Here is a 130138-nt window from a genome sequence, read left to right as displayed (position 1 = left end):
TCACTTAGTCTAAGCCACTTGCCTCAATGCTGTCCTTGCATGGCTTCATTAATAAACAGTTTTCCAGCCCTGAGGCCTCGACTCCCCAGAGTTCAAACCCGGCTGCCACCTCTACACCTTCCCTGGAGCCCAGAGCTGGCCCGGAATGAAAAGCTGACCATTGCCCCCCACCGTCCGACCCCCAGTCCCTGTCTCTTTTCATGCATTTACTTTAAATTAATCAATCCTCGACTCCTGCAGGAAATCTGCTAACCTTACCCCTGATTGCATTAAAGGCACAATCTTCTCTCCCTGGGACCCATGACACAGCATCTTTTCTCATGCTTGGTGGCCTCAGTTTCCTAGGGTGCCCTCACACCTGACCTCCATCTGGACCCACATTTAAAATCCAATTTAACAATTTGCAACAATGACTAATTTGTATCTTAATCTTTACAACAGAAATCTCTGATAGGTGTTATTATCCCTGTTTTACAGGTGAGGAAACAGAAGCACAAAGAGAAGAGCTAGTTATGTAACTTTAGGTTACACAGCCTGTCAGTTATGGAACCAAAAATATGAAGCAAAAATTTCATAATTCCAAAACCGATGCCCTATTCCTGTAATAATTATTGCTGAATTAAGGGCTGACTTGTGTGGCATAAACAGGAAATGTGACAGAGATTTAGAAAAGGGAGGGTCAATGGAGACCTCTGGCCTGCAATAGCCAAAGAGTCTTTCTGGAGGGTGGGGGCTTCAGTAGGAATTCGGGTTTAGACAGGGGCAGGGTGAGGAGAGCATTCCAGCCAGGGAAAATGGCACAAGCAGAGAGAGAGGGACTGGTATTCAATAAAGGGTGTTATGTGGCTAACTAGAAGTTCAACAGGGTGGAGAGTACATGTGAGAGGGATAAACTTGGGCAGATGAAATTGGATTAGGTTATGGAGGAGAGTGGATCTTAAGATAAGCCAAGCAATGGGGAGCCACTGCAGGTTCTTGAGCAGTGGCAAAATGAAGTGATGAAATTGGAATTTGGGTTAACCATGGTTTCTCTATTCTTCCTGGCCCCAGAGCACCCTCTGGTGACCTTAGTTTGAATTGTATTCTGATGTTCTGGAGTAGATTTTAGAAGGTAGGCGTATTTGTCAAGGGAAGGGGATAAAAACAGAGACTGAAAAGCAGGATTGTTCAGTTGGAGAAACCAGAAATTTTGGGTTTCATTTCAATTTATCGTAAGTGATGACAAGACTCCTGTAAGAATAGAGGTGACATGGACAGAGAAAGTTTAAGATGAAGGAAAAGAGCATTATAGTGGTTCTCTTTTCTCTGTCCCGGGACTGTACTTAAGTCTGTTGGCTTTAGGATATTTTTAATAATTTATTTATTTTTAATTGTGGCAAAATATACAAAAGACAAAAATCACTTTAACTATCTTAAGTTGACAATTCTGGGTCATTAAGTACATTGACAATACTGTGTAACTTTCATCACTATCTATTTCCAAACTATTTTTATCATCCTAAACCAAAACTCATACTCACTGAGCCCTAGCTTCCCATTCCTCCTCCCCACCACCTCTGTTAAGCACTTATCTGCTTTCTCTGTCTCTATGAATTTGCTTATTCTAAGTCTTTCATCTGAGAGTAATCACAGAGTATTGGTTGTTTTGTCTGGCTTATTTCATTCAACACGATGTCTTCAAGGTTCATCTACATTGTAGCATGTAGCAGCAAATTCGTGGGGTTTTGTTTGTTTGTTTGTTTGTTTGTTTTTGCACCCGAATGATACTCCATTGTATGGCTATACCACGTTTTGTTTATCCATTCATCTGTTGATGGACACTTGGGGTGCTTCCGCATTTTGGCTATTGTGAATAATACTGATATGAACATTGGGGTACAAATATCTGTTCGAGTCCCTGCTTTCAGATCTTTTGGGTTTATACCTAGGAGTGAAATTTCTGGGTCGTATGGTAATTCTATGTTTAACTTTTGAGAAATCACCAAACTGTTTTTCACTATGGTGGCACCATTTCACATTCTCACCAACATGCGTGAGAGTTCCTTTTACTTTCTGTTCTAGTTTACTAGCTGCTGGAATGCAATATACCAGAAACGGAATGGCTCTTAAAAGGGGAAATTTAATGAGTTGCTAGTTTACAGTTCTAAGACCGAGAAAATGTCCCAATTAAAACAAATCTATAGAAATGTCCAATCTGAGGCATCCATCCAGGGAAAGATACCTTGGTTCAAGAAGGCAGATGAAGTTCAGGGTTTCTCTCTCAAGTGAGAAGGCACACGGTGAACACAGGGCTTCTCTCTCAGCTGGAAGGGCACGTGGCGAACACAGCGTCATCTGCTAGCTTTCTCTCCTGGCTTCCAGTTTCATGAAGCTCCCCGGGAGGCGTTTTCCTTCTTCATCTCCAAAGGTCGCTGGCTGGTGGACTCTCTGTTCCTGGTGCTGCAACATTCTTTGCTCTCTCTGAATCTCCATTCTCCAAAATGTTTCCTCTTTTGTAGGGCTCCAATAAACCAATCAAGACCCACCCAAATGGGTGGAGACATGTTGTCACCTAATCCAGTTTAACAACCACTCTTGATTAAATCACATCATCCAGGGAGATGATCTGATTACAGTTTCAAACATACAGTATTGAATAGGGTTTATACTACTTTTATGAAATGGGGTTTTGATTAAAACATGGCTTTTCTAGGAGGCATACTTCCTTTCAAACCAGCACACTCTCCGTCCTTGTCAACCTTATTTTCCATTTTTTTAGTAATGCCATCCTAGTAGGTGGGAAGTAGTTTCTCGCTGTGCTTTTAATTTGCTTTCCTTTAATGGATAATGATGTTGAGCATCTCGTCATAAAGTAACTGGACATTTGAATATTTCTTTTGAAGAAATGTCTATTCAAATCCTTGGCCCACTTTTTAAATTGATTTGTTTGTCTTTGTTGTTCAGTTGTGGGAGTTCTTTATATATTCTGAATATTAAACCCTTATCGGATATATGGTTTCAAGTATTTTCTCCCGTACTGTAGGTTGTCTTTCATTTTCTTAATAATATCCTTTAATGCACTAAAGTTTTTAATTTCGAAGAAGCCCATTTTAATCTATTTTTTTCTTTTGTTGCTTGTGCTTTGGGTGTAAAATCTAAAAATCCATTGATTACTACAAAGTCCTGAAGATATTTTCCTATATTTTCTTGTAATAGTTTTATGCTTTTAGCTCTTATATTTAAGTCATTGATCCATCTTGAATTAATTTTTGTTTATAATCAGAGGTAGAGGTCCATGTTCATTCTTTCGCATGTGGATTTCCAGTTGTCCTAGCACCATTTGTTGAAGAGACTGTTCTTGCCCCATTGAATGGACTTGGCATCCCTGTTGAAAATTAACTGCATTGGTTGCATGTATTTGTCTCTGGACTCTCAATTCTATCCCACTGGTCTACTGTCTATCTTTATGCCAGTACCACACAGTTTGAATTACTCTAGCTTTGTAGTAATCTTTGAAGTCAGAAAGTTTTTCAAGATGTTTTTTGTTATTTGGAGTCCCTTCAATTCTGTGTGAATTTGATGATTGGCTTTTCCATTTCTGCAAAAGAAAGGCTGCTGAAATTTTTATAGAGATTGTTTTGAATTTGTAGATCTCTTTAGGCAGTATTGACATCAAAGCAATATTAAGTCTTTCATTCCATGAACACAGGATGTCTTTCCATTTATTTAGGTCTTTAATTTCTTTCACCTCTTTGGTTAAATTTATTCCTAGGTGTTTTATTCTTTTTGATGCCATAGTAAATGGACATTTTTTAAATTTCCTTTTCAGATTGTTCATTACTGGTGTGTAGAAACCCAACTGACTTCTGCATATTTATTTTGTATGCTGCAACTTTACTGAATTTGTTTATTTGTTGTAGTATAGTTCTTGTGAATTCTTTTGGGAATTACATAGGGTTATCTAATCTGCAAATAGGAATAATTTGACTACTTCTTTTCATAGTTGGATGCATTTTATTTCTTCCTCTTGCCTGACTGCTCTGGCTAAAACTTCCAGTACAATGTTGAATAACAGGGCGACCGTGGGCATCCTTGTTTTGTTACTAATCAAAGGGAGAAAGCCTTCAGTATTTTCACTATTCAGTATAATATTTTCTGTGAGTTTTTCAGAAATGCCATTTTCATGTTCAGAATGTTCCCTTCTAGTCCTAGTTTTCTGAGGATTTTTATCATGAAAGGATATTGATTTTATAAAATGCCTTTTCTGCATCACTTGAGAAATCATGAAGTTTTTCTTCTTCATTCTATTAATGTGGTCTATTATATTGATTGATCTTCTTATGTTGAACCATTCTTACATTCCTGGGGGAATAAGTCTCATATGGTCATAGTGTATAATCCCTTTACTGTACTGTTGGATTTGATTTGCCAGTATTCTATTTAGGATTTTAGCATCTATATTTATAAGGGATATTGGTCTGTAATTGTTTTTTTTTTTTTTCTGCTGTCTTTATCTAGCTTTGGTGTGAGGCTAATGATGGCTTCTTAGAATGAATTAGGAAGTAATACTTCCTCTTCTATTTTTGGAAGAGTTTGTGAATTCAACAGTGAAAGCATATGGTCCTGCACTTCTCTTTGCTGGTAGGTTTTTTTTTGTTACAGATGTAATCTCTTTTACTTGTTATAGTTCATTGGGATTTTCTATTTCTTCTTGAATCAAATTAGTTGTCCATTTCATTTGGTTTCCTAATTTGTTGGCATACGGTTGGTCATAGTACCGTCATAATCCTTCGGGATCTCTGTTAGTTTGGTAGTAATGTCCCCAATTTCATTCCTGATTTTAGTTATGTCAGTCTGGCTAAAGGTTTGTCTATTTTATTAATCTCTTAAAAAAAAAATACAACAAATCTGAGCTTTGTTGATTCTATCTCGTTCTTCTATTCTCTATTTCACAGGTCTCTGCTCTAACCTTTACTATTTCCTTCCTTCTACTGACTTTGGGTTTAGTTTGATTTTCTAGTTCTAGTTTCTTTAGGTGTGAAGTTAGTTTATTTGTGATCGTTCTACTTTTTTTTTTTTTGATGTAAGCATTTAGAGCTATAAATTTCCCTCTGGCACTGCCTTTGGCTGCATCCCATAAATTCTATTATGTTGTGTTTTCATCTACATTCACCTCTTGATATTTCATAATTTCCCTTGTGAGTTCTTCTTTAACCCATGGCTGTTTAATAGTGTGTTGGTTAGTGTGCTGGTTTGAAAGGATGTCTGTCCCCTAGAAAAGCCATATTTTGATCTAAATCCCATTTCATAAAGGCAGAATAATCCCTATTCAATACTGTGTTTGAATCTGTAATTAGATCATTTCCCTGGAGATGTAACTCAATCAAGAGTAGTTGTTAAGCTGGATTGGGGGAAATATGTCTCCACCCAATAGGGTGGGTCCTGATTAGTTTCTGGAGTCATATAAAAGAGGGAACATTTTGGAGAATGAAAGAGATTCAAAGAGAGCAGAAGAGAACGACATAGTCACAAGAAGCAGAGTCCACTAGCCAGCGACCTTTGGAAAGGAAGAAGGAAAATTCCTCCTGGGGAGCTTCATGAAACAGGAAGCCAGAAGAAGAAACTAGCAGATGATGCTGTGTTCACCATGTGCCCTTCCAGATGAAAGAGAAACTATGACTGTGTTTGCCACATGCCCTTCCAGTTGAGAGAGAAACCCTGAACTTCACTGGCCTTCTTGAACCAAGGTACCTTTCCGTGGATGCCTTAGATTGGACATTTCTATAGACTTGCTTTAACTGGGACATTTTCTCAGCCTTAGAACTGTAAACTAGCAACCTATTAAATTCCCCTTTTTAAAAGCCATTCCATTTCTGGTATATTGCATCCCGGCAGCTAGCAAACTAGAACAGTTAATTTCCACATATTTATAAATTTTCCAGTTTTCCTTCTGTTACTTGTGTATAGCTTTATTCCATTGTGGTTTGAGAAGATACTTTGTATGATTTTAATATTTTAAAACTTTACTAAGAATTAATTTGTGACCTAATATGTGGTCTATCCTGGAAAATGTTCCATGTGCATTTGAGAAGAATGAGTATTCTGCTGTTATGTGGAGCATTTTGTATATGTCTATTAGGTCTAATTGGTTAATGGTATTGTTCAAGCCTTTTATTTATTTATTAATTTTTTTATTAGAGAAGTTGTAGGTTTACAGAAAAATCCTTATTGATCTTCTATTTAGATGTTCTGTTGTTCTAGTTTGCTAGCTGCCAGAATGCAATATACCAGAAACAGAATGGCCTTTAAAAAGGGAATTTAAGTTGCTAGTTTACAGTTCTCAGGCCGAGAAAATGTCCCAGTTAAAACAGGTCTATAGAAATGTCCAATCAAAGGCATCTGGGGAAAGATACCTTGGTTCAAGAAGGCCGATGAAGTCCATTGTTTCTCTCTCGAGTGAGAAGGCACATAGCGAACACAGTCAGGGCTTCTCTCTCATCTGGAAGGGCACATGGCAAACATGGCATCATCTGCTAGCTTTCTCTCCTGGCTTCCTGTTTCATGAAGCTCCCCCTCCATACCTGAAAGTCTATTTTGCCTGAGAATGATATAGCTACTCTGGCTCTCTTTGGATTGCTGTTTGCTTGTAATATCTTTTTCCACCCTTTTACTTTCAACCTCTTTGTGTCTTTGTAACTAAGGTGTGTCTCTTGTAGACAGCATATAGATGAGTCATTTTTTTTTTAAATCTAGTTTGCTATTTTTGTTTAAATCTAGTTTAAATCTAGTTTCTGCTTTTTAATAAAAGAATTTAATCAATTGATATTTTTTTCTTATATATTTTTGTATTTTTTATTTTTATTTTTTCTCTATATTATCATTTTATTTCTTTTTCTGTTGTCTTGCTATTTCTTTTTCTAAATCGATGCATATGTACTAAGAAATGATGATCATACATCAATTGATATTTAAAGTAATAACTGAGAAGGAAGAATGTACTTCTGCCATTTAGCTGTTTGCTTTCTCTATGTCTTATATGTTTTTTGTTCCTCAGTTACTTCATTACTGCCTCTTTTGTTGTATTTAGTTGCTTTTTTGTATTGTACCATTTTGATTCCTTTCTTCTTCCCTTTTCACTCCTTTCCTTTTCTTAGTGGTTACCTTTGTAATTATCATTAACATTTTAAACTAATAAAAATCTAGTTCTACTAGTGCCAACCTAGTTTCAGTAGTACACAAACTCTACTCCTATACATCTCTGTCTCTCCCCCTTTATATTGTTTTGTCTTAGATTACATCTTTATACTTGTATGCCCATTATCATAGACTTAAAATGTTATTTTCTACATTTGCCTGTTAAATCATATTGGGTGGGGAAGGAAGCCGTACTAAACCAAAAATTCAATAATACAGAATTTTAGATCTACCTATATGGTTGCCTTTACCAATGTTCTTTATTTCTTCTTATGGTTTCAAGGTAGTGTCCACCCCCCCCCCCACCCTTTTAATAGTGCATGGGCAAGGACTGGTCCCCAGCATAGCAGGTGAGAATTCTAATATTGAACTGCTTGTACACCCCTAGTGTCCTCTTATTTCAGCCTAAAGTACTCCCTTTAGAATTTCTTGTATGGTAGGCCTTCTGGCAAGGAACTCTTTCAGTTTCTGCTTATTTGTAAATGTCTTTATTTCTGAAAAATAATTTTACTAGATATAGATTCTTGGTTGACAGTTTTTTTTTTCCTTTAAGAACTTTAAATATGCAATCCCAGTGTCTTCTGGCCTCCATGGTTTCTGATGAGAAATCTGCTGTTAATCTTATTAAGGAATCCCACATTCTTTGTCTTTGATAATTTCACTAAAATGTGTCTTGGTGTAGAGATTGTAGTGTCTATCCTGCCTGGAGTTCATTGAACTTCCTGGATGTATATATTCATGTCTTTCAACAGACTTGGGAAGGTTTTGACCATTATTTCTTAAAATAAGAAATTTTTCTGCCCCTTTCCCTCTCTTGTCCTTCTGGGACTCCAGTGATGTGTATGTTGGTATACTTGATGGTATCCCACAGGTCCCTCAGGCTCTGTTCACTTTTCCTCACTATTTTTTTCTTTTCTGCTCCTCACACTGTTTTCAACTATCCTGTATTCAAATTCACTGATCCTTTCTTCTGCCTGTTTAAATCTGTGTTGAATCCATCTAATAAGTTTTTCATCCCAACTGCTTTACTTCACAACTCCAAAATTTCTGTTTTATTCCGTTTTATAATTTCCATCTCTTTATTTTGTTCAGACAATGAGTTCCTAACTTTATTTAGTTGTTTAACTCAATATATAGATCTAAGACAGATGATTTAAAGTCTTTAATAGTGCCAATATATGCACTTCCTCAGAGAGAGTTTCTGGCAATTTTTTTCCTGTGAATCAGTCATACTTTCCTATTTGTTGTTTGTAAATTTTTGTTGAGACTTGTTTTAACTCTGGAAATCTAGTTCTCCCATTCCTCTGGGATTGTTAGGTTTTTATTTTGTATTGTTTTCTTGAAACCATGAAAGGATCAAAACTAAATAAAAATAGTTAACTAAAAAGGGAGAGCAGGGACAAGCCCACCCCTTATATTTGTGGGGTCCAGAGCAGCATATAAACAAAGCCTTATATACCTTATGTCTAACTATAGGAAATATGTTCTATCCTTCTACCTTGACAAATATACCTTTTAATAACAAAAGAAGAAAATATGTAAAACTATGTTTTTTATATGACTCAAAATCAAAAGAATATCTAAAAGCAATTAATTTAATTATTATTACACATGCCAAGTATTCTCATGATGGGCCAGCAGTATTTGGGTGGATAATAAAGTCATATATAGCTTATAAATTATTGTACATTTATTACACGAAATTATTTTTCTTGCCTTCAGTTCAACAAAATAACCAATTATATTGCTATAATCAAAGTTTTCTCTTAGGCCTAAGAGTCACCCCCAGAGAAACCTCATTTGTTGCTCAGCTGTGGCCTTTCTTTCTAAGCCGATGTGACAAGTGAACTCACCACCCTCCTCCCTACATGGAACATGACTCCTAGGGGTATAAATCTCCCTGGCAATGTGGGACAGAACTCCTAGGATGAGCTGGGGTCTGGCATCCAGGGATTGAGAAAAGTTTCTTGATCAAAAGGGGTAAGAGAGAAATGAGACAAAATAATGTGTCAGTGGCTGAGATATTTCACACAGAGTTGAGGGGTTATCCTGGAGGTTATTCTTATGCATTATAAAACTATCCCTTTTTAGTTTGTGGTGCATTGGTGTAGCTAGAGGGAAGGACCTGAAACTGTAGAGCTGTCTTCCAGTAGCCTTGTTTCTTGAAGATGATTATATAACAATATAGCTTTTACAATGTGACAGAGTGATTGTGAAAACCTTGTGTCTGATGCTCGTTTTATCTAGGGTATGGACAGATGAGTAAAAAATATGGGTAAAAAATAAACAAATAATAGGCGGGACAAAGGTTAAAATAAATTGTGTAGATGGAAATACTAGTGCCAGTGAGAGATTGGGGTATGAGGTGTGGGACATAAGAGTTTTTTCTTTTTTTATGTCTTTTACTGGAGTGATGCAAATGTTCTAAAAAATGGTCATGTTAATGAATACACAACTATGTGATGATATTGTGAGCCATTGATTGTATACCATGTATGTAATGTTTGTATGTTAAGAATGTTTGTATGTTAAGATTTATCAATAAAAATATTTTTTTAAAAAGAAAAAAAATTCTCACAGTGCATATTCCATTGTCAGTAATGTCAAATTAATTGACCTTTTTAACTCGTTGTTCTTAGTTTTTTTTTACAAAATAAATTTTAATTTGGAGAAACTTCATTCTGCCAAAGCATTAGCAACTAGAAATATTACTAATGTTTTAAAGCAAATCTCAGATCCAGAAATGAATAATACATTTTACATTATATTCAAACATTATAAAAGAGTTAAAATTAAATATATTTTTACTATGTAAATCTGTATCACTTACATTACAATTTTCACCATCTTGTAAAGCAATATCTAGATCCACTTGGTGTTTAAGTTTTACTTATTTCAGGTTCTTCAGATTTGGTATTAAAAAGAAAACCCAAACATTAGCATGTTGCTGTATTTTTTCAAATCTCTCTTCAGTTGACATCTTGGCCAGAAGAGGGTCTCCATAGAAATTAGTTTGGAAATTCTTTGTACGTGAATTTTCTACTTCACTGTCAGGCATGTTTTTCTTCCTGGTTCTAGTTTATTTAGCTCTTTATTTTGAAATGAATCCAAACTTTTGGAAAATTTGCAAATATAGTATAAAGAGCCCTTATAAATCCTTGATTCAGATTCACTGATTTGCCATATTTGTTGCTTTTTTATTCTCTCACACATCATTTGTGTATGTGTGTGTACATATGTATACTTACTTATTTTTTATGAATTGTTTGAGAGTAGATTGCTTACACCATGTTAACACTTCTGTGTTTCCTAAGAACAAAGATATTCTCCTATATAACCACAATACAGTTAACAATTTCAAAACATTGAAATTAATGCAATACTCATTTCTAATCTATAGTTCAGATTCCAGTTTGGACAAGAATTCCAGTAATGTCTGTCCAGCATTTGTATTTCCCTCTAGAACGGGATCCAGTCCAGAATTCCCTTTTGCATTTAGTTGTCGTGTCTCATTACTCTCCTTTAATCTGAAACAATTCCTCAGATTTTACTATTCATGTTTCTGAGTTTGGATTTTTAAATTACGGGTGTGTGTCTCAGGCTGGAATACCATATTAGTAATATGTTGATTTAGCATATCTTGATGTTTCTCAAAAAAACAAAAGAGATAGATTTTGAACCTGTCTTTACTTCAAGGATTGTCAAATGGTGATTTTTCAACTCCATTACTCCATCCACATGTATTGGTCAGAATCCTGCTGTCTCTTCTTGTTTGTTTATTTTTTTTGTATCTTTTAATTATCAGTTTGAACTCATGGATTCCTAGATTATTCAATAGGTTATATCCTCTCTTTCTTTCTCTCTCTCCCTCCCTCCCTCTCTTCCTTCCTTTCCTTCATCTATATATTTTTAGCAGCATGCACTCCTTCATTCTTTAAGTTTTTATTGTGGCAATGTATATACAGCACAAAAGTTCCTGTTTTAACCACTTTCATGTGTACAGTTCAGTGGTGTTAATTATATTCATAATATTGTGCTACCATCACCCCTCATCCATTACCAAAACTTTTTCATCATCCTAAACAGAAACTGTATACCCTATTAAGCAATAACTCTCCATCCCCTCTAGGCACCTCTTCCTTACTTATTTTAATGCTTAAATTAACCGAGGTTTGACCCTGTCTCCACCACCTCTATCTTCTCCTCTTCAGAGATCTTACCTGCCCAGTGAACTCCGTTTTGTTCTTAGTCGATCTTCCTGCAGCTTTTGACACCACTGATCACTTCCTCTGCCCTTGGCCTCGGGGACGTTGCCCTTCCCTGTATTTTTTTTGTTTTAACTTTTTTCTTATTGTATAGTATAACATATATTCAAAGCAAAGAAAGGAAAAAGCAATAGTTTTCAAAGCACTGTTCAACAAGCAGTAACAGGACAGATTCCAGAATCTGTCATGGGCTACCATACATTCCATAACCTCAGATTTTTCCTTCTAGCTGGTCCAGTACATAGGAGGCTAGAAGGAATAAATATTTTTTTTATCACAATCAACTTTTCTTTCCTTTTTTGTGAAAAATAACATATACAAAAAAGCAATAAATTTCAAAGCACAGCACAACGATTAGTTACATAATAGATTTCAGAGTTTGGTATGGGTTACAATGCCACAATTTTAGGTTTTTACTTCTAGCTGCTCTAAGACACTGGAGACTAAAAGACATACCAACATAATGATTCAGCAATCATACTTGTTTATTAAGCCTACCTTCTCTGTATAAGTCAACCATCACCTCTGATCTTTCTATCTCACTCTTTAAGGGCATTTGGACTATGCCCATTCTAACTATTTTATGTTGGAAGGGGTTGTTACCAATATGGGGTAGGGAGATGGAATTAGCTGACATACTGGAGAGGCTGGGCCCTCTAGGTTTCAGGACTTATCTGGTCCAGGTTGTAGGTTTTGGAGAGTTACCCTAGTGCATGGAAAGTTTGTAGAATCTTATATATTGCCCTAGGTGTTCTTTAGGCTTGGCTAGAATGGTTTTGGTTTCCTGGACTCTTTGTTTTCCTGGTGGCCTCCTCTCTTTCATCTTCTACACATGACCATTTCAAAATCTGTGTTATCAACCCGAATGAAGCCCTCTTGCAAAATTTCAGGTTCCAACCTCTTCCTCTATATGGATAGCTTCTGGATGTCCCACCAGTGCTTCAAATTCTATGTGTACAAGATCAAATTCAGCAAACTTGCTGTGTTTGCACTACATGCCATTAACCTGGTAAATTTTCCATACCAGTAAGTATGTAAAAACACCCTTGGAGCTGACAAGATAAGGGAAGGTTTCCATTAGTTTGTGACCAAGACTTCTTCTCTGTTGAGGGATCTGAGACTCAGACAAAGCTACCTTTAATTAAATCCAGCCTTAACTTCTGGGAGACCCAGCTGACGATCTGTCTGCAGGAAGGCAGAGGTTACCTTTGGTCAAAAATCTTGTGTGATGGGATCAGGGCTGTAGTAGTTGCGTTACTACATAATACTCTTTGTGGCTTGACTTAGGCTAGAATCTCAACGGCTTGAGAGCACCATGTGACCACAGTGTAAGAAAAGTGTTGGAATGGCCCCTTTGAGAAGCCACAGCTCCAAGGAGCCAGACTCTTTTCAGAGGTAGGAGGTGGTAAACCACTCTGTTGAGATGACTATAACATTATCTCTGCCAACTTGTTTCTGTCTTCTCCTGAACTGGGTTGCAGGTAAGAGGTGGTTCAAATCCATAATTGCCAAAGCGTCATCTTTTTGGAGACTGGAGAAGGAAGGCTGGGGAGTGTTAGTAGAAAGAACTGACACCATCTGAGTTTGGGGGTGGGGACTTCAAACTGCTTATTAGTGTGAGTCCCAGCGATTGAGAAAGAGAAAAGGCCAGATCTTGAGAGAAGTTAAACTAACCTTGCAGAAATTTATCATGGGAGATGTAGTAGGGGTAAGAGATACTAACTGAGGGGAAGTATTAAATTCCTAGGATAATAGGAGGACATTTTTAGACGTTGTGGGGGTTGAAGATTAAGGGATGAGACAAACCCAAGAGGTCCTTTAAAGGAGAGGCCTAACACAGGGCTTCTATTTTGTGGTATTGTGTGTCCCATAGCCCTTCACTTTGTCTCTTCATCATGCTTTCAGCATCCTCTATATTACTGCCTGTCTTAGTTTGACAGGGCCGCTACGACAAATACCACATAATGAATTGGTGTAAACAAGTACTTATTAAGTTTTGATATCTAGAAATCCAAAGTCAAGATGTGGGCAAGCCTGTGCTCTCTCCCAGGGTTGGCAGCGTTCTGGTGCTGGCAGTCATCCATCACATGGCCGTCTCTCTCTCTCCTCTCTGGCTTCTTCTGGCTTCTGGCTTTTACTTCTTTTGACTGACTGCATCCAAAATTTCTCTTTATAAGCTCTTCAGTCACGCAGATTGAGACTCACCCTGATTCAGTGTGGCTACTCCTTAATCAATAATAACATCTTCAAAAGGTCCTATTTACAAATGGGTTTACCCCCACAGGCGTGGGGCCACAGATCTTGAAAGGAAGATGGCAGATATTCTCTAAGAGTAGAAATCGAGGGTGCACAGTGGGAAAATAAAAGTGACATTGGTAACAACAATCACAACGACATACCATAATCTGGGCAGGAGTATAAAACAAATCTTTTTCATTTTCCTTTGCTTAGTGAAATTAGCATTTTGTGTCCAGATCGTGAATTGGGTTGGGGATAGAAATACACTGCTCTGTAAAATCCAGGACAAAAATTGGGCAGTTGGAGTCTGATGACTAGAGGAACTCTCCAGAGGAAGGGAAAGAGCCTGAGATAATTATGGTGAGTTGGCAAATGACAGGGGCAAGAAAGGACCAATGGTGTTTTAGAAACTGCAGTCTAAACACTTAAGTTGTCCCTTGTTCTTATGGTAGAATAACCCCTGTCATGACCCCAATGCCTCAGGAAAGTTTTGCTGCATCTCTCAGCTTTGTGTCAGTGGTGCTTTCCCGAGTGAAGGACTCAGTCTCCTTCAGGAGTGTTCAAGATAGGATCAAGAGGGACAGACGCTTTCAGGGATCCAGGCCTGGAGAATTCAATACAAGTAGGGAATTAAAGCAAATGGTGACTAGGGAGAGAGTAGGTCCCTTGGAATTTGTAGGGAACACCAGGCTTCTCAATGTACTATATACATATGCATTTTGGGGGGCGGGGGGGGGGGGGGGTGCACGCGCCTGCGCGCGTGTGTGTGCATGAACCGGGAATGGAACCCAGGTGTCCCGGTATGGCAGGTGAGCATTTTACCACTGAAGCAACAACCATGCATCTCTTCGAGCATTATGTTAATATTAAAGAAAGGATGATTTCCTGAGGAACTTAGAAATGCCCAGACATTTGTACATAATTACAGAGTGCTCAAGTAAATAAATTAGTAGGGCCTGGGACCAGAAGGTGAGTTGTTGCCAGATTGCAGCCCCCTTTTCTCAATGCTCATAAGGTTGTCTCCTTAGGTCCTGAGAAAAATCTGATGGAGCTTGAGGAAATAGTTTGGAATAGTAGTTTGGAAATCCCCTGTAGCAATCTGTTTATTTAAGGGTTTCTCCTTGTGAACTGCTTCAGCGGAGGCACTGTCTTAAACATTTTTTTTATCCCCCAATGCCTATCCCGCACAATATTTGGAACACTGTACGAGCTCAATTAATGATAGAATGAATGAATGAATGAATGAATAGAAGAGGACGGGGCCGCGGAAGCCGGTGCAATCCCAGAGCCCAGACCAGAGGCGTTTACCGTCGAACCTAGCCTAAAAGTCTCGCCCTCCACTGTCAGAAGAAAGAAAAGCCCCAAATTAAGCCAAGTGCAAGGTCGGACTATTTTATGGGGCGGAGCTAGGAAAGCGTATTCCGCCTCTGCCCGCCAACTGACCAATCACCGCCTCAAAAGGGCGGAGTTGTTCTGTCTCCGTCCTCTCCTTGTGAAAAGTAAATATGTTCGGGCGCCGTTCGAACGGACCAATGGGTGTTTGACGTCCCCTGTGGTTGTGCCTCACCGATTGGCCGGAGTTCGCCGTCTCCCTCCTTGCCACGCCTCTTTCCCCTCCCCTACGCACACAAGATGGCGGCGCCCTGCGGAGAAGAGGCCGCGCCTGGGGTTTGCTGAGGCTGACTCTCCTCCGCTCTCCTTTTGGGGGCGAAGCGTCGCGAGCCCCGAGGACGGGGGCCGGGCGGGGACAGGGGCACCTGCGCAGCTGGACCGCGAGCCCGCGTCCAGCCTGCGCCGCCCCCACCCGGCCCCGGCCCGATCCTATCCGTTCCCGGTCTCCTCCCGGTCAGACCCATTGGCCGGCCTTGGTCCGCCACCACCAGGCATCTAAAGCCGAAGTCTCTCCACCAGCCCGGCCTCACCTCTACTTTAGAGATGTTTGGCCTTTCCTTCCCCAACCAGCCCGCGTTCAAGACCGGAACTCCTGGACCGGCACCTGGTGCCCTTTCTCTCTCCTGAGAGTCCACTTCTCTCTAACCCATTTCTTTCCCAGATTTTTTATCCCCTCCGGGTGGAGACTGCCCACTTTCCTTACAAACTTATCCTGATTTCCCAAAACATTGACAACTTTGACACCTCCCCCCGACCGAGAGCCAGACTTCCCTTTGGACTAACCTCCATAGCCCTATCATGGAAGCTGTGTACCTGGTCGTGAATGGGGTGGGCCTGGTGCTGGACGTGCTGACCTTGGTGTTGGACCTCAATTTCCTGCTGGTGTCCTCCCTCCTGGCTTCCCTGGCCTGGCTCCTGGCCTTCATCTACAACTTGCCTCACACGGTACTGACTAGTCTTCTGCACTTGGGCCGTGGAGTCCTGCTTTCGCTGCTGGCATTGATCGAAGCCGTGGTCCGGCTCACCTTTGGCGGCCTGCAGGCCTTGTGTACCCTGCTATACAGCTGCTTCTCTAGCCTGGAGAGCCTGAAACTCCTGGGGCACCTGGCCTCTCACGGGGCTCTGCGCAGTCGGGAGATACTGCATCGGGGTGTCCTCAACCTGGTCTCCAATGGCCATGCTTTGCTGCGCCAGGCCTGTGACATCTGTGCCATCATCATGAGCCTGGTGGCCTATGTGGTCAACAGCCTAGTCAACATCTGCCTCATTGGCACTCAGAACCTCTTCTCCCTGGTGCTGGCCCTGTGGGATGCAGTGATGGGCCCCCTGTGGAGGATGACAGACGTGGTGGCTGCTTTCCTGAGCCACATTTCCAGCAGTGCTGTGGCCATGGCCATCCTCCTCTGGACCCCGTGCCAGCTAGCCCTGGAGCTGCTTGCCTCAACTGCCCGCCTCCTGACCAGCTTTGTGCTTGTCAATCTCACTAGCCTGGTGTTGCTGGCTGGTGTGCTGGCAGTGACAGTGACTGTGCTGTACCCAGACCTCACCCTAAGGCTGGCCACCTGGGCACTCAGTCAGCTCCATGCCCGGCCATCCTACCATCGGCTCCGAGAGGATGTGCGCCTGTCTCGCCTGGCTCTGGACTTGGAAGCCTGGCGCCGGGTGTGGAGTCGTAGCCTGCAGCTGGCAAGCTGGCCAAACTGGGGAGGGGCACCTGGGGCCCCCCAGGGGGGTCCAAGGAGGGTGCCCTCAGCCAGGACCTGGGGGCAGGAGGCTCTTGATGCAGGACCTGGGTCAGAGGCAGAAGAAGAGGTCAGGACAGCCAGAACGACATCTGTTCGGGGCCGGGAGAGGCTCAATGAGGAGGAGCCTGTCAGCGGGCAAGACCCATGGAAGTTGCTTAAGGAGCAAGAGGAGCGGAAGAAATGTGTCATCTGCCAGGACCAGAGCAAGACAGTGCTGCTCCTGCCCTGCCGGCACCTGTGCCTGTGTCAGGCCTGCACTGAAATCCTAATGCGCCACCCTGTCTACCACCGCAACTGCCCACTGTGCCGCCGGGGCATCCTGCAGACCCTCAATGTCTACCTCTGAGGACTTTCTCCCTGCGCATCCACCCCTCCACACTTCACAAAGGCATCTGCACTGGGACAGCATTAACACTTTATCTGTGGGACCTGGCCTGAATTCCCTCCCTGTTCCTGTGGCTGTCATGCCAAGCTTCCAAGCCGTATATCCAGGACATCAAAATGAGAATTCTGGAAGACTTTGACCTGGGTGGGGGCAGGGTAACAACAATGTTTGGTCCCTGCGGTGCTGAGGGTGGTGAGTGTTTCGCTATGCAGGGGCCCCAAAACTATTCACTGTGGGTGCTTCTCCAGCCTAGCCAGGGCTTACCCACCCTCAGCCTCTGGGGCTGGCTTTATCTGCTTCTGGTTTTTCTGTTGGGGATTTGCAGGCCCTCTCCCTCCCCCTTCCTGCTTCTTTCCCAGCTTCTGCAGCCACCCCACAACATGGGTGTTTTGGTAACTCAAGGGCCTTGGAAAGATCTTGAACCTTTGCTTTCCAAGGCAGAGCCCCTGTGTTCTGGTGGGCTCTGGGGGTAGTATCTCTCTAGTGCCCTAGAGGTACCACCCAGCCTCTCTCCTCCCAACCTGGTCTAAAAGTTGGGATCAGTAGTTTACCCTGGAGGAGGGGGGATGTTAACACGTACACCTGGCTTTGGGACCATGTACCCTCTGGCACCCCAGCTCCAGTGGGAGCCCCAAGAGGGATAACCAGATTTCTCGTAGTACCCCTCGAACTCACCACATCACGCTGAAAAATAGCACTCATCTTCTCTTTATCTCTCCTTGGCGTTGGGGAGGGCAGATGGTACACATTTCACTAGGGTCCAAACAAAAGGGGCCAGGGCCTAGGGGCATGCAGCAACTGGGGCGGGGGGGGGGGGTGTCCACCTGGCCCAGTTTCCAGTGAATAAAGTTCTGTTGACAGCTCTGCCAGCCTCTGTGCAGCCCTGTGATGGGGAGCAGTTGATCCAACTGACTCTGCTGCGGGTCCTTCAGTCCTGGAGTAAGAAGTGTGGTCTGTGGGGGACCTGGGCTTAAACTGGGGCATGGGAAAAGAGAGAAGTCAGGGTGGGAGGAATGACAGGGGGTGGGCACGAGCCAGGCAGGGCTGTGCTGCTTTCACTCACCTCTTGTTTGTGCTCTCTCATGCACATGGCTTTTAGAAACCCTCTTTTTTTATGGTCAGAATTAAGCCCTTGTAGAGAGAAAAGTAAACTTTCTCCTTCCTGGCGTCAGACTTCCCAGCTTTTCCTCTGGTGCCAGCAGGAACTTGGGGTTCCTGCTGCCTGTACTCCAGTCTGCCTTTGGATTCCTGGTGGAGCTGGTGCTTGTCTTTGTGTCTCTTGGCATAGAGTCTGGCATGATGTGGGATGCTGAGGAGGTCAGGGAGCTGAAAGCCAGCGCTCTAGAGGCCTGTCTCTAGCTCACCTACGGGGCTCAGTCGCCATTGGTCATACCTCCCTCACATGACCAGCAAGAGAGGGGGTACTCCTCTCCACCCCTGTAATTGTATGTTGCCCCTAGGAGCATAATGCCTGGGACAGCCTTCTGGAACCTAGAGTGGTGGTGGTGGTGATGGTGGTTCAGGAAGAAGCTCTGAGGAGAGGTCTAGCAGATGAGATTGGCAAGCCCTAGTTTGTTAGTCACTGCATGGGGGCAGGGCTGGGGCTGGTTCTGGAGGCCAGAGTGGGGAGCCTGGAGGGGGCCTGTGGCCAGCTTCAGACCAAGTGGCTCGGCCCACCCATACTTTACGCAGCACAGTGGGGGAGGGTTTCCCACATTCACCTCAGAGTTGGCTGAGGGAGAGTGCTCCTTTTTTCTTCCCTTCTCTCCATGTTGTGAGGGACTGGGAAAATAAGGCTGGAGAGGGAGCGGAGCAAGGGGAGGGCTGGCTCCTTCCAGTCTCTGTTTAATGTCATTTCTGTTTAGAGCACAGCCCATATAACTTAGGCAGCGCTCTGAGGGGCAGCGCCTCATTTACCCTGGCCTGCTTCCGGTATCTCTTGCCCTATGGCCCCATCCCAACATTTTAAGAGAGAAGATAAACTTCCTGATCTGAGCACAGAGGACCTCCTTCTTCTCCACTCCCCCCCTTGGAATTCCATTGGCAAACCTCAATACCCTGCTCCTACCAGTCCCAGTTGCCTGAGCTCCCGCTACCCAGGATCATTGCTGCCTTCTGGAGCTGGTGCCCCCCCTTGTGGTCACCTCGGAAACTATTTATCTCTAGCCGCCCCGGGAAAATCCACTCCTTTGGCATGGGAGATAGGGAAATAGCTCTCCTGTCATCCAGGGATCAGGTGAACAGCCAGTGCAGCTATGAATGGGAATCCTGGGCTCCTGTGTGTTGTGTCAGGCAGGGGTGTGTGTGGTGAAGGCAGTAACGCTCAGTCCATAATGGCATCTTCATGTAAGATAAAGGTGTCCCTTTTGTGTAAGATAAAGGGCACACTTCCAGCCGGGCGCTCCTGTTTAGGGCACAATCTGTATAACTTAGGTGGCAGCTCTCAGGAGCAGGGTCTCATTTGCCCTGGCCTGCTTCCTACATCTCTTGCCCCATGGTCCTATCCCACCTCAGAACCCTCCCTTCTGTTTTAGCCCCCACTGATCCCAGAGGCGGGGTTTTGCCACTGCTAAAGAAGAAAGGCTGAAGCCAGAAGGGGGGTTTTGTAGATTTATTGAATAATCTCTGAGAAAATGGCAGGCCCTGGGAGCAGAAGGGATGGGTGGGGCGAGGGGCTTGCAGAGGTGGGCAGAGAAGTAGAGGACCAGGAGGAGAGCACACCTTCCTACCCTAGGGTCCTGGGCCAGAGCAACCAGCACACCCACACCTGCCAGCATAGCACAGTCCTTTGTTCTTGGGCAGAAATCCAGCCACTGCCCCTTGCTGCTGGTAGGATCTCTAAACACCTCTGTTCCATGCCCTGCTGGCAGCAGGATGCAGAGGCCCCCACCCCATCTCCCTGCTTGTTCACAACATTCTGAGGGACCAGCCCTCCCAGGTGATGTGGTTATCATTGTCACACAGGCCTCCTGCAGGAGTAAGACTGGGTACACTCACTTTCCAGTGGGCCTCAAGCGAAGACAGGGGAGCTGTGCCAGTCAGAGTACACCAGAAATCCAGAGAAGGTGCTGTCTGTCTTGATGCTGGCATAGATGCCGATGTAATCACCCACGCCCACCTGCACCCACACCTGGTCCTCGGGCTCCAGCCTCACCATGGCTCCCCCTGAGAGCGAGGCAGGCTTGGGCCATCCCCCGAAAAACTGGAAGAAAGAGGCAATAGATTCGCCATTCTTCACCAGGTCGAACTGCAGGCTGGCCCGGTAGACTGTGGCGTGGACCGCAAAGTAGTAGACCCCGGGCACCTGGCAGGTGAACTTGCCGGTGGTGGCGTCGTAATGTCCCTGCTCGTTCAGCAGCACGCGGTCGAAGGGGAGCGGCGCGTCCGACAGAGGGGGCACCCGGCTCTCAGAGCGCTTGGCGCTGAAGGCGGAGCGCGGGGGCACCGAGCACTCCCCGGCCGGCCCGGCCGCCCCCGCGGGCCCCGCCTCTCCTCGCGGTCCGGGCTCCCCCCGGGGCCCCGGCAGCCCTGCGGGGGAAGGGGCGGAGTTAGGGCGAGGGTGGCGGCGGTCACCCCTCAGCGGGGTTCCGGGACGGCGCCTCTAAGGAGCCTCCTCGTCGCCACTTCCTCGCCTAGTGCCTCTCCCTGCACCGGTGTCCTCCCCCCACCCCCCACCTCCCACCCCGCTTCCAGCAGGGCTTGGGGCAGATGTGAGGAGCTGGTCAAAAGGGGTGCCTGGAGTTTGGGCTCCCGCCGGCTGAGTCACTCTTTCCTTTCCTCCCAGGACGGACGGGAAGGGGCGGAGGCCCGGCAGCGCCCCCTGGTGGGAACCCCGAGCCCCACGAGGTCGGGAGGGCACCGGAGAGTCGGAGCGGGTGGGTGCTGGCTGGGACGCCCCGGGCCCGGCAACGCAGGCGCCCGCTTACCCGGCCGCCCGCCTTCGCCTTTCTCGCCCGGAGTCCCGGGCGCGCCGTCGCGACCGTCGCGGCCGTCACGGCCAGGCAAGCCTTGACTGCCATGGTGGCCCGGCGTGCCTGGAAGGCCGGGGTGGCCCGGGCACAGGCTGGGGATCTTGTTGTCGTCCAGCGGGGGCGAGCCGCCCGTCAGGCCCAGGAGCAGCAGGACGAGGAGCGGCCTCATGGTGCTGGCTCCGGGAGCCCAGCCGCCGGGGTCGTCTTGTAGTCTGTGGGCAAGGCGGGACGCGAGTCAGGACCGAGAATCCTGGGACCTGCCTGGCTTCCCACCCAAGCGCGGCTGAGTCGGTGCCCGCCCCACTGCCATCTCCCTGAGAGGCCGCGGGGGAACGAGGCGGGGCGCTGTGTGTGTGTGTGTGGGGGGGGGGTGGGGATGGAGGGCGCCACCAGACCCGAGGACCCCGAGAGCCCGCCTCGTGGGTCGGGAGCGGCCGGGCCCGCGCCCAGCCTTTCCCACAGTCCCCTCCCCCACCTCCATTCCCCTCCTCCACACTCACCCCCTCCTGGCTCCCGGGGCTGCTCGCTCGCTCTATGGCCTCCTACCGGGCGCTCCCTACTCCAGACTCTCCAGTTGGCTCCCGCCCCAGGGCCTGTCCCGGGCCGGACACCCCTGCCCTCGCCGCCCCACTGGTCCTGGTTCGTTCTCTGCCCGCCCCGCTCCGTTCCTCCCAGACTTCAAGAGGAAACCAGTTGTTCGAGGGCCAAGAGCTCCGGGTCGGGAAATAGCAGGGAAATAACTCGTGGTGTCGCCCGGCGACCGGCCAAAGTTGGGGGGGGAGAAAGGAGGAGGGAAGAGACTTGATCCGGGCACCAAGAGGCAGAACCGTGAGAGGCACTCAGGGCGCCTCAAGGACCTGGAAGGAGAGACGGTGCAGAGACAGACGGCAAGGAGGTGACTCTTATCCTGGGGAGAAATATAAGCAGAGAGGTAAGGGTGGAGAGTTCCGGAAGCACATAGAACGTTGGGCTTAGGATAGGGCCTGCCATATAGTAGGTGCTCTGTTCATTTTTGGTGAATAAATGAAAAAATCATAAGAGGGGATGATGAGAACCTGAAAAAACAAACTACAACCACAAAAACAGATGGAAAAAGGGAAGGTGGGCTAGAGGGCAGAAGATGGCAACCTGGGCCAAAGACTCAGACGGGAAACAGTCCAGGCTATGAGTGGAGCCAGGCAAGTAAAGAAACAGGAAGGTGGCTGGGAGGGTCGCATTAGCCTGGATTAAAGACTCTTCTCCTTACCCCCTCTTTGGGAGGCCCCAGAGAGAATGGGCAGAGTCCTATGCTGCCCCCTGCCCGCCCGTCCTGATAGGCAGAGGAGGATGGGCAGACAGAGGGCAGGCGACCAGCTTCAGGGTCAGGGCAGGGCACAAGCCTCCAGGCCAGCTGCCTCGGGCAGCCTGTTGCAGTTGAATGGCCAGGGAGTGCCCAACAGCGCCAGGCCAGGCTGGCATTGCTGCTCTGCCTCCTGGCAGATAGTGCGGCAAGGGGGAAGGACACTGCCAAGCGGGGTGCAGTGGGGCACAAGCAGCCCGCAAAGAAACCGCCGGAAATTCTGGTAGCAGGGTAGACTGGTCAGGCTCTGTGGAAAGAGGAGATCTGCCCTCAGGCTTCTGCCCTCAGTTTCCTCCCCTTCCTGGTGGGTGAGGGAAGAATCCCTCCTGTCTGCCCAGAGTACCTTGTAGCCTCTGAGGACCTCCACCACCTCCTCCTGGGTGGCCATGCCCACCCAGATGTTAGGGAAAGCTGTGGCGTTGTAGCTCAGACCCATGCACATCTCTACCCGGATCGGCTCACATGCCAGCTCTGCAGGGGTGGGAGGGGTGGGTTACTGTTGGGCCACTCACTGGCTGTGTGTCTTGGGGCAAATCACCTAACCTCTCTGAGTCCTTGTTTCTATATGGGTCAGATGGGGGTGGTTGTGAGAATCCGAGGAGATACCATGGAGAAAGGCTTTACACATGCCAAGGATTCCCATCGTCCTTGAGAGTCTGCTCCAAGCCTCGTTCATCAGGCCTGGCATTCATGTAGCATCACTGATCTTGGGGAACACTGGACACCACCATTTTCAGGGAGCACTTGGGCGTCTGGGAGAAGCCCTTGGTCCCTGTGTGAAATTTCACCTTCATCTCTTGAGGTGGACAGTGGAGAGGGACTGTGCGATGAGCTTGGTCTGGTTCTTGAAGCCCCAGCTATCAACTCCCAGGTTCTTATTTTCCTTGGAGGTGGCACTAAGTACCATTGCCACCACCAGGTGGGCCTCAGGCGAAGTGATCCCAGAATCAGAACAGTGAGGGCCACCCCTCCTTCAAATCCAGAAGTACTGGGATGTGAAGGGTGCTAGCAGGCCTTCTATGAGCTGTATGGCCCAGTCTGCTCAGCCCTGCTTGCCAGGGTGCCGGGTCAGGCTTCTCACCTGGGGGTGGAAACAAGGGGCTGCTGCAATTGTTTGCCTCGCTGCCATCTGCACAGTCTCTCCACATGGCACATACCCATGGCAGATCCTTACACCCTCCATCCTGGCAGGAGAACTCTCCAGGCCCACAGGGATCTGCAGACATGGGGACATGGTAGTGCCCTGACACATGCCTATATCCCCACGTGTCCTCTCGGGGCCCCGACAGGGTCCAGAGCTCTTTCTTGCCTCTCCTGCCTACATTCACTTGCCCAGGGGCACCTACTTTCCGTAGCATTGAGGGCCTGGTAGGTGGCTGTGAAGCCCCCACTGCTGACTCCACGATGTGTCCTAAAGAGTACAGCCAGTTCTCGGTGCGAGGAGCTGAGGCGGGGTGGTGGCTCTGCTCCACAGAACCTGCCCAAAGCAGAGAGCTGTCCTGGGGCACAAAGGCTGGGCACTTGAGGGGATGCTGGAGGTGATGGGAGAGACATAGTAACCAACTCAAGGAGTTCAGTGTCTGCTCTTCAGTAGACAAAGGACTAAGTACACAGCTTGAGGATGAGCCACTCTGAGATAGGGAAGATTGGTGAGGGTTCATGGGAGAGATGGAAAAGTCCCCACAACTGCAGGCTGGGAAGCAGGGCCCACAGGGATAGGGAGAGGATTGGGACAGGGCCTTCTGGGGCTGTAAAAATTTTCAACAAAGGTTTGAGTTGTACAAATTCAAGCCTCTTTTAGGATGATGGTGAAGAACCCTCTGGCTTGGAGTTGCAAAAGCAAGTAAAGCTGGGGAATATGTAGGGGCCAGTGTATGCAAAGCCATATACACCAGACTGTGGAGCATGGAGCTGACCTCTGTCCCTGGCTCCTTCTATACCTGCCCAGAAGGCTGAGGGCCCCTGAGTTGCTGGTCTCATACACCTCCACGTAGTCAAGCTTGCACTCATCCTGAGCTTCCAGGCTGAAGTTGTGGAATTGCAGTTCTACGCCATACCCAGCAGGCACAGAGATATGCCACACGCAGAGCTGGGGGAGGAGGTACAGATGGAGTAACTCTCAGGTGCCTTCCCCGGTCCCAATCTGGGGATCCAGGCTGAGCTACAGAGAAGACGCCTTCCCCAGCCAGGCAGGGAATGGATGGGCACTGCCCACCCAGCTTTCATTGTTGGTGTGCCCTTTAACTTCTTTGGTCTCAGAGATAAGTCTTTCCAGAGCAGGAACATCTGGACAAAGTAGGTACTTGATACAGCTTCCTTCCTGCCTGTTTGGTCAATGAGCTTCCCAAGTACAAGACAGTGTCTACCATGTTGTTACAGTCAGCTGACCTGGGTGCCCAGGTATGCCCAGGTGTGCTCTTACTTTCTCATGTAAGAGCGTTGCGCTTACCTGTTGGTGAGTGTACAGCTGCAGGTCGTCGGGAGTGGAGAAGGTGCCCTGGAGCCCAGTTAAATTCCCCCCACACCCTGTACGGAGGAAGAGGGGCACGTGAGCTGGCCGGGATCGGAGTCTCCACCCAACTGGGGCTGGCAGCGAGAGTTGGAGTCATGCCCCTGGGGAAACAAGCTCTGGGGCAGAAGAATGGCCGGGCAGGGAGCGCTGGTGGGGGCGCTGAGGTTGGGGGCTGGGCCAGAGCTAGGAGCCTGGCCTGAACCCAGACCAGAGGCCTGAAGACAGTGCCTGCCCTGTGCCCCGCAGGGGCCCTGCCATACCTGAGAACTTGGCACTGCAGTTGGCCTCATCGCTGCCATCGGCACAGTTGGCAAAGCCATCACACACCGAGTCCAGCAGCAGGCAGAGAAACTGGTCACAGAGGAACTCATCATGTGCACAGCTCCCTGGGGGCGAGCACCCCGATTCAGAACCCCTCAGAGTCTCCACCCCTTTTGCCAGTGGTAGGGACGGAAGTGGACACTTAACAAGTAGGTAGGGACCCAGTGGGGAGAGCTTACCATGGCCAGACTCCACAGCCTGGTACCGTGCATGGAAACCAAATCCTTCCACACTGCTGTCAGAGATGAAGGCCACCCGGAGGTGGCTGACATTGGTGTTGAGTGTTGGAGGAGGCACTCTCCCACAAACCCTGCGAGAAGCCAGGTTGGGGGTGATGGAGGGTCAGACCTCAGGGCCAGCCAGAGTGGCTCTGCAGTGCTCAGTGGTCAGAAAGTCTCCTTGAATTTCCTGGGGGAGCTTTGACCTCTATAGCACCTGCACATTCATCCTTGCTACATTTGGTCATGGGGAAGACAGGTGAGAGCTCCATTTTACAGATTAGGAAACTGAGGTCAGAGAGGGAAAGTGACCTTCCCAAGGTCACACAGCAAGGTGGTGGCAGAGCTGGACCCAGAGGTCAAGTCTCTCAGTTTTCTTCCAGTCCCACTGTTCCCACTGCAGCTCACCAGTTCTGCCCTCCAAACAATAGTACGGTGGCAGGACAGGGGCAGTATCTCCTGGGAGTAGAGGGACCCACCTGAGGAGGGGGCCTTCAGGGTCAGGAGAAATCTCCAAGCGATCGAAAAGACAGGAAGCCACGCGTTCTGTGCTGAGAGCATCAATCTTGAGCTGTACTGCGTGGTCCGAGGCTACCTGGATGTGCCACACGCAGTGGGTGTTGGGTGGGTAAGGGTCTGGGTAGTTGGGGCTGCTGAAGAAGCCTCTTGGTCCATGAAGGAGCCCCCCACAGGCTGCAGAGAAGGAGGTTAGGGTTCAGAGGTCAGAAGGAGAGAGGTCGTTTTCTTTCAAAGGTGTGTCCAGCCTCCCCTTCCCCCATCATCTTGGGCCATTTTCCAGGAAAACCTGCCCTGGTACTCACTGGACTGGGAGGTGGGGCTCAGGCCTGCCTCAGCTTGCCCTTTGGGGATCTCAGTTGCCTGTGAGATGGTGATGGTGGGGGTGGGGGTGCCAGTGGTGGTCCTGAGGTCTTGGGCAGGCAGTGGGCTATGGGAGGCACCAGATGCGGATGAAGCCTGCAACTCTGGAGGCAGGGAGATGGAAGAGTGGGATTCAGAGGGAGCTGGACCCCTGGGATGGGGTGGAGGGGTGCGCAGAGTCTCATCCTACCACCCTTCTTCCAGGCAGGCCCCCTGGACTCACGGGCCAGGATGATGGCCACCAGCAGCCCGAGCAGCAGGAGCAGCAGGCTGGCAAGCAGGAGGATGCAGAGCCAGGAGAAGTGACAGTCCAGCTGCGGCCCTCGGGGACGCCGGCCTGTGGGCAGGGAGAGAGGCATCTGCCTGAACCCCTCCCCTCGGGCACCCCTCACTCTGTCCCCAGCCCCAGGGGCCTGCAAGGTGGTTACCGTGCCAGGGAGCTTGGATGCTGCAGCTCGCATCCTCTGGGAAGGCTGGGAGAGGGCGGGGAGGCACTGATTCAGGCTCGAAAGCAGGATTGCAGAACTCAGTCTGGAAGGGAGAGATGAGGGCTGAGGGGCCAGCTGCAGCGCTGTCTGGCTGGCGTGTCCAGGAGACACAGGCAGGCATTTTTAGGTCTCGGGAGAGTGGGCCTGCGTGACCCTTACCTTGCTCAGCTCTGCTGCCTCCACGCGGAGGATGCTGTCTGAGAAGTCCTTCATGGCCCAAGGCTCTGCATGGCTTTCTGGAATCTCAAGTGACAGCCCCCACCCAGGGCCTGCTCCCTGGCCTCAAAGCCCTTATCAAAGGAGCAGCCTCTCCTCCCCACGGGAACACTGCTAGGCCAGCCTGGCTCTCCGGCTGCCCTGGGCAGACTGGTTCAGGCTACTGGCTACTCTGTCTCTCTGTGGGAGGGCGGGACAGCAGTCAGAAGGAATTCAATTCGCAGAGGCACGAAATGGTCCCTTAATCCAACTCAGCTGAGGGCGCTGAGGTCGAGACCCGGCACAGGGGGACAGTTCTTAAAGGCACAGGCAGTGACTGAGAGCACCCAGCAAAGGAAACCAGAAGCCCTGGTGTGTGAGGGTGTATGTGACCTGGGGAGCTTGCCACCCCCTTCCGGCTCGTTCACCCTAGGTACTGAGTGAGTCCCCAAGGGGTGGGAGGGAGGGGAACAATGGGGCAACTCTGCAGGTATGTGGGTGGTCTGAGAAAGGGAGAGAAGCTGGGTAGAGAGGGTTGGCGGCTTCAAGGCCCATGTGTCCCTGGACACAGCCTGCTGCCCACCACTTCTCCCTGTCGGGGTGATTGAGTACTAGCCGGGTCCAGCCACGGTCACAGCACCTGTGTCACCAGGACAAGGAGATGAGCCATCGTCAGGAAAAAAGTGGTGTATGGGGGCTGCCTGAATCTGTGCTGGCCTGGTGGAGCCAAAGGCCCATTTCTCCTGCAGGACAGAGGAGAAATGCCTGAGGCCCAGGACAGAGGCTGTCAGGCGGGGCTCTCCCCCGGGAATGGGGTGGGGTCTAGCAGTTGGTGCCACCTGCTGTTGCAGGATGGGAGACCTGTACTCTGCAAGCTGGGTTATTTCACACCTTTCATCTCTTAGCAAAGTTCTCTTGGAAAATCCCATCCTGGCCCAGCTGTCCTCAGGGAAGAAAGGAAAGGGACTGTTAATCTGTTTTGTGTTAGCCATGCTGGGTATTGGGCAGAGCTGGAGAAGAGGAGGCAGCGCGATGTTTCTGGCTACTATTTGCAGAATGAGTTGGCCGTGCGCTAGAGGCCTGACTCATGTGCAGTTTCTCTCCTTTAATGACACCAGGAGGCAGCATACCCACTTTACAGTTGATGGTGCTAAGGCTCCGAGAGGCGAAAAGCTTTCCCATGATCACATAGCCAGTAAGATACAGAGACAGGGGTAACCGGCTGGGGTAAATCCAAAGCCCACATTTGTCTTCCACATGCCGTATTCACCCTGCACTGGGCATGTTGAAACAAGTAGCGGGGGAAGACACCAAAGAGACAGATTCTGTAAGCAGCTATCCTTATGCCCAGGACACCCCCCAACCCCAAGTTCTTCTCACTTCACCGCCTGAATGGCCTTGGGCTGCTTTTGTCTGGAGGTCAAGCCTTTTCTTGGAGCCTTGGCTGAGGAGGCTAGCAGAGCTTGGCCCTTCTAGAAGGTGCTTTTTTGGGGTGGAAGAGAAAGGTGCCTTCACAGAGGATGAAGTGGCCCCTGGCCTCAAGGTACATCCCACTGTGGTTGGACTGAGACTGGGTGGGGTTGTAGGAGCCAAGTGTTAAAACAAGACCTGCAGGTTTTGTTGGGAACAGCTGGCCTCAGGATGGCGGCAGTAAACTGTGGAGATTGTTATGTAGAGCAGTCTGTTTACCCCAAATGGTTATGTTAAGTATGAAAGAAGAGAGCACTGAAAAATAAGCTCTCTGTTCTTTCAAGAAATACATGCATGCCTTTTGTCACTCTGCAGCATTTAAGTAGGCTCTGGATAAGAATAAAGTTGTCTGAAGTCTGTCTGAAGTAAACTCAAGCTTCAGACCCCCTGAGCTCGTCTGTGTCTTTCTTTCTTTCTCATCATTCCTTAATATCCTTCCTAATGTTTCAATAGGAAGCAACATTTGGTGCCCAACGTGGGGCTCGAAGAAGAAGACTCCAAATCAATATTCAGGAACCAAGGAAAAGTCTCATTAGAGGCACGTGTGTCCAGCCGACAGAAGAGGACTCGAGTCATATTGGTAAAGTAAGCATTTTCCTTGGATCATCAGGGTAACGGGCAATCATAATAGACGGCTGGAGGAGTATGTGTGTGTGTATTAAAGCTACTGGGGTGCCTGTTAAAACATCTGAATTAGTAAGCTTATTTGATCTCATTCAAAAACATTGTTGTTGGTTTCAGCCTTAAGGCCAGAATGTTTTAAATCTTAAGTAATGGAAATTGGTTATGAAGGCTTTGCAGTGAACATAACAAAACGGGGAAAATATTCCTCTTTCTATTTGGTTATTGTGTTCAGTCAGGCAATGAACTACCTGGCTCATGCTTTGTCTTAAACTCTAAGTTGTGTTTCTTCTCAATCTCCCACTACCACTTCTTACCCTGTTTCGACAGTTGCTTGAGCCGGACTCGGCAACTGGTGCCCAAACAGGGATCTAATAAGGGAGCTCTTAAAGCATAAAGTGAGGAGATGCTCCAGGGACACCCACTACAAATACTACAGGCGGGCCTTTGTGGATTGAGCAGTGGCCCTTATCTATAGAGAGGTTTGAGGCTCTGACTCGGTTGATTTGGTAACAGTTTGAAGCAGGATGTTTAGAGGAGTCTCGTGGTTCTTGGAATTCTCCAATATTTATTGTAGGAAGGAGGTCAGGAAAATGGAGAATGTAGACTGATTTGATAAAAGTTGATACTGTGGTTCAGCCTATGGAGTCATTGCAGCCTGGCTTGCCCACACCAGTTGTAATTTCTAAGAACTGCTTTATGATGATAGATTTTAAAAATTGCTTCTTTGCCATGCCTTTAGCAAGGCAGGCTAAAGAAATATTGGTTTCTGGGCTTGTTCTTGATGGGTGGCCTTTATATAGGGATTCATGTACACCTGAGTCAGAGAGTATTCAGTGAGAAAGGTGCTGTACCACATGGGGGTCAGTGCTCATTGATGGTTCCTGTGGCAGGTTGGTCCCCAAGGGGCGGTATGCGGTTCGGGATTGTAGTTCTGACTCAAGGTGTTCTGTTAGGTTACCTTTGTTTAGTCTGAATGATTATTCTATGAGATTTATACCAATGCTACAGGTAAAGTCTTGTGACGGAGACTGGGAATGATAGCCCCATCTTCTTTTGTTGGCTTAAATTCTCAACAGGCAGTGGTTTGGAGACTGGCCATGAGTTTAGCTCCTATTCATGTTTGAAGAAGAGATATATTTTAGGAACTTTGAGACTGAAGATTCTCATTAAAAACTACGTATTGGTGTTTTGAATGTGCATTAACTGAAGTGTTTTAAGTATTTGACATTCTAGCATTTGATTTCGCTGGTAATTGTGTGTGGTAAACTGTGTGTTTGGAATGATGGCTCGGGCATGAAGGATGTGGGGAACGTATTTTTATTAGTAGGAAGACAGAGTAGTTTTATCCTAAGATAAAATGAATGACTGTCGCAGGGTCAGAGGAGTGTGGGACAAAGCCTAAACTTAATATAATAGTTGCTGGGGGGTTGCGGGGATGGAGATCATGGTCAAAATCAAGAAAGATTTAATGAGCCTGGAATGACAGTGTTTTCTTGGACTCTCAGTCTGTTCTAATGAAGATATAAAAAGGTTTTTTTTTTTTTTCTGGATGATCAATGTGAGGGGCAGGGAATATGCGTTTTATCAGGATAGCTTACGTTGACTTTTATCATGTTATTATCTGTATAAAAAATACTGATTTTCTCGTGGGTATCATTATACTGGCAAAAAACTTCTTTTCTTGCCCTAAACCAGGTGGCCTAATCTATTAATCTAAGTAATACTATAAATGAATCTATTACTAACTAAATAATATTCAAATCATATAAATACCTAAATTCCTTTAAGCCAAAATATTTAATGCTTTGTCCAGTGTTTATATAAACTATATATGTATAAACTAAATTTACCCCAAGATAACCATGGCTTATACTGAAAGCAGATCAGATTTGAGGGCTGAATGCAAGGAAAAAATATACTTGTGGAGTCTTTTTTTGTTCACCTGATGTTGCCATTACATGCAACTAACGTTGCTATCGCATGACCTTGGTAAGAAATAGTTAAAATGTGTACTCTTGCTGGAAGGACTGGCTATCTTCCCGGAAGGAGGTGTACTTTAATAAAGATATCTAAGTCCCAGGAAGCTCCTCTTGGTCTCTAGCCAGTTCCCAGAGGACCCAACTGTGTCCGGTCCTGTAAGCAAATTGGAATTTGACCACTATTGTAGAAAAGTTTCATAAAACTGCATACAATAAATTTAAAATTAGCAAAAACGCACAGCCATTATAAAGAATCCACATTCCTGCATTCCTTTTCAATCAATTCAATGAATTCAATTAAAAAAATCTAATCACTTACTATGGGTACACGTCACTATTGACACTCTGCTTTCATTTTTGCTACCTGCCACTTTAGGAATTCTTAATTATATGTTACAGAACCTGTTTAATATTTTACAAGGAGATTCTGATTTATTAATCGCATAGTGTGTGAAATCTATTTATCTTCAATACCTCTTGACAAATAATGTTAAGTGATTTTAAAGGACAAATTAGTAATCATTTGCTATGTCAAAACCTTTACAATTTTTAAAAAAGAATATAATGTATTTTGCCTAAAATAGTTCGGGCTTCCCCGTTAGCTATTACTGTCTTTACTGAAGATAAAATAAATGGGCAGGCTGCGTATGTCACCCCAGAGGAAAACAAATTAGAAAACACCTTATACCTCAGCCCAGTGCACTGAATTAATAGCTGTAATTCAAGTATTGCAAAATTTTCCACAATCTCTTAATATTGTTTCTGATTCGGAATAAGTCTGCCAAACAGTTACTCACATTGAGACAGCTTCTTTGTTTAAAGGAAATGAATTGTTCTGAATGTTTTTACATTTACAAACATTAGTCCGAAGTTGAATTACTCCCCTTTTTATCATGCATATAAAGAGCTCATACCAATCTTCCAGATCCTTTGTCATTACAAAATCAGCAAGCAGATACTCTTGTGGGGATAATGCAAAATCCCACAACATTTCACAAATGAACTCATATCAATAGCAAAGGGCTGTGAAAGAAATTTCCATCTTTATCTAAACAGCAAGCTCAGGACATTGTTAGGACTTGTCAACCTGTGGACCTTTAAATGCACTCCCATTTGCATCAGGGATTAATCCTCGAGGTCAAAAAGCAAATGAATTATGGCAAATGGATGTTACTCATATTTCACATTTTGGTAAAATGCAATATGTACATGTTATCATAGATGCTTGTTTTCATTTCATCTGGGCTACCACACAATCTGGAGAGCATTTCTGCCATATTAAATCACATTTACTTAATGCTTTTGCTATTATGGGATGCCCTCAATCTATTAAAATGGACAATGGTTCTGCTTATACAGGAAAACAATTTCATAAATTTTATACTACTTTTAATATTACTCATATCACAAGAATTCCTCATAATCCCTCAAGGCAAGGAATTATTAAATGAGCAAACTGGACGCTAAAGTCTATTCTCTTAAAACGAAAAGGGGGAGATGATCAGGATGATGTTATGAAATATGTACACCAAAAGATCAATTAGCAAAACCACTGTTTACTTTAAATTTTTTAAACGTTTATGATAATTCATCATAGACTCCTGCAGAACAACATTTTAGTAATTTGGGAAAGAAAAATGATACAACCCAAACAGAACTGCAGCTGTAGCCAATCTATTGGAAAGATGTTAAAGATGATTTATGGAAACCAGGCATGGTAAAGGTGTGGGGTAGGGGTTTTGCTCTTGTCATTGCAGACGACAGAACCTCAGTTTGGATTCCCTCGAAGAGAATAAAACCCAGACGAAAATAACTAAATGGGTAATGTCTATTATAGGACATATAACTTTAATTGCTGAAGGACAGGGACATAGTCATACTTATTGGGTTTATATTCCTAACCCACCTCTGCTGTGGGCCCTAACATGGGCCAATCCAACTTTACCAAAATATCTAAATACTAGTTTAGGATTCCCAGGTCCAGTAGATTCTAGGCTTTCAAAACTACTTAAAGAAGAAGAAAAATGTCAAATTTAACTCTTCCATTTTAATAAGTCCTGTATGCATAACTCTATGGAAACAAATGATATTTGCCTGTTAGATGGGAAAGAAAGTTGGAATGGATGGCAGTTATGTCATATGGATTGAGCAGTTATCATAATTAATGATTTCTATGGAATTGTAAGAGATGCAGCCCCTGTGGGGTCTCCCATCTCTAACTTGAAGATAACTGAGACTATATGGACAGGCAAGCTAAATCAGGGTTTAATTCATGGAAGATGATTTGTGCCAAATTCGTGGGATGATAAATATAGCATTAGTCAAAGAAACTGACAGAAAATTTTCCTAGGACTAAGACCAATTTCTATAGCCAATTCTAATAACTATAACTTCTCTTTAAATAGCAGCCATAAACACTATATACAAATATGTATTAGAGATCCATATATATTTGTTAAAGTTCATATGCATATAAGAAATCAAACTTCTAATTGTGGGAATTGTTCTTTATTCACTTGTCTCCAAGCATTTATGTTGCAGAAAAATGAGACGATTGTAGCGGCAAGGAAAAGAAGAGGTATTTGGCTGCCGGTGCAGAGGTCAAGATCCTGGCAATCCTCTCCAGAAACACATATACTGATCCATTTGGCAAAAGAATATCTAAAAAGGACTAAGAGACTAATTGGACTCATTATTGCAACTGTCATTGGAATCACTGGAAGCATCACAGTGGCTGCAGTCGTTGGAACTGCATTGCATCAAACTATACAGATGCAGCGTTGTTAGAAAAACACCAGTGAACTGTGGCAGAGAAAATCTCATTGATGAGCAAATTAATAATAGACTAAATGATATAGAAATGACTTTGGTTCATATTGGAAATCAAATACATAATTTAAATTTTTTACAAAGTTTAAAGAGTAAATGGAATGAGAGCAGTTTTTGTATTACCCCCTTTTAACATATAACCTATCTGAAATAGAATGGGAAAAGGTAAAAAGGCATCTTTTAGGGCTTTCAGATAGTTTAAGTCCTGAGATCTTAGAATTACAAAAAAGGGGTATTAGAATTATCTCAGAATAATTTACATGTAGCCTATGGAGGTGATGTTACACAATCACTTACCCAAGAGCTAAAAAATGTTAGGTTTGGGGCTGTTTATACTCTTTCTCTTCCTCCTCCACTGTGTTAAACAACAAATAATCAAAGTCAGAAAGCGTGACTGGTAGCCAATGACGGGTAAGACCCTTCCTTCAGAGTCTAAGGGCAACCTAAGACAGGCGCTGTCACTAAGCAACCACCCTAACAATGTGATTCTTGTGAAAACTCTTGGCTCCCTCCTGAATCAAAGTCAGAGAGTTTGACTGGATGACGGGTAAGACCCTTCCTTCAGAGCCTAAGGGCAACCTAAGACAGGCACGGTCACCTCGGCTTGTAAAATAAAAAGGGGGAAATGTAGGAGCCAAGTGTTAAAACAAGACCTGCAGGTTTTGTTGGGAGCAGCTGGCCTCAGGATGGCGGCAGTAAACTGTGGAGATTGTTATGTAGAGCAGTCTGGGAGACAGAGAATGTTTACCCCAAGTGGTTATGTTAAGTATGAAGGAAGAGAGCACCGAAAAATAAGATCTCTGTTCTTTCAAGAAATGCATGCATGCCTTTTGTCACCCTGCAGTATTAAAGTAGGCTCTGGATAAGAATAAAGTTGTCTGAAGTCTGTCTGAAGTAAACTCAAGCTTCAGACCCCCTGAGCCCATCTGTGTCTTTCTTTCTTTCTTTCGTTCTTCCTTTCTTTCTTTCTCATCATTCCTTAATATCCTTCGAGCTCGGTTTCAATAGGAAGCAACATGGGCTTCCCTCTCACACTGGGTGTAAGAACTTGGCAGGGAGGGGTCAAGGTAGCCTGGGGGAGGTGGGGACAGTGTCGTGGAGGGAGTTGCCTTGAGCTGAGCTCTGAAGGATGGGTGGCTCAGAAGGCTGTGTCCCTGGTAGCTGCTCCACTCAGATCATTTATGGACATTGTGGTCACTTATGGGGAGAGTGCCTCGTGCCGTGCTCGGTCCCAGGCTGAGAGGGCCAGCCAAGACAAGGCTTCCCATCTCACACAGCCCACGTCCTAGAGCTGTGGTTCTCAGAGTGTGGTTGGGGACTTCTGGAAGTCTCTGAGAAGGGGGTCTGCCAGGTCAATTTTCATAATAATGCTAAGACATCAACTTTTTGCTTCTTTCATTTTCATTCATGAATGCACAGGCCAATTTTCCAGAGGTTCCATGATGTGGACTATTGTGACAGATTGAATGCAGAGGAGATGAGACTCCAGCAGCCTTCTATTAAGCTGAATATTAAAGAGATTTGCAAAAATGTAAAACAATGGTTTAACTTACCTACTAATATTTATATATATATATAGAGAGAGAGAAAATACAGTTCTATTTTTAAATAAAAATGTTAGGTTAACATATAATGGGCTTATTATTGTTATTTTAAAAAGAACTAAAAGACTTTATTGTTTTCAGTTTTAGTTTCCAACGTGGTAAGTGCTGATCAATGCAACCCACATAAACAAAAGTTCTTTGGAATTCTCAAGAACTTTCAAGAGTATAAAGGGATCCTTTGAGAACTGCTGGTTTAGTGGACAGGCATGCAGACAACTGGCTGGATTATGAGGCCTAAGATCAAATGCAGTGTAAACTGAACAAGGAGAGGCAACCTCTGGGGCATGGGAATGGTGAGAGGGCACCAGGGACACCTCCTGGAAGTTGTGGTTCATTACTCTGAAGTTTGGAGGGTTGAAGAGGAATATAATAGGCTGAACATGGGGTTGGGTAGGGAATTCTAGGAAGGAGAAGAGCTTGGCACTGTGGGTCTGTGGGGTGATGGCTTGGTCAGAACTGGATCTTGGAGTGGTCTCTCTTTGAAGGGAGGAAAGGGCTGAGGCAGGGAGAGCAGTGGGGGTGCTGCTTCCCTTAGTTTGGCTCTGTGGTACCCTTGATCATCCCCAATGAAACCCACTGTTTCTTGCAACTGGCTATGTGCTGAAAGTGTTTCAGTGAAAAGGAGGGGAGGCTCTGCAAGGGGCCAGGTCAGGGTTGGGGGGTGGGTATAACTAAGATGACAGCAAGTGTGAAATCGAATGTAGACCCCCCAACCCATGGTCTCATTCGGTCATCATAACAGTCTTGCAAGGCGAGGTAAGGGAGGTGTTTTGTTTCCATTTTCCAGATCATTCCCATTTTTTCCTACTTGGTAAAATGAACACCAAACAATGGGTTTGCTTAAACAATGAGAATTAATTAACTACCGGTTTTTAGGACTGGAAGTCTAAATTTGAGGCATCAGCAAGGTGATGCTTTCCTTCTAAAGACTGTGACATTCTGGGGTTGGTTGCCAGTGACCTTCTGTCCTTGGTTTTTCTGTCATGTAGCAAGGCACATGGACCTGCCCTGGCTTCTCTCTTCTGGGTTCTCTTGGTTTCCAGCTTCTGGTGGTTCCTGAGACTTCTCTCCGTCTGACTTTAACTCTGCTTGTAAAGGATTCCAGTGATCCGGGATAAAGCCCGACCTGGTTCAGCTGGGCCACACCGTAGCTGAAGTAACACCTTGAAAGATGGCACAAGGGGTCCACACCCACCAGAATGGAGACCAAGGCCAAAAACACGTCCAGCCTGGGGTACCCAATTCAATCCACCACCAGCCCCTAGAAGTTGAGTGCCTTTGCCTGAAATCAGGCAGCTAGCAAGGAACAGGACTGCATTCCAAAAGCTTATCCGTTAGTGTGCCAGGTTGAAACTGTCCTGCACACCAGAAAAGCCATGTTATTTAATCCTCATTCAGTATCATTCCAGGGTAGGATCTCTTTTATTTGCATGGAGATGTGAACCACCCAATTGTGGGTGGGACCTTCTGATTAGGTGTTTTCCATGGAGATGTATCTCTGCCCATTCAGGGTGTGTCTTAACCCACCTACTGGAGTCCCTTAAGAGGGAATCTTTTTGGAAAAAGCTTCAAAGCGACAGAGCAGACGGAGCGACCATGAGACCCAATGTTTGGAGATGCAGAAAGAAAACACCCTCCCAGGGAAGCTGTTTAAAACCAGAAGCCAAAACCCCAGCAGATGCCTGTCACGTGCTTTCCAAGCTGACAGAGGTGTTCTGAACCCATCAGACTTTCTTTTTCTTTGTTTTTTCTTTTTATTAATTAAAAAAAAAATTACAAGAAAGAAACACAAACATTCTTAACATATGCTCATTCCGTTCTACATATATAATCAGTAATTCACAATATCATCACATAGTTGCATATTCATCATCATGATCATTTCTTAGAACATTTGCATCAATTCAGAAAAAGAAATAAAAAGACAACAGAAAAATAAAACAAAAACAGAAAAAACAAATTATACATACCATACACCTTATCCCTCCCTTTCATTAATCACTAGCATTTCAAACTAAATTTATTTTAACATTTGTTCCCCCTATTATTTATTTTTATTCCATATGTTCTACTCATCTGTTGACAAGGTAGATAAAAGGAGCATCAGGCACAAGGTTTTCACAATCACAGTCACATTGTGAAAGCTATATCATTATTCAGTCATCCTCAAGAAACATGGATACTGGAGCACAGCTCTACATTTTTAGGCAGTTCCCTCCAGCCTCTCCATTACATCTTGAATAACAAGGTGATATCTACTTAATGCGTAAGAATAACCTCCAGGATAACCTCTCAACTCTGGAATCAGTCTCTCAGCCATTGACACTTTGTCTAATTTCACTCTTCCCTCTTTTGGTCGAGAAGGTTTTCTCAGTCCCTTGATGCTGGGTCTCAGTTCATTCTAGAGTTTTTCTCAATCCCTTGATGCTGAGTTTCAGCTCATTCTAGGATTTCTGTCCCATGTTGCCAGGAAGGTTCACACTCCTGGGAGTCATGTCCCACGTAGACAGGGGGAGGGTGGTGAGTTTGCTTGCTGTGTTGGCTGGAAGAGAGGCCACATCTGAGCAACAAAAGAGGTTCTCTTGGGGGTGACTCTTAGGCCTAATTTTAAGTAGATTTGACCTATCCTTTGTGGGGTTAAGTTTCATATGAACAAACCCCAAGACTGGGGGCCCAGCCTACAGCTTTGGTTGTCCACACTGCTTGTGAGAATATCAAGAATTCAACCTGGGGAGGTTGAATATTCCCCCTTTCTTACCATTCCCCGAAGGGGGCTTTTCCACTCACTGATTGAATCTCTCTGGGATTCATCAGGGCATCACTCTGGACAAACCAACAAAATCTCATGTCCTACCCAAGCTTCCATGTACTTATGTTCTTCAACCAACTATCTACATAAGTTATATTAGGAGATGCACTAGTCAAAATATAAATTTTGTACCAAACATTTTTTGCTTTAGTCTCACACATAAGTTGAAATTTTAAAATATTAATTACCATTTATTTTCAGCACCCTGCAGTAATGACATTCCTTTGTTCTTCCTCATGCAAAAACGTTTTTAAAATTTGTACATTTATTCACTATCATTATGCACTCTAGGCATTCCTAGATTATACCATCTCAATCTTTATCGTCTATCTTTCTTTGTGATTTCATTTATGCCCCCAGCCCTCCTCCCTCTGTCATTCTCACATTCAGCTTCATTCAGTGTTTTAACATAATTGTATTACAGTTAGGTAGTATTGTGCTGTCCATTTCTGAGTTTTTACATTCAGTCCTGTTGCACAATTTTTATCCCTTCAGCTCCAATTATCCAATATCTTACCTTATTTCTATCTCCTGATGGTCTCTGTTACCAACAAAATATTCCAAGTTTATTCACTAATGTCAGTTCATATCAGTGAGACCATACAGTATTTGTCCTTCTATTTTTGGCTAATCTCACTCAGCATAATGTCCTTAAGGTCCATCCATGTTGTTAAATACTTTGTAACTTTATTCTTACAGCTGCATAATATTCCATTGTATGTATATGCCATAGTTTGTTTAGCCACCCGTCTGTTAATGGACATTTTGGCTGCTCCCATCTCTTGGTACTTGTAAATAATGCTGCTATAAACATTGGTGTGCAAATGTCCATTTGTGTCCTGGCCCTCGTGTCCTTTGAGTAGAAATGGCATATAGATGGGTCCTGTTTTTTTAATCCATTCTGCCAGTCTATGTCTTTGGATTGGCAAGTTTAATCCATTAACATTTAGTGTCATCACTGCACGGGTAGTACTTTCTTCTACCATTTTGCCTTTTGGATTTTATATGTTATCTCTAATTTTCTCTCTTTTTGCCTTTACTCATAGTCTCCCTTTCTACACTCTCTCCACACCTCTCTCTTCTGTCTTTTCATATCTGTCTCTAGTGCTCCCTTTAGTATTTCTTGCAGAGCTGGTCTCTTGGTCACAAATTCTCTTAGTGATTTTTTGTCTGAAAATGTTTTAATTTCTCCCTCATTTTTGAAGGACAATTTTGCTGGATATAGAATTCTTGGTTGGCAGTTTTTCTCTTTTAATAATTTAAATATATCTTCTCCCCTCCATGGTTTCTGCTGAAAAATCTATGCATAGTCTTATTGGGCTTCCCTTGTATGTGATGGATTGCTTTTCTCTTGCTGCTTTCAAGATCCTCTCTTTCTCTTTGACCTCTGACATTCTGATTAGTAAATGTCTTGGAGTATGTCTATTTGGATCTATTCTCTTTGGGGTACACTGCACTTCTTGGATCTGTAATTTTAAGTCTTTCATAAGAGTTGGGAAATTTTCAGTAAAAATTTCCTCCACTAGTTTTTCTTCTCCTTTTCCCTTCTCTTCTCCTTCTGGGACACCCTAAAACACATATATTCATGCGCTTCATATTGTCATTCAATTCCCTGAGTCCCTGCTCGTATTTTTTCCATTTTTTTCCCTATGTTTTCTTTTGCTTGTCGGATTTCAGGTGTTCCGTCCTCCAGTTCACTAATCCTATATTCTGCCTCTCAAAATCTACCATTGTAGGTTCCCATTGTTTTTTTCATCTCTTCTACCATGCCTTTCATTCCCATCAGTTCTGTTTTGTTTTTTAAGACGTTTGATTTCTTCTTTTTGTTCATTCCTTGCCTTCTTTATATCCTTCCTCAATTCATTGATTTGGTTTTTGATGAGGTTTTCCATGTCTGTTCATATATTCTGAATTAATTGTTTCAGCTCCTGTATGTCATTTGAATTGTTGGTTTGTTCCTTTGACTGGGCCATATCTTCAATTTTTCTAGTGTGATTTGTTATTTTTTGCTGGCGTCTAGACATTTAATTACCTTGATTAGTTTATTCTGGAGATTGCTTTCACTTCTTTCACCTAGGGTTTTCTTGCTGGATGAATTTGTTGTTTGTCTGTTCTTTGACATTCAGTTTAGCTTTTTCTGGACCTCTAGCTTAGGTTTTGTTTAATAGAGGAGAATTTTTCAGTTCTTGTTTTCTTGTTTCTTGCCCTGCTTGTATGGTGCCTTTTTCCCCCCACCCTTAGGTGGGTCTACTTAGTTATTATAGACCCTAGCCGGATTTTCTCAGACCAAACTGACCTCCTATCAGGAGGACAGAGTCACCTGTGTCGATTTTCCCTGAGGGTGAGACCCAGCAGGTTGAAAGACTTTCCTGTGAAGTCTCTGGGCTCTGTTTTTCTTATCCTGCCCAGTATGTGGTGCTTGTCTGCCTGCAGGTCCCATCAGCATAAGATGATGCGGTACCTTTAACTTTGGCAGACTCTCCCTGCTGGAGGCATGGTGGAGACAGAGAAGAGGTTGTAGGCTGGCTTTAATGGCTTCAAATTACCAAGCCCTGATGTCTGAGTTCCTTAAGGGAGGGATTCCACCTGATTTGGACTTCACCCCTCCCCTGGGTAAGGCACAGGTTCCAGACAAGCCCTCAAACGAGCTTGTTTCTGCCTATGCCTGGGGCAGTTGCAGCCTGAGAAGTCCTGCCACTGTATCCAAAGGCAGTCAAGCCTTTGTAGAAACACAGCCAGAAAAACCTCCGTTTCCTTCTTTTTTTTTTACATTTACCATCAGTCATGCCCCTTTGGTGCTAGGGCAAAAATGAGTGACCTCTGTTTTGACCAGGTTCACCTGAGCTGGGGGCCTATTGTTAGTAGTCAGAATTTGTGAATTAATTCCACACTTGAAGCTTAGTTGCACTTAGTGCCTGCTGCTGGTAAAGTCTCTTTCCTTTCCCCTCTGGGAAGCAGCCTGTGGGGGAGGGGCGCTGGCCACCACGGCTTGGGGAACTCATGGTTCTGGGGGGCTCACAGCCAGTCCAGCTGGTCCAGACTGGGGTACACTGTGTGTCTGGTCACTGACGTGGCCCCAGGAGCTGTTCTGTACTGTTTCTGGTTATTTAGTAGCTGTTCTGGAGGATGAACTAAAACGCGCACATTGGTAAGCTGCCATCTTGGCCTGGAAGTCCCCCCATCAGACTTTCTTGAGTTAAGATATCTTTCCCTAGCTGCCTTAGTTTGGACATTTTTATAGTCTTAGAATTGTAAACTTGCAACTTAGTAAATTCCCTGTTTAAAAGTTATTTCCTTTCTGGTACATTGCATTCCAGTAGCTTTAGCAAACCAAAACAGTTGAAGTCCCCAGTTTTCTCTGTCTTGTCCTTTTCTTCCCTCTGTATTTTCTCCCCTTTCCTTTCTTTTACATTTTCTATGTTATTTCTACACAACTTATAGAATAGCTTCCTAGGGCTGCCATAACCAGGTACACAGACTGGGTGGCTTAAAACAATAGAAGTTTATTCTCTCAGCTGTGGAATCCAGACGTCCGACCTCAGGGGTTTGGTGGTGCACACTCCCTCTGCAGTTCTGGGGGAGGCTCCCTTTGACTCTTCTCAGCCTCTCCTGGTGGCTGGCCATCCTTGGCTTTTTGTGGCCTGTAGTGGCATCTCATCTCTCTAGTCTCTGTCTCTGTCTTCATGTGTGTCTCCTCCCCTGTGTATCTTCTCTTCTTATAAGGACACCAGTCACACTCGATTAGGGCCCACCTTAATTCCCTGTGACCTCATTTTAACTTCATCACATCTGCCAATATACTATTTCCAAATAAAACCACAGACATTCTAGTGCAGTTCCTAATATAATTTATGTGGACAGCTTAATTGAACACCATAAGTACATGGAACCTTGAGTAGGGCATAAGGTTTTGTAGGTTTGTCCAGAATGATGCCCCAATAAATACCAGAGTGATTTGAATAGTGAGTAAAAAAGTATTTGCAAAGTCCCCTTGGGGGAATGGTGAGAAAGGGGGAAAATGCAACTTCCCCGAGTGGAGAATTCTTGATATTCTCACAAGCAGTGGGGACAACCAAAGCAATAGGCTAAGCCCTCAATCTTGGGGTTTGTTCATATGAAACATAACCCCACAAAGGACAAGTCAAGCCTACTTAAAATTAGGTCTAACAGTCACCCCCAAGAGAACCTCTTTTGTTGCCCAGATGTGGCCTCTCTCTCTAGCCAACACAAGTAAACTCACTGCCCTCCCCCTATCTACTTGGGACATGACCCCCAGGGGTGTGGACCTTCCTGGCAACGTGGGACAGAAATCCTAGAATGAGCTGGGACTCAGCATCAAGGGATTGAGAAAAACTTCTCGACCAAAAGGGGGAAGAGTGAAATGAGACAAAATAAAGTATCAATGGTTGAGAGATTCCAAACAGAGTCGAGAGGTTATCCTGGAGGTTATTCTGACGCAGTAAGTAGATATCAACTTGTTAGTCAAGATGTAATGGAGAGGCTGGAGGGTACTATTTGAAAATGCAGAGCTATGTTTCAGTAGCCATGTTTCTTGAAGATGATTGTGTAATGATATAGCTTTCACAATGTGACTGTGTGATTGTGAAAACCTTGTGTCTGATGCTCCTTTTATCTACCTTGTCAACAGATGAGTAAAACATGGCATAAAAATAAATAATAGGGGGAACAAATGCTAAAATAAATTTAGAAGATTGAGATGCTAGTGATCAATGAAAGGGGTATGGCATGTATGAATTTTTTTGTTTTTTCTTTTTCTGAATTGATCCAAATGTTCTAAGAAATGATCATGATGATGAATATGCAACTCATGTGATGATATTGTGAATTACTGATATGTAGACTGGAAAGATCATATGTTACGAATGTTTGTGTGTGTTGTTATATATATTTTTTAAATTAAAAGATTAATTAAAAAAAATCACAGTCATAGGTACCAAGGGTTAAGTCATTAACATATCCTTTTTGGGGGCGCAACTCACCCCACAGCACAAATGGTTTGGGGGTAGAAGGGCCTGCGGGCAAGGACACCAGCTAGGAAGCATTTGCTGGAACCCGACTGTACAGGAGGACGCCCTGGGTGGGCGAGAGGTCCAGTAAGGGGACTCCAGCCCTAGTTACCTTATTTCTACTTTGGCTGCCAGGGCTGGTTTCAATCTGTTACATACCCCAGAAAAGCCTGTGTTCTTTTATCCACCCCTGTGGGTGCAGACCTATTGTGGATGGGACGTTTTGATTACATTGTTTCCATGGAGATGTGACCCACCCAATTCAAGGTGGGCCTTAAGCCTTTTACTGGAGTCTTCTATGAAAAGAATAAAAGACAGAAAAAACACACAGAGATGTTCTGGAGAGAGAGAAAACACCCTGGGAGAAGTAAGAAGGAACCACAGCAGCAGAGAGAGCCACCGAAACCAACCCAGGAGAGAAGGGCCAGCAGACGTTGCCGTGTACCTTCCCTTGTGACAGGGGAATACCGGGTGCCAGCAGCTTTTCCTCTGAGAAGACATCTTCCTCTTGATGCCTTAATTTGGACATTTTCATGGCCCTAGAACTGTAAAAGCCACTCTATTTCTGCTCTGCTGCATTCCAGTAGCTTCAGCAAATTGAAACAGTGCCTCTTAGGCTTTTTCTTCCTTCCTTCAGGCCCCATTGGGCTTCTGTTTTTATTCTTGAAAGTATGGACCCCTGTGGCCCTACACACACTGTGCACCATGCACACATGTCCCATCTCTGGTTCTCTGTCCTGACTGCACTGTGGCTCTTGTGCCCCAGGTAGGGTGAGACCAGCCTAAGGTCAGCTATAAGGTTATAGACTCCAGCTCTCCTGCTTTCCCTCCTGCTAGTTCTCCAGCTCAGATTTTCACTGTGGGCAGACTAATTTCTTCATTGCCCCTGGAACACACTGGGCTCACCCATCTCTCAGCCTTTGCCTGGGCTCTACCTCTTGTCCAGTATGCCTTCCCTTTCCCTTGCTCCCGAGACCAGTGCTGTAGAAGTGTGCATTAGGGCCTGGGTTTTTCTGGTCACATCTCTCAAATCCTTCCTCCCCTCCTTGCTCACTGCCACCCAGTGCTGACCCTCATCCCCTGGTTCCTGGAGCTTCCCCAGCCTCTAGGGGCCTGAAAGGCTGGTGCTTAATTCCAGCCAACTCACCACTAGTTCCAGAAGCAGGATACCCTAAATGTCAGGGAAATAATGAGAGCTCAGCCCTTGGCTTTGGAACACCCCTTCCGTGGTTCTACCTCACTCATTCTGTTTAGTTTGGGCAATGCTATACTTACTCTGTGTTCCTAAGCCTTTATCAAATATCTTTTTGGAGAAGAAGGCAGATGCAGCCTGAGAGGCTAGAAGAATTAAGCATTTGCTGAGGCCCATTCACTGAGAGAATCCCAATGGAGCTTTGGTGGGGCAGTCTTGGAAATTGGGGTGGGGTGGGGAGGAAATGGACATTTTTTGAGTGCTGCACCCACGATGTGTCAGGCACTTCATGGTTCTTCCTTGGCACTCACTTCGAGTGGGATCGTTATGCCTGGATTACAGATGAGAAATTTGAGGCCCAGAGAGATTAAATAATTTGCTTGGATGATAAATGCTAGTCTCTTTCTGCTGCTTCCTTCTGTACCCTGCATACCCCGCATAGGTGTTTGTTTCTGCCTGAGTGGGGATGAGCACGGAAGGGGGGTGGGAGTTCGCAAAGAGGTGCCCAGCCCAGAACTACCGGGGGTCAGGATCATGGATGGTTTTGCTCTTGGGTGTGTGCAAGAAGGCAGAGTCAGGGGGGCCCCTGTTATACTGCTGCTCAGCTCGGCTCCTAAGAGACACAGGGTTGGAACATTTGCTGCAAGTCCCGTAGAATGTGGTCAATTATTCAACCAAAAGCAGTGTACTAAGATGGAAAGAGTAGTACACTCTTTCCATCTGCCACTAGTAACGTGGGCTTGAGCAAGCCTGTGGCCTCACTGGCAAAAACAGGAACCTCTGTAGCCCTCACCCTAAGGCTTTACAGAAAGTAGTAAACAAACGTTACCTGAGCACTGGTTACTTTTTAAAAAATATGCTAACTCTTCAAACTGGAATCAGAGAACCAAAGGTATGTAAATCACTTTTAAGACCCGCTAGCCCAATCTACTGAATTCATAGATGAGGCAGCAGGGTCCAGAAAGAGGTCACACAACAGCCCCCAGGGAGCTCTGCTGGACCGCCAGCACGAGGCGGGGGAAGAAATCCAAGTTGCTAGGAGGCAAAGCTTGATGGACAAAGAAACACTGGGCCAGGCCTGTTTGTGCTTGGCTCCGTGTAGCGCCTGAACTTGTTGCCATGGGGATGAGAGCACTACAGGTTAAGTACTAAAGACAGAGCTGGGAATCAGCAGCAGGTTAGATTTGAGACCCTGCCCTGGACATCACCTCATCTGGTCCTCAGTGGGAGATGACAAAAGTGCACAGGGCAGCTCCTACCTCCAGTGAGAACCTGGTCTGAGGAGGGCTCTAGTAACTTGTTTCTCCTGGCCTCTCCTATCCTCTTTGCGGTAAGCCAAAATGTTTCCATTTTGAAAGGGTCCTCACCACCAGTGGTTATAGAGAAATCCTCAGCATTTTAAGTCTGAACCTGAGGGGTTGGGTTACTCCAGGACAGGCCCGGGAACTTCCTGAGTCCCCCAGTGAGAAAAGAGGTTCCAGATTTTGGCCACTGTAGTTTTCAATGTCTATGTCCCTGGGAAATGCCCCGAAAAACACCCCCACTGTTGCCTCGCCATGAGGTGGGTTTGAGAGCAGCTGCTTTTGTCTCAGCAAGTACAGAATAGATGGGCCTTCTTAATTCTTCAGTGTCTGGAGAAGTGAAGGCAGTTAGTGAGAATCCTTACAAAACACTCAGATCAGCTTATGAAGACTTCACTTCTCCAAGTTCTAAGATCAGCTGAAGTGGAAAGCTGAATGGTACTAAGAATTAAAAGTCAAAGGAAGCAATCTCTTTAAGGAGTTAAATCTGCCTCAAGTCCGGAAGGGTTTGTAGGTGTCCGTGGGTATTAACTCAGAATCTTTCATTTAATCTATCAAGGGCCGAGTCCCCATCACTCCACATCCAGGCGGAGCCACTTGGCTATAAGAGCAAGTTTTACTGTCGCCAGCTTCTGCTAAAGAGACCTGTTTTAGCTCACTGTAGGTCTGGAAGGGCACCTGAAAGTTTCAATGATGAACCAAGAGAATATCTGTCTCAGCAGTTGACAGTTCATTTAAAGAAATGTGTTTTACGTATACTAGCTTTCTTAGGTGTGAAGAAGCTATTGAGGTTATGGAGGAGAAGGTTCTTATTCGCAGCAGATGTGTGAAGTATTTAGAAGTGGAACATGACACCTTGCCCCTAAATGTTTCCACACACACACAAACCCCAACAAAAACAAAACAAAAAAGTGGCGAAATTTTAACAGTTGGTGAATCTAAATGAATACAGTGTTTGAAAATGTATAAGGTTAGCTTATTTTTGTAAAACTGAACATTTTAAACTAGAAAGTGGGCAATTAATCTTTCCTGGAACTTGGAATTTACAATCTGGTTGAAAGAGTAAAATATTTGGCCATTAATATACTAGGATGGTTCAAATCCCTCAAAAATAAAGATTCCATCACTTATCAACTTATTTCTCAAAGCTATTATTTATTCTGTACAAGATTCCACTGTCCATCAAACATTCTTCTACTCTTGCTTACACAGTAAACAAGTGTACACCAGCCCTTCGGCTCAGGTTCACAGATCTCCCCTGGAGAAGGTGTCAGGCTACTTAAACCTGGGATGCTTTTCTCTGATGCCTCCTCCTGGGAGCACTGGGATGCTCCCGGCTCCAAGTGGCAGAGGCCAGACCCAGATGGGTGTGCAGACGCATGGGGCTCCACGCCTTGGTGCTAAACAGCTTTACTCTCTGGAACAGCAGAGTTTTGTCCAACTATTTAGGGCAAAATCAAGCCCATAAGAAAGAAGCATATGACTGGGCAAGATGTCTCAAAACACCCCAGGCTCCAACTCCCAGGCTGGGCCTGAAGACAGCTGCCGGGAGGAGCTGCGGGGCAGCAGGGCGTCCCTGAGAAACTCGGTCCAAAGGGCCTATGTCTAGGATGCTCTGAGAAGGCAGGGGTCAGGGGAGGCAGCAGGATGTCAAGAGGGAATAAATTAAAGGGGAGAGAAGCTCTAGGGATAGGGGGCTTGTGCTATCCTTCAAACAGCTGAGGAGTAGACCAGGGGTGGGTGAGAGGAAGTGGCAGGAAAAAGTTGATGCACTACCATAAGAAATCTCCTTTCACCCGTCTTCCTCTTCACCTCACTGCAATGTAACCCAGGCTAGGCGGGGCGAAGGGGATGACCCCCATTTCCCGCAGCAGGTTTGTACATGGCACTGGGAAAAAGGGAAGCGGCTGAGGGATATTTCAGGGAGGGGCGGTTACCCCCTGGTCCCCAAACACTATAAGGCACAATTCTTGGAGGCAACTAGATTCTATCCAAAACACTAAAAAAAAAAAATCTTGTTAGATCCCAGGTCTACTGTGGCTGTGCCCGGGGCCTGGCCACGCCCACCCAGCACCACTGGGGGCTAGCATTAGAAAAGTTGCACTTGGATTTAAAAAAAAAACAAAAACAAACAAAAAACGACCAGCACAACGTCCCAGCTGTGAAGAGGTGTGAAGGAGAGCACCTCCAGTCTGAAAACTTTAGTTATGGTAATAGTAAAAAAAAAAAAAAAAAAAAAAAAAAAAAAAGGTGGGCTTTTAAAAACCAAAAAAACAGCTTGTTTCAAAGATGTCCCCTGGTCTGTCGCCCTGGAGTTAGCAGCGTTACGAGGGCTCTTGGCTTTTGTGTTTTTCTCGCCTCTGGACCAGCGGGCGGGCGCAGGTGCGGGTGGGCGCGGCTCTGGGGAGCCGCTCTCTGGGCAGCGATCCTCCCGCCGGGCTCCAGAGGGCGCTGTCTTCGCAGAAGGTGCAGGGGCCGGAGACGCGCGGGAGAGAGGCTCTTCTCCCCACTGACGGCTGTTTGTTGTTTATTACACACAGGAAAGAAACCACAAGCTTTAAAAATGAAAACAAGAGAAGCCGAAGGAGCGCTGTGCTGACTCTGGTCTCCGTGTCCTGTCCGTCTTCCCCGCCAGGCCACGGCTGGGAAGCACCTGGCTCCTTGCTCCAGCCCCTGACCACACTGCATCAACTCCTCCTTGGCAGCTTTATTTTAGTTTATTTCTCTCTCATTTGTCAGGTTGGTTTTGTCTTTTTAAAAAACTCAGGGTGCAGGGCCACCACGGGGAAGGGAGGAAGGGCTGTAGCTGCTTGCTGCTACATACGGGAGGGTGGGCTGGCCAACTCATAGAAGAGCAAGTAGGCGTCGCTGGTGCGCACTTGGCTGGAGGACATGGGTGACACGCTGTGGAGAGAGGGGCCAGGGGTCACAGCCTGGCCAGGGAGGCCTGGGGCCCAAAGCCAAGGGCTGAGGAGGCTGGCGGGCTCCGGCCTGCAGCCTCTCTGCCCAACACCTCCAGCCAACCTCTTTGGTTGTCTTTTAGAGATTCATGGAATGGGCAGCAGGCTTGGACCTGTCAGCCAGCTTGTTTCTTGCACGGGCAGGCTCAGGGAATCAAACCCAGGTCTCTGGCATGGCAGGCAATAATCCTGCCACTGCACCAAAGCTGCACTGCCCTAGCCAGCCTTTTGGCTCTGACCTTTTCTGTCCAGTCAAGGTGGGGGCAGCCACGTGGATGGGTGAGGTACAGGGGGTGGGCAGCCGGGTGCCCTACCCGAACCCTGGTGCTCACCTGGAGTCGTTGAAAGTGTGCCATTCGCCTGTCACGGGGCTCCGGCAGTAGGCCGTGTAGTGGCCGCCCATGGTAGTTCCGGAGTGATTGGACACAGCATACAGGTTGTAAACAGCGTGGTCTGAGGAGGAGATGTCGGGTTCTAGCCCCTGAGGCACTCCTCGCCCCTCTGCTCCCAATCTTTTCAGAACTCTTTAGCAGCCTCCCTCCACCTCTCTGCCTTCACCTGTGTCTTACACCATGGCCCGGCTTCTTCCCTCCCTGCTGTGAGGTACTCACTGGTGTTTTCTGAGGCAAATTCTCTCAAGTCCAGGTCTCTTAGTGGGAAATTCACAAATGTTGTGAGCTTGCTGGTTCGTATCCTGGATTCTGAGAACCGCTTCAGATCTGGTAGTGGCGCGAGTCAAGGACAGACAGGTAGCAAGAACAGGGTCAAACTAAAGGAGGTGAGAGCCCTGCACGCAACAGTGCTTCTAAGGAAGCAGTAAACCACCACCAGCAGGAGAGCCGGTCACATTTCATTTCCCCTGCTCCATTCACCCTCACCTTGCGGCCCCTTGTCATCAGTCACCCTCTAAGTCAAGGGCCCTGCCCTGCTGTCTTAAGGATACGGAGCACCAAGATCTTTGGGAACCTCTGGATGGAGAACTTCTTTATACATCGTTTTCTGGCTCGGCAGCGGCAGCACGTCTGGAAGACAAACAAGAGCTAGAACAGGCCTGTTTGAGGGAGAAGTCGACAGGCCCAAATGCAGAGTCCCTCAGAGAGGCCCCTTTCTCTCATGCAGGAGCCACTTAGGAGCCACTTACCGGCTTTTCATCTCCATCAAGCACATCCTCTTTGGTGAAGAGCCTCATGCAGTCCATTAATGTCACTTCAGGATAACCTCGCTGGAGGAGAAAAGGAGTAAAGGTCAGAGGTCAACAACAGGAAAGGGTAAAAGTGGGCATCTTGAAAGTGGGGCCCCAGGGGTGCATACCTTAGCAATGGGCAGGGAGAGGTCCCAGAAGGGATCAAAGACTGTGGAACAGTAACCACAATCCGTACAAGTCAGGGAGCTCTTCAGCTGCCCAACGAAGAGATCTGGGGAAGAGATGGACACGAGAAGCTGACCCACAGGGAGGGGCCCTTGGTCTTCCACAGGGTCTCTCTCACTGCTCCTCCCTCAGGCTGCAGGACACTGGGCAGAAACTCAGTCCCCCAGGAAGGTTCCTAGGCCTTTTCATGCTCTGCTCAGGCAAAAGCAGGTGACAGTGAGGAAGGCCTTCCCAAAGGCCCCATCCACGTGCTTACCCCCAATCCGACTGTCTTCACGTTCTAGATATTTCCTCCACATTTGTCGCCCTTTCTCATCATCGCTGGAAACCAGAGAGAGGAAGACAACTAGGTCACAGCTTAAAACAGGCAAAGTTTAAGGATCTTATCAATCTAGATCTTTAACATTCCAAAGATGATTTTATTCTCTCCAAATCATGACCCCCCCAAAGAGGCAGGTTGAAAAAAAAAAAAGCAACTTCACAAAAGTTTCCCACACCCCCCCCCCCCCACTCCTCTTACTTACGGAAGATGATCAAGGTTCTCAGAGTGGGACTTGGGCCGCACTGTGACTCGGTTCACCTCATTGTGGAGCCCGTCGAGGAGAAAGCGAAGGAACTCCTGAGCGTCCTGCTGACTAAACCCAGAGAGATCAGAGTGAGCAGTGCCTCCTGTCCCAAGAACCTGGTGCTGCTGCCACCCACCTGGGGGAGGACATATCAGCCAGGCCCTTACTTATAGCCCACGAAGCGCGGTGCATATCTCTGGATCTGGGTCTTGAACTCAGATGGGCTCACCACATCATTGGGGGATGAAGTCCATATGGTCTGGATTAATTTTGCAAACTCTATTGGGAGGAGGGGGAAGGATGGAAGACTCTCAAACTAGAATCCCAACAAAAGGTAGCCACAGAAATAAAAACAGGAGAGGTGCTTATGAAAGACCATGACTGGTATAGCAAGAGTGGAGTGGAGAGAGGGTCGGCGGGGGAGCAGGAGCACATGCAGGGACGAGCTGCCCACCTTCCATGAGGGCTGTGTGGGTGCTGCTGCTGTGGCTGAGGTCCCGCACATAGAGCCTCTGCAGGCAGTAATCTCTCAGCTCCCGCGTGTTGCTCAGGCACTGCAGAACCGAGTTCATGAAGCACTGCAGGAGACAGTCCAGACAATGAGCGGGGAGACCAGACCCCTGTCTGCTGCTTCTGATCCCTCAGTATCAAAGCCTCTCTGGTTCCCCACCTCAGAAATGAATACTTCCCCAGCCTCAAGTTCTTCTTTTCATAAGAGGAAGGAGTGAAGTGAGGCAAATTCCCCTACTGGTACATGTGACGTAATTGTTTACTATAGAGGTGTGCAAAAGGGTGTGGATGAGTTGGACAGAAGTGATGGGTGTGATGGGTGTCCCTGAGGAGAAGGATCCAGGAAAGCAGCTAAGCTGACAGTAAAAAGGGCAACTCCCTCTAGGGGCGGGGCTGAGGCAGAGCCCAGGAGTTCTAACAGCAGCCAGGAAGGACAGGGACCAACTAGCCTAGAGTCCAGGGAATCCGCTGGAATGGGAGGGGATGCTGGGTAGATTGTCCCATGAGGACTGGAGGGGATGTCTCCAGGAAAGAAGCAGACTGGGAAGAACTCACCGTGTTCCCAAGGTTTCGAAGACCAGCCAGACCCTGGGCGCTCTTAGAATTCTGTAAGCAAAGAACACATGGCCTTGAAGGCTGAAGACAAAGAGGCAGACCTGTGCTAGGCTCTCTCCCGCAAACTCTGCCCACTGGAGCCAGAAGCATCAGGCACGTATTATTCTTGTCAACCCTGGAGAAAAACAGGATTGAGGAATGCCTGCTATTTCCAACACTCAACAAAAATATTCTTCTGGGCTTTGTTTTCTTTTATTGGCTAAATGTTTCCCCCCATCTTTACATTATCCTTCAATGTCTGCCACAGAGGAGACTGCAGATTAGAACTAGAGACGAGGAATTCCTATGTTTGGGTACATATTTGCCTCCTGGCTAAAGGAAATTTCAAGGCCCAAATACAGGCACCATCTCAAATGACCAATATTTTGTTCCCCTAGATGTCCAATATATGAAGAATCTGTCATAAAATATACTCCAAGAAGGCCTTGAAAAGTTAAATAACAGCACATAACTGAATTCAGACCTACAACTGGGAAAAACTCAGGTCTGCCAAACTGCCAGAGACAGGTGGAATTCCTCCTGTCTGAGCTCACCTCCTGAGGGCTGACGCAAGGTGGGAGAATCCTCCCAGCCTGGCTCACATTTCAACATCCTGACTGGCCACTGGCTGAGAATCCTCATGATGGCAGACTGCGGCCAAGCAGAGGTAAGTGCCTGGTTGACAACGCCACCCTTGCCCTTGTCCCTAACTCTAGAGGCTGGTGAGGGGGCTCAGGAGAGAATAGGTACAAAGCCGAGCACTCTGGGCACTCTTTGTCAAAGTCTCTTGACTAAACCTGCGCATACCTCAAAGGAGTCTGAAAACCTGAGGACTCAAAGGGTTAAGGAAGCAGGCTGCAGATGAGCCTGCCACCTCCTCTCAGGGAGGGAACCCAGGCGCAGGCAACTCGAGCAACACTGGCTGGGGCATGCGTGGGGCCAGCTCAACTCTGATCAGAACAGGAGCCTGAAATAACTGAGCTAAAATTATTCATGGCGTGTGCTGACAGCAGCTCAAAGCCCGTGAGGCTGTCAGCTCAAGGAGGGCGGGAGGAGCAGGATGCAGAGGGGGCTTTTCTCCAGAACTGCCTTGCTGATCCCTCAAGGAAGAGGATCTCTCTCCTTGCCAGTTACCAGGTAGCAGGTGTGAAAGGATAACGTACCCAGAAAGGAGTCCTGTTGAAAACTGCAGCTGGAGAGAAAAGCCTATTGGCCGCAGGCTGGGTACAAGCATCCTTGAAGATGTCTGCAGGGCTAGTAATATATGGCCCCAAGCACAAAATTTGAGTCTTACCTTTCTGAAAGGCTAAACCCTGATGCTCCAGTAAGAGGGCCACAACAGAAAGAATCCCTGGGCCAAAGACCTTATCAGCATTTTCAGGTAGAGCTGGCAAATGACACCCCCCTGCCCCTACACACATACACGCAGGGCTCCACAAAACAGATGTCTCCACACTGCCCATTTGGAACTAAACCTCAAACCCATCCATATTCCAAGATCTATTTTTGGCAGCGCTTTATTAATTCTTAGCCCCCCCTGTGCCTCACACATCTGTCTAAGCAGGCGTTGGGAGGAAAGCGTTCTTGCACTAGGACATGTCAATGGCCACCACGGTGGGCCCTAATGACAGTGGGAACATGGGACACGGAAGTCACTTCTCTATTGACGTGTTCCCTGGTGCTCTAAAAAGGCGCTAACGTTCCAGAGTAAGGGTTCGAGAAGAATGTGTTCTCACCCACAGTTACTATATTTGAGGATCGAACCTTCCATCAGCCTGGGGGTGGGGAGATGGGGTGGCTCCTTTAAGGCTTTTAGTTTCTTGTTTAGGGTGGGTGGGTGGTCATGCCTTTGGCTAAAATTTCCTAACCTCAAACCTACTTGCCAATTTTTAAGCCTCTGTTTAGAAAGCAGTTAGGTAGCAGGAGGGGGGGGGCAGAATTGGGGGTGGGGGGAGAGGGCTATTCTGCGCCCAGATACTCTTCTGCCATGAATAGGAAATCAGGAGCTCCAGGGAAAGTCAGCACTTTCCGTTCCAGAGAGGAACAAAACGTCCCAGAAATGACCTTTTTTTATAATGGAGAAAACAGTTTTACCTCGGGGCTCAAAGGGAGTGGCTGGAGAGAGACCCTGCACAGCCCGCCTCTCCTGTCGGAGTTCAGGTAGAAAGAGTTGAGAAATTTGTGAGTAGGGATGCCCTTAAAATTTACCAACAGTAAACCTAGTTGTGACTTTGGAGCAAGCAATCATGACTACACCCTGACAATAAATGGACAGTACTCGCCTTTCGGCGAAGGAAGGGCCCTTTCTGGGTTAATGCCAGCAGCACCTGAGGACATAGGAAAGGCTGAGATTTGTGTCTTCACAAATCTGGAAAAGGGCTTTCGTGCTTACTTCACCTGTGCCATGAGGGTCAGCCATGAGTCCTGGTTGTGGCCCAGGAGCCCGTGTGGCCCTGGCACCGGGCAGTGCATGCACTGCCAACAGGGGAGCTGCTGCCTGTTATATAAGACCTGTCAAACTCTGGCCCCTTCTCTCTTTCCCAAGGGGGCAGTGCCCAGTCTTGTGCCCCAGCATTACTGGGGGTGGCCACTTCATTAGCAGAAATGGAGAGGGGAGGAAGGACAATGGAAGTTGCTCTCTTTCACCTCTCTGCAACAACTCTGCCCTTCACAGGGTCAAAGGACGCCTTGATTGACCCCCAGGGGCCCTTATCTGACCACCCTTCTGGCTGAGCTTTGTCCCTGGAGGAGTCACAGCCGCGGGGCCCAGCAAACTACCCGTCCCCTCAAACACCAAGACCTGGTCAAGGTTACACTTTCCCGCACCTGTCCTGAGGTGCCAGGAATGAAGAGCCCAAGAGCCACCTGGCGGGGGGGCGTTCTCCCGGGGATTCAGGGCATGGGCCTTCAACATGGGGAGGGGGCCGCGAGTAAGCGTGGGATCACCTGGGGAGGGGGCATTCCTTGCCGGGAGACCCTGGGAAAGGAGGGGTGGGGGCTGGGAAGAATCCGTCCCCTGGCCCAGGTGCTAGGGGCGCGCGGCGGGTGGGGGCGGGGAACGTCCGGGGAGGGCGACGAGTCCCCAGGCCCTCGGCGAGGGGCTCCCGGTCAAGGGCCCGCGTACCTTGGCTTTGTTGAGCAGGAGCCCCACGAAGGTGGAAAGTAGCAGGGACGGGGAGAGGGGGGAGCGCGGCCGCAGCTCCTTGGCGAGGGCGGGAAAGGGGGCGGCGGGGGGCTCCTCGGGCAGGGTGACGGTGTACGAGGTGCGCATGCTGGGCGGCGGGCTCGGCCCCACGCCTAACGTCGGCTAAAGGGGCGCGGGGGGTGGGGGGGACCCGCGCGGGTCCACCCTGCCGGGACGCCGAGGCCGGCGAGACCGCCACAGCACCCAGTCCGCGGTGCTCGGCTGTAACTGCTTCGCCGGGACCCGAGCGTGCGCTCCTCCGGGGCTCGCGAAACCCACTCGCCTCAACCTCCCCGCCGCGCGCCGCCAACCGCCCGGGCTCCGGCTCTCCGGCTCCGGCGGACTGGCGGCCCCGCGGGCGCTTCGGGGCCCGTGACGTCACGCGGGGGCGGGGCCAGGGTTTCAGCCCCGCCCCCGGCGCCCGCACGCTGAGGAGTTAAGCAGGGCCCGGGACCCCTCAGTCCTCGGATCCCGCCGAGCCAGGCCAGGCCAGCCCACCGCGAAGAGCTGCAGGGCTGGGGGATCTGGACGCGAGCGCGGACGCTGAGACCGGCCTCGGGAGAAATCGTCGTTGGGGGCCGCAGAGGACGCATCCCCAAGAACAGGCGTCAATAGGGCAAGATGCAGTTCTTAACTTTTGGGGGGGGGCGGGCTTCAGACCATTTTGAAAACCCGACGAAGGCGCTCTACCCTCTTCAAGGAAAAATGCACGTCCGCACACACAAACTTTTGTATAGAATGGGGGCGGGGGGCGCTCAGACCCTCCTGAAGCCCAGCTTCCACGCAGTCCGCGGGCGCCGAGGTGCCCAGGTGAGGAAGGATCCATTTATGGGGGTTCAGAACTAAGCTCCCCACCCTCCCCCAGGCTTGTTTGGCCCTATTACTTGAGCTCCCCTTTATTTAAATAGACTATGCTCCTATAAGGTACAGTAGTCACCCATCCTTTTTGGCCCCAGTACAGAACATTTCTGGCCTTTTCTAACCAATTGCCAAACTCCATCTCTCACAGAATCTCAATTTTGACTTGTTTTGGGGAGATGGGGAGAAAGGTAGCAGAACAGTGCGGAAATAGGTGCTTAGCAGCCGTGGGGTGTGTGTGTGTGTGTGTGTGTGTGTGTGTGTGTGTATGAACACATACTCTGACCCTAAAGGCAGCGATACCTGTGGACCAGGGGTCTTCGAGTTTTATTTCTGATGCTCCACCCCTCTCTCCTATCAGGGCTGCACAGGAATCTGCCTAGAGAAAGTATCTTGTTTGGAGCTGGCTGGCTATTTTTAGCCAGTATTTTTAGCATTTAAAAATACTCAGAGAGGCAGCAGCGTGTGCTGTTACTCATCCGCGGGCTCCTTCTGTTCCCCTCGGCGAGCTCAGCCCCACATGCACAGGCACACTGCACACACGACACAGCCACATGGGGAAGGAATATGGGACACATGTCTGGGCTGCTCCCGGGGCCACCCACAAGGCAGCAACCGCGCTGAGGAGAGCGAGGGGACAGGGCAGTTTGCCCGGGTAGGTGGGTGGGTGGGAGCAGGGGGGCGGGGTGGGGGGGCGGCGGGAATCGCGGCGTAGCGGGCTTAGCGATAAGTGAGGACGCGAATGTCAGGCGGCCTCCACCACGGTCGGCATTCCTGCCCAGACTATAACCAAACCCGCCCTCTGGCTTTCTCCAGGTTTCCCTCTTTCCCGCCAGACGTCTTCAAGTCTGCAGCAGTGCTTGCCCTTCTGTGTCGTTTTGACCACCTCACTCTTGTGCCCTAAAATGAGGAGGGCACCTGCCTCGCGCATCCTGTCCAAAGCTCCAGGGAACTCGGTCCCAGCCTCCTTCCCTTCTCACCAACCCCTGCCACCGACCAAGACCAACCTGCTGCTCTCAGCCTCTGCTTCAGCACTTGCTTTCTCTTACTTAAAAACAAAATTGCCACTGGTTAAGTAATTACTAAATGCCAGGCACTGGGATAAGTGCTTTACATATGTATATACATATATATATAATCCCAGTTTATTTCCATAATAATACAATGACGCATAACCATTACAGACAAAGAATCTTAAGTCCAGAAAGGTCCAATGACGACGTGCTAAAGCCAAGAAGACTGCAAAGCTTATAAATGACTGTGGGGCTTTGAACCCAGACCTGTCTTGCAGCAAAACCCACGCTTTTAACAACGATTAGGAAATTCTGGAATGCCCTTCCTGTTCTCTGCCAATTACCTCCTTGTACGTTGTGCTTTTGCACAAAGCCTTCCCTAATTAACCCCACCCACCTCTGAACACCCCAACACTGCATTCCCTCAGACTATCAGCAGTCAGTTTACACTGTATTTATTTATCTTAATGTGTTTATTTTTATTTTACAAGTGTTTCTAAGACTTTTGAAAAAATCCTTGGATGGCACAGGGCTCGTTTGGATTGTACCATTATACAGAAAATCTCCTGAGGTTAGGCTTTGCGGGTCCTCCTAGTGGGTGCTGAATAAATGGCATTGAGAACGAGGGCCGACCAGGCTGTGCTGGGAATCTCGGAAGCAGTGGGTGTGTCTGGTTTTGCTTGTTGAACAAACATGCTGGGGGGAACATTGCTGGAAGGTGCTCACCTGCTCTGTGGCTTTGGCTGGTTGTTCCCCTGACTTATAACCAGCGATCTGGCCACTCCAGGACATGTGGCATTCTGCCAGCACTCTCTCCCCCCTTCCCTGGGATACAGAAGACTAGGGCGACTGTCAGGGAACAAGGAGGTTCCAGGTGGGGTTAGCTTGTGCTTGGGAACACTTTCACCCAGCAGGTCTAACTACTGCAGGCCGCTTGCAGGGCATGGCTCAACTTAACCAAGCCCCGGTGAGACCCTTTCTCCCCACCACCATTTCTTTCTTCTGGGATCTGAAGCTGGCTCTGGCTCAGTGATTCTGGGCCTCATACTGAGCTGAGCTGAGCTGGGTTGATTGATTCATGAGCCCGGGTTTGGCTTGCCTACCCCTCCCCCCCCACACCCCCAGGGGGAAGTCATTGTCTTCACCTCACATCCTCCCTGGCATGAGAAGGAGTGTAAATAAAGTAAAGTCAGGGTTACCTCTGCGAGGGCAGGCTTGGGAGGATCCCGCTTTGCTCAGATCTTAGTGGCTGCTTGGTGCAGGGTTGGGGTTCCCAGCACATGCTTGCTGCTACCACTGCAAAGACAGACCAGTGGACTGATTGACTGATAGACTGTAGGAATCTGGGATGAAAATGTAGGGGCTCAGAGTTAGGGGTTGGGCCTGCGGAGCCCTGGTTTTCAGCCCGCAGGTGTGCCTCGTGGAGGGAGGCTGGAGGCAGCTCTGCCTCCCTGCCTTAGCTCTGCCCCACTTTGTGTGCCAGGCAGTCTGGTCTGAACCAGCTGGATTCTGGAGGCCTCCCCACTCCCCTCTAGTGCTTATGCTTTACTTCTGCCTGGGGTACGAGCTTTATGCATCCATTGAGGTGCTTGGGGCCACGTGTGCCACTCTGGGCTCTGAACATTATGTTCATTTCTGAAGCCAGTGGTCAGTGGAGCGGCTCCCCCAGGGGCAAGGAACATTCTTTCAGGCTTAGATTAACTTCTGCATTGCTGAGCCCCACCCCAGCACCATTAACTCATGAAGACATCCTCAAAGGAGGTGTGTGTTGGGGGGTAGGGGTGGGGGAGGCGGCAGGGTAGATGATGCTGGCACTGATTGAGAAGGCGAGCCTGGGTACTGCAGTGCCAAGGCTGCCAGCCAGGTATCTTCAAGGGATGGAGACATCAGTGTCTAGCTGACTTAAACCACAAACCACAAACTCACGGCCCTTTCTTTCTCAGCAGCTTGTACTGGTGCTGGCCACAGGACCCCTCTGCCAAAAGGACTCCTGTGAGTGACCTTCCCATGCTGTCAACACAGATTGAAACCTCGGGAAGTTCAATTCCCTCAGGTGTCTGAGTGAGCCCCGGGAGTGGCAGGGGGGTAGGACAGGAACCCGGGTCTCAGGCTGCCGAGCTGGACAAAGCCAGCATGGGTGATGCATTGCAACGTGGCTGAACAAGAAGCTTGGGAAGGTAAGGGACAAGAAAGGAAAGTCTCACTTCTCACCCAGGGGCTCTAGGGTAGCCCTTGCTGTCCTCAACTTGCAGTCTCTACAGGACAGCCTTCAAGTCCAAAGTTCCAGCCAAGAGAAAAATCACATGACCTTTTCAGTTTATATAATCTCCCTGTCACTGAACAGCTGGAACCCACGGCCTCGGGAGATGAGTCAGCAGCCCCAGTGGCAATTAGGATCCAGGTACTTCGGGTTCCCAGACCCTTTGCTCCTAGAAACAGTACCTTGAGCAGAGGGCAGGGGAGTGGAGAGTCGAGGGGAGGGAGGTGGAAAGAGGCCCGCCCAGATTCTGAGCCTCAGTCCCTAGCTTTGCATCTTAGGAGCAGGTGCCGGCCCGGTGATTGTGTTCTGGAGGGCTCAGGGCCAAATTCTGTCTCTTCTTGGGCGGGGAGAAGGTGGCCTGGGCAGGGCAGGCCAGGGCAGGGCTGAGGCCTGCAGGCAAAGTGCCAGGGCTGGGGAAGGAGCAGCTGGAGGGGTGGAGCGGAGGAGGATTAGGAAGGATTGGAGGGGTTAAAGCGCAGCCCTGGCAGGGCTCAGTGAGAACAGCTTGTCCTTCCATAGGCCCGGGAACAAGAGCGGAGGGCGGAGGGGGTGAGATGATGGGGTTGGGTACTCCTGGCTCTCTGCAGGGCCAAGCCACCTGGGCTGGCTGGGAGTCCTTACCGGGGGTAGTGAAAGCTTTGTCCCCCACCCGTTCAGGACCATCATGTCCCTCCTCTCTTATCTGCATTTTATGCTGGAGGCAGAGGCTCAAGGCAGGCTCTCATTATCCTGGTGCTGAGCTGCCTCCCACTATGGACTGGCATTTTGTTGGTGCTTCTGCAAGCAAGGTGGGGGTTTGTCCAGCACTTACCCCCCCCCCCCCCCATCACCGTCTCTGGTTCTTTACTAATGCTCAGTGGAGTCTGATATTTGAAGTTCAGGTTGGCCCTTGCTACTAATGAGGGGGAACTGAGTCCAGTCCTGGTCGGGGCCTGCTTTTGACTTCCCTTTATGAATGTCAGGAGCAGTTTTAAGTCGGCCCAATGGACCTCAGAAGAGTTATGCCAGACTCCATGGCATAACACGCTTCATTCCTACCACAGGGCGGTCCCTCCCAAATCTAGTCACCAAATGCCCCTCTCCTATCACCTTTCCCCTCCTTCAGTTTAATCTGTTTGACTGGTTTCAGATTCATCTGTATCTATTATATGCTTTGAGCCTCTCAACATCCCTGTGAGGTGGGTAGGGAAGGCACCATCGCTGCCTTTTATAGACAAGGAAGTACAGTTCACACGGTAAGTGTCCAAGGTTAAAGAGACAAACTGTCCCTCCCCCAGTTCACAAACAGCCTGTCCTGGTCTCAGATGACCTCTCCCTTCCCTGCCACCTATGGCACTTCAAAACACCCAGCGCTGCCTCCTATGGCAACTACTTAAGAACTTCCCCAAATTAATTGTGAGCACACTGAGGGTGAGGGCCTTGGCTCGCAGGTCTCTTGCCTCCCAAAGAAAGTGGGAGGGTTCAAAGAGGACCAGAATTTACTGAGCACCTATGGCATTCTAGGCACTTTCACACACATTACCTTTTGATTCCTCACGACAACTATCATTTTACAGAGGAGGAAACAGGCTCACACGTTAAGGAAGTATCTGGGGTGACACTGCTAGTTAGTTGTGAGTTGTAAATGAATGAATGAGACGGTAGATGGAGAGCTGCAAAGAAGCTGGCCTCTGTTTTAGAAAGCAGCGGTCCGGGACCCTGGAGGAGGACTGTTCTTACCCCAGCAAGATGCAGTCAGCTGCAGGAAGTGAGCATGAGAGTGGAGAAGTGGGGGGAATTGTTAAGCCCTGGAAGTGATTCTGAGCCAAGCAGTCTGCAGACCCCACTTTGAGAACACTGCTCACCATAAAGAATCTCTGTCTTCTGAGCAAAGGGAGGGAGGCCTCCGGGACCCAGGCCTCTCTGCCAAGAGCCACCTTCTCATGGTCCCACAGATGCAGCAAAGCAAAGCAGCCTCCACCCCGAACCCAGCACATGGTCCTCTTAGAGCACATCATTTCCTCCTGTGCCAGCTCTGTCATGACGCACACTCACTCGCCCACTCCTCTTCCACACTATCCTCCAATGCAGCCCGCACTGCCTTGTCGGGGCCTGCGGATTCTGGGTGGCACCGTGGCACCGCACAAAAGGCCCAGCAAGGCCAAGACTCACCAAGTAACATTATCAAAGCTGTCCTCTCAAGACTTACACTTATGACAAGCTCTAAGGTCTATAGCCCATACCCTGCCCCTCAGTCCTGAACTTCTGTGCCATCTCATTGGATCAGCCCCCCTGAACAGCAACTTCTGTCGTGGCACAGCTGTGGTTCCCAAAAGGCAAATGCCCTAGGAGTAGGGGAAGGGTGCACAAAGGAATGGAAGAGACACAACACCCAATCCTCCTGCCCATGTGCTTTCCCACCTGTCCACCTGTTTGTCCATCTGTCCATCCATGCATATATCCATGCATGCCTCCATCCATCCGTCCGTCTGTCCATCTGTCCATTTCATTAGCAGGTCTCCGAGTTCCATGCTGTGCCAGGCATATGGTGGAGAGATCCAGAGATAAGACAAGATTTCTTTCTTATGCTCTGGGAGCTTGTCACCTAATGGCACTCACAATTAACAGAAAAGGCAGAGTGCCCCAAAAGAGCAGGCACGGGGGTGGCCATGCTAGTCCTAGGTCAGGCTGCAGTGGAATCTCTTCTCTTATTCCAGCCCCAGGCAGGTATTGGATTCTTAAAGTTCTGGACAAAAATTTCTCTACCATTTTCTCCGAAGGCATAAGTCAAGAACTGCTGTCTAGAGACCTTAGTCCTGAGCCAGCCAGGCTCAATCAGAGAGTTCCTTTTCCCCTGACGCCTTATGTCCAAATGATAAGCCAGGTCCTCTGGGATGGGGATGGGAAGTAAAAGTCCCAGCGGGAGGACAGATGCAATGTGAATGGGGAGCACTGGTGGTCTGGGGCCCCAGAATCTAGCCCAGGATAGGACAGAGCCTGCAGGGGGCCCTGGCATGTTGGGTGGAAAAGGAGAGGGTAAGAAGAGCAGTGTGTATGGTGGCAGGGGGTAGTGGTGGTAGTGGGGGTTGAGTATTCCCAAGAATATTCCTGGACCCCCCCCCACTCCCCCAACACACCTAGAGTACATAGGCTCTAAGTGGGTTTCCTAGGGAGAGTGGGAAATGCCCTGGGCATTGACCCATGAGGGCACCAGCCGCCCTGAGATGATTTCCTTCACTTCCATCCTGTAGGGTTGTGGGAGTCCTCCCCTCACCCCCGCTCTGCTACATCAGTGAGGCGCTGCCTCCCCAGCCCATCGCCTGGCTCCCCAAGGGGTAAACTTACCATGGTGTCTCGCCCTGGGGAGCTGGAGCGGCTGGGCCCAGGGACCTGGCCCTTGCCCTTCTCCCACAGAGTGTAGCGGCCATTGGGTCGGTAGGTGGGGCTGAGGACTTCAGGGACTCGTTGGGGAGGGGCCTGGGTGGGCATCTGCGGCGCGCTGCCCTTGCGACCATAGTTCTCCAGGTAGTCGGCCAGGTACTCAGAGCGGCTGGCTGCCTGGTACAGCCCCTGCAGGGCGCACAGCTCCTTGCGCGTGCGGGCCAGCATGGGGCTCCGGCCCAGGTTGCCTGGGTCCATCCGGTAGCTCTCGGAGGTCCGGAGGCTGGAGAAATCCCGCGCCAGGTCTGACTGGCTGTTGGACTTCTTCTGGGTAAGGGTGGCGCACTGGTCGCGGGCACTCATGGGCAGGTAGCTGAGGGCGCTGCTGGTCACTCCATAAGGAAATCCACTGCCCCCACTGAGTCCACTCCCTGAAGGCCGCTCAGAGCCCCGGGTCTGGCTGTCCGCCCGCTTACCACCCCCGAGGTCGGGTCTCAGCAGGGGGCGGCCGCGGTCATAGTCCAGGATGGAGGAGGGGCCATAGGTGCGGGGACGGGTGAGGAAACTGGCGGGGGGGGCCCGGCTTGAAACCGAGCTTCTCCTTCTCCAGAAAGGAGGCGGCCAGGTTGGCCCCGTAGGAGGAGGGGGTGTAGGTGCCATAGCCTGATTTGGCATAAGGGGCATCTGTGTAGCGGGCCGACTCTGTGTAGCGCTTCAGGGTGGAGGAGAGCTGGGACATCCTTCAGGGCGGCACTCAGTGGGGACTGGGGGCCTCATGGGCTGAAAGACAAGGAAAGCAGATGTCAAAGGGCCCCACCAGGTGTTCGACTCCCGCTGTACCTGCTCTCCATCCCCAGCTGGGCCGGAAGCCTAGAGCTCAACCACAGACCACACAGGCGGCTGCCTCACTGCTTGAAAACTCAGGTATGTGCCTGCGTGTGCATGCACACACACACGCACGCACACACAAGCCTCCAGCCCCCCACACCACCTCAGCAGCCTTCCAAGCCACCCACAGGATTCCAATCCAAATCTCAGCTCCAGTGGCTGAGGGGCTACCACCACCCTCAGCCCCTGGATGGGAAACGCCAGACATTTCAAGAGTTAAGATGCATGCCCTCTTAGAGTCCTCCCTTCTGACTTCTCGAGTGAGGAGAGCAGGGGTCTTTGGGAAATCATCGGCCCTCTGAGCTAGAAAGACCTTAGAATTATTTGGTCAGATCCTTCGTGAGGACAAGGGGGCGCATAAGAGGATGTAACCCAGAGAGGGGGAGGGAGGGAGCACGTGGCACAGAGGGGGCTTAAACTCAGTCCCCCAATTCCACCCAGGAGTCCTTCCTAGGACACGGATCACCCGCTGCTTGGTCCCGTGGTGGGGGTGCTTATGTGGCAGCACCCACCTCCCTCACTGAGCTAAGCCTTCTGCTCTAAGCGGGGTTAGGGCTCTGGGGCATCCTAGGGCTTGCCCAGCAGACATTCCTCCCCAGTTGCTCATGGAGAAGCTTGACTTGTGCAGAGGGGGCCCCCTAGAGGTGAAATCCTGCCCTGCAGGCAGTGTGCCTGGACCCACAGCCTGGCGGCTGGGTGGGGTTGGGTGAAGGAGTGCAGGATCTCTGAAGGTGGAGTTTAGGAGGCCCTGAGAAATCAACCATCTTAACTGCTTTGCTGTACAGATGGGAAACCTGACCATAATTGCCCAAGGTCACACAGGGGTGGAGCTGGGACTGGAATCCAGGTCTTTCAGAGTTCCAATCCTGGGCTCTTTTTACTTTACCTTGATTGACCCTTCCCCATCACACTTTAGCTCAGTTGAGGACCCCCAGAATCCCTCTATCACCCTAAAAGTACAGCCTTGATCTATGAAGGTGCTTGGGAGAGAGGAGCAAAAGCATGGGGGAGGGTTCCTGGAAGACCAGGCCCCCTTCCCTGAAGGCCACCAGGGGCCCTTGAACTCGGTCCCAATCAGAAAAGGCCAGACCGGTGTATGCAGGCCCTGGGGTTTTAACTCAGCCCTGCAACCGACCAAAGGTGGGGGGTTTTGCTTTAATCATTTAATCTCTTCTGGCCTCAATTTCCTCACCTGTAAAATGAGCATAATAATCATTATGATGCCTCCTTCCCAGGGCTATTGTCAGAAATAAATGACATGAGAAAGCGCTCAACAACGACAGCGGCTATTACCTCTGCCCTGGCACCTGCCAGGCGGCCCGGCTCCTCCCAGTGCGTCTGTAATAATGTCAGCCTGGCTCTCTCTGACCACACCCAGATGCTAGGCTTACCCCCACCCCCAGCCCCGGCCCCGGCAAGGTCAGTGGGCAACGGGCAGACATCTCCCCACTCAGTAGACGCTGACTTGGGCAGCCACAGCCCACCCTAGGCTGCCAGCTACCCAGCCCATCAGGGCAGAGGGAAGCTGGTGCCAAGCCCCAGCTTGGCAGAGAACTCTAGAGACCCAGTCCACACACGGCTTGGGGGAGGATACGGGGGTGGGACATCAGCAGGTGGCAGCGACCCATATAGGCCCAGAACAGAACTTCTTGACCTTGCCAGGGACCTGTGTCGCTTTTCAGTCCGGGCTGGCCTCGGAAAGGTCTGGTCCCTGTGACTGTCTACCATTTTCCCATTGGCCCAGGGGCCCCCTACACTTAACGGACATTTGCTAGCCCCCCTCTAGTCCCCCACCAGCACAACCTTCAGCGCTTCCCCCATAGGTAACTGGGGGAAGACCTCACACTGGGTTAGATGGAAACCACAAGCTTTCTAACCATTTGTTTAGATTTTGAGGGCACAGAGAAGGGAGAGAGTGAAAGCTGAGGAAGGACAGGGACACAGACAGACAGAAGCCAAGGTGTGGGGCCCACAGTACCAGTCTGATCTGTTTGGAGAACTCCATCAATAATTCAAAGTCAGAGAGAATCCAGGTCTCAGGAGCTGGGCTCCAGGGCACTGGGCAGCCAATCAGATACATGTCCCCCAGAACCCCCCCCCCACAAGCATGAGCTCACGACTCCTCCCACCTCTTTACCTCCCCCCACCCCCCTGCCCAACTAAGGCTCTCAGGGAATTGGTAGTCTGCAGGCAGTGCCCCAAGCCAGTGACCTCTTCCTGCCCTGTTGATGACTGCAACAGTGCTGGGCCAGACAAGGTACAGTGCAGAGGCACAGACAGCCCCAGCAAGGCCAAGGGAGGGTTGGGGGCTGGGAAGTGGAGCCACAGCTTCTGACCCATAGAATCCCAGGAAAGCTCCTAAATCCCTGCTCCCCTCTTGGCTCCAATCAGGCAGACCACTGACACTCCCCCACAGGAGCACTGGGGAGTCAACACCCCCTGGAAGCTGCCCCTCCGTTCTGTATCTGACTTACAGCTCTCAGGTCTGGGGAAATTCACTCTTGAGAGAAGTCCCAGCACTTTCCAGGTGGAGGAATCTCTTGGGTTGGCACCCCTTTGCATTACCTGGCACACTGTCTCTGGAGGCCGCAGAGTGCACCCCGGGTGGGTGAGTGGGCGGGACCCGGCCGTAGCCTTGCTGCACAAGCCTGGGACAGCTCGGGCACTCCCATGGCTGCGAGTCTCCCCGTTGCCACAGGAACGGGACGAACTGAATGGCCCTTTCATGGGGCAGTGGGCGGTGAGCTGATTGGCTGGGACACCCCGGCCCCCTCCCTGCCAATGTGGGGCCCCTGCTGCCCAGCTCTTTTCACTGTTTACCCGGAGCTGGCAAGTATGGGCATGCGGCTCCAGGCAGCGCTTCCCCAAGTGCCCAGCGCTGTGGACAGCGGAGGCAATCCACCTGCCAAGCTCCTCCTCTGTGCCATCTCCACAGGGGCACCTCAGATCTCCCCTTCTCTGTCTGACACTCCCCATAGCTTTGCTTAGTTTCCCCTCTGGGGAGGTGCAGCATTCATGGCTGCACCAAGGACTCAGCTTCCTGCTGTGACATCGGAGCCAAGCCATTGTCACCTGGCCAGCACCTCTGGGCCAGGCCTTGTGCTGAGCCTTCACCAGCAGTTTCTCATTCTGCCTTTTCTTCAGCCTTCCCCTTGAGCCTGTACCACCCTAAGAGCCCTTCCTCTAACAGGGTGTCCCAGAAGTCTGAGTGCGGTTCTAAGCTTTAATTATTTCTGAAGGGTAAATGCCTCAGACTTACAAACAACATCATCTGCTGGTTTAGTCATTTAAATTAAACTGAAATCAAATAGAAATGAAACACGCAATATTCAAAAATTCACAAAATTAAACAAACACACAAAATTTAAATTCACTGGCAAATGAAGTTTTTCAGGGACACTTTTAGCATTTATATTTCTGGAATTGTTAAAGCCTAGGCACAGAGACTTTGGGGACATGGTGTATATTAATTCACTGACTTCTCATGACAGCCCCAAGCAGTAGGTACTGCTAATATACCCGTTTACAGATGTGGAAACAACACGTTTCCAAGGAAGTTTATGTGGATTGCCCAAAGCCACCCCGAGGGCTGGGCGGGGAGGGGGCCTGCCTGCTAGGACCCCTACTTCACACATCTGTGGCTCCTCCTTGGGCTGGGGGGACCTGTGGGGACCACCACGGACTCCAGGCACCCACTGTCTGGGTAGCAGTAGGGTCCTACAGACTCCTGCAGGAGCAGCCTGGATTTTCCACTGCAGGCGCAGGAGAGCGAAACCAGGTGCAACCTGAGCAGCAGAACAATTCTGACCTGCCACGAGATGGTCCAGGAGACCTCCATTTTACTCCCCTGGCACCAGCATCTAAGCCATAGCCCAAGACCCTTGGCCCAAAGCCTGGTCGTGATGCGTCCTCCAAACCCCTATACTCACCGCAGCCTGGCTCACTCCCCCAGGTGCCCACGTGAGATGAGTCAGGGGTTCAAATGAACCCCATGCCCTTGAGGCAGCCAACTAGCCCCCTTGCGTCAGCCACTGTCATTTCCTGTGGCTCACGTGAAGGGCGGCTCAACCTACCCAGCTGGGGGAGGAACTTACCCACCAGGAATCCCAGGCACTCCTGGCCCTGGGGGCAAAGGACAGGTGGCGCCCCACATCCCAGCAACTTTCATGGCCCTCTGCCTGGATCTGCTCTGTCTAAAGCAATGCCTTCTTGGGCTTTCTGGGGTAAAGGCAAGCTGGCTTCTGTGACCTTGCCAGTGCCTGGGTGGAGCGTCCCAAGAGGAGCTCAGAGACAGGCCCTAGCAGGGTTAAGTCCCTTCCCTCCTACCCAGGGGCCCAGGACAGGTGAGTGAGGATTCCCAAGCCAGTCCCTCCAGGTGCCTGGGAACCTCCACAACGGTGACCTCAGAGCTTCCCAAAGCCACTTGCTCATCACATGGGAATCAGGCACTGGTGATGCACTGAGCCCGCAGAGTGGGGCGGCCAGAGAGAGGGGGCCTGGTATTTCCCCATCGAGGCTTTCCTGCCTTCCCTCCTTCCCTGCTGCCCTGCTCCCCTGCCCCGTCACCTGCAGACACATCCAGTCTGATGGGATGAGGGATGTCCTAGCAGGTGCGGAGGATGGGGGCATAATGGAGGGTAGGGTGGGGGATATTGGCTCGCCCTTTCAGGCACCCATGAGCCTTGGCCTGTCTCCAGCAGCTCTACCTGTCAGGGGCTGGCCCCCAGTGACCCACCCGCTTAGTGCCTAAGCCTCTTGCCTTGGCTGGGGGTCAGCCAAGGGAATTTGGGTCCCTCTCTGTCTCTCTTGCTCCCAGCAGTTCCCCCAAAGGCTAGAGGAGGAGGCTTGAGATAGAGACTGGAGATTAGAGCAAGAATCCTAACTGGTGGAGGAGAAGTGGGTGGGTCCCAGGCATTCTCTCTATAAGGTGCCGCCTGATTTGGGGTTGGGAGGAGGTGGACATCTCTGTGTTTCCAAGAAAAGGCAAAGAAATGGGCCTCCAGGCAGGACTGGGACCCTTAAACTCTCTCTCCCAACCACTTCTGCCTGGCACTCTCTTGGTGTCTCCTTGCCCCCACCCCAGGGAGGGTCCCAGTCTCTCTTCCTCTGCTAGGGCTTCGACTTTCCTCTGTCCTCAGCCTCTAGAGCTTTGGACTCACCACAGCACCCCCCAGGCCTGGCAGGGCGTCATCTCCCATGTTCCCCCAAACTCTTTGATGTCTGTCCTCTGGATGGCAGTCCTGTGAAGCTCAGGTGCCAGAGGGGTAGCTACCAACCTGTGTCCAGGGGCACTGGATGGGACCTGGGGGCTTCTCCTTCTCCAGCAGGGCAGGGAAGTCAGTGAAGAGACTAGAAGCTGGTGTCTGACTTGGGGCTGGGTAATCCGCAGCTCAGGTTACAGACTCCGATATATATAGTATCTTATCTGACCTCACAGAGATGGCTAGCGGCAACTCACTTGCATTCCAAGCCCGGGGAGAATTAAAGGGGCAGTGGCATGGCCATCCTTGAGAGGCGGAGCGGCTACCCTGATGGGCCAGTGCCAGGCCAGGAGATCCTACTAGGGCTCCATGAAGAGGGGTTCTTTGAAGTGAAGGGGATTTAAGGGGAAACAGAGAACTGGAAAGAAGGTAGAGAGGTAGGGGTGGAATTTGAGGCAAAAATATGTAGAACGAAGATTCTCTGGAAGTGCTGGGAACAGAATTAGAGAATAAGAAGCAGGCTTAGTGCTAGCCCAACTCTAATTTTGAGAAGGAGTAGCCTAGTGATATTGGCCCAGAGATGGAAAGCAAATTGCTGAAGGACACACAGTGAGTGGGAGACAGGGCCAGCTCTCAGGTTTTCAGTCCAGTATTTTTAGTGTAATGGACTTCTAGGCCTGGGCTTGAATTCCAGTTCTTTCTCTTTTTGGCTCTGCGACAATGGCCAAGCCACTTAAGCTCGCTGAACCTCAGTTATTTAATCTGCAAAACAGGAATACTACTAATAGTACAACCCTGACAGAGTAGTGATGATCAAATAAATTATTTATAAATGTCATGGCACAGAATAAGGTTCCATAAATGATAATTATTTTATAGAATTCTACTACTTGTTATTATTATAATTAGTGGTAGTATTAGCAGTAGCACCATGCCAGGTGAACCTTCCTAGGGAAAAAAGGGCCTCTAGGCTACCCCTGGGGACAGCTCTGTTCTAATGCCAGAAAACAGCCCATGGTTTTTTAAACTGGTCCACTTGGGAGGGCAAACGAAGTTTGTCAAAGTCCCAGGAAGTCCTGTCTACTAAGGAGAGAAGGGCCAAATGCATTTGGGCTGCTTCCCTCTTTGCCTAAAAAAATGGAGCAAATGCAGCTGCCCCTGGGCTGCCGGGAGAACCCCACGCCCCCAGCCTGGAGTGGTTCTACTCTACCTGTAGGAGCGCAAGATTCCAACACCACTGAGCTGGGCTGGGCAGGGTCGCAAAAGGAGACAGCAGGATCCTCAGCCTCTCAGGCCTGCGTGTGCACTTGTCAGCTGCCCGGTACGTTTCTGATGGCTCTCCCTGAGGACTGCAAGTACCTGGGGCTGGTGCCTCCGCCCTGTCTCAGCAGAGGTCCTGACTCAGCCCCAGGTCCTGATGATGCATTTCAGAGACGCCCTCATTCCAGTCCTCATTCCGACTCCAGGCTGGCATGGATCTACAGCATCAAAGGAGTGGGAGATGCCCCAGCCCTTATGCAGCCATGCTCTCCTTTCCTCAGCTTCTCTGGGTCCGACTAAAGCTTGGGAGGCGGCCCTCATGCCATGCCTCTGTTTAATCTACCCCGCGGCGCCATCCTACCAGCGGTCCATTCAGGAGGCTGCCACGGCTCATGGGAGAGCCAGGATGGGTTAACCCGACTTCCCTCCACTGTGAAGTGTAAGTTTCTTGCTTTGGAGCATCGCATGCCTGATTCTGGTTTGGGATTGGTGGGCATTTCAAAGATGTCTCTTTCTGGTTTGAAATTGGTGGGAAAATCTTCCCTGCTACTTAATTGCCGCCCAGCCTGGTTCTCGTCCTTTGGCAAACAGACCAGAGACAGCTCCCCGGGGACTTGTAAGAGGGAATAAGGGAGCTGTGGCGTCCCGCCTCACTCTCAGGCCATATACCATGCGGGGTGCAGCGCCCGGGACTCTCCGAAGCAGCATTTCCTTACACACTGAACAGCACACAGATGGCTCTTCCTGGCACCCTGGGCTGGTAGTTGGCAGCCCCCTTCACACAACTGGAACCCATAGCTGGAGCTCCCCCGCGCCGCTGACACTCGCTCTACATTTCTAGTGCCCCCTGTGCCAAGGCTGTCGTTGACACTCACTTTCTGAGCCTCAAACCGGCACTGACCTCTGCATTCCCCTTCCCCGATCTCCTACAGGTGGCACGTACCTGCCTCTTCTCGGAGGATGGACGAGTGGAGCCGGGTACAAGCATGGAGCTGCGGGTGAGTCCCGGCTGGTACTGGAGCGGAGCAGTGGCCAGCAGCTGACGCAGAGGGCTCCCTGGCCTCGGCTCCTGCCCGCCTCTCCCCCACCTCCGCCGGGGGCCCTGAGAGGACCTCCCCGGGAAATCGGCGCCACCCAGCGGGCAGCCGCCTCATTGCGCCCGGGCCGGCAAAGCCACACCCCCCATCGCGCGTCACTGAGCCGCGTCACGGCTATTGGCTTGTTCCTATTGTTGCGTCATTGAGCCCCGCCTGGTTAGGGTTTCCCTGGCAACCGATGTACACAGAGCAACACGTGGAGAAAAAGGGCGCGAGTTTGAAGGGGAGGAGCACGAAAAGAAGTGGACCGGAATAGACAGCTGGAAGGTATTGGAGAAGAGGAGGGGGTCGTCGGAGAAGGCCCGGATTTAAGCCCTGGGGCCTATCAACTTTCAGTTTTCTAGGGATGTCTAATGTTCACAATCTTTTCCACTCGGCTAAGGGCGGTTCGAATTTTCAGGCTCTTCTCTTTTTTCTACTCTTAAAGGCACTCCTTGCTCATTTTACTTCCTTGGGACCAGTGATTAGTGGTGACCTCTTGAGGACATAATGGAGGCACGTCCTCAAGAAGTGCAAGTGGAAGGGATTCTGGTTGGTCTTTCAAGGAAAAGCTGGGATTAAACTTCCTTTGTGTGGAACCGTTCCCCACACCCTCACACTAGTGAAGAAAACCCCACGACTAGATAGATCCCGGTTTTGAACTTCTCCAGGACCATCAACCTTTCCGGGTGCCCTTAGCGCCTTCTCCTGTTTTCCAAGACTGGTATTCCTATTGTCACCGTCCTTCTCAAGATCCCCTTGTCTTCTATTTCCCAGAGAATATAGAGGGAAATGTAAATAATAAACAGAGGGAAATCAGGAGGAAAATTCTTAAATTTCTGCCTACAAACGTATCTGCACCCATTTTTACTTCTGTTCTGATAGTAGGGAAAGAGGAATCTCTGTTGTTGTCCAAGCAAAGAGGATCCCATCTAGATCTTAACCCTTTCTGTTTGTTTCCTTAGGGCCCTCATTCCATCACCTCTACTTACAGAGAGGTACTGTGTTCCTAGGATGTGCCAGGCATTCTTCTAGGCACTGGGGATACAGCAGTGGATAAAACAGGTGAAAATCCCTCTTTTCGAGGAGATTACTACCTTTTAGCAGAAGCAGAAATAAACATGAAACTGTTGAACTGTGTTCCAGTAGCCTTGATTCTTGAAGATGATCGTGTAATATAGCTTTTGCAGTGTGACTGTGTGATTGTGAAGGCTTTGTGTCTGATGCTCCTTTTATTCAGGGTATGGACAAATGAGTAAAAAAATAAGGATAAAATAAATTAATATGGGGGATAAAGGGTAAAAACTGGGTAGATTGAAATACTGGTGGTCAATGAGAGGGAAAAAGGGTAAAGGGGTATGGGATGTATAGTGTTACAATTTGTAAAAGGTGCTGGAATTCAATATACCTGAAATGGAATGGCTTTTAAAAAGGGGAATTTGTTAAGTTGCAAGTTTACAGTTCTAAGGCCATGAAAATGTCCAAATTAAGGCATCCCGGGAAGGATACCTTGATTCACGAAAGGCCAGCGAGTTCAGAACCCCTCTGTCAGCTGGAAAGGCACATGGCAACATCTGCTAGCTTTCTCTTCTCATTTCATAAAGCTTTCCCGGGGTCGTTTTCTTTATACATCTCCAAAGATCTCTGGCTGTGTGGGCTCTGTTGGCACTAAGCTTTTTTCCAAAATGGTTTTCTCTTAAAGGACTCCAGAAAGCAACTCCACGGTGGAGACACATCTTCACGGAAACCATCTAATCAAAAGTTACCACCCACAATTGGATGGTCACATCTCCATGGAACAATAAATAAGATCCCATCCAGTAATATTGAATGAGGATTAAATGACATGACTTTTCTGGGTAACATGACAATTTCAAACCAGCCCAATGAGTCTTTTTATTTCTTTTTCTGGAATGATGCAAGTATTCTAAAAATGAACACAATGATGAATACACAACTATGTGACAATATTATAAGCCATTGATTGTACACCATGCATGGACTGCATGTATGTGAAGATTTCTCAATAAAAATATTAAAAACAAAACAAAGGAAATATAATAAACAAATAAGTAAAAATATATAGTATGTTAGATGGCAGGAAGTGCTATGGAGAAAAATGATGCAGAGATGGGGACAGGGAATACATAGGGTGTGGTCAGAGAAGGCCTCTCTGGGCTGAGAGCTGAATGGCCTGAAAAAGGCAAGGGAATGAGCCATGTGGCTCTTCTGGGGCAAGGACATTCTAGGCAGAGGAAACAGTAGGTGCAAAGGTCCTGAGGTGGGAGTGTGCTTGCTGTTTTTGAGAAAACACAAGAAAGCCAGTGTGGTCAAAATGAAGATAGAGATGGGGAGAGAGTAGGAGATGAGGTCAGAAAGATAAGGAATCACACCTTGTAGATCCTTAATACCATTCTTTTGACATTAGCTTTTTTTTAGAAAAATATTTTTATTGAAATATCTTTATGCACCATATAGTCCATCCAAAGTATACAATCAGTGGCTCACAGTATAGTCACATAGTTGTGTATTCATCACCATGATCAGTTTTAGAACATTTGCATCACTCTAGGAAAAGAAATAAAAAGAAAAAAGAAAAAAACCTACACATCCTATACCTCTTACCCTTCCCTCTCATTGATCACTAGTATTGCAATCTACCCAATTTTTTTTTTAGCCCTTATCCCCCCTATTATTTATTTGTTTATTGTCCTTATTTTTGTATTCCTCTGTCCATACTCTGGATAAAGGGACTTGACTTTTGGAAGGTTGTCAGTAGGGGAAAAACATGGATCTGACTCTGGTTTTAACAGAATCACCCTGGCTGCTGTATAGAGAACAGGTCTGAAGGGAACCAGAACAGAAGCAGGGAGACTGTTTAGGAGGTCATTGTAATCATCAGGAGAGATGAGAGTGGCTTAGATTACATGGTGCAGGAGAGGTGGTGAGAAGTGATTGGTTTCTGGATACTACATGTAAAGCCTGATGGATTGGATATGAAGTGTGAGAGAAAGGGAGGGAATTTTCGCTTGAACATTAACTGAGATGGGGAAGACTATTGAAGGAACAAGTTTTGGGGGAAGAGCAGGAGCTTGGTTTAATGCTAATTAAGTCTGAGATGCCTATTAAACATCCAGATGGCGATAGATGTCAGGAAAGCAGTTGTATGTTCAAGTTTGATAAAGTCTGGACTTTATGTAAATTTGAAACCAGAGAAACCAGAACCACCAGTATATGGATTTATTTAAAGCCATAGGATTGGAAGAGATCACCAAAGGAGCAAGTGTAGATAGAAGGGACAGGATGTGCAGGGACTGTATCCTATGTTCCTTCAACATTAATTGGTTTTAGAAATGAGTAGGAATCATCATGGCGAGGTAGGGAAAAAACACAAACAAAACGAAACAAACAAAAGACAGGAGATGGTGGTATCCTAGAAGTCAAGAGAAGAAAGCCAATAAATGAGGAGGGAAGGATCAACCGAATCAAACGTTGCATATAGGATAAGTAGAACGAGTCTGAGAATGGATCTAGCAGATTGTTGCTGAACATGAGAAGAACAAGTGGAGTGCTGGGGGTGAGAGCCTGATTAGATGGATTCAAGAAAGAATGGGAGGAGAGGGATGGAAGCAGTATAGATACCTCTTTGGAAGAGTATTGCTGTAAAGAAAGAAGAGAAATTGGGTGAGAGCTAAAAGGAGAAATGAGGTTAAGACATTTTATTTTTTAATAGGCAAAACAACTACATATTTGTACGCTGATTGGAAAGACCCCATAGACAGTGAAACTTGATGCAGGAGAGAGTGAGAAGACCAGCCAAGCAATGCCCTTGATGAAGTGAGAGGGGTTGTGGTCTATGCAGCTGAAGGGGCTGGTTTTGATTGGGGACACCGACAGTTCATCCCAGATAAGAAGAGAGAAGGCACAGTAGTGGGTACAGATGCAGGAACATGCATGGATCTAAGGAAAACTAGTGGAAAATTTCTCCTGATGACTTCTTTTCTCTAAGTGAATTAGGAAGTAAGGTCTGCTGAGAGTGAGAATGGAGGAGTAAGGGTTTGGGAATTTAGAGAAGTGATAAAATAGTCATAGAGCAATTGTTCTCAAACTTGAGAGTATGTCAGAATCACCTAGAGAGCCTGTCACATTCCCACCCAAAGTTTCAAATTCAACAGATCTGGGACGGGGCCTGAGAATTTGCATTTCTAATGATTTTCCAGGCTATGGCAAAGCTGCTGGTCTGGGGACCACCCTTTGAGAATTAGTGTGCTAGAGAGTAGGAGAATGAATGGACTGTGGAAATAAAGTATGGTTGTTAGGCAGCATTAAGGACCTATGTGAGTTAAAAATTGTGAATCAAAAGCTTCTCCAGTCAATGCTGTAGTCATATTCATAGTTGCTTTCACAGGTTTGGAGTTCCATGTCTCTAACACTTTTTTTCCATTGGACATATAATAAGCCCTGACTTCTTCCCCTTTAAAAAGCAAAATTAATTCCATATCTTAGGTTCTCTCTTTCTCCTCTTCACAATTCTCTTGAAAGAGTTGTATACACTGTATTTCCTCATCTTCTAGTTTCTGCCTTCTACTTTTTCAACCTCAGGAAACTGCCTTTACTCAGTCACTACAGATCTATAAGATACTAAATCCAACAGACACTTTAAAAGTTTAATTATGATCGATTACTTGACTTCCTGCATATTTGATGCCTCTAATCACTTCCTTCTTCTCCAAATTCTGTACTCTTTTTGGTTTTATGATACAGTACTTTCTAGTTCCTTCCAGCTCCTGACAGCTCCTTCTCCTTTTCCTCTGGTGTTCCTTGATCTTCTTTATTTCTAGCATAGCTTATAGCATGGTGGTGGCATGTACAGATTGTAGATTTCCTGGAATGACTTCTGATTCCACTGGTTGCTAGCTGTGAGACCTGGAACACTGTCCATATGTTTCTTCATATGTTAAAAAAAAGGATGGTGAGGGGGGGTAAGGAATGAGATTCTGATCCGTTCCACAGCATGGATGAACCTTGGAGAGCATTATGCTCAATGAAATAAGCCCGATTCCAAAGAACAAATACGTATGGTTCCACTTTATAAAATATCTAAAATAAGCAAATTAGTAGAGACAGAAGGTAGCTGACAGGGTACCAGGTGCTGGTGGGGAGCTGTTGCTTAGTAGGTACAGAGCTTCTGTTTGGGGTTCTGAAAATTCTTGGTAATGGATAGTGGTGGTGGTAATCCAACACTGTATTGTAATGAATTCAACTGAAATGCTCACTCAAAAGTGATTAAGAGGGGATGGACCACGGTGATTCAGCAGGCAGAGTTCTTGCCTGCCATGCTGGAGACCCAGGTTTGATTCCCAGTGCCTGCCCATGCAAAAAGAAAAAAAAAAAATGGTTAAGATGGAAATTTTGTATTATACGTATATTACCACAATTTAAAAAATAGGAGCAGTCATAGTACCTGCCCTGTAGGGTTGATCTGAGGATTAAATGAGCTAATAAAAACCTTACAGTACTTGGCATCTGGTGAGTGTGTAAGATCAGTGTGACCCACAACTCACTCACCCATCAGCACTACTTGTGCGGCTGATGGTACCAAAATCTGTAGACCTCACTCCTGAGGATCAGCCATAATTATCCAGCTGCCTCCTGCAGAAACCTCGAATGCCCCTTTAGCATTTCAGCCTCAATATGTCCAAATCTCCCACTCGTCATTTTCCACTCAGTTTGCTCCCCCTCCTTTATTCCCCATGTCCATGAATAGCACCACAATCTATCCAATTCCCTTGCCAGGAATTTGGTAGTTTCTAGCTTCTCCCACTCCCTTAATTTTTAAAAAATTAATTAATTTATTTTTTAAACATAACAACATACAAACACAAACATCTTACCATATGATCATTCCATTCTTGATATATAATCAAATACTTGTATATTCATCATCATGATCACTTCTTAGAACATTTGCATCAATTCAGAAAAAGAAACAAAAAGAAAAAAAATCATACATACATACCCCTTACCCCTCCCTTTCGTTGATCACTAGTATTTCAATCTGCTAAATTTATTTTAACATTTGCTCCCCCTATTTATTTTTTTTCACTATCACACAGTCACATTGCAAAAGCTATTTCATTATACAATCATCTTCAAGAAACATGGCTACTGGAACACAGCTCTACATTTTCAGGCACTTCCCTCCAGCCTCTCCATTATACCTTAACTAAAAAGGTGATATCTATTTAATGCATAAGAATAACCTCCAGGATAATCTCTAGACTCTGTTTGAAATCTCTCAGCCGTTGACACTTTATTTTGTCTCATTTTTCTCTTCCCCCTTTTGGTCGAGAAGGTTTTCTCAATCCCTTGATGCTGAGTCCCAGCTCATTCTAGGATTTCTGTCCCATGTTGCCAGGAAGGTCTGCACCCCTGGGAGTCATGTCCCACGTAGAGAGGGGGAGAGTAGTGAGTTTGCTTGTTGTGTTGGCTGAGAGAGAGAGACCACATCTGAGCAAAAAAAGAGGTTCTCTGGGGTTGACTCTTAGGCCTAATTTTAAGTTGGCTTAGCTTCTCCTTTGCGGAGACAAGTTTCATATGAGCAAACCCTAAGATTGAGGGCTCGGCCTATTGCTTTGGTTGTTCCCATTGCTTGTGCCACTCCCTTAATTTTTACAGAGGTATTACCTTAGTCTAAAAACTCACATGTGCAAAAAACATTACATTGCTTCCTGTAATATAGCTACACTTCTATTTGAGCCAGCCCCTATCCTACTGGAGGTGTGGAAACTTCATTTTAGTCAATTGGGGGACTCACCATCCTTTCTCCTGCCTAAATTCTGGGATGGTGTTGTGTGTCTCACCAAAGCACCAGAGGAAATAGATTTGTTTTTAAACGGCTACCTGAGAACCCGCTTAGAAGTCTGCTCCCTGGTTCTTGTTTGCGTGGCCTCTTCGGGTCTGGTGTCTCTTAAGTCACTCTTGGGCACACAGGAAGCATCCTGCTGCTGTCAGGCCCCGGAGTGGCATAAGGAAGTATGACGCTGTCCAAGGTTCCAGCTGTCTCCAAATAAGCTATACTGCAGGCTTCCTCTTTCCGGGGGCCTTATCTCCTTCCTAGAGCTCTATCTAGGAAAAAGCTGTGTCCACTGACCTCAGATCTCAAAAACCTATTTGGAGATTTTGCCATCTCTCCATGCTCAGGTCCCTGAGGACAGAACCCACCACCGTCTATGCTCTTTTCATTTTCCCTCTGACTGTAGCCCACTCGTGGTAGTACCAATGGGAGGCTTTGGTTTACACCAGGTATTTTCTCCACATCTTCGTGTGCAGGCTGGGAGTGCATTCTGTGTTACTAGGAGACTAGGCAATTGGAATTCAAAAGCCAGAAGTGGCTTCCCATTTCCCTCCTGCATTTTGCTGTTTCGTCCTTTTACTGAGGCATAAGCATAAATGCTTGACTGCTTAAAATAGGAATATAGGGAGGAAAAGGAAGCAAACAAAACTAATATTTAAAAATATTAAATATAAAAGATATCAGCTCAGCTCATTATTTTCCTATATCCAGTAGGGACCGTATACTTTTTTTTTTTTTTTATACATGGGCAGGCACCGGGAATCAAACCTGGGTCCTCTGGCATTCCAGGCAAGTGTTCTTGCCTGCCGAGCCACTGTGGCCTGCCCAGGGACCATATGTTTTTGATTCTGCCTCTTTAACATTTCATATTAGTTCTCCTCTCTCCATCCTCATGCTTCTGCTTTGGTTTTGGATTATTTTCTTGTATTTCTCCTGGTTTGACAGGAGAAATGGTTTCAGAGAGGTTGTTTCTGAAACAGTAGTAGGTTTCGTGTTTAAAGTCTCTTGAAAAAAAAAAGATTGGAAAGATTGAGTGACCTATGAAATGTCTGATAGATAGTTTACCTTCACTAAAATCAAATCATTAAAATTTGTCTTACATAAGCTGTAATGTGTATTGTGTAATTTCCTATTATCTTCCTGGGGTGATTTAGGCTTTGTAGGGTTTCCCCGCAACTTCAACAAGGCAGTGATAAGTCCAGTTTGTTCTGATGCAGATTGAGAGTTAGATGTTGTCCCTGAATCTGGTTCCGTATCCGCTCATCCAATGCTTTCCGGATTCTAGTACTTCCAGTTGCTCTTGCCCTCCCTGACTCTATCAGAGCCAGCTTCGGGTCAACTCTCTAAAGGAGGGACTGCCTGAGATGAGGCCATATGGTTTTTGAAAACTTGGTAAGGAAAAATAGGAAAACCTATCATTTAAGAGTTGTTGTCAGTTTCTGGAGAGGGAGATGTCAGTTCACCGGGGGCTGACCGATGGTTGCACAGGGACCGTTTTTTAGGCATCTCGCTCTTTAAGAGGCCAATGGCAGGGGGTGTGGGGAAGAGTGTTTCTTTTTGCTCCGTATGATATTCAAGTGACCTGTGCCAAAAGAACACGGCGGCCTGGTCTGGGCCCAGTGAGCGTTTGTGGGAGCTGAGAAGAGAAACAAAGAGGACTCGGGAGAATGGGGTGGACGTCCTGTCTCATCTGAGAGATAGAATGTGAACAAACTGGGTGGACTTTAGACCCCCTGCCTTCCTACTGCTGTCCCACAGGCTGGCTGAGATGACATTTCTGAATGTGCTGATTTGTATTATGAGTAAGTGGGTGTCTAGCTAGGGTTAGAGGCACGCACGCCCCCGTGGGTGGTGGTGCGTATCTGTCTTGTGAAGAAGGCGGACTCTCCACTGTCAATCACGTGGGGGCAGGAAATAAACAATAGGGGAATTGTGGGCCTTAGACCAGCAGCAAGGAGAAACTTTCCTCTCTCTGGGCCTCATGGCATTTTGTTCTGGGCTCTGAGGTGGTTCTCCCCACTGATTGCTCCTGGAGCTGCAGATAAGTTGATTGTTGCTGAGGGGGATTAGGCTGCGAGGCCTTCTTTAAGGGTCCTCTCCTCTTTTTTTGTCTCCCCTTCATGGGTTCAGTCCTGCCGAACAGCTCTGCCTTCTAAGGGCAGTGGTTCAAACAACCCATATCTATGGTCTAGACCAGCTCTGTCCATTACCACTTTCTGCCATAATGGAAATGTTTTCTGTTCTGTCCCATACGTCAGTGCCTAATCACACGTGGCTATGGGACACTTGAAATGTGGCTAGTGGGACTGAGGAATGGAACTTTTAATTAGTTTAGATTTTAATAGCCCCATGAGGCTAGGGTCTACGATATTCAGCAGCTTAAGTCTAGAAGACAGGAAATGCTGCTGCTCCAAAGTCTGAGCCCAGAGCTGTGATGATGCCTGGGACATGGAGATTCAGGCAGGTTAAGTCACGCCTGTGGCAAGTGGTGAAACTGCCCCACATGACCCCACAGCAGGGGTGGGGGGTGCAGTCGTCTGAGACTGGCCCAGGGCTCAGGCTGCCCAAGAGCAGTGGGCCACACCATAGGAGGGAGTGGCTCTCTGCAGATGGTGGGACCAAGTGTCAGCCCTTAGTGTAAACCAATTGCCCAGTATGCCCTCAGCAACTGTCTGCAAGTCCTGTCGTGCTGGTTCTCCTTGTCTATCTCATTCCCCAGACACCCAGAGGGCCCAGGTGATCCATCACCATTATCCATTATCCATTATCCATTATCCTCATCTGAGCCACCTCCCCAACCTTCCCCATCATCCCAAACCCTCCCATGCCCCTGGCCCTGCCCTGGAATGAGCAAATTCTGCTTTGTCCTCAACCTCTTCTCTGAAGATTCCCTTGGTCTCCTTACCTTATGTGAAACACACCTGTCCCCTGAGTACATCATTTCCAGAAGTCCACTTAAGCAGAACCTGCTTTTTTTTTTTTACTTTTTAAATTGTATAATATAACACGCATACAAAGCAAAGAAAGAAAAAAGCAATAGTTTTCAAAGCACTCTTCAACAAGCAGTTATAGGACAGATCCCAGAGTTCGTCATGGGCTACCATACCATCCTTTCAGATTTTTCCTTCTAGCTGCTCTAGAACATTGGAAGCTAAAAGGAATAAATATTTTTTTTTGTCATCACAATTAACTTTTTTCTTTTTTGTGAAAAATAACATATGTACAAAAAAGCAATAAATTTCAAAGTACAGAGCAACGATTAGTTGTAGAACAAATTTCAGAGTTGGGTATGTGTTACAATTCCACAGTTTTAAGTTTTTTACTTCTGGCTGTTCTGGAGTGTCCTAGTTTGCTAGCTGCCGGAATGCAATATACCAGAAGTGGAATGGCTTTTAACAAGGGGAATTTAATGAGTTGCTAGTTTACAGTTCTAAGGCCGAGAAAATGTCCCAATCAAAACAAGTCTATAGTAATGTCCAATTTAAGGCATCCGGGGAAAGATACCTTGGTTCAAGAAGGTCGATGAAGTTCAGGGTTTCTCTCTCATCTGGAAAGGCACATGGGGAGCACAGTCACAGTTTCTCTCTCTGCTGGAAGGGCAGAGGCAAGCAAGGCATCATCTGCTACTTTCTCTCCTGGCTCCCTGTTTCATGAAGCTGCCCGGGAGGCATTTTCCTTCTTCATCTCCAAAGGTCACTGGCTGGTGGACTTGTTGCTTCTCGTGGCTATGTCGTTCTGCTCTGCTGTCTCTGAATCTCTCATTCTCCAAAATATTTCCTCTTTTATAGGACTCCAATAAACCAATCAAGACCCGCCCAAATGGGTGGAGATATGTCGTCCCTTAATCCAGTTTAACAACCACTCTTGACTAAATCACATCATCCAGGAAGATGATCTCATTACAGTTTCAAACATACAATATTGAATAGAGATTATTCTACCTTTATGAAATGGGATTTATATTAAAACATGGCTTTTCTTAGGGGGCACACTTCCTTTCAAACCAGCACATGGAGACAAAAGAAATATCAATATAATGATTCAGCAATCATACTCATTTATTAAACCCTACTTTCTCTTTATAACTCCACCATCACCTTTGATCTTTCTTCCGCTCTTTAGGGGTATTTGGACTGCATCCATTCTAACTTTTTCATGTTGGAAGGGTCTGTCACTAATATGGGGTAGGGAAAGGGAACTGGCTGATGTTCTTGAGAGGTTGGGGCCTCTAGGTTTCAGGATTTATCTGGTCCAGGGACCCATCTGGAAGTTGTAGGTTTCTGGAAAGTTACCCTAGTGCATGAAACCTTTGTAGAATTCTATATATTGTCCCAGGTGTTCTATAGGATTGGCTGGAATGGTTTTGGTTGGGGTTTAGCAAGTTATGATAGGTAACAATGTCTAACTGAAACTTGGATATATATAACCTCCAGAGTAGCCTCTCGACTCTATCTGAACTCTCTCAGCCACTGAGGCCTTATTTGTTGCACTTCTTTCCCACTTTTTGGTCAGGATGGCACTGTTTATCCCATGATGATTCCCTGGGAATCATCTCCCCCACCACCGGGGAGACTTTCATCCCTGGATGTCATGTCCCACGTAGAGGGGGAAGGCAATGATTTCACTTGCAGAGTTCGGCTAACAGAGAGTGGGGCCACATCTGAGCAACAAAGGAGGTCCTCCAGAAGTAACTCTTAGGCATACCTATAGGTAGGCTAAACCTCTTTGCTACATACATAAGCTTCACAAAAGCAAGCCTCATGATCAAGGGCTTGACCTATTGATTTGTATGTCCCTAATGTTGACACATATCAAGGGTTTCCCTAGTGGTAAAGTTTAACTTTTATTTTTTTTAATTTTTTTATTAACGGAAAGAAAGAAAAAAAAAAGAAAGAAATTAACACAACATTTAGAAATCAGACCGTTCTACATATGCACTCAATAATTCTTAACATCATCACATAGATGCATGATCATCGTTTCTTAGTACATTTGCATCGGTTTAGAGGAACTAGCAACACAACAGAAAAAGATATAAAATGTTAATATAGAGAAAAGAAATAAAAGTAGTAATAATAGTAAAAAAAAAACCCTATAGCTCAGATGCAGCTTCATTCAGTGTTTTAACATGATTACTTTACAATTAGGTATTATTGTGCTGTCCATTTTTGAGTTTTTGTATCTAGTCTTGTTGCACAGTCTGTATCCCTTCAGCTCCAATTATCCATTATCTTACCCTGTTTCTAACTCCTGCTGGACTCTGTTACCAATGACATATTTCAAGTTTATTCTCGAATGTCCGTTCACATCAGTGGGACCATACAGTATTTGTCCTTTAGTTTTTGGCTGGACTCACTCAGCATAATATTCTCTATCCATGTTATTACATGCTTCATAAGTTTATCTTGTCTTAAAGCTGCATAATATTCCATCGTATGTATATACCACAGTTTATTTAGCCATTCTTCTGTTGATGGACATTTTGGCTGTTTCCATCTCTTTGCAATTGTAAATAACGCTGCTATAAACATTCGTGTGCAAATGTCCATTTGTGTCTTTGCCCTTAAGTCCTTTGAATAGATACCTAGCAATGGTATTGCTGGGTCATATGGCAATTCTATATTAAGCTTTTTGAGGAACCGCCAAACTGCCTTCCACAGTGGTTGCACCCTTTGACATTCCCACCAACAGTGGATAAGTGTGCCTCTTTCTCCGCATCCTCTCCAGCACTTGTCATTTTCTGTTTTGTTGATAATGGCCATTCTGGTGGGTGTGAGATGATATCTCATTGTGGTTTTGATTTGCATTTCTCTAATGGCCAGGGACATTAAGCATCTCTTCATGTGCCTCTTGGCCATCCATATTTCCTCTTCTGGTAGGTGTCTGTTCAAGTCTTTTTCCCATTTTGTAATTGGATTGGCTGTCTTTTTGTTGTTGAGTTGAACAATCTCTTTATAAATTCTGGATACTAGACCTTTATCTGATATGTCATTTCCAAATATTGTCTCCCATTGTGTAGGCTGTCTTTCTACTTTCTTGATGAAGTTCTTTGATGCACAAAAATGTTTAATTTTGAGGAGTTCCCATTTATTTATTTCCTTCTTCAGTGCTCTTGCTTTAGGTTTAAGGTCCATAAAACCACCTCCAGTTGTAAGATTCATAAGATATCTCCCTACATTTTCCTCTAACTGTTTTATGGCCTTAGACCTAATGTTTAGATCTTTGATCCATTTTGAGTTAACTTTTGTATAAGGTGTGAGATGCAGGTCTTCTTTCATTCTTTTACATATGGATATCCAGTTCTCTAGGCACTATTTATTGAAGAGACTGTTCTGTCCCAGGTGAATTGGCTTGACTGCCTTATCAAAGATCAAATGTCCATAGATGAGAGGGTCTATATCTGAACACTCTATTTGATTCCATTGGTCGATATATCTATCTTTATGCCAATACCATGCTGTTTTGACCACTGTGGCTTCATAATATGCCTTAAAGTCCGGCATCACGAGACCTCCAGCTTCGTTTTTTTTCCTCAAGATGTTTTTAGCAATTCGGGGCAACCTGCCCTTCCAGATAAATTTGCTTATTGGTTTTTCTAATTCTGAAAAATAAGTTGTTGGGATTTTGATTGGTATTGCATTGAATCTGTAGATCAGTTTAGGTAGGATTGACATCTTAATTATATTTAGTCTTCTAATCCATGAACACGGTATGCCCTTCCATCTATTTAGGTCTTCTGTGATTTCTTTTAGCAGTTTTTTGTAGTTTTCTTTATATAGGTTTTTTGTCTCTTTGGTTAAATTTATTCCTAGGTATTTTATTCTTTTAGTTGCGATTGTAAATGGGATTCGTTTCTTGCCTAGTGGTAAAGTTTAATAAAAAAAATATTTTTTCTCCCATCCCTCTAGGGTCTTTGCTAATACTTTTTGATTATCTGCTTAATATATTATAGGATATATCCAGGCATTACATTAAGCTATACAGGATTAAAGGCCCTCATTCTTATTCTGGGCTCCCTGTGTTTCAATTGTTTAAATGATCTATCCAGAAAGGTTGAGTTAGATTCTGTGCTACAGAAAATTTAGGTTCTGGACAAAATAACCCTTTCTTCCTTTGGTCTCAAAGAGTAGGTGAGGTTCTAAAATATTGACAGTGTCTTCCTTACCCCTGTGTTCTGAATTACCTTGATCCCAACCTGATCGGCTTTGTTCTTATATCTAAATACTAGGTTGTACATACCTAAAACAATCTCTCAAAATCCAGAAATAATAATCACCACTCCATACTAAATGTGACTGCTATAAGAGCTTACAATAGGCCCCTGTTTTCTTATAAGCATTTTCTAAAGAAGACCATGTGCAATAACTGCTCTTTTGTTTCTGGCTTATTTTGCTTCACCCAGTGTCCCACATGTTCATTCACAATGTTGCATGCCTCACAACTTCATTTCTTTTTGTAGCAGCACAATATTTGATCATACGTATACACCATCGTTTGCCCATCTACCTCTCAGTCAGTGCATCCTTCAGCCATCTGCATTCATTAGGCATCATGTAAAAGCAGAGCCTGTTTTAACCCATCCCCATATATACCTCCTGGTCAGGTGTTGGAGTGAGTGACTTTGCTCCCTTCCTGTCTCCTGTGAGCACTTCTGCTCTCCGAAGCTGCTGCCATCTGGTTATGCTATTGCTACCCTCCCTTGGTGCTGTCATCTGCTGGCTCTGGGCCACTTGATCTGACTCATTAACATCTGACTCCTGGCTCATTGTCTTCTTCTCCGTGTCTTCTGTTGTTATTCTCGGTGATTTCATCATCCGGGTGGATGATCCAGTTGACCCTTTGGCCTGTTCCATTTTTTGACCTCTTCACTTCCTCTATCTCCCTGTCATCTGCACCACCCACTGACATCTTCACTCCTTCCCCAGTTTAGAGTCTATAATGCACGTTTATAATCTCTCCTTTGCCATCTTCCTCAATCTTTTTGCCTCTTCTTACCTCTTCTGCTCTTGCCTGGAAAAACCTGGACCCTTATTGAGGTCATCTTACCCATCTCCCTGTGCCTGAACCCAGGCAGATGGATGGATGATACTGGACAAAATAACCCAGTTGGGTCCACTTCACGTTCATGACCACAAATCAAGTACATGCTTCGTACTGTCCAGTATTTTTATTATGTCTCCCTGGTATGTTCCTTTCCCTACCATATTCGTTTTCTGTTGCTGCATAGCACACTCACACAGCTTGAGCAGCTTAAAACAACACCCACTTATTATTTCAGAGTTCTGTAAGTCAGAGTATGTGTATGTGAGTGTGTGTGAGGTGGGTTTGGCTGGTTCTCAGGTCAAGGTCTCACAAGGCCAGAATTAAGCTAGTGGCTACGTTCGGCTCTTATCTGGGGGTGTGGGGAAAGAAACTACTCCTCACTCATTCAGGATATTGGCAAAATCCAGTTCATGATTGCTGTAGGTGTGAGTTCTTCTCTGTTTCATAGGCTTCCCTCATTCCTTCTCACACGGTTACTCTGTCTTCAAGCCAGCAGTGGCCTGTTGAATCACCCTTGTGCATTGAATCTCTCTGACTTAGTTTCCTACCTTAATCTTTTGCCACCAGCCAGAGAAACTTCTTGGCTTTTAAGGGTTCATGTGATTAGCCTAGGCCCACGTGGATAATCTCCCTCTTTCTAAGACCAGCTGTGCCATATAGCATAACCCAATCAGGCAGCGACAGCTCATTGCATTCACAGGTTCTAGGGACTAGGGGATGTGGAAGCTTGGGAGGCTATTTTTAGGGATCTGCTACCACACTGCACTTTCCAATATGACTATTTTGTAACATCTTTTTTTTTAACCTCCCCCACTTCCCTCTACCCCGTCACTCTTTTGTACTTCTTTAGAAAAATAGAAGCCACTTGTGTGGAAACCCCTGAACTTCCCACCCAACACATACACAGGTTTATAAACCTCCCTTTTCCACACCCATCTTCTTTGCCTTAATTCCTAGCTCCAGATCTTCCTCCTTTTATCTTTTCAAAGACTCTAATTCTTCAATTTCTTCCCCTTCTTTGTCAGTCTTTCCCTCTCTCCAGGATCATTACCATCAACATACAACCACACTCTAGTATCTACCATCCTAACAATAAATGAACCCTCCTTGACTCCACCTCCTTCACCAGTCAGTGTTGTATCGTACTTCTCTTCACAGCCAAACTTCCTGAAAAAGAAGTAAATACTCTTCCATTCGCTCTCACTCACCCACTCCAATCTGGCTTCTGATGTCACTATTCTGTTGAACTGCTCTTGTCAAGGCTACCACTCTGATTATCTTTTGCTGCATGACAAATCACCCCCCAAATTAGTGACTTTAAACAGTAACTTATTGTTATGTTTCATGCTTCTGTGGGTTGACTGGGCTCTGCTGGGAAGTTCTCACTTGGAGTTTCTCACGAGGTTGCAATCAGCAGCTAGGACTGGAGTCAGCAGAAGGCTCAACTGAGCTGGATAGCCCGAGATGGCTCACCCCACAGCTGGCAGTTGATGGTGATTCTTGGCTGGGAACTTGGCAGGGGCTGGTGACTGGAGTGCCTACATGTGGCCATTCTGTGTGACTTGGGCTTCACAGAATGGCTGCTAGGTTGAAGGAGTGTCTCAAGTGAACATTCTAGGAGAACCAGGTGGAAGCTACAAGACTTCTTATGATCTAGACTTTGAAATTGTGTGGCATTGTTTCTGCCATGTACTACTGGTCATAAGCACTCACAGGGCCACCTCAGACTCAGGGAGAAGGGATGGCACAAGGATGAATGCATTTAGGAGCCCATCTTTGGAGACTAGCTACCACAGTCAACAATGACTTTGTCCTCATCTTACTTGACATCTTAACAGCAGTTGACCTAGTTGATCACCCTTTTTCAAAACCCTCCCTTCTCTGGCTCCACAGATCGATGGCTTTTCTTTCTTTACTGGCTGCTCCTTAATCTCCTTTGCTAGCTTCTCCTTCCCGCCAAGAAACCTCTAAATGTTGAATGGCGTCCTGTTCCAGTCCTGTAGCCAATTATCTCTCTGTAATGTCCCTTTGCATGATTTTACTTTTCCCATGGCCCATACTTACCATCCAAATGCTGATGTCTACCACATTTTTATCTCTAACCCTGATCTCTCACCTGGGCTCAGGACTGGCAGACCTCACAGTCTTCTTGACAATTCCATTTAGATGTTTAATGGGCACCCCAGACTTAACATGTTCACTTCCCCACCCCAATTCTCCTCATTTCTTTTCATCGTAAGAAATGGCAACATCTTCTACTCATTTTCAAGCAAAAGCACAAAGATCATCTTGGATTCCTCCTCCCTTTTTCTCACCTGCCGCACTAAAGCATCCGCAAACAATTCCTCCTTTTTTGGGGAGTGGGGTGGGGGCAAGATATTAAAATATTTCTTTTAATATGTTCCTTTATTGTTTAGCAAGTGAATATCTTTATATAGACAAAATAAATTACTAGGCTTATAACGTAACAGAGAAGTCTATTAACTCCATTTTTCCCCATTGTAAATTCTCACTCCTCAAAACACTTTCAACTATTCTTTAAATTTCTTGTATTTATTATTATTTCTTGATTTTTAAGTATTATTTATTGACTTTCAACTATGGAAAATAAGGTTTTAGTTCTCTTATATGCCCATTTCCTCCCCCACCAACATATTCATTTAGCTTTCTCCCATACCCCAATATAGTCGTATCCCAATATTTGGTTAAAATCTTTATTTATGTTTAATAAATATTATTCATAGCTAAGCCATGTCTTGTGCTATGACCATAATTCTTTTTTTCTCACTTTGGACCTTTTGCCTTCATTAAAAATTATTTTTTGGGAATTAAATATACAATTAGGGTCACAGGAGGCTGCAAAAATGGTAAAAGAAGTCTTGGGTTTCCTTCACTCAGTTCAGTTTTCCTTAATGGTGACATTTTACGTGACAGTACAATATTAAAACCAGGAAATGGCATTGGTAAAATCCATAGACCTTCAGACTTCACTAGTCCTCTCTGTTTTAACTCTATAGGATTTCAAACTCACCAATTCATCTCCTTTAGAACTACTGCAACATTCTTCTGATTTCTTGCTTCTACTGTTAGTCTCCTTCAATCTATTTCCCACAGAGGAGTAAGAGGGATCTGCTAAAGTCACTGATGTAGATTGAATTGTGTGTCCCAGTTTGGACATGCTTTTGGTCTTGGACTGCATTCTGGTGGGTGTGGACCCATTTGAATAAGATCCTTCAAAATGTGAGGTCCAACTGAATCAAGATGGGCTTTAATCTAGATTACTTAGTTCTTTATATGAAGTGGCAGTCAGAGGGAGAGAGAAGCAGAAGAAGATGGAAGTCAAAAGAACCTGGAAAAAGAGAAAGGAGAAAATGCCACCATGTGCATTGTCATGTGACAGAAAAGCCAAGGACCAAGGATCACTGGCAGCCAGCCCCTGAATGCCACAGTCACAGTCTTCAGGGAAAAGGTACTGCCTCGCTGTTTCCTCAATTTTGGACTTCTCCTGGCCTCAAAACCATGAACCGATAAATTCCCTTTGTTTAAGCAAACCCGTTGCACAATGTTTGTTTGAGCAGCAGGGAAACTGAAAGAAATAGAATTAAATCAAATCCTTTAACATTTCCCAATTTTACCCTTAGAATAAATTTCAACTCTTCACCATGACCTCTGTGCTGGTTTGAAATTGTTTTGTACCCCAGAAAAGCCATGTTTTCTTTTCTAATCCAATCTTGTGGGATTAGATCTATCATTTAGGTTGGAAACCTTGATTAGATTGTTTCTATGGCATTTGACCCACTCACTTGTGGGTGTGACCTTTTGATTAGTTGAGATGTGACTCCATCCATTCAAGGTGGGTCTTGATTAGTTTACTAGAGTCCCTTAGAAGGGGAAACATTTTGGAGAAACCTCAGATGCAGATGCTTGGAGAAAGTTATGATAGTAGCATGTCTAACTGAAGCTTGCATAAGAGTGACCTCCAGAGTAGCCTCTTGACTCTATTTGAACTCTCTCGGCCAGTGATACCTTATTTGTTACACTTTTTTTCTCCTTTTTGGTCAGGATGACATTGTTGACCCCACAGTTTAGTTGGAACATTTTTATGGCCTTAGAACTATGAACTTGTAACTTAATAAATTGCCATTATAAAAACCAATCCATTTCTGGTATATTGCATTCCAGCAGTATTAGCAAACCAAAACCACCTCCAAGGCCTACCTCTTCACTGAAACCTCGTGGCACTCCTTGCCTGGGCATACTGAGTCTGCTTGTACTGTCCCCTCTGCCTGGGCCATGCTTCTGGCAGCTCTTTAGGTAGTTGGCTTTTTCTCATCTTTCAGTTCTCGGCTCAAATGCCACCTCTTCACGCTCTCTCTGCTCATCTTACCTAAAGTGCCATCCTTTATTCTCTATCACAACCTACGAACAAATGATCCCTGGCTATATTTATCTTATTTGCTTATTGGATTACTTTCTTACTGTCCATCTCCCACACTGGAATTTCTGTATTATGGGCAGGAACTTGTTTGTATCATTTGCTGCTCTTTCCTCATTACCACACACAGAACCTGCCACTGAGAATACACTCCATGTTTGAATAAATATTGAATGAATCAGGGACCCTGATGAGGGGCCTGTGTGCTCTGAGACTTATTCTACCAAGCCAGCAGATGTGAGTTACCCTAGAAGGGAGCTCAGGCCTGGCTTCAGACTATACCCACAATTGCTTCCACTTATTCTTTCCAAGTTTTTCAGGATATAGAAGAAACAAAATAAAATTTCCATCTTTGTAATCAGCTTACAAAATAACAGCCTGATTTTTTTTTATATACATGGGCAGGCACCGGGAATCAAATCCTGGTCCTCTGGCATTCCAGGCAAGCGTTCTTGCCAGCTGAGCCACCGAGGCCCACAGCCTGCTTTTTTTGTGCTAATTCCTCAAGACTCCTCCCCTGGGAAGCCTATTAACCTAGCAAAACTATCCTGCATATGCATTCCCATAGCACTTTATTGAGGAATAATTTGCATTTAGTGAAATGCATTTTTTTTTTTTTAGCTTTTATACAGGGAATTTATTAAGTTACAAGTTTACAGTTCTAAGGCCATAAAAATATCCAAATGAAGGCATCCAGAGAAAGATATCTTGACTCAAGAAAGATCATTAGGTACAGAACACCTCTGAGAACTAGGAAGGCATGTGGCTGGCATATGTGGGGGTCTTTGGCTTCTGGTTTCAAACAGCTTTCCCGGGAGCATCTCCAAACATCTGGGTCTTGTGCTGGCTCTCTCTGTCAGCTCTGTTGGCTCTGAAGCAACTGTTCTTCAAACCTTTATGTTAGTTTTACACTCTCTCCAAAATGTTTTCCCTCTTAAAGGACTCCATTAAACTAACCAAGACACACCTTAATATTTGCAAAGTCCTCTTGGAGGAATGGTGAGAAGGGGGGAAAATTCAACTTCCCCAATTGGAGAATTCTTGATATTCTTACAAGCAATGGGGACAACCAAAGCAATAGGCTGAACCCCCAATCTTGGGGTTTGTTCATATGAAACTTAATCCCATAAAGGATATGTCAAACCTACTTAAAATTAGGCCTAAGAGTCACCCCCAAGAGAGCCTCTTTTGTTGTTCAGATGGGCCTCTCTCTCCAGTCAACACAACAAGCAAACTCACCACCCTACCCCTCTCTACGTGGGACATGACTCCCAGGGGTGTGGACCTTCCTGGCAATGTGGGACAGAAATCCTAGAATGAGCTGGAACTCAGCATCAAGGGACTGAGAAAACCTTCTCGACCAAAAGGGGGAAGAGCAGAATGAGGCAAAGTAAAGTGTCAATGGCTGAGAGATTTCAAACAGAGTCGAGAGGTTATCCTGGAGGTTATTCTTACGCATTAAATAGATATCACCTTGTTAGTCAAGATGTAATGGAAAGGCTGGACTGAAGTGCCTGAAAATGTAGAGCTGTGTTCCAGTAGCCATGTTTCTTGAACATAATTGTGTAATGATATAGCTTTCACAATGTGACATTGTGATTGTGAAAACCTTGTGTCTGATGCTCATTTTATCTACCTTATCAACAGATGAGTAAAACATATGGAATAAAAATAAATAATAGGGGGAACAAATGTTAAAATAAATTTAGATTGAAATGCTAGTGATCAATGAAAGGGAGGGGTAAGGGGTATAGAATGTATGATTTTTTTTCTTTTTTCTTTTCATTTCTTTTTCTGAATAGATGCAAAAGTTCTAAGAAATGATCGTGATGATGAATATGCAACTATGTGATGATATTGTGAATTAATGATTATATATGTAGAATGGAATGATCATATGTTAAGAATGTTATATTCTTAAAAAATTTAAAAATTATTAAAAAATAAAAAAATAAAAAAAGAGAACATACCTCTTAAGGCTCTTGTAAGAATTAAATAAAATAATGTTTGTAATGCTCTGGAAAAAAAAAAGAAAGGATTAATCTAGTGGTTGGGCAGATGGTACCAGATTTACAAGTGACAGAAGGAAAACACTGACTCTCCTATTTAGGGCTCCACTAAAGAGAATTGGCCTTAAATGTGAATTGAAGCCCACAATGGGGGTGGGGGTGGGGGTGGGGAATAAGTGAGCCTCTGAGTATTTTATAGGAGTTCAGGACTCTAGCACCCAGATAAATTACCTCCTAGGACATTGAAAGTACTTGTAGGTGTGTTCATTATTGATAATCTGTGAGATGTTATGGAGATTTGGGGGAATGAGAGGGAGAAGTTTTAACAACAGGTTTGCTTGTGGCATGGGTAGGAAGAAAGTGAAAGGAGTACTCCCAGATCCCTTAAAATCAAACCTCTTCCTAGAATGTGAGCTCTTTGAGGCAGTGTTGTGAGTTGAATTGTGTCCCCACAAAAGACATTGAAACCCTAACCCCCAGTACCTTATTTGGAAATAAGGTCTTTGCAGATGTAATTAATTAAGATGAGGTCAAACTGGATAGAATGTGCCCTAATTGAATGTGACAGATGTCCTTAAAAGAAGAGAGAAATTTAGATGCAGAGACAGAGAGGAGAAGTCCATGTGAAGACAAAACCAGAGATTGGGGTGATGCAGCTGCAAGCTAAGGGGTACCAAGCATTGCCAACAAACACCAGAAGTCAGGAGAGAGGGTTGGAAGAGATTCTTCCCTAAAGACTTCAGAGGGAGCCTGTCCCTACTGACACCTTGATTTTGGACTTCTGCCCTTCAGGATTGTGAGAGAATACAATTATATTGCTTTAAGCTTCCCAGTTTGTGGTAATTTATTACAGAAATCCTAGAAACTAGTACAGGCAAAGACCTCATTTGCTCATTCCTGGCTATATCCTTAGCTCCTAGAACAGTACCTAACCCATTACAGGCCTTTGAATGTTTGTTTAAGGCTAAGTGTCAACTCCTTGAGGTTGGCCATGGAGGAAGCTTGGTGCACAATGGAAAGCATGGAAGTAAGGCTACAAGATAATGTTGTTTAAGAATATCTTAGTTCTTTTGTTATAAAGTTTTGAATTTGGTCAAATGCTTTTATTAGATCTTTTATTAGATCTAAAATGGTTTTCCTACATTATGTTAATATAGAGAATGCTATTGATTGATTTTCAAATATCAAACCAATTTGCATTAACCCACTTGGGAATACTGTATTATCATCTTTATATATTACTGGTTTCAATTTCCTAATAGTTTGTTAAGGATTTTTGCATCTATATTCATGGGGGATGTTGGTCTGCAGTTTTCTTGTAAAGTCATGTAGTTTTGGTATTAAGTTAATGGGTTGAGAAGTGATCTCTCTCTTTTATTTTCTGAAAGAGTTTGTGTAGAATTGGTGTTACTTCTTGAAAGATTTGATAAAATTCACCAATGAAACCATCTGGTTCCTGGAAGTTACATTGTAAAAGAACTTTAATTAAGAATCCAATGTTTTTAATTGATATAGGACTATTCATGTATTTTATCTCTTCTTGAGTCAGTTTTGGCAAATTGTATATTTCAAGGAAGTTATCCATTTCATTTAAGTTGTCAAAGTATATATTTAGTCAGGGTTCTCTAGAGAAACAGAACCAACAGGAAATATCTGTAATTGTGAGGTTTATAAAGGTAGTCTCATACAACATTGGGAAGAGTCCAAAATCTGTAGGGCAGGCTGTGAAGCTGGAAGCTCCAATGAAGGGTCTGCACAAACTTCACAGGAGAGGCTAGCTGGCTGAAGATGCAGTGTAAGGGGTGTAATGGAGAGGCTGGAGGGAAGTGCCTGAAAATGTAGAGCTGTGTTCCAGTAGCCATGTTTCTTGAAGATGATTGTATAATGATATAGCTTTTGCAAAGTGACTGTGTGATTGTGAAAACCTGTGTTTGATGCTCCTTTTATCTACCTTATTGATAGATGAGTAAAACATATGGATTAAAAATAAATAATAGGGGGAACAAATGTTAAAATAAATTTAGTAGATTGAAATGCTAGTGATCAATGAAAGGAGGAGTAAGAGGTATGGTATGTATGAATTTTTTTCTTTTTTCTTTTTGTTTCTTTTTCTGAATTGATGCAAATGTTCTAAGAAATGATCATGATAATGAATATACAACTATGTGATGATATTGTGAATTGCTGATTATATATGTAGAATGGAATGATCATATAGTAAAAATGTTTGTGCTTTTATGTTGGTATGCTTAATAAATAAAATAAATTTAAAAAAAAGACACACCTTAAATGGGCAGATTCACAGCTCCATCTCTTCAAAAGGTCATATCGACAATTGAGTGAATTATATCTCCATGGAAACAATCTAATCAAAGGGTCCTTCTAAAGGATTAGAAGAAAAAGTCTCCCCTCCCATTATTTGTTTATTTATTTACTTGGGCGCATGGTTTGGGAATCAAACCTGGGTCTCCTGCATGAAAGGTGGGCATTCTAACCACTGAACTACCTGTGCACCCTTATTTGCTTGTTTTTTATTCATATTTTTTACTCATCTGTCCATACCCTAGATAAAAGGAGCATCAGACCCAAGGTTTTCACAATTACACAATCACATTGTAAAAGCTATATCATAAGTATATAAGCCCTCTAGCCTCCTATATTCTGGAGCAGCTAGAAGGAAAAATATGAGAGGATCATATGGTAGCCCATGACAAACTCTGGAATCTGCCCTGTAACCACTTTTTGAAGACTGCTTTGAAAACTGTTCCTTTTTCATTTCTTTGCTTTGTATATATGTTATACTATACAATAAAAAAAGTTAAAAAGAAAAGCTATATCGTTCTACAATCATCTTCAAGAAACATGGCTACTGAAACAGCTCAATAGTTTCAAGTACTTCCCTCCAGTCACTTCAATACATCATAACTAAAAAGGGGGTATCTATATGATGCATAAGAATAACCTCCAGGGGCGGGCCGCGGTGGCTCAGGGGGCAAAGTGCTTGCCTGCCATGCCGGAGGACCTCGGTTCGATTCCCGGCCCCAGCCCATGTAAAAAACAAACAAAATACAATAAAACAAGAAGATGTTTCCCTTCCTTCCATCCTTCCTTCCTTCTCTCTGTCTTTCCTTCCCTTCCTCCCTCTCTCTTTAAAAAAAAAAAAAAAAAAAAAAAAAAAAAAAAAAAAAAAAGAATAACCTCCAGGATAACGTCTCAACTCCATTTGAAATCTCTGAGCCACTGACACTTTATTTTGTCTCATTTCTCTCTTCCCCCTTTTGGTCTAGAAGATTTTCTCAATCCCTTGACGCTGACTCCCAGATCATCCCAGGATTTCTGTCCCACATTGCCAGGGAGGTTTACACCCCTGGGAGTCATGTCCCACGTAGAAGGAGGAGGGCAGTGAGTTCGCTTGCCATGCCGGCTTAGAGAGAGAGAAAGACCACATCTAAGTAACAAAAGAGGTTCTCTGGGGTTGACTCAGGCCTAATTTTAAGTAGGCTTAGCTTATCCTTTGCCGGGATAAATTTCACAGAAATACATCCATTTTAAGTGCATAGTTTGATAAATTTTGACTAATCTATATACCATGTAATCACGCCAAAAAGTTTCCTTGTGTTTTAGCTTCTTTTTCATGTAGGTTTAGGTTTAGCTGTGAGTGCAGGAAATTAAATAACAGTAGTTTAAACAAGGTGGTCCATGGTGGTTATGACAGCTCTACTATCACCCGGGATCCGGGCTCTTTCTATCTTGTGCGTGATCATTTGTAACATGCAGCTTCCATTCACAGTCCAAGGTGGCTGCTTCAGCACCAGCCATCAACTCCACTTTCTGGCCAGTGGAAGGGTGAAAGGGGGATAAGAGGACAACTTCTCCTTTTTTTTTTTTTAATAGGGGAACATTTTTATTAATAGTTATAATGATGTACAAAAAACTTTCCATTCAGCACTTTACATCAGTTGGAATGTTTTTTGTTTTTTTTGCAATTTTGTTGAGATATATTTATACCAACAAACCAAAGTATACAGTCAATGGCTCATACTATACTCACAAAGTACTGTATACACCCCATGATTAATTTTAGAAAAGAAATTAAAAAAATAAAACCTAAATCCTCCCATAATTCTTACCCCCCTACCCCATATTATTGGTGTGGGGCATTTATTACTGTTCATGAAAGAATAATAAAATTCTACTGCTAACTCTAGTCCATAGCTTGCAACAGGTACATTTTTCCCCATATACCATGCCTGCTCCGTTTGAGAACACTCCATAGAAATTGCACATGCCGTTTTGTGCTTATCTTGCAATGGAAAGAATTTAGTCACATAGGCATGTCTTGCTTCAATGGAGTCTGGGAAATGGAGTCTTTATACCGGGGCCACATATTCTTGTTCTAAATTATGGGTTCCATTGTTGGGGAACTCCCAGCAGTCTCTGCCACAGCTTCCCTGCCTCATAGCACCCATCATACCCTACACTGTGTCACTGTGTTGAAATCAGTTTCTGGCCTCTTCCTGGGCTGTGAACTCCTTCAGCCAGAGGCTATGTCTTACTTAGCACAGAGTCAGGAACCTTTAGGGGGTTAATGTTTGTTGTACAAATTAATGATTCCTGCTCAACTGTCTCATTTTATAAATCCAGCGAGAAGAATTGAAGGGTGAAATGATTAAGGCCATCTATTCCAGGCTTCCACTGAATTTGGGAAACGGCTCTACTACAAAGTTGGCCTTTAGTCTCCATTTGAGCAAGCCCCTGGCAGGCTCTCCCCATCTCCATCACCCAGCAGCTCCAGCCACCAAGGACCCCTTCCTCCTGTGGAGCCAAACTTGACCTCCATGTCACTCTCTTTGTTAGCCCTTCATGCCCTCTATACAACACGTCCCCCAGTTGACCCTTTGCCAGGCAAAAATGCCTCCCATGAGTCTTTGCAGGACACGTTTCTCCTGGTGGGGACTGAGTGTCCTGAAGCCAAGAAGCCGGGCGGGCAGGCAGTCCCACCTGTCTCCTGAAGCCCTGCTGGAGGGCCCTGAGGAGCTGATGGCATTCCTGCTCTGAAGGGCTTCCAGCCCCTTCCCCCCATCCCATGCTTCTTCCACTGTGAGAAATGCTTTCCTCTTAACTTTGAACTTGCTTCTTTCACATGTAAAGATACGCCTTTCACAGCAGGGAACTCAACCTGCAGAGCAGGCCTTCGCCTTTCACAGTCTCTGGAAACCCTGTGGATTTATTGGTTGGCTGGTGAAAGCCCCCACATCTCCTGTAGCTGTGCCCTTATCCGTCCCTAGCTGTGGCCTTTCTCTGTCTCAATGGACAGTCCAATTCAGAAAGGGGATGTGGAGGGGGCTTCTGCTGGTAACACAGGAAAGAATTCCACGCCTTAAGGTAGGGATGGCTGAGGGCTGACGTGGAAGAGGGGAAGGAGGAGTGGGAGGAGGTAGATGGGGTGGGGTCTGGGACACATCTTTCCATTTATTCATATCACTCCAGACACCCCACAGCTTCCACAGGGCCTCCTGACCCAGCCTGCCCCCTCTTCCTGCCTTCCTCTATCCGTGATGTTTTGATGGCCTCTGTAGACTCTCGAGCTAACCCTCCCCGCTCTGGCCTCATATTCCTCTCCCCCAGGGGTGGCTGAGGAGAATCAGTCTCCCTGCACCCTACTCAGAGTGTGGCTGCAGTCTCTTCAGGGCAGCTGCTCCAGGGCCACCAAGTCCACTTTGAGGAGTCCCCCAGAGGCCAGGTCTCATTGCCTTTACCAAGGAGACATCACCCCTGGCTCCCCAATCCCTTCCAGAAAGACCTCCAGCCACACACAAGGGCAGGTGGTCCTCACGGCCTGTGACGGCGGCAGCTTTTCCTCCCCCGTCTGGGCTTGGCACCGCGGGGACCACTGAAGAGGCAGAGGCGTAGACGGGAGCTGGCAAGGAGAGTGGGAGCCAGCAGAATAAATTTAGATCCGGGGCCTTTAAGCAAAATGCTCAGAAACAATCCTCCAACCCAGCGTTAAATACCAGATGAGTCATCTTCTAGGCAGTTACCACCCTCCCCCCAAAGTTCCCAGCAGAGTAGGGAAGGCTGGCCTGGGGCTGCTTCGCAAACTCTTCCAAGGAGCCTGTAAGGCCCCTGTAGCCCCCGTCCATGCCCAATCCCAGGCTGACCCCAAACTGCTCATTACTTTTAGGGAGTCAGGGGTGGGGCTCGGCATTCCTCTCCACCCCCCTGAGGGAGTGGCCATTGTACCTGGGCCTTTGACCGTTGCTTGCTCCTACACTCTGGTGGCATGGCCCACCTCTCCCATCGCCCCACTTCCTCTTGGGGCTCCCAGAAATTGCCCTGCCAACAGCAGGAGTAAGCTGAGGGACCATCTCTGAAGAAAAAACCGGATCTGAGAAGAAAAACCACCTCCACACCTCAGTGCTTGTTAGCGCGAAGCTAGGTGCGAATTTCACTGTCAGGGTGGAGAGGCTTCACCTTAGCAGGTGGGTTTGTCCTTCCAGCCAAAGTGAGTCAGCAGAGATGGAACATTCATTTATTTGAGCAAACACGTCTGTTAGAGTCATTCTGAAAAGAAGCGCGGCGCAGCGGTGTGCTCCTGGAGTGGGGGTGGGCGGGGGGGGAGGAAAGGCTGCTGGAAGGCAGCGGGAGGAAGAAGGGTGCTTCCAGCATGCCCCGCTAAGTGAGACCTCCTGCGTGAGGAGAGACCCGGCTGAGGGAAGGAGGTGGGCCCAGGGGTGCCGACTGAGGAGCAAAGCAGAGGTGCACATGAGGACAGATTCCAGAGGCTTGGCTTTATTGTGCAGTTTTCATTTTCCTCAACGAGAGCCATAAGCTGTGGTGGCACTACACACAATCACAGGGCACGGCAGGGCCGCCAGGTGGGGTGGGGACGAGCTGGGTGTTGGGAAAAGCCATCCCCCCAGGTCATATCCTGCTCACTGCTCTCACCCCATGGCCTGCCTGAGGCCCCCCAGAGGTCCCTGAGAAGGCAGGCCTGTGGGGGCAGGGGGCTGTCTGAGAGGCTGAGGCTGGCACCGATGAGGGAGGGAGAGAAAAGCCTGCCATGGAAACACTTGGGCCAAACTCAGTGGCACTCTGGGTCTCCAGCCTGTCTTAGCAGCTCCAGGTCAGTGTTCTAGAAGCTCGTAAGGGCCTGGGACAGCCTACCAGGGTGTCATCCTTTCAACCACTAGTTGGGGCAGTGAGAGTCGGTGGGCTCACATTTTTAGCCTTTTTGGGTAGGAAGGGGTGAAGGGCCCTTACTTTCCACCCCTTTCCCCAGCCCACCACTGGCATTGCTCACTGGCTCATGGTGCGCCCTGCTCAAGTGTTGGGGATTTCTGCAGTGGTCAGAGGGGTTTATTTTTTGCTATGGCTGAAATGCTCTTGGAGACACTCAGTTCTTAAGCCACAAATGCTCGGCAGCGCCTTCACATCTGGGGGTCTCAGCACAGGCCCCACTGTGTCAGGCTCGAACACTCCCACCCTCTTCCTCGTCAGCTCCCTCCAGGCCTTTGACCTCTGGCAGGTAAGGGTGGCTCCCAGGATCTGGGTACCCCTCCATCCCACTACCCTTCCCATCCCCCCACTCTCCACCTGGTCCCCAACCTCTCTTTTCACAAACTCCCAAAGAAAAGGAAGGATAAATCCTAAGTGAACCAAACATAAGCAGCTCTGGAACAAAGAGTACAAAAGACAGCCAGTGGCGTGCGGAGAGGGGGTGAGGGGGCAGTGGGGGCTGGTGGATCATGGCATGCAGCACTGGGGTTCTTTATAAGGAGTGGGGTCCCCATTTCTCCCCAAGATGTGTGAAGGAGTGGGGTGAGGGGTCCACTGACGCAGAGAAGTGGGATCTCTGGGCTGGGCATAGTGGCTTCCAGTATCCTCCGGTAGACCCAACCAGTCACAGGGAAATGATGTCCGTGGCCTGGAGGAGGGGCAGGGAGAGCAGAAGCAGCAGCAGCCAGGAAGTATTCTGGGCCAGCAGGCTGATGCCCTCACACTTGACCAGTTTGTCTGTGGAGAGAAAATGGGGTGGGGGACAGGGCAGAAGTGAAGAGGGGATGGGGCATAGCTACAAAAAGCAAAGTGTCTTCCTCAGGAGGGGCCAGTGCTATCGCCTAGGACCAGGTCCCTAAGGACCAAGTATCCTTCCCATTTGTAGGTTCTTGAGCTCTTGAACAAACATCATCTTAATAAATCCTTACTAAATCCCACCACAGAAGGCTGTGGGTAAGGAAGGTGGCACCGTCCTCGTTTTCCAGATGGAAAGAAGGAGGATTGGGAAGGACATGCAACTTGGCCAAAATCATGGTGGACCCACCCATGGTTGGCACCTTGGCTCTTCCTCTACTCCCACTGAAGGCAAGCACTCCCCAGGGTCCAGGTAGAGGCTGGAGTAAGGAAGGGGATGTACGGGAACGTGCTCCCTCCGCCACCCCCCCCACCCCAATGCTAGCCTGCCTCTCCCAGCTCACTGGGCATGCTTGGGGGTTTGCCTCACCTCTGTAGACAGAGATGTTCTTGTTGGAGATGGACTGAGGCTGGCCAGAGAGGCGGAGCTCACAGGTGTAGGTGCCCTCGTCCTTGTTGGTGAAGCCGGATAAGTAGAGGACCTTGATATTGTACTTGCTGGTAAAGTTGGTTCGGGAGCGGTACGTGTGCTCAGGCACTCCCACGGTACCATAGAGCACGTGCTTCTTTGTCTCACGAGTCAGGCTGAACTCATACTGGATGGGATGGGTGGTGGCGTTCTCGTGGCGGCAGTCCAGACGCAGGCTCTGGTCCACCAGGCAGGCCGTCAGGCTGGTCACCTTCTGCCCACGGGCCATCTGCAAGACTGGCACCAGCAGTGCCCCCTCCGAGTTGGGAGGTGACTGCGAGCAGGGGACCTCCCACCCATGTTAAGAGTAGAGACAGGGCCTGGCCAGGAAGAGTACAGGGCTGTGCTCTCTGAGCCCTTCTCTCCACCCAAGGGGTCTCCAAGGCCAGTACAACTTCTCCTTGCAGATCCAGCCTCACTGCCTAGTCTGCTAGAGTCCTGGGTCCCAGCAGTGTGTTCCAAGGGCTAGAATTTTGGAGAGTTGTTGCAAATCTCCCAGTTCCCATTCGGAGATTCCAATTCAATGGTATGTGGCAGGACCCACAGAATTGTTTCCAAAATCTACCCCAGGCAGTCAGCTCAGCAAGGTTTGGGGAATTGCTGACTTAGAGATGCAAAAGAGCCCTCTTTCTCCTAGTTGCCTCCACCTTCCAAACTCATGGGAAAGAAGCTATCTTCTCTGTGTGTGGAGGGGTGGGGTGGGGTGGGGAGCCAGGGCGGCTGAACTCCCAGCCCTACCCATTGCCCAGTACCTGTCAGCAGGAGAGCGATGCCGACTGTGGGGTTCATGGTGATAAGAGCTGAGTCCTAGATCTGGGAGGGAACAGAATGGGAATCAGTCAAGAGATGGACAGGCATATGCATACTTACTGCCAGGGCCAGGCCCCTGTGGGGCATGCCATAATGCCCACAGGCTGGGCATGCAAGCCTTTCTCTGCATCCCCTCCCCTGAACCTACCACTGCCGCTTGGTTCTCTTCCCCTAGGGAAAGCAAGGGGGAGAGGAGAAAATACACCCTATAAGGGTGAGTGTCTGTGCTTGACCACTGGGCACTCAATCGCTGGGTGACTTGGAGAAAGTGGCATTATCTTCACAGTCTCACCTCTCCTTCAGAAATGTAAGACCTATGAGGACAGGGACATCCATTTTTTGTTCCCCCCCCAAAAAAAAATCCCCAATGCCCAGAACAGTTCCTGTTGTAATAGCAGATACTGAGTGAATGAAGAAATAAGTGAATGAATCTGAGCCTTACATATCCACAGGGCTGTGATGAGGCTTAAAAAAGATGATAGACATCTGACACTTTGACTGCCCTATAGCGTTATACAAACGTTAATTTCCTTTCTCTTAGATGGATGCCGCTAAGGGTGATGCCAGATGTGTATGGCTAAGGTGCCCCCACATAGGGCTGTCCTTGGCACACGGCTAAGGACGTCCTATGGTATGTGTGAGGGAAAAGGAGAGTGCTCTCGGATTGCACATGAACCAAGGATGCTTCTAAGGCTGCCGTATCCAGTCGGCTTCATTGGCCTCCCTGCTTATGCACACTCTCTGACCTGTCATTTTTTGCACCCTAGACTGGACCCACATCCCGCGAGGCGACGCAAGAACTGGTAGCCTAGACGGTCGCCAGCGGGGAGAGGCCGCAGGAGGGGCGTGAGCCTGCGAGTGCGCTCCGGGTCCCTTCCTGACGCGAGCACAGCGCGCGTGGCTCGCGGAGCGGGAGGTCGCGGCTGCTCATCCCTGCTGCGGGCGAGGCTGCGGCCCTGCACCAGCGGCTACTCTCAAGATCTGATAGGTCCCCCGAGCGGAGCCGCTATCCCGGCGGGACCCGGAGACACAGTCGGCGGAGGTGGGGGTGTGGGGGTGGGAGGACAGAGGGGAGGGGGCGGGATATGCATCTGACTTTGACTGGCGAGCACTGAGTCACCGCGGGGGTGGGGGGGGAGGGGGGAGCGGCGGTCAGAACAAGGGAGGAAAGAAATGGGAGTGGGGTTCCGGGCGGAGGAGTGCATTTCTCTTCTCAGCCCTGTGTCCCCGCGGCCTACAGCCCACGGAGTTTCTGCGCTCCCTCCCCCTCCAGCCCTGCTCGACTAGCCCCACCTTTATTCCATTTCTGTATTCCAATCCCCTCCTTTCCCAATTGGGGTCCCCCTTCCCCCCACTCATCCTTTTCCAGTTCTCCCCTCCCCCCGTCTGCCGCCTTCCTCCCGTCCCCGCCCGCGGCACTGCGGTTTCCTTTTCCTCCGCTGCCCCGCACCCAGCCCGCGCGGGGGTCGCGGGGCAGATTCCTCCCAGCTTGTCATCCTCCACCCCCGCCCCGCATTCCTCCCAATCCAGCTGGATTTGGAACGTCCGGGTGGACAGCAGAGCCCGAGGCCCTCCTTGGCGCCCTTCCTCGCGATTCTCCTCCAGCGTCCCAGCCCAGACGCCGGTTCCCGGGTGGACAAAACCGAGATGCGCCTTACACCAACGACAGGTCGGCGCGGCCGGGGCCCTGCGCTTGCTTCCAGCTCCTTCTCCCTGCCCAGGCGCGGCTCGGCTCACCCCAGGGCGCCCCGGACCGCTTCCCGCAGCCCCGGGGTTGGGAGGAAGGCTTGCTCGGGCGCCTGGGGCTCCCACCTGGGCTCTGCTCCTCGGCTGCTGCAGCCTCCTCCAGACGCGCCGCCGCCTCCAGTTGCTGCACCCTGCGCTGCGCCCGCAGTTTTCACCCAGGGTGGGGGAGAGGGGGGGCGGGGAGGGCCCGGGGCTCAACCAATCAGAGGCTGAGGGGGGCAGAAAGGATGATGAGGTGGGGGCAGGAGGAGGCGGTCCCGTATGGGTGGGAGAGAGTGGCTTTCTGCAGCAGAAGCAGGGGACCCTCCGCTGTGTGGCTAGCAGGCCTGGCCCGGGGACCCTGAGGACCGGGTGGGACAGCAGGAGGCACCAAAGGAATATTCGCCGCCTCCCAGAGCCCCACAATGATTATTCCTCCTTTCAGACTTTAATCCTTCTTTCTGACCTGTTCTTCATAAATCTGTGGGAAATTCCAGGAGTAAGGAGCGGAGCGCGGAGGATGGCCCTTGGGCGTGCTTTCCTTTCAGCTGGAGCCCACCTCTTCCCCGCCCCCCAGTGACGGGTTTTGGATCGGGGTATTCCAGCCTTCCTTCCACAGGAAGCTGGTTGGGTGTTTTTCCATTTTGGAATGGCTCTGTGGAAGCAAGGCAGGTGCCACACCCCATCCTTCCCTGCCCCTTCCCTTCAGGTGCTCCCAGCTCTGGGCACTCGAGAGTCTATCAGCTCCTGGTCTGGCACCTACCCGGGCCCAGACAGTTAGAAGGTTCTCCCAGATTTCATTTCCCTCAGGCAGTCTCCTCTACTGTCTTTTGGTTAGGTCTTCAGGCAAAGAAGGGAGTGCCACCCTCTGCAAGGCAGGGTGCTCTACCTCCTGTCTGCTGCCACATCTGCTGGGTTGTCAGTGGAAGAGCGGCCAGGCGGCCTGGGCCACAGAACTGCTATCCCTCAGTGCCTGGCGGCCACGCTCTGCTGCCTGCCAGGCCAGGGGGAGAGGAGGGGAAAAGAGCTCCTGGGGAAGAGGTGGGGTCCAACTAGAAAGGAATAGGCCGGGGCCAAGCATTTCATTCCCTGGGGCACCTCTCCCTGCCCCATGAATTTGATGTCACCAGAAGCCCTCTTTTTTTTTTAAACAGCCAACCCTGATGATGTCTCCAACCCACGAGTGCAGAAAGTTTTTTGACCCAAGATTGATTTGATTTGCATCTTTGTGGTCTCTCTGTGAGTTCTGGTTAGGACATTCTGTGGGCTGGCCCTGCCTCAGAGCCTGCCTGTCCATGTATGTGTTCCCTCACAGAAAGTCCTGAAAGCTTATTACAACTCCTGTCACTGTGATGACACTGCTGAGCGCTGTGTCTGGGCTCCTGAGTGGGAAAATCATTTCCCTCTCCTGCCCTTGGAGGGTGAGGCGGCCTCCCTGCCTTTCTAACTGGAATGAGACTTAGGGATGGTTGAATCCAGGAGCTATTGATTTTGGTAAACAATGGGAGCTCCTTGGGGCACTTTTGTGAAAAATGTAGCTCCCCTGCCCACCCGGGGCCTGCCTAACAGAGCAGTAGAGCCCAGGGCGTCTGTGCTTTCATGGGGACTATGGAACACACATCTGGCAGGACTGCACTTCTCATGGATGAGGTAACCTGGCTTTTCATTGCTGTTAGGGTAATTTTAAGGCTGTGGGAGTCCTGGCCCCTCGCTGACCCCCTCCTTCGCCTCATCACTCCTGTTCTTTGTCTCCCTACTGTCCTCTGTCACTGCATGGCTGTGTGTCCCTTACTGCTCAACAGCTCTGTTCACAGTCCAGGGAGATTTCCTTTCAGAACACAATTGCTTTAGCTCGGGGCCTGACAAATCCTGCCCCCCCAAACCCCCTCCAACACACACCACAAACAGACCAAAACTAGGGACTGGAGAGGGTACCCTTTTTTATGGCAAGGCGTGTGGCTGTCCCGAAGCTCCCTGCCTGTAGAAGGTCTCTGGGTTCTGGCCGGGTGAGCCGCAGGATACCCCTTGTCCCCCTTTGCTGCCCAGTCTCTGCGTGTCGCTGGGTGGAAGGCCTAGCTGTGCTATTTTGGTGACGTTCGGAGGTCCTGGCCTACTTCCCAGGTCCCCGTGCACTTTACCTTCCAGAAGGGGAGGGGAGTGAGGGCTGCAGAGGGTGTGGCAATCGTGTGTCTGTGAAAACCAGGTTCCAGGTGGGTGGTGTCGATGGCTCAAAGGAGACATTCTAGGGGCTGGGAGGGGACACAGGGTGGGAGAAGGGAAGGAGAAGGAGATTTTAAAACACCCATTTACTAATGGACAGTATCGGAGGGCCAAAAGCAGGAAGGATGTAGAGGAAATTACCCAAGGCAAGATTTCTTGAGAGATTGTGGTTGCCCTTGTAGATAGATCCCTTAGTGCTCTTCTCTCCCACCATCTCTAGTTGCTCCAGCTAGAGACTCATGGGATTAAAAACCAAACAAACAAACCTCCTCTCAAAATGCACTTTCTTTTAGGCTGACCAAGGGGATTGGCAGCCATTTTCTCTTTAGGACTCACTGATTTCATCAGCTTGTTTTTATAGAATCGCAGAAGTGGCAGAAGCCCCTCTATTGCTTTATAGCTGGGAAACTGAGGCCTCAAAAGGGGTCAGAGGGCAGACAATTATTTGAGGCATGGCTGGGACTAGCTGGGTCCCAGGTCTCTACTCCTCCCAATGTGGGACCTCAGAGCTTACAAAACTGATTCCACTGGTCCTCGGTGAAATAAGAAAAATAAGGACAATATGGGAGGCTCTGAATGTTGCTGTCAGGTGTCACCTGCCCTCCCTTGGGAGGGCAGACATTCATTCCAAGATTGATTATAACTTCTTAGTTTTGGAAGTGGTAGTGGTAGGTGATACATTTGTGTCCTTATTAGGAAAAAAAAATGGCAACTTTTTATTACCCTTAAACTTCTTTGAAATGTTACTAGTCAGTTCAGAAATTGGCACCCACTTTCCTGCACCTCCTGAGTTAAGGTCGGAGCCCCAGAGGGGTTGCATGTTTGGTTGGGGTGTGTGAAAAAAAAAAAGGTTATCTATTAGAATGCAAGGATGGAGGCAGAGAAGTCAATGGATCAATGGAGATATTTAATTTTCAACACAATAATTTATTTAAAAATTTATTCATGAATTTCTAATCAAATAATTAAAGAGAATATTGGGCACTAACACCATTCCAGGTATAGGGATAGACAGGGGATACAAAGGTGAATAGAACACAATCTCTGCCCTCTAAGGCTCATTGCAGAGAGGTGGCAGAAACGTCATAAGATAATTAGAGGGCAGTTAAGGGCTAGGGTAGAGATGTGTGTACAGGGAACCAGGGAGCCCGAGAGAGACAACTAATGATCCTGTTTGTCAGAGATGACTTCCTGTTGGAGTTGAGGCCTGAGCTGAGGTCTTAGAATCTTTAAAGATGAATGAAGAATACATGGTTTCAGTGGTAGAATGCTTGCCTGACATGTGGGAGACCCGGGTTCGATTTCTGGTCCAGACACCTCTCCCCTATTCTCCCCGCCCCCCACAATAGTTGTGAACAGAATTCCCTATGATTATCCCATATTTGCCTCTATGTGTTTGTGTATAGATATGGATATACATATATGTAGGGAGACATTAAAAAAAAGGTGAACGGGAGGGAGCATGGGAGATTATTAAATTAAGGGCCTCCAGCAAATTGTGCCTTTCAGTATTCAGACCTTCCATGTTGATTCTGGGCTTGGCCATGTGTCTTGCTTTGGCCAATGGACTCCCAGCAAATGTGATGGAAGCAGAAGCTTGATAAGCTTCTGTGCATCAGGGCTCCCCTTCTTGGAACTGAATTGCCATGCAAGGAAGTCTGAGCTGGCCATGTGGAGAAGAGGCACCCCGCAGTTCACATCGACTGCAGTTTGGGATGAATCAGCCCCCATCAGTCTTTCTTGAGTTAAGGTATTTTTCTCTGGGTGCCTTAGTTTGAACATTTTTATGGCCTTAGAACTGTAACTTGTAACTTAATAACCTCCCTTTATAAAAGCCAACCCGTTTCTGGTATTTTGCATTCCAGCAGCATTAGCAAACTAAAACAGTAGACTTCTGACTGCTTCAATTAACAAAGTATGGCAGAAGCGATGCTGGAGCATTCACTGTTGGCACCGCGAGCGCCCAAGTGAGAAGTCTGACCACCCTGTGGCTGCCATGCTGCACGGGAGCCCAAGCTGCATGGGGAGGCTCTGTGCTTTAGTAGATGATTCTAGGTGAGCTTGGTCCTTAAAGTCATTCCAGTCCAGCCTCCGGACATGAGAATAAAGAAACTTCTAGATAATTCCAGCCCCAAGCCATTTGAGTCATCCCCTTAGCTGTTTGAGTTTTCAAGCTGTGGCCCAGATATTGTGGAATTCCTGCCCCACGATATTTGTGAACAAAATGATGGTTGTTTTAGGCCACTAAAGTTTTTGGGTGATTTTTATGCAATAGTAGATGAATTGGTACCTCGAAGTGTGATGCCGCTTTAAAAATCTAAACATGTTACTCTGGCTCTGGAATCGGGTAGGGGGTGAAAGCTGGAAGAGTGGCAGGGAGATGTTTGTGCAGACTGGAGGAATGGTGAATAATTGTTGGGGGAGGCTGTAAAAGTAGTGAGGAAACTGCTTCATGTAATGAATCTGTGATTTGACTAAGGAGATTTAGATTTCTTTCGAATGTTGAAAATGTCATTTGGGTGCTTCTAGCTATTATGATAGGGTATTATAAGAGAGAGATGGGTTAAAGATGGACCTGTCCAATGTGCAACTTGGAAAAGAAGACTTGTTTCCATTTCCAGTCTCTCCAGTAGGCAAAATATTCTCAAAATAAGAACTAGCCTAAAGGTAAAGAATAAATCACGGGTCAGGCTGTAGGACCTTTTGTTAAGACCCTGGGAAGATTACTTCTTGACCTTTTGGCTAAATCAAGTGTAAAACCCTGGGAAGATTTAAGGTGGTGCTTAGTAAACCTCAGCTAAATAAAAGAGGTTTAAGAATATTAAGAACACTGTCTCACAGCAAGATAGAGTCTTCTTGAAATGAATTATGTATGTGGATTTTGGTGCATGAAATGAACACCAATCATATTAACAGAAAATCTATAAATTTTGAAGAGTGTTGTACTGGCAAAAGTCCTCACATTTGGTCTAAAAGGGACTGTGACAATTCAAAATCTAAAGACACCCCTGGGCCCCCAACTTTCTATGGGCAGAAAGCCATATAAACATGGGCCTTTTCTTATGAAAAAGAAGGACTCTCAGAGGGCCAAGAGCTCAGAGGATGTAACTAAGAGCCAAGGAGAACTGGGCCCTATTCAAGAACATTCGCCATTCCCAGAGTAGGGGGTTCTGATATCATGTGCTTGGTTGAATTGCTTTCAGTGATTGCTATGTTCCCCCTATTTCCTCCACCCCATTTAATGGGTGCGTCTATGGATGCTGTCATCATTGTGTGCTGGGTTTGTGGGGGGGGGCAGATAGCTTGTCTTTTTAGTTTATAGGTCTCTATTTAAAAAAAAAATTTAAAATTTACAAAATTTACAAATACTCTGTAGCCACCAAGCAACAACTCTTCCCCCTGACCCCACCCCATCCCTTGGTCCCAGGTAACCTCTAATCTACTGTCTGTTGCTACGAATTTGCTATACCTAGATATTTTATATAAGTGAAATTGTACAGTATTGTTCTTATGTGCATTGCTTATTTCACTCAGCATAAGTTTTCAAGGTTCATCCATGTTGCAGCATGTCTCAGAACTTCAATCTTTTTTGTAGCTGAATAATATTTCATTGTATGTAGGCATATGTTTATCCATTCATCCATTGATGGACAGTTGGGTTGTTTCTACCTTTTGGCTATTGTGAATAACTCTGCTACAAGCATTGGTATACAAGTATCTATTTGAGTTCCTGTTTTCAATTTCTTTGGGTATACACCTAAGAGTATGCTTGCTCAATCATATGATGATTCTAAACTTAACTTTTTGAGTTTAAGCTTTTGTCATACAGTTTTTGACAGCAACTGCACCATATTACATTCCCAAGCTCATAAGTTCTCTTGATCAAGAGGAGGCACACCTGAGGAGTTGGACCCAAGGTGCTGCTGCCATATCCAGACCTGCTGCCCACTATGAGATCATGGACTTTGAGCCTGATGCTGTGATTGGATGAGACTTTCTTGGGGCAGTACAGTGGGCATATCTCACATGTGGGACATCACATGTGAGATGTGCATCATTAGGGACAGAGGGCAGACTGTGGTAGATTGCTATATAATGGCACCCAAAGAATCATGCTTCCTCCATGTTGACTCTGGGCTTGGCCGCATACCTTGCTTTGGCCAATGGGACTTGAGCAAATGTGATGCAGGAAGGGACTTGGTAGGTGTTTACCCATATGGGCTTGCCTCTCGGAACCCAGCTGCCACGTGACGAAGACTGTGCTAGGCACATGGAAAGGCCTGAACTAAAGTGCTCCAGCAAACAGAACCACCCACTTGCTAGACACTGGGCGAGCCCCTCCAGGATCACCCAGCCTCCAACCAACATGTCACCAAATGTCTGAGTAGCTCAGCCAACCCCATATGGAGCCGAGGTGAACCATCTCAGCTGATCCCTGACCAAACTGCGAACCTACGGAATTGCCTTTTGCCTTTAGTTATTCATTGGGGTGGTGTGTCACTACAACAGTTGTAGGGATTTGATCACCAATAAACCATTTGAGGCGAGATAAGGACATTTAAGCCATGGGAGGGAACACGAGCAAAGGCATAGGAACAAAAGAATGCACAGTGGATGTGGGAAAATACAGGCAGTTTGGTGTTGCTTGAGGCAGTGAATGTTAGGGAGAACTGGGAAAGAGCCAGTTGATGTAGATTTTGTCTGCTTGGACTTAGGTAATGGTCGGGGGGTGGGTCATGAAAGGTTTAAAGGAGGTGAGTGACATGTGGATGTGTTCTTTTGAAAGTCTATTCTGGGGACATCGTTGAGGGGTGAACTGGAGGGCCACCCAGCCATTCCCCCGCCCAGGTGGTTCTTTGCTCTTGTAGTGTGTTCATAGTGATAGTGATGGTAATGAGGTGGAAAGCAGCTTCTGGGGTGGGGGTGGGGGGGGTAGAGTGGTGTGATAGACACTTTTTTTCTATTGTCAATCCTTAACAAACAAACATACAAACATTCTCGACATACAAAAATTCTATGCATGGGGTACAATCAGTGGCTTACAATATCGTAACATAGTGTGTATTCATTACCATGGGCATTTTTTTTTTAACATTTGCAACTCTCCAGTAAAAGAAATAAAAAGAAAAAAGAAAAAACTCATACATACCATACCCCTTACCCCTCCTTCCCATTGACCACTAATATTTCTGTCTACTCAATTTATTTTAATCTTTGTGTTCCCCCGTTATTTGTTTATTTTTTATCAATAGTTTTTACTCATCTGTCCATACCCTAGATAAAAGGAGCATCAGACACAAGGTTTCACAATCACACAGTCACATTGTGAAAACTATATCATTATACAATCATCTTCAAGAAACATGGCTACTGGAACACAGCTCTACAGTTTCAGGTAGTTCCCTCCAGCCTCTCCATTACATCTTGACTAACAAGGTGATATCTACTTAAGAATAACCTCCAGGATAACCTCTTGACTCTGTTTGAAATCTCTCAGCCACTGATACTTTATTTTGTCTCATTTCTCTCTTTCTCCTTTCGGTCAAGAAGGTTTTCTCAATCCCTTGATGCCGAGTCCCCGCTCATCCAGGATTTCTGTCCCACGTTGCCAGGGAGGCTTACACCCCTGGGAGTCATGTCCCACGTAGAGGGGGAGGGCAGTGAGTTTGTTTCTCATGTCAGCTTAGAGAGAGAGGCGCCACATCTCAGCAACAGAAGAGGTTTTCTAGGCCTATTTTTTTTTGGGGGGGGGGGTGCATTGTCCGGGAATCGAACCCAGGTCTCCCACATGAAAGGCGGGCATTCTAGCCACTGAACTACCTGTGCACCCTAAGCCTAATTTTAAGTAGGCTTAGCCTATCCTTTGCAGGGATAAGTTTCATAGGGGTGAATCTCAAGTTCGAAGGCTCAGCCTATTGATTTGGTTGTTCCCACTGCTTGTGAGAATATCAGGAATTCTCCAAACAGGGAAGTTGAATATTTCCCTTTCTCCCCATTCCCCCAAGGGGACTTTGCAAATACTTTTTTATTCACTGTTCAAATCACTCTGTGATATATCAGGACATCATACTAACCTGGACAAACCAACAGCATCTCATGCCCTATTCAAGGTTCCATGTACTTATGGTGTTCAATTAAACTGACCATACAAATTAAATTAGGAAATGCACTAGTCAAAATATAAATTTAGCACCCAATAAACATTTCTTCCTTTAGTCTCACACTGGAGTTGAAGTTTTAAAATATAGATGAAACATCTATTTTCAACACCCTGCAATACTGACATTCCTTCGTCCTTCCTCATGCAAAAACATGTACATTTAATCACCATCATTGTACACACTAAGCGTTCCTGAATTATACCATCTCAGTCTTTATTGTCTATCTTTCCTTCTGGTCTCATACGTGCCCCCATCCCTACTCCCTCTATCAGTCTCACATTCAGCTTCATTCAGTGTACTTACATTATTGTGCTACAATCAGATGGTATTGTGCTATCCAATTCTGAATTTTTATAATCAATTTTTGTTGCACAATCTGTATCCCTTCAATTCCAATTATCCTATTATCTACCCTATTTCTTTCTCCTGATGACCTCTGATCTTAACTGAAGTTCTCCAAGTTCACTCATTAATGTTAGTTCATATCAGTGAGACCATACAGTATTTGTCTTTTTGTTTCTGGCTAATCTCACTCAGCATAATGTCCTTAAGGTCCATCCATGTTGTTACATGCTTCATAACTTTACTCTGTCTTACAGCTTCATAGTAGTCCATTGTATGTATATACCACAGCTTGTTTAGCCACTTGTCTGTTGATGGACATTTGGGCTGTTTCCATCTCTTGGCAATTGTAAATAATGCTGCTATAAACATGGGTGTGCAAATGTCTGTTTGTGTCCTTGCCCTCATGTCCTCTGAGTAGATACCTAGCAATGGTATTGCCAGATCATATGGCAATTCTATACTGAGCTTCCTGAGGAACTGCCAAACTGCTTTCCTCAGCAGTTGTACCATTTGACATTCCCACCAACAGTGGAGAAGTGTGCCTCTCTCTCCACATCCTCTCCAGCATTGTCATTTTCTGTTTTACTGATAATGGCCATTCTGGTGGGTGTGAGATGATATCTCATTGTGGTTTTGATTTGCATTTCTCTAATAGCCAGGGAAGTTGAGCATCTTTTCATGTGCCTTTTGGCTATGTGTATTTCCTCTTCTGAGAAGTGTCAGTTCAAGTCTTTTGCCCATTTTGTAATTATGTTGGCTGTCTTTTTGTTGTTGAGTCGAACAATCTCTTTATATATTCTGGATACTAGACCTTTATTGATACTTCGTTTCCAAATATTGTCTCCCTGTGTGTAGGCTGTCTTTTTACTTTCTTGACAAATTCTTTGATGCACAAAAGTGTTTAATTTTGAGGAGTTCCCATTTCTTTCTTTTTTTCTTCAATGCTTGTGTTTTATGTGTAAGGTCTAGGAAACCGCCTCCTATCATAAGATTTATAAGATATTTCCCTACATTTTCTCCTAACAGTTTTATGGTCTTAGATCTAATGTTTAGGTCTTTTGTCCATTTTGAGTTAATTTTTGTATGGGGTGTGAGATACGGGTCCTCTTTCATTCTTTTGCATAGGGATATCTAGTTCTTTAGGCACCATTTATTAAAGAGACTGTTTTGTCCCAGGTGAGTTGGCTTGACTGCCTTATCAAAGATCAATTGTCCATAGATGAGATGGTCTATATCTGAACACTCTATTCAATTCCATTGGTCAGAATATCTATCTTTATGCCAGTACCACTCTGTTTTGACCACTGTAGCTTCATAATACGCCTTAAAGTCAGGTATCGTGAGACCTTCGACTTCATTTTTCTTTCTCAGGATACTTTTAGCTGTTTGGGGCACCCTGCCCTTGCAGATAAATTTGGTTATTGGTTTTTCTATTTCTGAAAAGTAAGTTTTTGGGATTTTAATTGGTATTGCATTGAATCTGTCAATCAATTCAGGTGGAATTGACATCTTAACTATACTTAGTCTTCCAATCCATGAACACTGTATGCTCTTCCATTTATTTAGGTCTTCTGTGATTTCTTTAAAGAATTTCTTGTAGTTTTCTTTGTACAGATCTTTTGTCTCTTTAGTTAAATTTATTCCTAAATATTTTATTCTTTTGGTTGCAATTGTAAATGAAATTATTTTCTTCATTTTCCCCTCAAATTGTTTATTTCTAGCATATAGAAACACTACAGATTTTTGAGTGTTGATCTTGTAACCTGCCACTTTGCTGTACTCATTTATTAGCTCTAGTAGTTTTGCTGTGGATTTTTTGGGTTTTCGACATATAGTATCATATCATCTACAAACAGTGAGAGTTTTACTTCTTCCTTTCTGATTTTGATGCCTTATATTTCTTTTTCTTGTCTAATTGCTCTGGCGAGAACTCCCAACACAATGTTGAATACAGTGGTGATAGTGGACATCCTTGTCTTGTTCCTGATCTTAGGGGGAAAGTTTTCAGTTTTTCCCTATTGAGGATGATATTAGCTGTGGGTTTTTCGTATATTCCCTTTATCATGTTGAGGAAGTTCCTTGTATTCCTATCCTTTGAAGTGTTTTCAACAGGAAAGAATGTTGAATTTTGTCAAATGCCTTTTCTGTATCAATTGAGATGATCATGTGGTTTTTCTGCTTTGATTTGTTGATATGGTATATTACATTAATTGATTTTCTTTTGTTGAACCATCCTTGCATACCTGGGATGAATCCTACTTGGTCATGGTGTATAATTCTTTTAATGTGCCGCTGGATTCAATTTGTTAGAATTTTGTTGAGGATTTTTGCATCTATATTCATTAGAGAGATTGGCCTGTAGTTTTTTTTTTGTTTTTTTTTTTTTTTTGTAATATCTTTGCCTGGCTTTGGTATGAGGATGATATTGGCTTCATAAAATGAGTTAGGTAGTGTTCCCTTCTCTTCCATTTTTTTGACGAGTTTGAGCAGGATTTGTACTAATTCTTTCTTGAATGTTTGGTAGAATTCACATGTGAAGCCATCTGGTCCTGGACTTTTCTTTTGGGGGGAGCTTCTTAATAACTGATTCAATTTCTTTACTTGTGATTGGTTTGTTGAGGTCATCTATTTCTTCTCAAGTCAATGTTGGTTGTTCATGCCTTTCTAGGAAGTTGTCCATTTCATCTACATTGTTGTATTTATTAGCATAAAGTTGTTCATAGTATCCTGCTATTACCTTCTTCATTTCTGTGGGGTCAGTGGTTATGTCTCCTCTTACATTTCTGCTTTTGTTTATTTGCATCCTCTCTCTTTTTCTTTTTGTCAACCTTGCTAAGGGTCCATCAATTTTATTGATTTTCTCAAAGAACCACCTTCTGGTTTTGTTGAGTTTCTCAATTGTTTTCATGTTCTCAATTTCATTTATTTCTGCTCTAGTCTTTATTTTTTTTTCTTTTGCTTGCTTTGAGGTTAGGTTGTTATTTCTCTAGTTCTTCCAAGTGAACAGTTAATTCCTCAATTTTTGCTCTTTCTTCTTTTTTGATATAGGTATTTAAGGCAATAAATTTCTCTCTTAGCAATGCCTTTTCTTCACTCAATAAATTTTTAAAATATTTTTATTGTAAAGAACAAATATACAAATACTCTTGACATACAAACATTCTATACATGGTGTACAATCAATGGCTCACAATATCATCACTTAGTTGTGTAATGTCACCATGATCATTTTTTTGAATGTTTGCATCTCTCCAGCAAAAGAAATAAAATGGAAAAAAGATAAAACATACATGCCATACCCTTTACCCATCTATCTCATTAACCACTAGTATTTCAATCTACTAAATTTATTTTAATCTTTGCTCCCCCTATTATTTGTTTATTTTTATCCACATTTTTTATTCATCTATCCATACCCTAGATAAAAAGCATCAGACATGGTTTTCACAATCAAACAGTCACATTGCAAAAGCTATATCATTATACAATCACCTTCAAGAAACATAGTTACTGGAACACAGCTCTACAGTTTCAGATACTTCCCTCTAGCCACTCTAACACACCATAAACTAGAAAGGGGATCTCTATATAATGTGTAAGAATAATCTCCAGGATAACCTCTTGACTCTTTGAAATCTCTCAGTCACTGACACTTTATTTTGCTCATTTTTCTCTTCCCCCTTTAGGTTGAGAAGGTTTTCTCAATCCCTTATGCATCCCATAAATTTTGATATGTTGTGTTTTCATTTTCATTTCCCTCAATATATTTGCTGATTTCTCTTGTAATTTTTTCCTTGACCCACTGGTTGTTTAAGTGTGTGTTGTTGAGCCTCCATATATTTCTGAATTTTCTTGCAGTCTGCCTATTACTGATTTCCAACTTCATTCCTTTCTGATCTGAGAAAGTGTTCTGTATGATTTCAATCTTTTTAAATTTATTGAGACTTGCTTTGTGACCCAGCATATGGTCTAACTTTGAGAATGATCCATCAGCACTGAAGAAATAGGTGTATCCTGCTAAAGTGGGGTGTAATGTTCTGTAAATGTCTGTTAAGTCTTGTCCGTTTATTGTATTATTCAAATTCTCTGTTTCTTTATTGATCCTCTGTCTAGATGTTCTATCCATTGATGACGGCAGGGAATTGAAGTCTCCAACTATTATGGTAGATGTGTTTATTTTTCTTTTCAGTGTTTGCCTCATGTATTTTGGAGCACCCTGGGTTGGTGCTTAAATATTTATGATTGTTATGTCTTCTTGCTGAATTGTTCCTTTTATTGATACATAGTGTGCCTTGTCTTTTAAAATTGTTTTACATTTGAAGTCTAATTTGTCGGATATTAGTATTGCTATTTCTGCTCTTTTCTGATTGTTGTTTGCATGAAATATCTTTTCCCATCCTTTCGCTTTCAACCTGTGTTTGTCCTTGGGTCTAAAATGAGTCTCCTGTAGACAGCATATAGACAGGTCCTGTTTTTTTTTTTTTTTTTAGAAAGAATTAAAAAGTACATTTATTTTTTTTGTCACAAAAATAGCTCATCATTTCAATATTTTAAGTTTGGGGTCATGTTGGGTCTTTGATACCTTTTGAATTTCTTTTCAGAATTTTCTCTTTAGGGTATAGTTTTCTTTTAAAAAAATATATTTGTTGTGCTTTACCTCTGTTAAAACTCTGTTGGTAAACAGAACATAAGGGTATGAATATAAGGGCAAAATTAACCAAAATAACGTCAATGCTATGACTAGCCACGTTTTTTTGACTGCCTCATTGACACTATCTGCTATGCTCTGGGAGAAAGATTAAGTCCCACCATAATCTATAGGAGCTGATAAATTTTAGTCAAAGACTAGAATATAACTTACAGAACAAATAATATGATTTGATAGTTAACAATTCAGTTATTCATATTGTACAATGTAACTTTATTAACACAATCTTAAGAAAATGCTTCTGCTTTTAGAACTACTATACTTGACTTTATAGATTACCTTGGCTTTTATGTTCATATTTAGGTCTCTTTAGCTCAAACCTAAAACATGTTTTATATTCCTATGTGATTATTAAAGATAACATGTTTCTATTAGGAGGACATAAAAAAATTGAAAAAAGAACTGGAAAATTTTGACCCTTCATTTTTTGAAGAAATTGAAGATCTGAAGTATAACTATAAAGAAGAAGTGAAAAAAAATCTTCTCTTAGAAGAGAAGATTAAAAAGCTTTATGCACAATTTGGAGTTGAATCAACTAGTCCTTTTGATGATTCAGAACAGTTTGAAGATGAAGAAGAAAGTCCTCTTACTTTCCCTATTCATTAATGACCACCTATAACTGCAACTTTACTCAGCTGTTTTCTAAAGTTTTAAGTTAAAAACCCCATCAAGAAAATCAGGCAGTCTGTGAACTATGGAATATCCTTCTCACTATCTTATGCTTTTACCCAAATTGGGACTTTTCAGTAAATAAAATTATTTGAAACTTTTAAATCATTAGGAAAGTATATTTTTGAAGATTTTTAGAGTAAGTTAAGACTGTCTAATAGGTAATACACTATGGTAGTTATCTATACGTTGTTTTTTTTTAATATTTACAATTTTTAAAGAGTATGAGGGTAACTAACATTTTAACATTTAAAATTGCTATTTTATATATACTTATATACATATTTATATGTTAGAAGTTTCTCAAATCCAAAGTTTTATATATATATAGGTTATGAGGTTGAACTGTATGTCTTAAGCATAAGAGTAAACTGAGCTTTAATTTAATTGAACTATTTAATTTTGAAAATAAATTATCTAAAATTGTAAAACTGTCATCTTTAAATGATTATTCTGGATAGAAATAGCCTTTGTACAAGCTTGGTAGCTTACTGTTACTTAAATGTTATTTATATCTTTAAGTTCAAAAGTTAAAATCATTTGCTGTTCTAAATAATATTCTGGATAGATACTTGCAAGCATAAAATTAATTTCTTCAAACAGTAGAGTTCATGTTGACTTACTCAACACTGAATAATGGGACCCTTGAAATATTTTACCTTTTAAACATGCTAGACTACTTAAGATTCAAATATAACAAATAAAGCTGATTTTAATTACATTTCCATTTTATACATCAAGCATTATGTCTTTGAGTCTCCTAAATTTCTGATTATCTAATTTTGAGAAATGATTAAACAAACACTTAGAATCAAAGGCATAGTCATATTTGTTCAGGTTCATGTTGATAATAACTGGTTTTGAATTCATATAAGTATCTGAAATTGGCCAGTGTAAACCAAGATGATGACGATGGACCATATGGGTTTCCATTAATATTTGTTCCTATAAGCTCCAATGTTTGTTCTAAGAGATCTGATAATGGCACTGCACTAATTTCCAAAAGTCCAGGATCTTCAGGGTGATGCTTCAGTACCAGAGCAATTTCAAATTCATAATTAACTACAGAGGAATGCCAGCAGTACTGTTTGTTGTTTTTCTCCACTGGTACCCATCCAGGAATGTGTCCATCTTCATCAGGAACCGGATTCCCATTTAGCTGTTCTATTTCCTTCGCTGGTATCCAGCACTCTGGAACAGGTTTGAAGTCCTCCTCAACATTCCAAAAAAATTCTTTTGAATTTTCTTGTGAATGTAGAAATTTCTTAAATCTTGTCTCAGCTTGCTTGCTGGGTTTTCTGTCTAGCCGAGCCCAAAGGTATGGCTGACCTTTGTAGTTAGTAACATAACAACATGTTCCATCCACTTTTTCTGTTGGAATTGCACTGTATATATCTGCATCTAATGCCTTGTGATTTATAGTTTCAGTTGCCAAAACTTTAAATGGCTGATGCTCCCTTTTGGCCGAGGGCTCTTCTTTCACCTCCGTCACAAACACACACGGCATTTTCCGCTGCACCGAGCCCAGGCGCCTCATGGTATATCTAACAGGCGGTGGAGTGGAGAGCGCACTTCCACGTCGCACCAGGGTCGGATGCCCGCAGTCAGCCGAGGACCACTGTGGGACCGCCACACACGTTCGGCGTACAGACCTCGCGGCAGGACAGGTCCTGTTTTTATAGACACTCTCTTGAGGTCAAGATTCATGTCTGAGATGAGTGAAACATAAGGATTATAAATAAGTAATAGGGGGAACAAATGTTAAAATAAATTTAGTAGATTGAAATGCTAGTGATCAATGAAAGGGAGGGGTAAGAGGTATGGTATGTATGAATTTTTTCCTGTTTTATTTCTTTTTCTGAATTGATGCAAATGTTCTAAGAAATTATCATAATGAAGAATATACAACTATGTGATAAAAAAGAGAATGATCCTATTGTACGTTGATTAGTTTTATTAATAAAAATTAAAAAAAGATTCATGTCTGTCTTGTTTACTACTGTATCTCTAGGGCCTCCAGTTCCAGGCACAAAGTATTTTTTTAAATGAACATAAAAAGAAATAAGAATAATCAAGTATTTTAACTACTGTTTATCAGATAAAAGAGGAGAGGTGGGTTGTTGGTTTCCCTATCACAGAGTGGCTGAGAGACGGTTAGAGGCTTCCCGTTACACAAGGACCTGTCTTCTGGTACAATCTTCCATTCCTCGTGCCTGCCTCTAGTACAGCCTAACAGCCTCGCCTCTTCTGGTACAATCTTCCATTCCTGGTGTCTGCCTCTAGTACAGCCTAACAGCCTCCCCGTGGCTGAGCTCAGCTGTTTCCAATTTGAATCAAGTCAGGGGAAAGCCAGAAAGGGCTGCCTGAGAGGTGAAAATAGCCCCTTGTGACCCCTGACTAAGTCTCTCCAGTAAAAGGAAAATGAATTAGCAGTTTTTTGGCAGATAAAGCTATGCCTAGGGATAAACAAGATTCATCCTTATGGAATGTGAGCCGAGTTTGCATTTTTTTATTGGCTTGCAGGGAAAAAATACAGGCAGCGGTCCCACAGTTTTCCGAGGCCACCTCCACCTCAACTTCCCATGGTGAGGACCTCTCATCCAGTAAAGAAGCTTCATAAGCAAACTGCCACCTCCTGATTTACAAGCTCATAACATCCCAAACTCCTTCTGCAGAGGCTGACAATTACCCAGCACCCCTTGCCAGCTGGCTTCAGCCAATGGGATTGCAGCATGTAAATGAAGCATCCTGTAGCTAGTCTGGGTCAGGATGCTCCCAAGGGACAGGGGGGATTCAACTCGCAAATGGGGAAGAGGAAAAAAATACCCTGAAATATTTTCTTTATGTTGGAGGCATTTTTGCTGCTTGTTGGCAGGAAGGAAAGGTGGAGAATGTCCATGGGATGTTCTTTTTTTTCCAAAGTGCATTGTGCAGGGAAGCATGTGAGTTCCAACTTCTCTGAATGAGAGCATGGGAACAGGCCAAGAGCCCGCAGGATGGTGTGTGTATGTGGGAGCGGTGGTGGCTGGAGCCCTTCCTCACTCAGGCGCACCCCCTGCCCAGCGCTGGACACAGCCTCCCTTCCGCTGACCCTGCGCCCCAGCCCCCAGGCAGATCTTTGTCTTTGCATCTATTGGAAGACTAGACAGACCCAGAGGGAGGCACTCTGAGCTTAAAATCCTTCTCAGCCCAAATCCTGAGATTCTTCTCTCTGCTTCACCCTCATAGCCAGTCACTTTGCAGATTGTACCTATGCCTCTTGCAGCCAGCTCTTCCTCTGCAGCCTCAGTAGCAGATCCCTCACCCTAGTCTTCATTATCTCTTTCTTGAGCTATTACAGTAGCCCTCTAGCTGTTCTCCTGCCTCCACTTTGCTGCCAGAATGATATTTCTTTCCAAATCATGTTTTTTTTTTAAATTTATATACTTAAAAATTTTGGGGTACATGAATGCGATTCCAATGCGATGGTATTACCGAGCATAGATTAAAAAATAAATCTTTCATCAACTCCTATCCTCCAGCCATTTGCTACCATTGTTAAGACAGGGTATTGTTGTGGAGATAATTGCAGGCATATACCAGCATTAGCAAATCTGCTATGGGGGTGGGGTGGGGAAAGCACACAAATGTAGTCTATTATAAAGTCTACAATGTCTGTTGCAGATAATTCCATCTCAAGATACATAATTTTGACTTATTCTTTGAGCAATTGTGTAATATTCCATCTATGGCCATATTACATTATATATATCCAGTGTCCTATGCATAGCTAATTAGATTATTTACAATTTGTGCTAGTACAAACAATGCTTCAATGAATTATTTGTTCAAAAGTCATTTTATATCTTTGTGATCTATTTGTAGGACAAATTCCTTAGAACTTGAGTGCCTTTATATATTATTAATTATTTAATTAAACTAAATTATTAAATGTTTTTCTCTTTGCAAAAGATGAAGAGCAGGTAATGTCTATAGCCGAGACGCTCCCCTGAGCTCTGACCCACTGATCAACCAGTACTTAATTTACCCACATGGATATCTCAAATAATATGTTTTAACTTGCCCTGCAGTCTTTTCCATAGTAGAAATGGGACCCCCATGCCGGCAGTTGCTTAAGCCAAGAAGCGTGAAGTCATCCATGATTTTGTCATTTTCCCTCACTGCACATGTGCCTAGCAAATTCATGATTCTTGTTCATTCTGCTTCCCATATTGCTCTCTTTTCTGCCTCCTCCCCTCTGTGCTTTTGCATATTCATAAATCTTTTAACTCTTCAGCTCCCTACATCTGCATCCTTCCACAGAAATAATTTCACTGCCACCAGTCAAAGCCTACTTCAACTTTCATGTAGGCTAATGCACTCCTCATAGAGTAAATGGCTCATAAAGCACTTACTCTGTGCCAGGCACTGTTGTACATATATTACAAACACTAATTCAGCGGGGTGGGTATACTATTATCCCCATTTTACAAACGAGGAAATGGAGGCACAGAGAAGTCCATTGACTGGTCAGGAGCTGAGCTGTTAAGCACTACTCCAGACATGGTTCTTTGAGCTTTCAGAATGATCTCCCTACTATTGTGTCTTAATGACTCATGTTCCAAATGGACACCTTTTAAAATATAAAGCCGATCATGTCCTGCCCCATTTAAAACCCTCCAATGGCTTCATGTATTCTCATTTCTCTTAGAAAGAAACTCAGACTCCTACAAGGGGCTGCAAGCATAGATCTACTAGTCGCTCCCTGCCTTACCTTCCTCACTAGCATCACACCTGAGACACTTTTAGTCCCTGGACCCTTCCCCACCTCAGGGCCCTTGAACTTACTCTTTGCTTTTCTAGTAAAGGGTTTTCTACAGGGATGATTCCCCTCACCACCAGGGGACATGTTGCAAGGTCTGGAGATGTTTTTGGTTGTCACAGCTGGGGTGGGAGGTGCTACTGGCATCTAGCGGGGAGAGGCCAGGGATGCTGCTAAACATCCTAGGATGCCCAGGACAGCTCCCCAACCCCGCCTCCCCCAGCTCCAGCAAAGAATGATCTCGCCCAAAATGTCATAGTTGGGAAAAACCCTGACGTAGAGATCATTTCCTCTTTTTCTTTACGTGGTTTAACTCATTTTCGTACTGAAGATGTTGGCTCAAAATATCGCCTCCCCCGAAATTTCCCCCGAAACTTCTATTTAAAGGAGATCTAGCCTCAAACCCCACTCAAGTTATCGTCATCATTTTGTGTTAGGGCTTTTGCTTTGCTCTGTTCCTTTTCTAATTTCCTGGGTTCAATGCTTGGTTTCAATGCTGCTGTTTCTAATCCATTTTTTTTTTTCTTTGAAATGCCTTAGTGAGATATTTCAGGTTTTCTATTTGGGTCATGTGCATGCTTTTAAAATTTATCCTAATATATATTTTTGGTTCTACTGTGATTGGGATCTAGTTTTATGTTATACTTTCCTAACCTATTAGTGTTATCATATAAATAGATGCGAATGTTTGAGAAGCATGTTCATTGACTTGGCAAGATGTAGCTGAGGTCATGTCGAGTGAATGAAACAGTTTGCAAAATCCTATCTAGGTCTGTGCAGTTCAATAAAACTAGCCACTAGCCACATGTGGCTATTTAAGGAAATTTAAATTTAAATCAATTACAATGAAATTAAATTAAAAAATTCAGTTTGTCAATCATGCTAGCTATATTTCAATTTTGGCCAGTTGTGGCTAGCAGCTACCATATTAAACTGTGAAGACAGAACATTTCCATCGTGGCAGAAAATTCTTTCAGACTTCTGTCTTCTAGAATATGGTCCCATTTAAAAATAAAATGTATTTTACATATATGTTGATATAAATGTATATATGTATGTATGAACATTTCACAAGTTTTCTATGTATTGTAATATGGATTTTTAAAGTTTATCTTTCTCTTAATAAAACGTATCTCTTTTATCTGGATCAGAAATGTTAATTACTAAATATTAAAAATTACCACCTTTCTTGGAGAAATCCCTACTTTGCCACATTTTAAAAGCATATACTCTTGCACTTCCCAAAGCAAAAAAAAAAATAAGAAACAAACAAAAAACCAACCAACCAAACAAAATTCAACAAATGGTGCTTTAATAAGGGAATACGCACATGGAAAATGAATGAAATATATGCCATATGGCATTAAAAAAAAACAAAAAACATATACTGCTTCATACAATCTGTTTATTTTTAAAGTTCTTATTTCATCTGAGAAAAATTGGCACAATCTCAAAAGTTTTCTTCGTGATGGTGCAGATCTGATTCCATTAGGTAATCCTCCAGGAGTGCAAGAAAGAGAAAGAGCCTGGAGAGGCCATGTCACATGCTCATCTCTTCCTCAGCCGCACTCTAAAGAGGCCTGCACTTAGCTTTCCCACTCAGAACACAAAAGAGAAAAACACACTTTCAGAAATGAATATTGCCAAAGAGTATGGGAATGGGGCGTTTCTATTTACTTGAATCCTCCTGAGATGACCTGTTCCTACTCCCTTTTATCCAACTCCTTGAAGAGTGAAAGAGGACTTTAGGCCCAGGGTGATGATATCAGCTGCACTGAACTTACTTTGCTGACCTGACCCTCCGCTCCAGAGAAACGAGACAGCGCTGGGGAGGGTGGTGCCATCTTGGGGAGCTTCTATCCCTTGAGCCCTCTCGGTTTGGAGCTCGTCCTCACTTGCCTTTGTTCTAATGTGAGGCCAGCAGCCAGTGCCCCTCGAGTAATGCAGACTCACCCAGGGGGAGGTCAGGGGAATGGCCAGAGTCCTGAGGGGGAAGGAGGCCTTCAGGAACCCCTGACCCTGGCAGGCAGGTGCCCCCACTGTGTGTGTCTCTGAGTCTGCTCAGTGTTGGAGCCGGTGAGAAGTCGGCCAGGGCAGGCTCCCCTGTGGTGGGCATTTAGACTGAATGTGCATTTTCAGAAAGGGGCGCCATGTTGAAATTCAGAGCTGGGACTAGGGTGAGGTGAGGTGAGGTGGTGCCTTGGGTGCAAAGCTTAGGGGATGCCAAAAAACCTCAATAAGCTTGGTAAATAATATTTTAATGACAATATTTCAAAAACTCAAAATGAATGCAGAGGAAGTCATAATGCCCAAAGCATCAATTAAAAAAAAACAGGTCATTTGCATCTCTCTCATCCTGACCCCGCTACTGGATAAAAGATGTCATCATCTTAAATGTGGCAAGAAGAACTTTCTTTAAAAATTTTTTCTTTCTATTGAAGTATAACATATATAGAGGGCACGCCAAAGACCACCAGTACACAGCTTGCTGAACCTTGACAAATTCATGCCCAAGTGTAATCAGAGTCCAACCTGAGAGACTGAAGTGATGGGCCCCCCGGAAGCAACCCTCTTGCCCCTTCTTGTCCTCACCCCAGGATGAGGCGAGTCCTAGGCCTGACTTTTATGAGCACAGACTAAGATCGCCTCATTGTGAAATTTATGGAAATGGACTCATATTGAGTCCTTTTCCTCACAGACATCCTTTTTTTTTGGTGTTTGTGTTCTTCCTATTTAATATTATGAGAACCACCTCTTCAAGTTATGTAAAAAAAGAAAATAGACAACTTTGAGTAAATACTACAGTAAGATGAGGTTAAAAAACCCAACCATGAGGTGCACGCGTGGTTCAGCAGGAGAACCCTCACCTGCTCTGTGGGACACTCAAATTCAGTTTTTGGCCCATACACCCCCCTTCCCCCCCGCAAAAACAGCAAAAGATTCAGATAGGATGAAAAGATTAAAGTGAAAAGCCGTTCTGTCTTCCAACCTGGTTCTCAACCTCCCTTTCCCAGAGAGAGCCAGTGTTATCAGTCTCTTCAGCATTTTTGTAGAAAACGTTTAGGCAAAAACAGGCCTCTGACGGCGTCTTTTTTTCGTACAAAAATGATAGCGTATGCTATCCATGGGAGAGAACACTTCATGAGACTTGCTTTCTAAATACTTCCTGTTAGCTTTCTGTCTCTCTGTTCCTATTGCGGACATTCAGTCCATTTGTGAGGAGCACAGCCCCGACACTAGTTGAGTAATGCAGACTCACCCAGGGGGAGGTATAATGAATTACACTAGTCGAGTAATGCAGACTCACCCAGGGGGAGGTCAGGGGAATGGCCAGAGTCCTGAGGGGGAAGGAGGCCTTCAGGAACCCCTGACCCTGGCAGGAAGGTGCCCCCACTGTGTGTGTCTCTGAGTCTGCTCAGTGTTGGAGCCGGTGAGAAGTCGGCCAGGGCAGGCTCCCCTGTGGTGGGCATTTAGACTGAATGTGCATTTTCAGAAAGGGGCGCCATGTTGAAATTCAGAGCTGGGACTAGGGTGAATTCATAGTTGTGTATTCATCACCATGATCATTTCTCAGAACATTTACATCATTCCAGAAAAAGAAATAAAAAGAAAAAAATTCATTCATACCATACCCCTTACCTCTCCCTCTCATTGATCAGTAGTGTTTCCATCTACCCAATTTATTTTAATATTTGTTCCCCCTATTATTTATTTACAATCCATATTTTTTAGTCATCTGTCCATACCATAGATAAAAGGAGCATCAGCACAAGGTTTTCACAATCACACAGTCACTTTGTGAAAGCTGTATCATTATACATTCATCTTAAAAAACATAGCTTAGTAGTCTTGATTCTTGAAGACTATTGTATAACAATATAGCTTTTACAATGTGACTGTGATTGTGAAAACCTTGTGGCTGATGATCCCTTTATCAAGGGCATAGACGGATGAATAAAAAAATAAGGAAAATAGATTTTAAAAAGGGGGATAAGGGGTAAAAAAAATAATTGAGTAGATTGCTATACTAGTGGTCAATGAGAGGGAGGGGTAAGGGGTATGATATGTATGAGTCTTTTCTTTTTATTTCCTTTTCTAGAGTGGTGCAAATGTTCTAAAAGTGATAATGATGTTGATGAATACACAACTATGTGATGGTATTGTGAACCATTAATTGTATATTTTGGATAGACTCTATGGTACATGAAAATTGCTCAATAAAAATAATTTTTTTAAAAATTTGACCACTTGATTAATGTGGAATGAGTTAGTAATCTGTGGGGAGATTCTCTGAGGCGATGTTTCTCATTTCCTCTTTAAATGTTCACTTCAAAGTTTTAATCTCTATCTCCCTGCCAGCTCTTGGCAGGCTTCTCCCTGAGGTCCACAGCCCGGGCTGGGTTCCCCTCTGCCTACAATGTGCAGCTCCCGCGCTCGAGAGGGCCAGCTCTCTTGGAAAGTGCACCAGGCTTTCAGCCACGGCTGCGTTAGAACTCTTGCCTTCCCTGCATTTCCCATAATCATAATGTCCACCACCCTAAATTATCCCCTACTGGTCATAGACACTCTGACCCAATTAGTAATACATTACAATTAAACTAAGTCTTTGACGCTTACAAACTGATGTGACAAAATGAAACCCCATGTATCTCCTCCAGTTAAAATGGTTGATATAGCCCAATATAAATTAAAATAGGGCCTTCATAAATGAAAATATACAAAACCAGATCAGTTAAGGAAAGATTATCTCCTCTGCTTCTCTTTTTGACAGCACAACTTGGCCTGTTCCTAATCTTGGGAGGAATGATTGGGGCCCCCTGATGGACTGCCACAACCTGAATGCGGTGTTTTCACCAGTTCAGGCCCCATACCCAATACCCAGTATTACTGGAATTGTTGACAGGTAGACATTTTACTATCGTAAGTTTGGCTCGTATGTTCTGCTCAGTGCCCATTTCAGCAGCCTCTCCATCTCAGTCTGCCTTGCCCTCCAAATCACCCCCTGCCAGGCTACCTGTGGGATACCTCAACTGCCATGGTCGTTACAGAGAAAATCTTAACGGCATCGACCTTTCTCCAGGAGCACAGGCATGGCACTATGTTGATAAGACCCTTCTCTGTGGGGATTCATTTGACACACTCATTAGGGATACACACCTACTCACAAAAGGGGATGAGCACAGAGGGGATGGGCCATGGCCCCACACGTGCTGCAAGGGCTGGCCGCTTTGATTAAATTCACAAAAATTATCTGGTAAACTAAGAGCCACTCCGTAGTTGACAATGTCAAGAAATAGCTGCAATTTTTAAATAATCAATGAAAGATTTTTGTATATTGCAAAAAAAAAGAAAAGAAAAGAAAGAAAGTAATTAATAGCAAGTGAACCTCTCAGGAGCCACAGTGTCTTTTATTCCTGGAGGCAACATATTCCTCATTTACAATCTTTCTTCAACTCATTTGTGAAATTTGCAATAGTTCCACTTTGAATGGGGCCCCTCCAGCAGAAGGTTCTAAAACCTGTCCAGATTACAATATAACATTTACTCTTATTCATGCCACCTATACAGCTATTACTGCTACGTAATTCCAGGTCTCAGCCTGCTGACAAGTCAACAATCTCCAACCGGTGGAGGCACCCCTTTCACATACAGCCAGTCAGTCTCACTCTGGCACAGAAACCACAGGAAAGCACCGTCTTCGACTCCACTTGTTCTCTCTGCCTCATGCCTGCTCCTGGTGTTCGCCTTGTGTGGCGTGCGATGCTTTCCCTAGGGAACTGTGAGGGTAATAAATCTTTCCAACTCTTCCTGTCTCTCTCTCTCGGTCTGCATCTGGCCTCATGGTACCTTGCACAAGATGATAAAAACAAAACCTGTATCGGCAATAATAAATATTAAAAAGAAAATCATAATTAATAAGCTTGTTTTAATGGACATATATGAAATTTGGCATCCAACAGAGAGCACATTATTTTCAAGCACATGTGGGAATATTTATCAACATCAATTATATAACATTTTCCCACACATTTCAAAGACTGAACATTATAATAGAGTCTATTCACAAAACAATTCAATTAGGCGTTTACAATGAAAGGATAATTAAATTTTTTTCTTATATTTTTGGAAATTAAAAAAACTTCCATATGTCTCAAGAATCAAGAAGAAATCATAAAATAAATGTAAAAGTACTTAATGAATAATACTAAAATACTATAAATAAAAACTTATGGGAAAAGATGTGGAATACAGCAAAACAAGGTTTAGAGGGAAGCTTAGAGTCTTATATTCTTATATTAGAAAAGAAAATAGACTGAGGAACATTAACATGGTAAGTATACAACCTAAGGGGTTAGGAAAATAACAAAGATTAAATCCAAAGAAAATAGAAGGAAGAAAGTAATAAAGATAAAAACAGAAATCAGTGAAACAGAACATTGATACAACAGAGAGATTCAACAAAGCATAAGGATGGTTTTTCAAAAAACATTATCAGACAAGCCTATGCTATAACTAATAAAGAGAGAAAGAAAATATAAAACACTATGAGTGAAAAGCAGACATTATTACAGATATAACGATGCTTAAAAAGAACATAAAGCACTTTCAGATAATACCATCAGTAAATTTGATATTAGATAAAATGGACAAATTTCTAGAAAACATATTATTTACCAAAACTAAGTCAAGAAGAAGTAAAAATTATTAAGGCCCTATAATATTAAAAGAGTGCCATTATAAACTTTAAGGAACAGGTTATAATTGTATTTTATACAAATCATCCAGATAGTAGAAAAAGGGAGCATACTTCTCAGTTCATTCTATGAAGCTAGTATAATCTTGATATCCAAACCAGGCAAAGACAGAATGGTTTATGAAAATAGCACACCCATTTATATCACAAATATAGGTGCAAAATCTTAAAGTAAATTGAATAAAATACTGACAAAAAATAAAATTCCATAACTAAGAAATCTTGTAACAAGTAATGAAGGAAAGCCTTGTGATTTTCTCAATAGATGCAGAAAAACATTTCACAAAATTAAATAACTTGGTAAAAACTCTTAGTGAATAGAAATAGACTGGAATTCCTAAACCTGAAAGAGGGAATTGACAAAAAAACCACAATAAACTTCATTCTAAGTGAGGAAATGCTAGAAGAAACATCTAAGAAATCATAAAGAAGACAAGGACGCCGTCTGTCACCACTCCTGTTTCCCCTTTTATGGAGATTCTTTCCAGAGTGTTAAGATGCACGTGCGTGCCCACACACACACACACACACACACACACACACACACACAGGGCTAGGAAGGACAAAACAAAATTGCTGTTACTTGCAAACAATATAATTTTTGTTTAGAAAATCCAAAAGAAAAGATAATTTAAATATTTGAAATAACAGGAGGTTTTTAGGGCAATGGCTGTATGTAAGATCAAGAATATACAGAAGTCAATTGTACAGTTAAGACATTTTGTTACAATACTAATAACAAAATAATAAACTACCTAGGAATAAAATAGCAAAAGACATAAGATCTGAACATAGAAATTTGTAACCATTTATTGAAGGACATTAAAGAATACCTAAATAACAGGAAAAGTATCCTTTTATCATGGATGGGCTGACTTAACTTTTGAAATATGTCGTATTACTATAAATTCATGGAAAGAATTGAAGAAACATTGTTTTGGTTTG

At 45.8% G+C, this 130138-nt stretch overlaps 5 protein-coding genes, 2 long non-coding RNA genes and 1 pseudogene across 13 annotated transcripts; 3 read left to right on the top strand and 5 right to left on the bottom strand.

Annotated features, from left to right (window-relative positions):
* Positions 1-15290: 15290 nt before the first annotated feature.
* RNF26 (ring finger protein 26) lies at positions 15291-17998 on the top strand. The gene has a single exon (XM_077112666.1). It carries the CDS (start codon positions 15867-15869, stop codon positions 17157-17159), a length of 1293 nt encoding a protein of 430 aa, XP_076968781.1. The 5' UTR covers positions 15291-15866; the 3' UTR covers positions 17160-17998.
* A 1796-nt stretch (positions 17999-19794) lies between these two features.
* C1QTNF5 (C1q and TNF related 5) lies at positions 19795-21415 on the bottom strand. The gene is made up of 2 exons (XM_077112667.1): positions 21125-21415; positions 19795-20726 (listed from the first exon to the last, which is right to left on the bottom strand). Exons 1-2 carry the CDS (start codon positions 21336-21338, stop codon positions 20209-20211), a joined length of 732 nt encoding a protein of 243 aa, XP_076968782.1. The 5' UTR covers positions 21339-21415; the 3' UTR covers positions 19795-20208.
* A 158-nt stretch (positions 21416-21573) lies between these two features.
* LOC143644121 (uncharacterized) lies at positions 21574-34948 on the top strand. Its single transcript, XR_013156525.1, has 4 exons — positions 21574-22100; positions 26643-26858; positions 29045-29176; positions 33722-34948. It is a non-coding gene; the product is annotated as an uncharacterized LOC143644121 (long non-coding RNA).
* On the bottom strand, positions 21674-27378 carry MFRP (membrane frizzled-related protein). 2 transcript variants are annotated; one of them, XM_077112665.1, is made up of 13 exons: positions 27086-27378; positions 26867-26969; positions 26662-26775; positions 26381-26542; positions 26039-26252; positions 25521-25651; positions 25281-25406; positions 24958-25034; positions 24449-24597; positions 23855-23919; positions 23590-23724; positions 22852-22979; positions 21674-22755 (listed from the first exon to the last, which is right to left on the bottom strand). In XM_077112665.1, exons 1-13 carry the CDS (start codon positions 27137-27139, stop codon positions 22531-22533), a joined length of 1683 nt encoding a protein of 560 aa, XP_076968780.1. In that variant the 5' UTR covers positions 27140-27378; the 3' UTR covers positions 21674-22530. The 2 variants fall into 2 exon arrangements, with proteins under 2 accessions (XP_076968780.1, XP_076968779.1); XM_077112664.1 differs by having other exon boundaries at positions 23855-23985; positions 27086-27371.
* A 12143-nt stretch (positions 34949-47091) lies between the features above and the next one.
* USP2 (ubiquitin specific peptidase 2) lies at positions 47092-71035 on the bottom strand. Its single transcript, XM_077112663.1, is given in 15 exon segments — positions 47092-48860; positions 49249-49369; positions 49528-49635; positions 49860-49938; positions 50058-50138; positions 50228-50331; positions 50542-50606; positions 50810-50920; positions 51019-51130; positions 51306-51429; positions 51917-51967; positions 62595-63206; positions 63208-63410; positions 69930-70197; positions 70923-71035. Coding segments are annotated over 13 exon segments (1818 nt in total). The 5' UTR covers positions 63370-63410; positions 69930-70197; positions 70923-71035; the 3' UTR covers positions 47092-48772.
* LOC143644116 (uncharacterized) lies at positions 55542-73094 on the top strand. 5 transcript variants are annotated; one of them, XR_013156521.1, is made up of 6 exons: positions 55542-55949; positions 58957-59411; positions 60400-60505; positions 69936-70418; positions 70912-71343; positions 72021-73094. It is a non-coding gene; the product is annotated as an uncharacterized LOC143644116 (long non-coding RNA). The 5 variants fall into 5 exon arrangements; XR_013156523.1 differs by lacking the exon at positions 60400-60505 and having other exon boundaries at positions 55542-55755; XR_013156520.1 differs by lacking the exon at positions 60400-60505.
* Positions 73095-99168: 26074 nt separating this feature from the next.
* THY1 (Thy-1 cell surface antigen) lies at positions 99169-103723 on the bottom strand. Of its 2 annotated transcripts, none has more exons than XM_077112661.1 (4): positions 103623-103723; positions 101753-101813; positions 100902-101237; positions 99169-100414 (listed from the first exon to the last, which is right to left on the bottom strand). In XM_077112661.1, exons 2-4 carry the CDS (start codon positions 101787-101789, stop codon positions 100302-100304), a joined length of 486 nt encoding a protein of 161 aa, XP_076968776.1. In that variant the 5' UTR covers positions 101790-101813; positions 103623-103723; the 3' UTR covers positions 99169-100301. The 2 variants fall into 2 exon arrangements, with proteins under 2 accessions (XP_076968776.1, XP_076968777.1); XM_077112662.1 differs by having other exon boundaries at positions 103548-103652.
* Positions 103724-116763: 13040 nt separating this feature from the next.
* LOC143644113 (RNA ligase 1 pseudogene) lies at positions 116764-119297 on the bottom strand (annotated as a pseudogene).
* Between the last annotated feature and the right edge of the window lie 10841 nt (positions 119298-130138).

The sequence above is a fragment of the Tamandua tetradactyla genome, chromosome 8 (assembly GCF_023851605.1).
Source record: "Tamandua tetradactyla isolate mTamTet1 chromosome 8, mTamTet1.pri, whole genome shotgun sequence".
In the NCBI taxonomy this organism is placed as follows: Eukaryota; Metazoa; Chordata; class Mammalia; order Pilosa; family Myrmecophagidae; genus Tamandua; species Tamandua tetradactyla.
This window is presented reverse-complemented; position numbering and strand designations above follow the sequence as displayed.

Coding starts and splice junctions, on each gene's coding strand:
- THY1 (XM_077112661.1), bottom strand. CDS start 101,789: ATGAACCCCACAGTCGGCATCGCTCTCCTGCTGACAG. Junction 101,238..101,752: donor CATCGCTCTCCTGCTGACAG/GTACTGGGCAAT, acceptor TGCTGGTGCCAG/TCTTGCAGATGGCCCGTGGG. Junction 100,415..100,901: donor GAACATCTCTGTCTACAGAG/GTGAGGCAAACC, acceptor TTCTCTCCACAG/ACAAACTGGTCAAGTGTGAG.
- MFRP (XM_077112664.1), bottom strand. CDS start 27,139: ATGAAGGACTTCTCAGACAGCATCCTCCGCGTGGAGGCAGCAGAGCTG. Junction 26,543..26,661: donor GGTGGCCATCATCCTGGCCC/GTGAGTCCAGGG, acceptor CCCTGCCTCCAG/AGTTGCAGGCTTCATCCGCA. Junction 26,253..26,380: donor GAGCCCCACCTCCCAGTCCA/GTGAGTACCAGG, acceptor CCTTCTCTGCAG/CCTGTGGGGGGCTCCTTCAT.
- C1QTNF5 (XM_077112667.1), bottom strand. CDS start 21,338: ATGAGGCCGCTCCTCGTCCTGCTGCTCCTGGGCCTGACGGGCGGCTCG. Junction 20,727..21,124: donor AGGCGAAGGCGGGCGGCCGG/GTAAGCGGGCGC, acceptor CTTCCCCCGCAG/GGCTGCCGGGGCCCCGGGGG.
- RNF26 (XM_077112666.1), top strand. CDS start 15,867: ATGGAAGCTGTGTACCTGGTCGTGAATGGGGTGGGCCTGGTGCTGGAC.